Source organism: Pseudophryne corroboree, chromosome 3 (assembly GCF_028390025.1).
Source record: "Pseudophryne corroboree isolate aPseCor3 chromosome 3, aPseCor3.hap2, whole genome shotgun sequence".
NCBI classification, from domain to species: domain Eukaryota; kingdom Metazoa; phylum Chordata; class Amphibia; order Anura; family Myobatrachidae; genus Pseudophryne; species Pseudophryne corroboree.
In genome coordinates this window covers 121200843-121345021 of record NC_086446.1, presented here as the reverse complement: position 1 = coordinate 121345021, position 144179 = coordinate 121200843, and the positions used below count along the sequence as shown (strand labels likewise).

Here is a 144179-nt window from a genome sequence, read left to right as displayed (position 1 = left end):
AGATGGGCCAGGTGTTTGTGTCGGCCACTAGGGTCGCTTAGCTTACTCACACAGCTACCTCATTGCGCCTCTTTTTTTCTTTGCGTCATGTGCTGTTTGGGGGGTGTTTTTTGGAAGGGCCATCCTGCGTGACACTGCAGTGCCACTCCTAGATGGGCCAGGTGTTTGTGTCGGCCACTAGGGTCGCTTAGCTTACTCACACAGCTACCTCATTGCGCCTCTTTTTTTCTTTGCGTCATGTGCTGTTTGGGGGGTGTTTTTTGGAAGGGCCATCCTGCGTGACACTGCAGTGCCACTCCTAGATGGGCCAGGTGTTTGTGTCGGCCACTTGGATCGTTGAGCTTAGTCACACAGCTACCTCATTGCGCCTCTTTTTTTCTTTGCATCATGTGCTGTTTGGGGGGTGTTTTTTGGAAGGGCCATCCTGCGTGACACTGCAGTGCCACTCCTAGATGGGCCAGGTGTTTGTGTCGGCCACTTGGGTCGTTGAGCTTAGTCACACAGCTACCTCATTGCGCCTCTTTTTTTCTTTGCGTCATGTGCTGTTTGGCGAGTGTGTTTTGGAAGGGCCATCCTGCGTGACACTGCAGTGCCACTCCTAGATGGGCCAGGTGTTTGTGTCGGCCACTTGGGTCGTTGAGCTTAGTCACACAGCTACCTCATTGCGCCTCTTTTTTTCTTTGCGTCATGTGCTGTTTGGGGAGTGTTTTTTGGAAGGGCCATCCTGCGTGACACTGCAGTGCCACTCCTAGATGGGCCAGGTGTTTGTGTCGGCCACTTGGGTCGCTTAGCTTAGTCATCCAGCGACCTCGGTGCAAATTTTAGGACTAAAAATAATATTGTGAGGTGTGAGGTGTTCAGAATAGACTGAAAATGAGTGGAAATTATGGTTTTTGAGGTTAATAATACTTTGGGATCAAAATGACCCCCAAATTCTATGATTTAAGCTGTTTTTTAGGGTTTTTTGAAAAAAAACACCCGAATCCAAAACACACTCGAATCCGACAAAAAAAATTCGGTGAGGTTTTGCCAAAACGCGTTCGAATCCATAACACGGCCGCGGAACCGAACCCAAAACCAAAACCCGAAAAATTTCAAGTGCACATCTTTATTAGCAGTACATGGGGGGTAATTCCAAGTTGATCGCAGCAGGAATTTTTTTAGCAGTTGGGCAAAACCATGTGCACTGCAGGGGGGGCAGATATAACATTTGCAGAGAGAGTTAGATTTGAGTTGGTTATTTTGTTTCTGTGCAGGGTAAATACTGGCTGCTTTATTTTTTCACTGCAATTTAGATTGCAGATTGAACTCACCCCACCCAAATCTAACTCTCTCTGCACATGTTATATCTGCCTCCACTGCAGTGCACATGGTTTTGCCCAACTGCTATAAAATTTCCTGCTGCGATCAACTTGAAATTACCCCCATGGTTTTGACTGTATTCAAGGAATCTAAGGGGGTAATTCCAAGTTGATCGCAGCAGCAAATTTGTTAGCAGTTGGGCAAAACCATGTGCACTGCAGGAGGGACAGATATAACATGTGCAGAGAGAGTTAGATTTGGGTGGGTTATTTTGTTTCTGTGCAGGGTAAATACTAGCTGCTTTATTTTTACACTGCAATTTAGATTTCAGTTTGAACACACCCCACACAAATCTAACTCTCTCTGCACATATTATATCTGCATCCCCTGGAGAGCCGGCCCTAACCAATATGATGCCCTAGACAAGATTTTGGCTGGTGCCCCCTAGCACCATCGCTAGTTCAGCCTAAGACCCTGCACCCCTTTCCCAGCACCATCACCCCTCACTCTTAGAAGTCCATATTTTGGTGTTCCTACTACAGGTTGAGTATCCCATATCCATATATTCCCAAATACGGAATATTCCGAAATACGGACTTTTTTGAGTGAGAGTGAAATAGTGAAACCTTTGTTTTTTGATGTCTCAATGTACACAAACTGTGTTTAATACACAAAGTTATTAAAAATATTGTATTAAATGACCTTCAGGCTGTGTTTATAAGGTGTATATGAAACATAAATGAATTGTGTGAATGTAGACACACTTTGTTTAATGCACAAAGTTATAAAAAATATTGGCTAAAATGACCTTCAGGCTGTGTGTATAAGGTGTATATGTAATATAAATGCATTCTGTGCTTAGATTTAGGTCCCATCACCATGATATCTCACTATGGTATGCAATTATTCCAAAATACGGAAAAATCCCATATCCAAAGTACCTCTGGTCCCAAGCATTTTGGATAAGGGAGACTCAACCTGTACCTATATTTTAAATAGGAACAGTGGGCCCAAAAAGGGGTGTGCTTTTGCTGGCAAGGGGTATGACCACGCAATAGTACCCCCAATTGAAATTACGCTACACAGTCCTGCAACTTTATTATTACACTGAATTGCTCCTTATTTACATTACACCACACCATGGCCCTCATTCCGAGTTGTTCGCTCGGTATTTTTCATCGCATCGCAGTGAAAATCCGCTTAGTACGCATGCGCAATGTTCGCACTGCGACTGCGCCAAGTAACTTTACTATGATGAAAGTATTTTTACTCACGGCTTTTTCTTCGCTCCGGCGATCGTAATGTGATTGACAGGAAATGGGTGTTACTGGGCGGAAACACGGCGTTTCAGGGGCGTGTGGCTGAAAACGCTACCGTTTCCGGAAAAAACGCAGGAGTGGCCGGAGAAACGGTGGGAGTGCCTGGGCGAACGCTGGGTGTGTTTGTGACGTCAACCAGGAACGACAAGCACTGAAATGATCGCACAGGCAGAGTAAGTCTGGAGCTACTCTGAAACTGTTAACTCGTTTGTAATCGCAATATTGCGCGTACGTCGGTCGCAATTTTAAGAAGCTAAGATTCACTCCCAGTAGGCGGCGGCTTAGCGTGTGTAACTCTGCTACATTCGCCTTGCGAGCGAACAACTCGGAATGAGGGCCCATATTGCTCTTTATTCACATTAGACCACACAGTAGTGCCCTTTCTATACATAACACCACACAGTAGAGCACCTTATACACATAATGCCACACATTAGTATACATTTATACACATAATACCACACAGTAATGCCCCTTACACATATAACACACATACTTAATGTACTTATAAACATAATGCACCTTACACATTATGCCAATCTTTATTAATGCCCTTATACACATAATGTCCCTTACACATTTGCTGCACATTATTAATTCCCTTATACACATAATGACACACATAATGGCCCTCATTCCGAGTTGTTCGCTTGCAAGCTGCTTTTAGCAGCTTTGCACACGCTAAGCCGCCACCTACTGGGAGTGAATCTTAGCATAGTAAAATTGCGAACGAAAGATTAGCAGAATTGCAAATAGACACTTCTTAGCAGTTTCTGAGTAGCTCCACACTTACTCGGCATCTGCGATCAGTTCAGTCAGTTTCGTTCCTGGTTTGACGTCACAAACACACCCAGCGTTCGCCCAGACACTCCCCCGTTTCTTCAGACACTCCCGCGTTTTTCCCAGAAACGGCAGCGTTTTTTTACACACACCCATAAAACGTCCAGTTTCCGCCCAGAAACACCCACTTCCTGTCAATCACATTACGATCACCAGAACGAAGAAAAAACCTCGTAATGCCGTGAGTAAAATTCCTAACTGCATAGCAAATTTACTTGGCGCAGTCGCAGTGCGAACATTGCGCATGCGCAATTAGCGGAAAATCGCTGCGATGCGAAGAAAATTACAGAGCGAACAACTCAGAATGACCACCAATATCCCTTACACACATGCCGCAATTATTAGTGCCCTTATACACGTAATGTCCCTTACGCATATGCCACACATTATTAATGCCCTTATACACATAATGACACACACAGTGCCCCTTACACATATGCCGCACATTATTAATGCCTTTATACACATGACACACATAGTACCCCTTACACATATGCTGCACATTACTAATGCATTTATACACATGACACGTATAATGCCCCTTACACATATGCTGAATACTATTGCACAACCAACCCACACAGCACTCACACAGCAGTTTACACTGTGACCTCTGCTTGGATACAGATGTGTCCTCATAAATCTTCCCTAAATGCACCATGGAGCAGGAGAGCCTGGTGTTGGTCAGCTGGCAGCTCTGCTAACGTTGGGCACCTTTTTTGTGATAAAAATGCATCTTATTTGCATTGCTATGTGCCTAGGATACACAAGCAGCTTCTGCTGATTAAAATGATGTGCGGCATGCCTATATACCATGTGCAACTGTGGCTGTATCTGCATATGAAATGCTACACACAGAATATAGGCATGCCGCAGATCATTTTAATCAGCAGAAGCTGTTGGTGCCCTTAGGCATAGCAAATGCCCTAGGCATTTGCCTAGTTTGCCTATGCCTAGGGCCGGCACTGCCCCCCCCTGCACTGCACATGGTTTTACCCAACTGCTAACAAATTTGCTGCTGCGATCAACTCTGAATTAGGCCCTATGGGGGTCAGTCAGTCCCGATCGCTCGCTGCAGTTTATCACAGTGCAGCGATCGGGGTCGAAATTGTGCATGTGCCGGCACCGCAGTGCGCCGGCGTATGGCGGACAGCCAAAGGCCGTCATTTCCCTGTGGTCGCCTCTGCCTGTCGGTCGCTGGGCGGGAGGGGGCAGCTTGGCGGCATTTGGCCGCCGTTACGGGGGCACGGTCCAGCTAACGCAGGCATGGCCGGACCGTGCGGGGGCGGGCCGCAGCGGCTGCGTAACATCACACACAGCTGCTGCGAGCCAGGGAGCGACAAGTAGCTCCCGGACAGAACGCTAAAGCTGCGCTGGCCGGGAGCTACTCCTAAAGTGTAAAAGCATCGCCTCTGCGCGGTGCTTTTGCACTTCTGCGGGGGAGGGGGGGCTGGCACTGACATGCTGGGTGGGATAGCCCTGTGCTGGCCGTCCCCCCGCATGTCTATGGACATGATCGTAGCCCAGGGCTACGATCAACTCGGAATGACCTCCTATATGCAAAGTCAAATAGCAATATAAAATAATTACCATTTTAAATTAATCACTTTTTGCTCTCTTTATTCTGTTGCATTTGCATGCTTGCCGACTTTCTGGCTGCAACCTGCAGGAGGGGGCAGCCAGGTCAGTACAGCAACGTACGGTGCGGGGGCATGGTTTCAACTAGTGGGCAGAGGGGGTGACACAATGGAAAGGCTATGTGTGGGGGCGTGGCTGTGTTATCATGTCATTGTAGCCATGCACCCTCCTATGGGGTGTAGTATGGTATGCCGGCGGCCGGGCTCCCGGCAACCAGCATACCAGCGCCGGGAGCCCGACCGCCGGCATACCGACAGCGTGGCGAGCGCAAATGAGTCCCTTGCGGGTATGGTGGCACGCTACGCGTGCCATGCTATTTATTCTCCCTCCAGGGGGGTCGTGGACCCCCATGAGGGAGAATACCTGTCGGTATGCCGGCTGTCTGGATTCTGGCGCCGGTATACTGTGCGCCGGGATCCCGACAGTCGGCAACCTGAAGACCACCCCTCCTATGTAGTGCAGAGATTACCAGCATTGTACAGCGGGGGGCATGGTTACGATGACGCGATTCAATGCGGATCGCAACATCGGCCACCCGGTCCGCACACTTTACTCAGTAAGTTACTGTAGTCTCCCTCTCTTTTAAACACGACTCTCTTGTACAGTATTGCACTTACAGTAATGTACTACAGTCCAGTGCATATCATACACAACACTACATACACACACTGGCAGAGAATACAAATATTTTAATAGTGACAGTAGAGAAAAGTTACAGTAGTGCTGGAACTTAAGGTGCAGACACACAACACTTTTGGTACGACCTCGCCCAGTCGACGCAGATGAAAACTAAAATGCCCATAAGATGCGACCTCCTGATTCGACTCTTCTGATATTGAACGAACAACTCAAAAATGCATAATAAAAATGCATAATAAAATCAACTGCTACATAAAAATAATAAAGATAAGTGTACTATTTTATTTGCTAAAATATCAAGTCACCCAGTATTTAATTTCAACATGATAGAAGCCCTAATGTTAAACATTTAGGTGAGGTCACAGAGATGATAATTATGGCTGATTATGTGAGTAGGTTCTCTTCTCTCTATATAGTGAGTATTTCACCCGTAGGATCAGCTGACAGCAGAGCGTCGTCTTTCTCTTCAGCAGGCTTCTGTAACACAAAGCAGATGTATGTGACGCTACCTTACAGAGGATTGGCTACAGTAAATTGCTCTTATATATATTTGCATTGAATGAAAGCCCCCACTGAAACAATAAGTGGCAGTGTGGACTGTAATGCCTGCCCTTCACATATTCATGCAAACAGAGCCGGCCCTAACCAATATGATGCCCTAGGCAAAATTTTGGCTGGTGCCCCCTAGCACCACCGCTAGTTCCACCTCTGACCCTGCACCCCTTTCCCAGCACCATCACCCCCCACCCATACGATAGTGTCCCTTGTTCACATTACATCATACAGTAGTACCACTTTACCTTATATACGTTACTCCTCACAGTAGTGCCCCTCATTCACATAACATCATACTGAATTGCTCCTTATTCACATTATACCACACTATATTGCTCTTTATTCTCATTACACCACACCATATTGCTCCTTATTCACATTACACCACACCATTTTGCTATTTATTCACATTAGACCACACAGTAGTGCCCTCTCTATATGTTATGCCTCGCAGTAGAGCACCTTATACACATGCCACACATTGGTAATGCATTTATACACAATACCACACAGTAATGCCCCTTACACATATGACACACATTATTAATGTCCTTATAAACATAATGCACCTTACACATTATGCCAACCCTTATTAATGCCCTTATACACATAATTTCCCTTACACATATGCCGAACATTGTTAATGCACTTATACACATAATGACGCACATAATGTCCCTTACACATATGCCGCACATTATTAGTGCCCTTATACACATAATGACACACACAGTGCCCCTTACACATATGTTACACATTATTAATGCCCTTATACACATAATGACACATATAGTTCCTGGCGTGAGTCAACTGGCAGCTCTACTAACGCTGGGTGGTTATTTTTATGAAAATACATCTTATTTGCATTGCTAGGTGGCTAGGATGCACAAGCAGCTTCTGCTGATTAAAATGATATGCAGCATGGCTATGTACTGTGTGCGACTGTGGCTGCATCTGCATACAAAATGCTACACACAGAATATAGGCATGCCACATATCATTTTAATCAGCAGAAGCTGCTTGTGCCCCTAGGCATACCAGATGCCCTAGGCAATTGCCTAGTTTGCCTATGCCTAGGGCCGGCTCTGCATGCAAATAAGTTGATTAAAACATAAAATGTGTTCAGAAACAGCCCCAGAACACAGAAGAAAACTGGCACTTTTTTTTTTTTTTTACTTTAGGGAACATGTTGCAGCTTATGCACAGTAACTTCACTGTATGCAACTGCCATTTTGTGTGTGTGTGTGTGTGTGTGTGTGTGTTGTACTAAGAGCAGACAGCATTGACAGCTGATGCATTCTTGTGTAAGCCCATATCCTCTTCCCATACCTACCAACATTGCAAATGAATGTAAAGGGACTCCCGCGTCCAAACCCCCCCGCCCCCCCCCCCCCCCCATTGTTGTCACTGAGACCAGTGACGTGCGGTGGGGTGAGGCAGGTGAGGCAGAGCCTTTCCTGTCATACTAACGTTTGTGTCAGAGTTCTGACTGTGTAAATTATATGAAAAATACAAAGAATATGTTTGAAATATCTTCTTTGCATTATTCTAATCATTTTTATAGTCAAATCTCTGGAGTGAAAAGTCTGCTTATACTTTCCGCACATCTCAGATCAAAACTCACCAAATTTCCAGGAGTTTATACTGCTGCACCTGTGTATAATGCCCAGATGTACCCTTTGACTCATATATTGCCTGTAAATCTGTCTCTGGTGCTAAACAGTACCTTCTGAGCCATTTAGCTCACTGCACGTCCCTGACTGAGAGGGCATACCCAGCACTCTGTGAGCTGCTGGTATGGCCCCAGTCAGAGGCGTCACCAGGTGTAATGACACCCGGAGCGTACGCTTGATATCCCAGCTGCTTGCTTCAAAAATGGGTCGTGATCGCAAATAAAGGGGCGTGGTTTCATGGGATCGTCACTCCGGCGGGCATGCCCAGTATCTCCGGAGATGCTGGGCTGTACTGGGCTAGCCCCGGAGACTGTCTCCCAGCGCTGTTGGCTCCTCTTCTATGACAGGAGCCGGGTGCTGTAGTAGACTTTCAAACTGCAGCACCTGGCTTCTGTCACTGCGGCGGAGCCCCCAGTTTGGTGTCACCCCTTCCAGGCGTCACACCCCGGGTGCATGCCGCACCCCCGCACTCACCCTGTGACGCCACTGCCCCCAGTTCTCCTGTCTCCACTGAATAGACACTGTGCGTACGCGCACAATTTCTATTCTCTGCTGCTCTGCTAAGCAGAGCAGTGAGTGACAGGAGCCTCCAGACTGCCCCTTTCCCCACCACGGGACACTGCAGTCTGTGTTTGGGATAGCGCGACAGTCCCCCCCAAAAAGTGACTGTCCAGCGAAAATCGTAACAGTTGGGAGGTATGCTCTACCCATCTGCAGAACGTATGAATAATCAAGGTGTACAGCTCAGTGGTACCCTGGTTAGAAAATAATACTCTGTCAGGGGTCTATGTACTAAGTCTTGGAGAGAGAGAGTGGATGGAGATAAAGTACCAACCAATCAGCTCCTAACTGTCATGATACAGGCTGTTTGAAAAATGACAGTTAGGAGCTGGTTGGCTGGGACTTTATCTCTGTACACTTTATCTCTCTCAGGGCGGGATGTACTAAAGGGAAAATGCGGTAAACCCCCCGATTTCGGGGGTTTTACCGCATTTTCATATGTACTAAGGCCCCACTGCTTGGTTTACGCCGCCGGGGGTGTCGCCATCTTTTGATAGCGATACCCCATAGAAGCCTATGGGCTTCTTACCGCCGCCGCATTCCGCCGCCGACCTGCGCCGCTCACGACAATCTCTCTACCCCCGGACCCCGTCCTCCTTCTCCCCCGCAGCACAGCCTTGTCTCCTTTCAGCTGCAGGGGGGAGAAGGAGGATCACGGGGACTCCCTGCACGTCACCTCCCGGGGCTGGGAGGTGATGGAATCCGCCACAAACCTTGTCCTGCGGACCATCACTGATCGCAGGACACCCCTGGCATCGCTCTGTGATACTAATCGCACATGTTAGTACATATGTGATTAGCATCATTGCGTTGACCAGCGATGACCTGCGATCACTGACAGTACATCCCGCCCTCAAAGGCTTATTACATAGATATACATGCTTGAGCACAGATAGGTAAATTAAATTGATTGAGGTACTAATTAAGTCTCCTGTGCTCAAACAGGGATATCCTTAAAACTGGACTGTAATGGCAGGGTTTGGGAATCGCTGGGCTAAATGATGTGGGACATGTATGTTGGGTGTTGTATTGCTGGGAAATGGGTTTTTAAGCTTTTAGATAGGTACCTTTTCTATATTTCTACAAACGTGTGTATATACTGTACACACTCAAAAATCACATTAGAGAATTTATACATACATTTATATAACATTCCCCAAACTTCTCTATAGACTTATTTGCAGGAATCTGCTTTCTAAAAGTTGCAAAAATGAATAATTTCATGCCGTTTACATGCCTCCAGTACCTTGCTAATGGCTATTAACAACCACTGTCCTGCTAACTCAGTGATTTTCAACCTTTTTTTACTCGTGGCACACCGAACAATAGTTTCAAATTGCCAAGGCACACCAGCAGTACCCCACAGAAAAAAAAAAAAAAAACACACATTGCACTCACAGTAAAAACAAGAATCCACACGTACATTGGCCTACACAGGAAAACATTCACATTGCTCCCCACATAAATCATGTTGCTCCACACATAAATCCCATTGCTCCCCACATAAATCCCATTGCTCCCCACATAAATCAATCACATTTCTCCCCACATAAATCCTATTGCTCCCCTCATGAATTATTCACATAGTTACCCCCATAAATCCATAAATCCTATTGCTCCCCACAGAAGAAATAACATAATATTAGCCCCTACTGGTTAGCTGTCCTCCTCCCTGTCCCTCAGTGGTGGGGGTTGTTCATAGTGGAGTGCTGCGAATACTGAGCAGTGGGCGGTCGGGCAGATGTGGATGTGGGTGGGCAAGGAAAGCTGTGGATGCGGGCGGGAACTGGAAGATGTGTATAAAGGCGGGTGGGCTGGCTGGTGAGACACGGCGGCTGTGACCTATGATATCACTCTGCCGCGTCATCAAGGCATAGGTCACGGCCGGAGCAAGACTGATCCTCTTAGAAGAGCCCGGGTCAACAGTTCACTCTGAAGGTACAGGAAGCTGCTCTGGCTCCACGGCACACCTTGCAATTTGTCACGGCACACTAGTGTGCCACGGCACACTGGTTGAAAAAGCCTGTGCTGACTCATTTACCACTTGTTAGAGTTCAGGATTTCCCTACTGTGTTTGCCCTTTACTGCGGAGCTCACGGCTATGTTTAAACACACTAGCCTAGATAATAATGCAAGGTAATAATTCCAATTGATGTTATCCAGTAAATAATGAGGTGCAACCAATAACTCACTATATTGTTGTGTCTAGCAAATACTATTGATATAAAAACTGCTGACTAAAGGAAATAATTCTGACTTCTCTGTGTAAGTAATGTAATGTTCTGCTAGTAAGCTAGCTTTAACTGCTTTACATTGAATTACAACATTCTGGCAGTGACTGGTATTGCTACATACTGAGTTCTTTCCTTTTGTGCAGGCTTTATAACAAGAATAGGCCTGATTCAGAAGGAAGCGGCGCGATAGCAGTAATATGGTAATGTGGTAGGAGGCTTCACACTTCCTGCCAGGCTTACCTACTTTGCTGCCTCCTCCTCCGGGAGGAGGCAGCATTGTAGGTGAATGGGGGGCGTGGCCGGCAGCAGGACGGATGGTTCGGGGGCGTGGCCGGCAGCAGGATGGCCGGTCCGGGGGCGTGTCACCAGGGTCGCATCATCGTGACTCCACCCCCCGCTGTGCAGTGCCGAGAAACGAGGCGCTGCATAGCGGGGGGCGGACCCCCTCGGCCCGCCTACTTGTTCACTGCTGCGGGCGGCCGAGGGGGAAAGCGGGAGGCTTGCCCACCTTTCCGGGGGGCCGGGAGGGTCACCCGATTTTCGGGAGCCTCCCGGCCATTCCGGGAGGGTAGGCAAGTATGCTTCCTGCTGCATTGCTGACCAGAACTCATGGACACAGTATCGGATTATCTGCGACACCATTGGCTGGCTGCATGACCCATGTGGTCACGCCACGCAGCCGCTGCATGTCCTGCCTAGGGGTCAGGAGATATCCGTCTTCTGACCTGACGGATATCCTGGCCTCATCCCTTCCCTCAATGGCGACGACAAGCCTTTATTTTGAGAAACAAAGGCCATCTACCTTCCCCACCCCCAAAACAGCATCAGACTGACCGGTGTCACAGACCCATACTGCACATACGCTGCATGGGTCAGCACATGCGTTGGTACTTTGTGGCATGTGCTGTTACTACAACAGGAACTGAAGCAGGCCCAGTGTCTGGTAATCAAAGCAATACAGCAATTATTGCAATATAACTGAGAATCCGGCAGAACGGCCACTGAGCAGAGACATTCTGATTGATTGATTGATTGTATCTATACTGTTTCTTTTTGTTTTAATACATCTGTACTGGATTTTTTTTTTTTGTGTTGTTTTTCTTTTGGAGGGAAAAAAAAAAAAAAAAGTGTGAGGTGATAGCCTGAGGGGTTAACTCAGGTGTGAGTAATCAGGAGTAATCAGGAGGGTGAGGGGCTGATTGAAACAGCTGGGTGAGCCTATATAAGCAGTGACCAGACTCTTTGAGCCTGCTCTGTGGGGCTGGTCTCTTCAAAGTGCTGCTGGGATTTCTAAGTGAGTTGGAAACAGTATAAAGGTGAGTTTTTTAATACACAATCAGGAACACACATTTACAGTACCATTAAACTTCTGGTGAGACTGCAAGGGGCTGACCTTGTGAGTGAGTGAGAGGGTCTCTTACTTGGAGTAGCAGAGGGGCTGTGATTGTGCGGGTGTGAGGGGCATTTTTTTTTTTTCTTTTTTCTTAGCAGGAGCTGGAAGCCGAGTGAAAAGGAGGAGCAGTGAGCTGGTACAACTGCAACTGCTAAGTGGAGTATAGGTGCCGCAGGTGAGAGCACTACGGCTGCATAAAAGTGAAGGACCAAGAACCGCACAAAGATAGATAAGTATAAGCCAGCTTAATTATTGTATAAGTGATATTGCTTGTCTTCTATTTTTTATTTTTGCTGCTTTTTCTTTGAGTGTAACAGGGAGTTAGACCTTGCAAACAATATGGGAGGGGCTGTGATTGAGGACCTCACTCAGTGCATGTCGTGCAAGATGTATGCACACCTGGAGCTACCGGCCCAGTGTGAATACATCTGCACGAGGTGTGTGCGAACTGTTGCCCTGGAAGCCCAGGTAACTGATCTAGAGCAAACGGTTACGCGACTGAGGGAGATTCACAATCTCGAGCGTAGTTTAGACAGAACGGTGGAGGAGTTGCGGGAGGGGTCACTGGTAGAAGAGGATGATGATCAGGTAGCCAGTTGGGTCACAGTTAGAAGGAAGAATAAGAGGGGGAGGCACGACATATCCGAACTATCAAACCCGAACAAATTTGCCCGATTGGACGAGGAATCGGAGGATGATAGCGAAGAAATGACGGTGCCGGAGGAGACTGCTCCCTCTAGCATCCAGAGGTGCGGTCCCTCTGGCGCGGTTGGGATAAAAGATAGAGAGGTACCTAGTCAAATGGTGGTGGTGGTAGGGGATTCTATCATCAGGAAGGCAGATAGGGCAATCTGCTACCGGGACCGTGATCGCCGTACAGTCTGTTGTCTCCCGGGTGCTCGGGTACGGCACATCGCGGACCGGGTAGATAGATTGTTGGGAGGGGCTGGCAAAGACCCGGCGGTCTTGGTGCACGTTGGCACCAATGACAAAGTTAGCGGATGGTGGGATGTCCTTAAGAAAGATTATAGGGACTTAGGAAAGAAACTGAAGGCAAGGACATCTAAGGTAATATTCTCGGAATTATTACCCGTGCCACGCGCTAGTCCAGGGAGGCAGAAGGAGATTAGGGAGGTAAATGTGTGGCTTTGGGATTGGTGCAGGAAAGAGGGGTTTGTGTTCCTGGAACACTGGGCGGACTTCTCAGTCAGACGCCATCTCTTTTGTCGTGACGGATTGCACCTGACTGAGGAGGGGGCAGCGGTGCTGGGGGGAAGGATGGTTAGAAGGTTGGAGGAGATTTTAAACTAGGAGCCTGGGGGGAGGGTTTAGCTAAAAACTACGGGTCATGCAGTGAGAATAGTGGGGATGGCGGTAGTAAACAAAATGGGGGAGAAGTTGGGGGGAGGGTAAGAGCAGGCAGTAAGGTTATTAACATGGGTACTAAAAGGGATTTTACCAAAGCACTAACCAATGACGATTACAGGTCATCCTTGCCACATAAGGTGAAAGATGTCCCTAATGCAAGGGAAAATACTTATCTTAGTTGTATGTATGTAAACGCCAGAAGCATTACTGGTAAAAAGGGTGAACTAGAAATACTTGCAGCAAGCAAACAGTATGATATTATAGGCATTACTGAAACTTGGTGGGATGAATCTCATGACTGGACAGTCAATCTAGAGGGCTATACACTGTTTAGGAGAGACAGACTAAATAAAAAGGGTGGAGGGGTGTGTCTGTACGTAAAGCCGTTTTTAAAACCTAATATATGGGAAGATACTCAGGAGGGTACTGTAGACACTGTTGAGACACTATGGGTAGAAATTGCATGCGGGGAAAAAGGAACAAAAAAGTTAGTATTGGGTGTATGCTATAGGCCGCCTGGTATCAACGCATCTGATGATGAATTGTTACTAAAGCAAATTGAAAAAGCAGCAGGAGTAGGAGACATAGTAGTGATGGGAGATTTTAACTATCCAGAGATAAACTGGAAAAACGATTCATGTGATACTGCTAGGGGCAGTATGTTTTTAAACACACTAAATGATAACTACCTAGTCCAACTAATTGAGGAACCAACTAGGTACAATGCAATCTTAGACCTGGTATTAACAAACAATCAGGATTTGGTATCGGGTATTATAGTAGGGGAACCCATAGGAAACAGCGACCATAATATGGTCACATTCAATATCAGTTTCTACAAACAGCCCTATACTGGCTCAACTAGGACTTTAAATTTTAGCAAAGCAAATTTTGAAATGATGAGGGTATTTTTCAGGGATATTGAATGGGAAGGTTTGTTTTTAGGAAAAAATACTACGGAGAAATGGGAGGTACTAAAATTCCTGCTAGCTAAAAATACACTCAAATATATTCCTATGAGTAGCAAAAAAGGGAATAAAAATCATAAACCGATGTGGCTTAACAAAAAGATTAAGGAACTTATGGGCAAGAAAAGGCGAGCATTTAAAAAATACAAATCTGACGGGGAAGCAGAGTCATTTCAGCACTATAAGGAATGTAACAAAAATTGCAAAAAGGAAATAAGAGCGGCTAAAGTAGAAACTGAAAAACTAGTAGCAAAGGAAAGCAAAGCAAATCCCAAAAAATTCTTTAAATACATCAATAGCAAGAGATTAAAAAAGGAGAGTATAGGCCCTTTGAAGGACACGTTGGGAGTCTTAAGCAAAAATGATAATGACATAGCGAACACACTAAATGAGTTTTTTTCAACTGTATTCACTAGAGAGGACCCAATTCAGGGACTGACACACAATCTCAATAAGGACAATATCACACTGATAGGTACTTATTTAAGCGAGGAAGTAGTCTGTCACCGATTAAAACATTTAAAGATTAATAAATCACCAGGGCCCGATGGTATTCATCCAAGGGTTCTAATGGAGCTTCACTCTGAACTGGCAAAACCGCTATCTCTGATCTTTGAGGATTCAGTTATATCAGGTATGGTTCCCAAAGACTGGCGTATAGCGGAAGTAGTGCCTATATTCAAAAAGGGAAGTAAAGCTGAACCAGGTAATTATAGACCAGTTAGTCTTACATCTATAGTGGGGAAAGTATTGGAAGGTATTCTAAGAGATAGTATTCAGAAGTTCCTTGAAACCAATAAGGTCATTAAAAGGAATCAACATGGGTTTATGAAGGACAGATCCTGTCAAACCAACTTACTTGGCTTTTATGAAACAGTAAGCGCAAACCTAGATCAGGGTAAAGACGTGGATGTAATCTTTTTAGACTTTGCCAAAGCGTTTGATACTGTACCACACATGAGACTTATATACAAGCTACAAGAACCAGGGCTAGGAAGCACAATATGCACTTGGGTCAAAAACTGGTTAGATAATAGGAAGCAGCGCGTTGTGGTTAATGGATCTTTTTCAACTTGGACTGAAGTGCTAAGTGGTGTGCCGCAAGGCTCAGTATTAGGACCGCTATTGTTCAATATTTTCATTAACGACCTAACAGAAGGTCTAGAGAGCATGGTGTCAATTTTTGCAGATGATACCAAATTGTGTAAGGCTATAAATACAGAGGAGGATGCCGAGTCTCTTCAGAACGACTTAGTTAAATTAGAAGCATGGACAGCCAAATGGAGAATGCGCTTCAACACAGACAAGTGTAAGGTAATGCACTGTGGTAACAAGAACAAAAATTACACCTACCTACTAAATGGGGTAAAACTAGGGGATTCTGTACTGGAAAAGGACTTAGGTGTCCTCATAGATAGCAAGCTAAGCAGTAGTACCCAAAGTAGGACTGCAGCAAAGAAGGCTAATAAGATATTAGCATGCATAAAACGGGGTATTGATGCTAGGGACGAGAGTATTATACTCCCATTATATAAATCACTAGTGAGGCCACACCTTGAATACTGTGTACAGTTCTGGGCACCGTACTACAAAAAGGATATCCTGGAGCTTGAAAAGGTACAAAGGAGGGCAACCAAACTAATTAAGGGCATGGAGACGATGGAATACAAGGAAAGGCTTGAAAGACTAGGCATGTTTACATTGGAAAAGCGGAGACTAAGAGGGGATATGATCAACATCTACAAATATATAAGGGGACAATACTCAGAGCTTGCGCGGGACCTGTTTTTGGTTAGATCAACACAGAGGACTCGTGGACACTCGCTCAGGTTAGAGGAGAGGAGATTCCGCACAATACGGCGTAAAGGCTTTTTCACGGTAAGGACAATACGTGTTTGGAATTCCCTGCCCGAGGGAGTTGTAATGGCGGAATCTGTCAACACCTTTAAGAATGGGTTAGATAAATTCCTATTGGATAAGGATATCCAGGGGTATGGTGCATAGTCATGCATTATAGTTACTATTTAGTCAAATCATCATGCAGAGGACACCACAAATAGGTTGAACTCGATGGACAATTGTCTTTTTTCAACCTCAGATACTATGTTACTATGTTACTATGTTACATTAGTTAGCTGCTCAAAAAGCAACAATATACACATTCCCAGATCATACCTCCCAACTGTCCCGATTTTCGCGGGACAGTCCCGTTTTTGGGGGACTGTCCCGCTGTCCCACCCGCGGGCTGCAGTGTCCCACGGTGGGGAGGCTCCTGCACCCGCTGCCATGCTTAGCAGAGCAGCGGTGAATAGACGCTGTGTGCATGCGCACATCGTCTATTCACTCGAGTCAGAGGGAGAGGGGGCATGCCAGCTGCTCACAGAATGCTGGGCATGCCACCTCAGTGACGAAAACGTGGGCGTGGCTCACGAGCCTTTGTCCTCCTGCTAAGCCATGCCTACTTTTCTTAGGTCACGCCCCTTTTTCAGGAGCGCACACGGCGAATGCTTATATTGAATGTTTTAAAACATAATGAAATGTATTTAACATAAACAGTTACTATTTATAGTGTGAGGATCCAGCTGTGACAGGCAGCAATTACAGCAGTATTGCTACTAGGGTGGCCAATCCCGGGATCGGGATTGGCGGGATCCTGGGATTTAGGCCTAAAATTGGCCGGGATTCAATGCTGGTATTGGAGTTTTCAATCTCTGGGATTTCGGGATTAGAAAGCCCCCTTGTTTTTTCAGTGCCAGGCGTTGCGTGTCCTCAGGGAGGACAAATGCTGCCCAGCTACCTCTTCCCAGCTACCCCTGCCCCCAGCTATGCGTACTGTGCCACGTGACGTGAAGTCAGAGGTCACACTGCGCAGTCTGATGCCAGCCGCCCGCACTGCCCGGATCGCACCTCACTGCAAACTGCCTGCACAACTGACCCTGCCCTACCCTGAGTAGTTTTGTGGGTTGGGCGGGTCCGGGAAGGGGGTGAAGGGCACTGAAGATTTTTATTTTAAAATCTTCAACCCAGTCCCGGGTATCCCAGGAATCCTGGGATTGATCATTTTTCAATCCCAATACCCGGGATTGAAAAAAAAAACCCCAGGATTGGCCACCCTAATTGCTACTGACTGTTAACTGGCTACCAATAAGGAATATCAATAGCACTGAGGGGGTAATACTGATAATTCTGTCCTCTAATCCATGCAACAGTCCTGAATACAGTAGATGAGAATTATACTATGCACATGTGTTAAAGTGCAAACTGCAACAACCCAATTTCAGACTGGTTGTTAAATACCGGAAAGGAATTCACTGGTTAAGGGTTCATTTTCCAATAAATGTATTTTGCTGGAACTGATGCAGCAAACAGACTTGTGTGTCATACACTTGGGCCGCTCCTTACATACTGCATTAAAGCGCGAACAGCGAATTATGTGCCTGACAAATTACTGCCTGGCAACCATTACAATGGGATGACTCTCTTAAGTAACATAAAGACCTGTGTGTATGAATACACTTCTGGACAGTAGTCCCCAGTGGTCACTAAAAAAAGACATCTCGAACATGGGTGGAAAACCTGGGACGCAACTGGGTATTTATAAGAAAAGGTACATAATTCCCAGTTTTCCAAGGTCCTGGTGGAATTACAAACTCTTTGCTCTTTGTTCCGAACACTCTTTGAAAGAAATGTATCAAGACTTTTAAAGAATGGAGAAGTGGACAAAAGGAGAAGATGCTCATGAGAGCCATTCATCAATCAGTTGGCATTTATCAAGTTCATTCATTAAAATAAATGTGATTCTCCACGCTTTAGAAGGCTTCATAAATCCCCCCTTTGTCCTGTTGATACACCGTAAGTGCTCTCCCCAAATCCAGTGGATGTAGGCTTTTTATTGTACTGGACCCCTACTGCGCATGTGTAGCACTGTCTACTATACCACGTTCAGTAGAAAAGTTGGATTGGTTCTTAGAACCACTTTTAAACTTGTAGATATTTAGAAAAGTGCCTGTTACTCTTCATCTTATCTGGCTTCTACCAACAGAAATACTATAATATCTACAGCTTCATACACCTCAAGTGGGCTTCCTGAAACACTTCAATCCATATTTGCAACCAGATCTGCTTGATCGCAGAAATTAGGGTTGCCTCCTGCCCAGGGGCGGATCCAGAAGAAAATGAAAGGGGGGGCACCACGATAGGGCAACGGTAATAGTTATATTTACATGCACCTAAGGCATGCGTGCTCCCAGATAAGGGGTTTGGTATCACAGGGGGCGTGGCCTCACAGAATACGCCATCAGGTAATGATTGGCTGTAGGAGCGCATCCTGGTTTATTGCCAATGTTTCACCCTGATGAAAAGGCTGATTGGTCCTTGAAATGTTGGTCACCTGTTCCATTAGTTATGGGAGCCTGGAAGGCACCCCAGCACAATATAATTATTAAAGTTTTAGTTGGTCGTGGCAGGTGCAGCATACCTTGTTTTGGGCACTGCAGTGAGACTCAGACTGCAGGATGTGAACTGCCATCTTTGATCAGCAGAAGCAGCCAGCCTGATCTCCAACAACCAGCATAAGACATCTGCAGGACAGGTGGTCTTCAGTATGACGACTGTCGGGATCCCGGCGCACAGTATACCGGCGCCGGAATCCCGACAGCCGGCATACCGACACTTTTTCTCCCTCGTGGGGGTCCACGACCACCTGGAGAGAGATGCCCGCAGCGAGCTCACAAGGGGCTCATTTGCGCTTGCCACGCTGTCGGTATGCTGGCGGTCGGGGTCCCGGCGCCGGTATGCTGGTCGCCGGGAGCCCGGCCGCCGGCATGCCATACTACACCCCTGCAGGACAGCCCTGTCACAATCACATGGGCCGCCTTCTCAAAGCTGAGGCTGAATTTGACTGCACCTAGCATGGTGGTAAAGGAAGTGGAGGAGGAAGCACTCGGATACTGTGCGGTGCAGTGAGGGCTAATGAAGCCCTCTGCACCATCATAAGTAACAGTCTTACTCGATGCTGGCATTTGAACCCCGCGCCTGGGCTGGACTCTGGCTGGCAGTGCGGGAGGTAGGTTGCGGTGTGAGCAGGGGGAGGCTGGAGCTGCAGCTCCAGCCTTCCCATTGGTTACCACACAGACTTGCTGTTAGAGCCATGGCGGGTCCTAGTGCCTGCAGGCTCTTTTATAAAATCTGACTGATGAAAATAGAAGTAGTGTTGCTGCTGTTCTCCTTTTGGAAAAAAGAAGTCAGAAACGACCCCCCCACCCTGAATCCGCCTATGCTCCTGCCGGCGCAACTTGGCGATCAGAAAGATGGTGGTGACTGTGTGTGACGTCATCATCCCCCATTTTTAAGCCATGCCCCTGCAACACTCCACCTAGAAAATGGAGCGTTGCCGCCACCCCCGCCCTGCGAACGCCTCTGCCTGGGGGCCGCCCATCGCAGGGCAAGGCCGTTCCCGCATGCAGCCCACCGACCACCCACTGAGATCACGTTGAAATTGTGGATGCCTCCTGCCGGTGCAGCCTGGTTGCGACGGCAAGAGGCCCGCCACCATCTTTTTGATCAGAGCGGCTGTGTGTGACATCATGCAGCCGCTCCCGATAACGCCGTCGCCACGCCCTGTTCGTTAGCTGCCACTCCCGCAATGCTCCATCTCTGCCTTGGAAACAGAGCGTTGCCTCCCCACGAACGCCTCTGCCTGTCAATCAGCCAGAGACATTTGCATTTTCTGTGGCCCCCCCGCAGTAAATGCAGATGTATGCGCAGGACGGACGCTGCACATGTGCCCGCATCCTTTTTGTAATTTTTGTGGTTGGATCGCTTTTTGTGATCCAACCTGAATTTGGCCCATTATCCACAATGTTGCCCATTATCCACAATGTCGCCCAGACACCTCCTCCCCACACCTTGTCACCATGCTTTTTTAATTCTGCTAGAAGTGTCACCAGACCTTTAGTAGAGGTTCTAGGAGAGGCTGTCGGACCAAGAGGTAGATTTAAGATTGGCAGTTTTTACTGATTGATTTCAAAAAGCAAAAGTAATTATTGCTAAACAGGTCTGATTTACCATCACTTGCTGTTGTTGTGTGAAAAACATTGGTTAAAGCCTACAGTACAATAATTGTTGGCTTTTGAAAAACTATGTCTTAGTAAATCTACCCCCATAATGTCAGACAAGTAAATTGGGAATGCTTTCTGGTTAATTTTACACCCTGCTTACAGATGCTGTTCCATCCACCTGCAGCCAAGTACAGCAGAGTGCTCAGCATTCCAAGTTTTCCATGGGTGCGGTATATTAGATCTACATAAATAAGAGACAGTCAATAGGTCGACAGCATATGGGCAAAATGCAAAGGGTCGACAGGTAAAAGGTAGGTCATCAGGGTACAAATGTCAACTTGGAAATGGTCGAAACGAAAAAACGTTCACACTTTTTTGTGTTATTTTGTATGTTGTACGTTTTATCATCTGTGACCCCAATTTTTGGAAACGTAGACCCTCACAAAGCTCGCTTTGTTTTCAAAGCTTCGGGCAAGCTTTCTATTCCCAATCCTGGTCCAAGTGGATGAAAAACCAAGCAAAAGTTGGAAAAAATTTGAAAAACAAAAAATATAACTGTGTTAACCATGTACATGTCGATCTTTTGAACCTGTCAACCATTTGTACCCGTTGACCTAATACATGTCAACCATATGGTGTTGACCTATTGACTGTCAACCTTTTCAATGTAGATCTAACAACCAGAACCCATTTTTCACACCTTGCACGGTATTTCCAGTATGATGCGGTGCAAGCAGTTAGGGGGTATCCAGTTAGCCCCAATACCATTTCGGACAATAAGCAAAATAGCTGGATATCGCAATTTATGACCGATTGTCATTATTGCGGTACCCAATTAGAGGCTGTTTTGATCGGACAAAATTTGACCCGTGATCGCGCAAAAACACATGGGAATGGGGATAAGTCCCCGATCCCATGTGTCGTCTGGGGCACCTGAAGCATAATCCCCGATAAGTGCGGCATTGGGGGGATGAGCGCGTTGCATTAGGACTAATTGGATAACCCCCGGTGATACAATTTCCCGCTGTCATTGACCGTGGGTAATTGGATACCCCCATTAATCAGAACACAGGCATTTTAATAGAAATCTTCCCATCCAGTTCTGTTCCTGGAGGTAGCCAAATTGTGCACATAGGGCCTGATTCAGATGTACACAAACCTGATGGTGTACATACAGCTCCAATGTTTCTTGTACTGCATATGTGCAAAACCAGTACCGTAACTAGACATTTTAGCGCTGTGTGCAAGAAATGTTATCAGCGCCCGCCCCCCCCCCCCCCAAGGGGCGCGTGCAAAAAATATAGGGGCGTGGCTTCACGGGAAAGGGGTGTTGCCACAAAATAATACCAATTTGTAATGGTGCACAGTAGTCTCCATTATTCAAATTACGCCGCACAGTAGCGCCACGACACCAGGTAGAGCCCCTTTTTACACATTACGGCAGACAGCATCCCCCTTTTACACATTACGGCAGACAGCATCCCCTTTTTACACATTACGGCAGACAGCGTCCCTTTTTACACATTACGGCAGACAGCGTCCCCTTTTTACACATTACGGCAGACAGCGTCCCCTTTTTACACATTACGGCAGACAGCGTCCCCTTTTTACACATTACGGCAGACAGCATCCCCTTTTTACACATTACGGCAGACAGCGCCTCCTTTTTACACTTTACGGCAGACTGCGTCTCCTTTTTTACACATTACGGCAGACAGCGTCCCCTTTTTACACATTACGGCAGACAGCGTCCACCTTTTACACGTTACGGCAGGCAGAGTCCACCTTTTACACGTTACGGCAGGATAGGTCCCCCTTTTACACATTATGGCAGGCAGAGTCCCGCTTTTACATGTTACGGCAGCATAGGTCCCCCTTTTACACATTATGGCAGGCAGAGTCCCCCTTACACCCCCACCCTTAGAGTGTAGTGTAGTGTAGTGAAGTGTACTGTGGTGTAGTGTAGTGTAGTGTAGTGTACTGAAGTGTAGTGTAGTGTAGTATAGTGTAGTGTAGTATAGTGTAGTGTCTGTGTAGGCACTTACGTGCTGTTGCCAGCTCCTGACTCCTCCTGTCCACTTCACAGGCAGCAGAGATCAGCCGCAGCACTGCCGGGACCTCAGCAGCGGCGGCTTAAGCTGGACACAGGCGGGCGAGCGGCTTCAGAGGAAGAGACTGAGCAACATTACAGCCATAGAGACGTCATGGGAGGAGACACTAGAGGGGGGGCGGAGACTGGGCATGGCTCAGGGAGAGACTCAGTTGGGAACCGTAGACCATGGGACACCTGCATCTGATTGGCTGTGGCAGGCGCCACATTTGAAAGTCCGCTGGCGCTGTTGTCTCCGTGACTACCCGACGCCCTCCTAACTGTGGCACCTCACTCAGCCGCGTAGTCGGCGTATGGGGCGGGCTGGTACACAGGGGGAATATGCGCTCTAACTAGGTGTGCGCTGTGGGCAATGCACCTTCTGCACACACCTAGTTACGGCGCTGCGCAAAACCTTTTCTGTGATTGTGCAGATCAGGCCCTGCATCATTGGATGCAGTGTGTGTACTTAAGTCAGGTGAGCGACAGTCGTTTGGGGATAGGAAGGGACCGTTTTACAAAAAGAGGGCATGTTAGCCCAATTTTATAGGCATGTTAAGGACAGGGTGTGCATATTCTGGCGCAGCTTAACAGGCTCAGCAGCATGAAAGCATCAGCCACCCTGAGTAACCTGAGCTATGGCCATATACCTAATGAAGCTTTTATCCTCCCTGTATGACTCCATTTTCTCTGAATGACAACTTTTGCTATTGTACATATATTACAGCAAATAATTTTCTTATTACCAATTATTAGCACTTTTGAGACCTGTGTAGATGGTTTTAAATGAAAATGTAAATAAATCAATCAAACATAGTCTGTGCGGGTTCAGTATGAAATAACGACGGTGGGATCCCAGCCACCAGAATGCCAGCAGCGGGGTGAGCATTTCAGCGCTAGTCGGGAATCCGATGTCGGCACAGTGACCTCCGGGATCCCGACTAGCGGTATTGTAACTGCTTCCCGTGTGTGCAACTCTGTCAAATACTGTATATGCAGCCAAGCTATTAACTTTTACAGCAATTAAAGGAGAAATGTTCCGTACCTGGTCGGTGCCAATACAAAAAATAAGAATTTACTCACCGGTAATTCTATTTCTCGTAGTCCGTAGTGGATGCTGGGTACTCCGTAAGGACCATGGGGCATAGACGGGCTCCGCAGGAGACTGGGCACTCTTAAAAGAAAGATTAGGTACTATCTGGTGTGCACTGGCTCCTCCCTCTATGCCCCTCCTCCAGACCTCAGTTAGGGAAACTGTGCCCGGAAGAGCTGACATTACTAGGAAAGGATTTGGAATCCAGGGTAAGACTCATACCAGCCACACCAATCACACCGTACAACTTGTGATAACTATACCCAGTTAACAGTATGAACAATAACTGAGCCTCTCTCAACAGATGGCTCATACAATAACCCTTTAGTTAAGCAATAACTATATACATGTATTGCAGAGAGTCCGCACTTGGGACGGGCTCCCAGCATCCACTACGGACTACGAGAAATAGAATTACCGGTGAGTAAATTCTTATTTTCTCTGACATCCTAGTGGATGCTGGGTACTCCGTAAGGACCATGGGGATTATACCAAAGCTCCCAAACGGGCGGGAGAGTGCGGATGACTCTGCAGCACCGAATGAGCAAACTCAAGGTCCTCCTCAGCCAGGGTATCAAACTTGTAGAATTTTGCAAAAGTGTTTGAACCCGACCAAGTAGCAGCTCGGCAAAGTTGTAAAGCCGAGACCCCTCGGGCAGCCGCCCAAGAAGAGCCCACCTTCCTCGTGGAATGGGCTTTTACTAATTTAGGATGCGGCAGTCCAGTCGCAGAATGTGCAAGTTGAATCGTGCTACAGATCCAGCGAGCAATAGTCTGCTTTGAAGCAGGAGCACCCAGCTTGTTGGGTGCATGCAGGATAAATAGCGAGTCAGTTTTTCTGACTCTAGCCGTCCTGGAAACTAAAGTTTCAGGGCCCGGACTACGTCCAGCAACTTGGAATCCTCCAAGTCCCTAGTAGCCGCAGGCACCACAATAGGTTGGTTCAAATGAAACGATGATACCACCTTAGGGAGAAATTGGGGAGGGGACGAGTCCTCCATTCTGCCCTTTCCATATGGAAGATCAGATATGGGCTTTTACATGACAAAGCCGCCAATTCTGACACACGCCTAGTCCAAGCTAAGGCCAAAAGCATGACCACTTTCCGCGTGAGATATTTTAGCTCCACGGTCTTAAGTGGCTCAAACCAGTGGGATTTTTAGGAATCCAACACACGTTAAGATCCCAAGGTGCCACTGGAGGCACAAAAGGGGCTGAATATGCAGCACCCCTGTAACAACGTCCGAACTTCAGGCAGTGAAGCCAGTTCTTTTTGAGAGAAAAAGGGATAGGACCGAAATCTTGGCCTTTATGGATCCTAATTTTAGGCCCATAGTCACTCCTGACTGTAGGAAGTGCAGGAATCGACCCCCCTGGAATTCCTATTTTCGCCATATACAGTGAAAAAGTCTTGCTGTCACGTCTTTCCTAGCCTTTATCAGCGTAGGAATAACTGCATCCGGAATGCCCTTTTCCACTAGGATCCGGCGTTCAACCGCCATGCCGTCCAATGCAGCCGCGGTAAGTCTTGGATCAGACAGGGTCCCTGTTGCAACATGTCCTGACTGAGAGGCAGAGGCCATGGGTCCTCTGAGAGCATTTCTTGCAGTTCCGGGTACCGAGTCCTTCTTGGCCAATCCGGAGCAAAGAATATTGTTCACACTCCTCCGTTTATTACAATTCTCAGCCCTTGGGTCTGAGAGGAAGAGGAGGGAATATATAGACCGACTGGAACACCCACGGTGTTACTAGTGCGACCACAGCTATCGCTTGAGAGTCCCTTGACCCAGCGTAAAACCTTTTTTATCTTTTTATTGAGGTGGGACGCCATGTAGTCCACCTGAGGCAGTTTCCATCAATTTGCAAAACTGCGTGAAGACTTCCTGATGAAGTCACCACTTTCCCGGGTGGAGGTCGTGTCCACTCCCGGAATGAACACTGCTGACAGTGCGCTTACTTGATTCTCCGCCCAGCGAAGAATTCTGGTGGCTTCTACCCTTGCCACCCTGCTCCTTGTGCCGCCCTGGCGGTTTACATGAGCCCCTGCAGTCTGACTGGATCAGAACCGGTTGGTCGCGAAGCAGGAACTCCGCTTGACTTAGGGCGTTGTATATGGCCCTTAGTTCCAGGATATTGATGTGAAGGCAAGTCTGATGGCTTGACCACAAACCTTGGAATTTTCTTCCCTGTGTAACTGCCCCCCACCCTCGGAGGCTTGCATCCGTGGTCACCAGGACCCAGTCCTGAATGCCGAATCTGCGGCCCTCGAGAAGGTGAGCACTCCGCAGCCACCACAGGAGAGACACCCTGGCCCTGGGGGATAGGGTGATTAACCGATGCATCTGAAGATGTGATCCGGACCACTTGTCCAGTAAGTTCCATTGTCCTTGCATGGAACCAGCCGAAGGGGATGGCCTCGTATGATGCCATCATCCTTCCCAGGACTCGAGTGCAGTGATGCACTGACACCTGTTTTGGTTTTCAATGGATTCCTGACCAGTGTCATGAGCTCCTGAGCTCTCTCTATCGGGAGATAAACCCTCTTCTGGTCTGTGTCTAGGATCATGCCTAGGCGAGGCAGATGAGCTGTAGGAACCAACTGCGACTTCGGAATATATAGAATCCAGTCGTGTTGCCGTTTCACTTCCAGAGAAGGTGATACGCTGTCCAGCAACTGCTCTCTTGATCTCGCTTTTATGAGGAGATCATCCAAGCATGTGATAATAGTGACACCTTGCTTCCGCAGGAGCACCATCATATCCGCCATTACCTTGGTGAAATTGGTAATGACAATCCCGTACCGCAATTCTGAGGTACGCCTGATGAGGTGGATAAATGGGGACACGAAGGTATGCATCCCTTATGTCCCGATTCATTTCAGGCTTGCAATGACCGCTCTTAGCGATTCCATCTTGAACCTGAACCTTTTCAGGTATATGTTCAGGGATTTTAATACAATATGGGTCTAACCGAACCGTCTGGTTTCGGGATTATAACATGGTCGAATAATAACACCCTCTTGTTGAAGGAGGGGACCCTTGACTACCACCTGTTGAAGATACAATTTACGAATTGCAGTTAACACTGGCTCCCTCTCTTGGGGGGAAGCCCGCCGGATCCTCGTTGAGGGGGCATCTTCTCACAGTCCAGCCTGTATCCCTGCGATACAATTTCTATTGCCCAGGCATCTAACAGGGAGTGAACCCACTTGTGGCTGAACTTACGAAGGCGTGTCCCCACCGGGCCTAGCTCCGCCTGTGGAGCCCCAGCGACATGCGGTGGATTTTTGTAGAGGCCGGGGAGGACTTCTCTTCCTGGGGACTAGCTGTGTTGTACAGCTTCTTTCCCCTGCCCCCGGCTCTGACAAGAAAGGACGCACCTCAGACTTTCTTGTTTCTTTATTCGAAAAGCTGCATTTAATAATATCGTGCTTTCCTAGGCTGTGCAGGAATATAAGGCAAAATATCAGAATTACCAGCTATAGCTGTGGAGACCAGGCCCGAGAACCTTTCTCCACACAATCCTCAGCCTTCCATATGCCTCTTAAGTCGGCATCATCTGTCCAATGTATATTCTACAGGACACGTCAAGCAGAAATCGACATAGCTTTTGTCTCTAGGACCCAGTATACTCATGTCCCTTTGGGCATGCTTTATAATTATATATCTATCTCTTAAGACAGCATCTTAAAATATTTATATGCATACTAGGGTCTCAATCTCTGCTGATAAGGTACCTGTCCACGCTGCCACAGCGCTATAAACCCATGCCGACACAATCGCCGGTCTGGGTAGTATACTAGAATGTGCACACTATCTGCAGGATCCCTGAGAATAGCTAGTGCAAACAGGACACCCAAGGGGAAGATTCTCAACACATCCTGGCCCTAGTGGGGAAAGGATACAGCCTGAGAATTCTCTTGTGTGAAGCTGCCGTCTCTTGTCTGGAGATTCCCGCTCTTTTTCCTAATGAGAGGAGGGAAATTTACCTCAGCATTCTTCCCCTTAACATGTGTACTCTCGTGTCAGGGACAGATGAGTCATCAGTGATATGCAAATCATCTTTTATTCCAATAATCATATATTGAATAACTTTTAGCCTTTTTGGCTGTAACTTTGCATTATCGTAGTCGACAGTGGAGTTAAACTCCGTGTCGATACTTTGTTATTTTGGATAGTGAACATAGAGAGACTCTGAAGGACTCTGTGACATAGGGACAGACCAGGGTAGATTTCCTTTCTGTTCCCTAACCTTTTGTGCAATAATTTTACCTCAGCACTTACACATATCCAAACAGGTGTCGGCGTTGTCGACGGAGACACCCTCCCACACACATATCCGCTCTATCACCTCCTTAGAGGAGCCTTTTACCTCAGACATGTCGACACACGCGTACCGACACACCACACACACAGGGGATGCTCTATTTGAAGACAGTTCCCCCACCAGGCCCTTTGGAGAGACAGAGAGAGAGTATGCCAGCACACACCACAGCGCTATATAATACAGGGATGTACACTATACTGAGTGATTTTTCCCCTATAGCAGCTTATATACACAGTTTTGCGCCTAAATTTATGTGCCCCCCCCCCCCCTCTCTTTTTTACCCTTTGTGTACCAGGATACTGCAGGGGAGAGCCTGGGGAGCTTCCTTCCAGCTGAGCTGTGAAGAGAAAATGGCGCCGGTGTGCTGAGGAAGAAGGCCCGGCCCCCTCAGCGGCGGGCTTCTGTCCTTTTATGTACTTTAATGGCGGGGGTTAATGCACATATACAGTTTATCAGACTGTATTATGTGCTTTTCGCCAAGTAAGGTAATCTAATTGCTGCCCAGGGCGCCCCCCCCCCAGCGCCCTGCACCCATCAGTGACCGGAGTGTGTGGTGTGCTACGGGAGCAATGGCGCACAGCTGCAGTGCTGTGCGCTACCTTAATGAAGACCGGAGTCTTCAGCCGCCGATTTTCAACTTCTCTTCGTTCTTCTGGCTCTGCAAGGGGGACGGCGGCGCGGCTCCGGGACCAGACGACCGAGGACTGGGCCTGTGTTCGATCCCTCTGGAGCTAATGGTGTCCAGTAGCCTTAGAAGCCCAAGCTAGCTGCAAGCAGGTAGGTTCGCTTCTCTCCCCTCAGTCCCACGTAGCAGTGAGTCTGTTGCCAGCAGATGTCACTGAAAATAAAAAACCTAACAAATACTTTCTTTTCTAGGAAGCTCAGGAGAGCCCCTAGGGTGCATCCAGCTCTGGCCGGGCACAGATACTAACTGAGGTCTGGAGGAGGGGCATAGAGGGAGAAGCCAGTGCACACCAGATATAGTACCTAATCTTTCTTTTAAGAGTGCCCAGTCTCCTGCGGAGCCCGTCTATACCCATGGTCCTTACGGAGTACCCAGCATCCACTAGGACATCAGAGAAAGACACAGTATAGTAAAATACAGATGAGTAATGATACGATGCGCCATGATCACTTACCTCACAAATGCAGCCACAACACAAAGCTATCAGCTTACAGCCCAGACCGATGACAGATACACAGAGACCCCAAATCATCATGAGCTGGGTCATAATTAATAAACCATGCAACAGGCTCTGTAGGGAGGAGAGGACAGAATAGAATGAGACAGCTATGGGGGACATTTGTGATCATGTGACTGAGTCATTCCACTCCTCACAGTCAATCAGTGATTACACCCCAATAGGTCAACTTCAGTATCTCTGAGTACACCTACAGAGACCCCAGCTTTAGAACTATCCTGTCTGTGTGATGAAGAACTGCCAAGAATAGGTAAATGGATACATTCTTACATCAGAACCTTATTGCACATTTTACCAGTCTCTCCTAGGTTCAAAGTGGTATAGTAGAGGAACACGATGCAGTGGTAGTAACTTGTTGCACAGTCCAAGCTCACACTTTTCTCTATATAAATCAGGAAATTAAAGAGAATAGAGGGTGCACACTAAATACCCCTGGGGCTCCCTGGTCTAACTCACCATGCATGTTGGTCTCATCTACTGCCCCTCCAGTATCATGTTTGCAATAGGCTGGCCTTGCAACCCGGAGCCATCTCCCATTGGTTATCAAGCAAATCCCATAATCCTGAAGGCGTTTTACCCCGACTGTACATTTTCTATCATTATGAATTGAAAACTGGTAAAAGCCATCCCTAACATTGTAGTAAATAGGGTGAGCTATGTGTTCAGCTAAAATCACTCTGATAAGAATATTTAAATAAATAACCAGTTCAGAAAACAAAGGAAAGATGCAATGAGAGATGTAATAATTACACCTATACATTCTTTATTACATATACTTCTTGGCAGTGGCGTGCGGTGAGGTCATTGGCTGGTGAGGCACTGCAGCCATAATGTCTGTTGAGTCCTGCCAATGACTCCTATTACCGCCGAGCCAATGCCCACTACTGCCGCTGCCCCATTTTGGGAGGGTACTGTGTATAGGGGGCCAGTGGACAGGGTGGGGAATGTGTGTCCCTGGGGCCAGGGGGAGGAGGTGGTAGGGTGGGTAGTGTACTGTATGTACCCGCTGGCCTGGGGGTGTACTGTATGTTCAAGAGGCCGGGGGAGGGGGGAGGGGGGGGCGGATTACGGGTATGTTCCAGAGGCAGGAGTGTTAGTTTGGGTGGGTACTGTACTGTGAGACATGGAGCACAAGCTCCATACACTCCGCCACTGCTGGGGGCATGGAGGGAGGAATAGTGGGAAGCAGGATAGGAGCAGTAGAAGTGCAGAGCAGGGACGGGAGTAGTCATGGTGAAGAGCAGGGAGCAGGCTGAGAGTAGTAGTGGTGAGGAGCAGTGGTGGGGGCAGGGGGCAGGATGGAAGTAGTGGTGGAAAGTGGGAGACAGGATGGGAGTAAGAGTAGGGCAGAGTAGGAGGGCAGGCAGGGAGTAATAGATGGGAGACAGGATGGGAGTAAGAGTAGTGCAGAGTAGGAGGGCAGGCAGGGAGTAATAGAAGGGGGACAGGATGGGAGTAGTGGTGGGAAGAAGTGGGCAGGATGAGAGTGGAAGGGACTCGGCGAGCATAACTTAGAATAAGCTGAGCAAGGATCTTACCTCCTCTTTAGCTCCTGGGTCCCGGCCACCGGTGCTCCCTCCATACTGACAGCAGGCTCACACAGGACCGGCGGACACTCGGACATCTGGAGTGGAAGTGATGGGTCCCTCTTCTCCGGTACCTCACACCTCTTTTCTGAGTGATCCACGGGGGTGGACGCGGCCTGCAATCGGGTTGGGGGGGGAGTGGCGCCGAACCTCTGCTCCAGCTGTACATGATCAGCACTGGGTTGGGGGCATGACCTCCGTTGCAGCCCAGTTCTCCCTGCATATGATGCACCTTTGGAAGGGGTATTGCCGCTGCAGTATATTCCAACAGGGAATGGTGGTGGGGAGGAGTGGGGGGGTTGGTATTTTTCCAACATGACCTGCGTATTTTGAAAATGTGTCAGGTGGTAATACGTACACCTGTGCACCAGCAATGGGATTTGTCAAGGAACCTTAACAAATCCCCTTGCTGGTGCATAGCTGTATGTATTACCATCTGACACATTTTCAAAATACACAGGTCATGTTGGAATCTGCTGCAACCCCCCCCCCCCCGCCATTCTCCTGCTAAAGCTGCAATGCTGCATCATTTGCAGTGAGAGTAGGGCTGCAACGGAGGTCATAGTACCCCCTATACCAGTGCTGACCGCTGTCTCCGTTGCAGCCCTAATCCGTACTCTCCCTGGCGCTGCTGTATAGTTTGAGTGGCGGTGGATGACTTACGCTTGCGGCAGCCGGCCCGGGTAGCGGGGTCGTTAGTGCTGAAACACACTACCCGGCTTTTGCCGGCCGGGAAAAAGCCGGACGGCTTTTTCCCGTGCCGGCATTGTAGTTAACAGTGTGAGGGCTAGGGTCCCTTCACACTGCACGGCCCCGGCCCGGCTGCCGGGTTGCAGCCGGGTCTCACCACTGGAAGGTCCGGCGGCCGGGCGGCCGCCGGGCCGTCTTTGGAGCCAGTAAACCATGTGTGTGAAGGGGAGCTTTCACACACAACGGTTTTTTCTGAAGCCGTGTCTGATGCTGCGCATGCGCACAGCATCACACACGGCTCAAAGCCGTCCTGTGTGACAGACACTGCCGGTTTCTCCCGGATGGCAAAAAGCCGGACAAAGTTTGTCCGGCTTTTTGCCATCCGGGAAAAACCGGAGTGTGTGTTACAGCCCTTAGCTGTCAGGCAGGGACCGGCTGCCGTTTCGTCACAAGCCGATCCGCCCCTTACCTGCAAGAGCCGATCTGCCCACTGCCCAATAAGAGCTGTTTCAGTGACAGGGGGCGTGCTTTCACATGGCTGAAAGCAACGCCCCTGTCACAGAGGCACTTGTTTAAGTGCCGCTTGCATTACTATTTTTAATGGGCTTTTACTGCCCGATGGTCGACCCCGCCCCCCGCTTCCGGCCCGGTCTCATTGATATCGGGAGGCACCGGGAGCGGTGCCTCCAAAACACAAATGTAAGCTTTTTTTTTTATGAATAAAAATTATTAAAATAATATAAAGCTAAAGCATATACTTATGACACATAATATGTGTCATAAGTAACTTCTTTGTGTTATTTTAATAATTAATGACAGGGGAGGCACTGCCTCCCCTGACAGCACGTCCCTGCTTCTTGGTCTTGTTCTAACATGTGCCAAAAAGGTGAATTTGCAAACTAGATCATGAACAGAGAGTAGAATCTCCAACTGCAAAATACTGTATATTTATAGCCACACTTCAGATTACAGCATCAGATACATATACGGAGCGCACAAATACACTACAGTTCACACCTGTAGCTGCCGATATCCTTCCTTGCATCTCTCAAATTCCAAGACTGAGTCATTATATTCTCCTGGAGGTCTTGTCGCTCTGTAGTCATAGCCATTATAGCTGTTTCTCCAATTGCGAAGATCATCACAGACAATCGAGTTGTCGTACAAATATCTGTAATCACCAACAGTAATGACCAAGCCTGCAATGGAAACACCTAGGCTGGCCAGGAGACCGATGAAGGCAATTACCTCCTGTGGGATATTATAATTAAGAAATAAGAATTAGGAACAGTGTGTGTCAGCTTATGGGAATGTCACATGACACTGCAACGCCCGGAATACAAATACAGGTTGAGTATCCCTTATCCAAAATGCTTGGGAGCAGAGGTATTTTGGATATGGGATTTTTCCGTATTTTGGAATAATTGCATACCATAATGAGATATCATGGTGATGGGACCTAAAGCTAAGCACAGAATGCATTTATGTTACATATACACCTTATACAAACAGCCTGGAGGTCATTTTAGACAATATTTTTTATAACTTTGTGCATTAAACAAAGTGTGTCTACATTCACACAATTCATTTATGTTTCATATACACCTTATACACACCGCCTGAAGGTCATTTAATACAATATTTTTTAAATAACTTTGTGTATTAAACACAGTTTGTGTACATTGAGCCATCAAAAAACAAAGGTTTCACTCTCTCACTCTCACTCAAAAAAGTCCGTATTTCGGAATATTCCGTATTTCGGAATATTTGGATATGGGATACTCAACCTGTAGATGATCAGATGAGTTATCTAGACTGCTTCCACTACCAGAACTTCATTTACCACAGGGCACCAGGATAGGCTTTGTTGTAGCCCTATGTCCCCTGTGTATGCTGGGAAGTCAGCATATTCAACAAAGATTATACCCACCAGTGACCAATGACCAATGGTAACAGGAGATAAATCTCCCCCTTGCTTACAATTTACATGCACTGATAATTATATGAATTAATGAGAATCATATTCCAATATACTCAGATATACATAATTTAATGAAGTTCATCTCTGGCCTGCTTTAGTTATTTTTGGGGATACTGTACAGCATACTTGTCTACCTGACCCTCTCCATGAGGAAGAAAATGATCTGTTCCTGGACTTTCCTGGTAATGTATGAATGCCATCACCTGTGGTGAAACAGCTTTCTTATCAATTAACTAGCTCACCACAGGTGATGGCAATCATACATTACCAGGAAAGTCCAGGAACAGAGCATTTTATCCCTCATGGAGAGGGTCAGGTAGGCAAGTATGCTGTATAGTCTTTGCAGTGCTCATCCTCTAAATTACCCCCTGCACTAATGCAGTACATTATTTAGCTGAAATGGTGGAAGGGGGGGGGGGGGGGGGGTTGGGCAGAGGGGGATTATTATGACTAATTCCTGAGAAAGTGTTTGCATATAGAACTTAAGCGGGTGTGTAACATGTGTCCGTAAGAATGCCAGCAGGGAAGGGGGCGAGTGCAGCAAGCTGCGCTTGCCACGCTGCGGTTCAGTGGCGACAGGTTCTATTCCCACTCTATGGGGTATATGCAATTGCGGTCGAATTGCCGCAAAAGTCGAAAAACGGGGCATTTTCGACAAAAAAAACATGTCGAATTGGATTCGACAATGCAATACAGTACTTTTCGACAAAAAAACGGACGTTTCAGATTCGACTTTTTCAAATTCGACAGTTGTCAAATTCAACATGTCTGCACTGTTAAAAATGCGGCTTTTCGATAAAAGTATATTCAATTGAAGAATGTCGATTCGACAACAGTTCTTTTCGACAGTAATTTCGTCAATTTCATTCCGCCTCACTTTGCTGGCGGAATCTAATAAAAAAATTTAAAAACATATTTTTTTTTGTGTTTTTTTTTATTGCTAATAGCATATCTATTTATATTTGAAGGGATTATCTACTTGGTTTGTCTTTTTTTGACTCAAGTATTATTTAATTGATTTTTAAAAAGAATATTTTTTTCTTCAATCTGCTGAGGGAAATGTACCCATGATTTCACAGTTTTACCCAGGATACACTTCTGCAAAGCCACTCCAGTATTGGACCAGTTTACCCCACTCTACCATGGACGTCCTACTTGTGATGTGGACCTGAACCACCGCCATGTTAGTCACTCTCTCAGGTGAGATGTATTGGCCAAAACTCCATCTTGTCTGAGTAACCTGTGTATATGCGCAGTGTTGCTGGGACCTTTTGTTCTTTCCCAGGGTGGAGGAAACGCTCTCAAATTAACTCCTCATTCTCTTCCACAGGTCTTGCGGAGTATCCTTCCCGATTTGCAGGAACCAGCCTGGATTTGAAGGGACACGACAGTTCCCCTGCTGTACCATGGGCGACCTACATGTGATGTGGACCTGAACCTCCACCATGTAGCAGACACCCCCCTCAGGTGAGATGTACTGCCCAAAACTCCCTCTTGTCCAAGTAACCCAGGCATGTCCCAACTGCGGCCCTCCGGCATTTGCAAAACTGCATATCCAATCATGCCCTGACCAATGCTTACGCTGTAACCTGCTTGTACCTTATCTTTGGATGACACAATACTATTCTCTTCCACAGGTCTTGCGGAGTATCCTTCCCAAGGTGCAGGAACCAGCGTGGATGAAGTGACAGGACAGTTCCCCTGCTGTACCTGGTGTTTAGAAGACACAAATACCTGGAACCTCATACTATTCTCTTCCACAGATCTTGCGGAGTATCCTTCCCAAGTTGCGTGGATGTGAAGAGACACGACAGTTCCCCTGCTGTACCATGGGTGACCTACATGTGATGTGGACCTGAACCTCCGCCATGTAGCAGACACCCCCCCTAAGGTGAGATGTATTGCCCAAAACTCCCTCTTGTCCAAAACTGCACATCCAATCATGCCCTGACACAGCAATGCTTACTCTGTGTCAGGGAATGTTTGGATGTGTAGTTTCTCATGTCCTGGAGGGTTGCATTTGGGACAAAGGCTGATGTAAGCTGCTTGCACCTTGTGTTTGGATGACACAAATACCTGGAACCTCATACTATTCTCTTCCACAGGTCTTGCGGGGTATCCTTCCCAAGTTGCGTGGATTTGAAGGGACACGACAGTTCCCCTGCTGTACCATGGGCGACCTACCACAATACCACTGCATCTCTGAAATGCCATAGTTTACATTTTATTAACTAATAATTTAAAGAAAAACCACACAAAACTTCTCATTTTAAAATTTTATTGAAGAATTAAAATTGTAATTTTTTGTGTGGAGTAAAAAATAAATTGAAATAAAAACAAAAAAAGTAGTGTTTGTTCTTCTTTACATTCTTTTCTTGTGTAGAGATCTGTGAAAAAAAATCCCATATTAAGTAAAGACACTAATGATGTCATGTTCATTCCTTTACCAAGAACATTTGTGGAACCACACAGCCCAGCATGACCCATTGCTGGACTGTGTTGTTCCCCAAGGGCAGGCGGTCCAAAGTGGCAGAGTGGTGTCAGTGGTCAGCACTTTGACACGCCTGCACTTGTGGAACCACAGAGGCCAGCATGACCCATTGCTGGACTGTGTTGATCCCCAAGGGCAGGCGGTCCAAAGTGGCAGAGTGGTGTCAGTGGTCAGCACTTTGTCACGCCTGCACTTGTGGAACCACAGAGCCCAGCATGACCCATTGCTGGACTGTGTTGTTCCCCAAGGGCAGGCGGTCCAAAGTTTCTTGAATAAATACATTGAAATATGGCTTTACTCACCTTGGTACGCACAACACGAACTATGCCGTCCAATTCAATTTTCCACCTAATCCTATGAAGAAGCCAAAAATAAACACTAGTGAATAGTAAATTCACACAACAGTGAAAGCTTAATTTACACAAATACAAAAAGGAGTTTGTTTAAAAAAAAAAAACAGTGGTATCAGAATAGCTCTTTGGCCCATCATACATGTAACCACAAGGAGCTTTCATCAGTTACCACACGCACCCACATAAATGCCCGCACATGTATGCCTAGACATAAAGCTCCTTGGTAGTATCCGGTCGGGGGTGGGGGAGCCCAACACAAATATAAAACAATAGTAAGAAAAAAAAAAACTAATGGGAGGGGGAGAAAGGGAAACATGAAAAACAAAGAGTAAATAATAAAACAATACGACCGGGCTTATGGTGGTTGTTGGCCGTCCAGATCCTCTTCTTCCTCCTGTGGCGTTGGTGCCCTGGGTGGCTGTGGGGTCCGTTGAGGTGGCCTCGGTGGCCGTGCTGGTGTAGACGATGCGGCCGGTGGTGGCGGCATCTGGTAGGAGGGGTATATCCCTGCATAACCTTGGTACAGCTGTGACCGTCCATACCAGGATTGTGGTGGAGGAAGGGCAGGAGGCGTCCGTGTGGCTTGTGGTGGCGGATGTGGTGGTTCACCAGCGTGTTGTTCAGCTGGCTCATGGAGCTTGTCATAGATCATCTGTAGCGTAATTGCGATGATCTGCTGGCTGGCTGCCGAATATCGTTGGCTCTCCGACATGTTGTCAACGCTGTGTGCCAGGCATGATGTGTTATCCACCAGCCGGTTGATGGATGTGGCCAGAACGTGAAGGATGTCCATAGACTCCATGTGATCTTCTGGTCTGGTCTTTTGCGTTTCTGCCGTGCTGTCGGCAAGAGCCTTTTGGATGTCAACCAAACCGTTTGCCATCTTCTCCACTGTCTTCTCAATGGCGTCCAGTCTGGTTCCAACGACATTCGTGTAAGTATCCTGGCGGGAAGTCATCTCGGCTGCTAGGGTGTGTACCCTCTGTACATTTGAGGGATCCTGCCCTTGCTGTACGTCTGCCACCAATTGTATTTGTGAAGCTGAAAAGAAAAATTAGAAATTAGTATACACATTCATACATTTGTTTGAAGGTTCACAATTTGATAATTACTCACACAGGGATGTAGAAACAGCGGGCTGCTGCACTTCCACCTCGTCGTCGTCCGACTCATCCTGCAAGAGATCCGGCCTGAAGAAGGGACCAATCCCCGACGCAAGTCCGCTGCTGGTCCGTGGCACCTCTGTTTGCAAAAGAAGAAAAAAATAAAATAAAGTTAATAAACTATACAAAAATGGCGACCCCCCACACCCAAAAAACCCCCACCAAAAATAAAAACCTTTTCCATCCGATGGTGCCGCTGCTCCAGGAGCTTCACTTGTCCTCAATTCTGGAGACTTTTCAAGGGTCCAGCTGGATACTTCTGCACGGCTGTCTTCAAACCCTAGAAAAGTCTCGTCCGTTAACCCTGTTGACTCAAACAGTTCGGGTGATGGGTCCACAAGGGTAGTGTCTTGAGGCTCTTCGGTCACAGTCCCAGAGCTCCTGGAGAGATGAGCTGGTGATGGCCTGTGCGCAGGAGCTGTAGTTTGGCGCCCAGCTGGTGGTGTGGTCGCCTACGGTGTCTGGCGCGCAGGTGACGTTCTGCGCGCTGATGTCTGGTGCGCAGGTCACTTTCTGCGCACTGACGATGTCTGGTGCGCAGGTGACTTTCTGCGCGCTGATGATGTCTGATGCTTGCTGCGCAGGTGATGGTCCGCACGCTGCTGCCGATGCCTGCTGCGCAGGTGATGGTCCGCGCGCTGGCGATGTCCTGCGCGCAGGTGATGTCCTCTGGGCAGGTTTGTCTGTGGGAAAGAACCAACACATTAGCAAATAAAAAAATAAAATAAAGATTTAGTACAGCTCATCTGAATGTATTCTTACCATCAGGTCTCCTTATGGACTGCTGGTCTCCGCCGTCTTCCGTCTTCTGGGCGGTTCTTCCTCCTCGGGAAAGCCAGCAGGACGGCTGGAGTCCACACCTCCGCGAACTCCTTGGACCATTACAGGGTTCATGCGCCTTTTAATAACGTCCTCCCAGGGTAGCCACTTCAGATTGAGAGCCGGACCACCTCCCGTAGCTTTCTCATGTCGGCGCTGATTCTCCATCTTCTTCTTGGTCTGTCTGCGGCAATCACTGTACCGCTTCATGCAGTTTCTGGTGCTCTGGCGGATTCCAGATACTGCAGTGACTTGTGTCGCGATGGCATCCCAGATGTTTCGCTTTGTCTTAGCTGCTGTGGCCTGTGCCCTTGGTCCATACAGAACGTCGTAGGACCTGTCGACGCCATCCACTAGGGCACAGTTTTCCGCCTCAGTGTATCTGGGTCCACGCGGCTTTTTCTGTCCTGCGTCTTCACCAGAGGCTTCCTCCTCCGACTGATCCTCTGGCGGCTTCTTGCCTTTAGGGATAAAAAAAACATGCAATTAATATGATCGGTATGTACCTGTGAGTGTGTCAGTATCCCTGGCAGTGCGCAAAGATATCTTTAGGTGTGCATGGCAGTGCGCAAACTAGGGTGTGTCAAGTTGGATGCTATTGTGTCTGCAGGTGTTGTCAGTATCTACCTCTCTAGGCCTTTTCTTTTTCTTTCTCCTTTGGTCCCTTGACGACCCCGGCTGGTCACTGGATGCCTGGTCGGTCGTATCCTCCTCCTGGGTCGGCTCCCACTCCTCATTGCTGTGCAGGGGAAATTCTTCTGAGGGGTGGGGGGAAGGGGGGGATCGGGGCCGCTTGTCCCTGGACATCTCTGTTGTAAAAAGAAAAATTATTTTTACAAATTTAAAATACATTACATAATTACATGCAACCACACGTCACGCTGCTGGGACCCCATTTCTCAAGCAGGACCAAACACACATTTAAAAAAAAAAAATTAAAAATTGAAAAAAAAACTCAGCCAAACAAGCCAAAACACCCGTACAAGCATCCCTGCACATGCTGCATGTCAACCAGTGCTAAAAAAAGGAGACAAAAAACATGTTTGGCAAACAAACGACATCACATGTCGACCACATGGCTGATACAAACACAATGAAAATCACCCCAAACAAGCCAAAAGTACCTCCAGCATGTGCAGGGATGCACCAGTGCTAAAATAGGAGCAAAAAAACATTTTTTGGAAACAAACGACATCACATGTCGGCCACATGGCAGATACCGACACAATGAAAATCACCCCAAACAAGCCAAAAAGTACCTCCAGCATGTGCAGGGATGCACCAGTGCTAAAATAGGAGCAAAAAAATATGTTTTGGGAACAAACAACACATGTCGGCCACATGGCAGATACCGACACACTGAAAAGTCACCCCAAACAAGCCAAAAAGCTTTCCTGCACATGCTGGAGGTCAAAAGTGCTAAAATAGGAGCAAAAAAACATGTTTTGGAAACAAACGACATCACATGTCGACCACATGGCTGATACAAACACGATGAAAATCACCCCAAACAAGCCAAAAAGTACCTCCAGCATGTGCAGGGATGCATCAGTGCTAAAATAGGAGCAAAAAAACATGTTTTGGGAACAAACGACACACATGTCGGCCACATGGCAGATACCGACACGGTAAAAGTCAGCCCAAACAAGCCAAAAAGTACCGCCAGTATGTGCAGGGATGCACCAGTGCTAAAATAGGAGCAAAAAAACATGTTTTGGAAAAAAACGACATCACATGTCGGCCACATGGTGGATACTGACACGGTCTAAAATCACCCCAAACAAGCCAAAAAGCATCCCTGCACATGCTGGAGGTCAACCAGTGCTAAAGTAGGAGCAAAAAAACATGTTTTGGAAACAAACGACACACATGTCGGCCACATGGCAGATACCGACACGGTAAAAGTCAGCCCACACAAGCCAAAAAGTACCGCCAGCATGTGCAGGGATGCACCAGTGCTAAAATAGGAGCAAAAAACATGTTTTGGAAACAAACGACATCACATGTCGGCCACATGGTGGATACCGACACGGTCTAAAATCACCCCAAACAAGCCAAAAAGTATCCCTGCACATGCTGGAGGTCAACCAGTGCTAAAGTAGGAGCAAAAAAACAAGTTTTGGAAACAAACGACACACATGTCGGCCACATGGCAGATACCGACACGGTAATAGTCAGCCCAAACAAACCAAAAAGTACCGCCAGCATGTGCAGGGATGCACCAGTGCTAAAATAGGAGCAAAAAAACATGTTTTGGAAACAAACGACATCACATGTCGGCCACATGGTGGATACCGACACGGTCTAAAATCACCCCAAACAAGCCAAAATTCATTCCTGCACATGCTGGAGGTACACCAATGCAAAAGCATGACCCAAAAATCATTTTATGAAAAAAAAAAACGTGAAAAACTACCCCCAAACACAAAACTCCAAAAAAAATACATGCAGCAATATAAGCAGGAGCTATACACATACCTGCACACACATACATACCCCAAACACCCCAAAGCAACGCCACATGTACACCTCATGGCACCCCCCCACTACACAAACACATACATGCAACGCCAGACCACCTGTGGTACTTACCTACAAATGTACAAATCTCTCCAAAAATGACTCTCCTCCGGGGTAACAGGTATCTTCCTGTCCGTCCTGGATTAAAGCCTGCTGGGTGTCCAAACAATACCACAGCAAACAAAACCACTTTGATCGCTCTGCAATACCTCCACTCCACACTGCAGGATCACAAAATGGCTGCTGAGCACGCAGCAAACAAGCCCTATATAAGATTCCAAACGGCGGGAAGTCGAATCCAGGACTCCCACTGCTCGACGATTGGTCCGCTATTCGACAAGGGGGGTGTCGAATCCGTTATGTATTGAATATGTCGAATTCATGGTCCCGGGTGGAGGGTTTCGGCTGTCGAGTACAGTCGAATCCTAAAATGGTCGAAAAAAAGGCGCAATTCGTCCGGAATTGCATATACCCCTATGAGTGTTGTGGACACCCACGATTTGGAATAGTCCCTGTTGGATTGTGAGGGGGTAATGTGGAGGTCACATAACAACATCCCAACTTAACTGGGGGAAGTCAAGCTCCCATATCCTCCCTACCATCTTAGAGAACCCACGCACCAAATCGGTGCAGGTATTTTCCTGGCTAAAGTGGTAAGTCACTGGGGCTGCACCTGTGCCACTTCAGTCAGCAGATCTGGAAGTCTCACATGAGGCGAGTGGCTCCACAGTGCCCGATCAGCCTTCCTTCTGTTGTAGCTCTTGTTATGTTGATGCTACTTTGCATGGAATTAAAGTAAGTAGTGTTATAATATTATACCCCTTGACCTTCAGCAAGTGGCAGCATTACTCCCTCCATACTGGTCACACTCTTGCATGGTCTTATGCATGTACCAATAAAGATTGATTGAAAAGAAAAAAACGGTGCTTTAGTTATATTCGTTATCCGTCCATGTCTGTGGGAACACATGTAACAGTACCCTGGGTGTCACAGGAGAGTCAGAGCAATGAGCTCCATAGGTGCGGTCAGAGATCTTACCCCAGGTATTGTGACTAATCTATTAGGAGTGTACAGTATTTTCACATAGAGAAGTATTTTATACCATGTGTAGATGAGAAGTCTTCTATCTCCGATAACCTAAGTAGGGGGGAGATTTATTATATCCTGGAGAGAGATAAAGTGGAGAAGAGCGCTGTCATTTTTATAGCACAGCCTGTAAATAGAAGGAGGCTGATTGGTTGGTATGAGCAACTCCTCCCATTTATCTCTCTCCAAGTTTTGTTAAATCTCCCCCCTAAATGTTGAACAAATATTTGAATAATTAGCACATCATAGCCATAATCTGTTTATATTCTATTACCATGTACTGTAGTTTGCTCTGTATTCGATTTTTATCATGATCGACATGTTTTTGTTTATGGCACCACAAGGCTTCTGTAGCACCAAACATCGGGGTAACTGTTCAACAATTTGCAAAGGTAAAAAAAGGTGCACAACTCTATATAATTATGTAATATGAGCACTGTTACTGTTTATGTGTAGAGAATGCAAAGGAAGGGCCCAGCTCTTCAGATATTACTATATAGCTTACTATCTAGGGAATGGGCAGACAGAGGGGGGAAATTAAATTGGTGAGAACTTGTGAGAGGCGGGCCCAGGTGCAAAAGGATGCTTTGGGCCACCCTCCGCCGTTCCACCTCAAATTCATAATATGCCACATGGCAGAGGGTTACAGGGAGAGGCAGATGGTGACGCCAAGGGGAGGCAGCGAATGACGGGGAGAGGGTGACAGTGAATGGCAGTGAGTGACAGGGAGAGTGTGATAGGGAGAGGGTGAAGGCAGATTGTAACACCAGGGAGAGGCCGTGAGTGATGGGGAGAGGTTGACAGGCATACACAGTGGATGATGAGAAGAGGGTGACAGTGAGAGGCAGTGGGTGATGGGGAGAGTGTGCTGAGGAGAGGCGAGTGAATGATAGGGAGAAGGTCACAAGGCAGTGGGTGATAGAGAGAAGGTGACAGACAATGAGTGACAGGGAGAACGTGATAGGGGGATGGAGACAGATAGGTATGAGGAGAGGGTGAGAGGAGAGACAGAGGGTGACACCAGGGATAGGCAGTGGGTGACACCCAGGAGAGGGTGGCAGAGAGATACAGTGGGTGATGGAAAGGATTCCGAGTAGAGATAGTGGGTGATAGGGAGAAGCTGACAGTGAGTGACAGGGAGAACGTGATAGGGGGATGGAGACAGAGAGTTATGAGGAGAGGGTGACAGGAAGATGCAGTGTGGGGGAGAGGAGAGGAGGACAGGTGGAAGCACTGGGTGACGCTAGGGAGAAGCAGGTGAAAAGAAGAGGATGCCAGGCAGAGAGTGACTGAGAGGGTGATAGGGAGAGATAGTGGGTGACAGAGAAAGTGTGATAGGGAGTGGGTGACAGGGAGAGGCGGTGGGTGACATGGCAAGGGTGACAAGGAGATGATATTGAGAGGCAGTGGGTGATGGAGAGAGGTAGTGGGTGACAGGGAGAGGGCAATGAAGAGAGGCAGTGGGTGACAGGGAGAGGACGATGGAGAGAAACAGTGGGTGACACCAGGGAGATGGTGACAGGGAGTCTGTTACAGAGAGAAGCAGTGGGTGACGTAGAGAGGCCGTGGGTGGGGTGACATGCAGTAGCTGATTGGGAGAGTGTGAAAGAGAAGCCGTGGGTAACATCAGGGAGTGGGTGACAGGGAGAGAGAGATAGTGGGTGATGCCAGGGAGAGGATGACAGACAGTGGGTGACACCATGGAGAGGGTGATAGAGAAGCAGTTGGTGATGCTAGGGGTCTGGGTGACACCAGGGACAGGGTGGCAGGGAGAGAAAGGCAGTGGGTGATGCCAATAAGAGGGTGGCAGGGAGTAAGTGGGTGACACTAAGGGTATGGGTGACACCTGAGAGAGAGTAGCAGGGAGAGAGAGGCAGCAGGTGATGCCAGGGAGAGGGTGACAAAGAGGCAGTGGGTGACACCAGGGACAGAGTGACAGGGAGAGAGAGGCAGTGAATGACACCAGTGAGGGGGTGATAGGGAGAGAGAGGCAGTGGATGATGCCAGGGAGAAGGTGATAGGCAGCAGGTGATGCCAGGGAGAGGGTGACATAGAGGCAGTGGGTGATGTTAGGGGTATGGGTGACACCTGAGAGGGGGTGGAAGGGAGAGAGAGGCAGTGGGTGATGCTAGGGCTCTAAGTGACACCAGGGACAGGGTGACAGGGAGAGAGAGGCAGTGAATGACACCAGTGAGGGGGTGACAGGGAGAGAGAGGCAGTGGATGATGCCAGGGAGAAGGTGATAGGCAGCAGGTGATGCCAGGAAGAGGGTGACATAGAGGCAGTGGGTGATGTTAGGGGTATGGGTGACACCTGAGAGAGGGTGGCAGGGAGAGAGAGGCAGTGGGTGACACCAGGGAGAGGGTAAAAGGAAGAGGGTGATGGAGTGAGACAGTGGGTGAAGCAAGGGAAAGGGTTACTGGCAGTGGGTATCAAATATATTATAATTAAATTACCTGGCCCGAATTGCAGCACGCTCCTCCATGGGCTTTATGCTGGGAACTGTCACGAGATGGTGATGTCAGATCCCCGGCGCCAGCAGCAAGGTCAGCCTCAGGAGTAGAGAGGAAGTCGGGGTTACAGCTATATGGAGAGGAGAGTGGTGGAGCTGGGAGATGACTGGATTATGGTCCCTCCTCTCCCTTCATCCGGACTCACTGTCACTGCGCTCAGGCAGCACTGCTGAGCTTCTCACCAATTATGGAGTGACTGGCGGGTAGGAGTAGGGACCGACGGAGGATGGCACAGGCATAAAATGAGTCAGTGTGACTCATTATAATATAATGCTTGGGGCCCCTCCACTGCAGCGGGCCTAGGTGCAATGCTTTGGCTGCACTGCCGCAAGTTCTACCACTGGCTGCTGCAGCTTCTCGTTGCAGCCAGGAGGTCCCGCTAAGATTGTCGGCTGCTGGAAGAGTATCTTCCAGCAGTCACCCAGTGGGCATATCTAACTGGGCGCATCAGATGCGACCATATCAGCGAAGGCCCAGCCTAGTGTAGTCTCATCTGATAAGACCACACCAGGCAGGTGGTTAAGGACTGTTTGGTCCCTAGCAGGGCCGGTGCTAGGGTGTTCGGCGCCCTCCTGCAAACTATAAATTTTGCGCTCTACTACTGCCGCATCATAGTCATTGGCCCAAATTTAGAAGGCCTTAAAAGGTGATAATGTAAAGACGGATAAAGAACCAGCCAATCAGCTCCTAACTGACATGTTACAGGATGAGTTTGAAAAATGACAATTACAGTAGGAGCTGGTTGGATGGTACTTTATCACTATTTATTCGTCTCCACTTAATCACTTGTACGGCTTAGAATGACCAGCAGAGGGTGAAAAGAGGATGACAGGGAGAGGGTGAGTCAGTGGATGACAGGAGGGAGAGGTGATGGGGAGGCAGTGACATGCAGAGAGCTGAGGCAGGAGGGCAGAGCCTTTCTTGTCATACTAACATATAAGACAAAGTTTTGACTATATAAAGTATATGAAAAAATAGGATTTTAATACCTACCGGTAAATCCTTTTCTCTTAGTCCGTAGAGGATGCTGGGGACTCCGTAAGGACCATGGGGTATAGACGGGATCCACAGGAGACATGGGCACACTATAAGACTTTGAATGGGTGTGAACTGGCTCCTCCCTCTATGCCCCTCCTCCAGACCTCAGTTAGAAAACTGTGCCCAGGGAGACGGACATTTCGAGGAAAGAATTTATTGTTCAAACACTGTGAGTGTCATACCAGCTCACACCACGAACATACCGCAACACGTGGCATTCAATAGAATACCAGCCAACGGCATGAAAAAAAATATACAGCCACATGCTGAGAAAATATGTAACACAACCTGTGTGTCCACACAACCAATAATAAGACACCGCATGCCATGATATGAACAATTTCAGCAACAGCCTGACAGAAAAGAAACACCACAAGAGTGTAACCATAACCAATAACTGCAGACAGTACGCACGGGGACGGGCGCCCAGCATCCTCTACGGACTAAGAGAAAAGGATTTATCAGTAGGTATTAAAATCCTATTTTCTCCTACCTCCTAGAGGATGCTGGGGACTCCGTAAGGACCATGGGGTATATACCGAAGCTCCAGACCGGGCGGGAGAGTGCGGACGACTCTGCAGCACCGATTGAGTAAACAGGAGGTCCCCATCAGCCAGGGTATCAAACTCATAAAGCATAGCAAAAGTGTTTTACCCCGACCAAGTAGCTGCTTGGCAAAGTTGAACCGCCGAGACTCCTCGGGCATCCGCCCAAGAAGAGCCCATCTTCCCAGTAGAATGGGTCTCCACCGACTTCGGTAACGGCAATCCAGCCGTAGAATGAGCATGCCGAATCGTATCCCAGATCCAGCGTGTAACAGACCGCATAGAAGCAGACGCCCCAATTATGCTGGGAGCATACCGGACAAACAGAGCCTCTGTTTCCCCAATCTGAGCCAAATTGGCGACCTAAATATTTCAAGCCTTGACTACATCGAGAGACCTTGAATCAGCTAATGCCCAAGTAACCACCGGCATCAAAATATGTTGATTTCTGCGAAACCCAGAAACCACATTTGGTAGAAATATTATCCGAGTTCTCAATTCCTCTCTATCCACATGGAAGATCAAACAGGGCTCTTGTGAGACAAAGCCGCTACTTCGGACACCCGCCTCGCGGACGCCAAAGCCAATAGCATGACCACTTTTCAAAAGAGAAATCTTTAACACAACCTTCCACAAAGGTTCCAAACAGTGTGACACAAGAAACGCAACACCACTTCAAAACCCACGGTGCCAACGGGGGCACAAATGGAGGTTGGATGTGCAGTACTCCTTTCACAAAGGTCCGAACGTCCGGAAAAGTTGCCAATTCTTTCTTGAAAGAGACTTTATAAGGCCAAAACCGCACTTAATTGGAGCCCAACTTTAGGCCTGCACCCACACCTGCTTGAAAGAATGGAGAAGAACGACCCAGCTGAAAATCTTCCGTAGTAGCCTACTTGGATTCACACCAAGACACATACTGACTCCAAACACGGTGGTAAGGCTTTGCCGTTACTTCTTTTCTAGCCTGAAGAAGTGTGGAAATGACCTCACTGGGAATACCCTTTCTGGCTAGGATATGGCGTATAACTGCCACGCCATCAAACGCATCCGCGGTAAGTTTTGATACACGGCCGGATTTTGCTGTAACAGTTCCTCATGTAGCGGAAGAGGCCATGGATCTTCTATGAGTAAATCTTGAGGAACCGGATACCAAGCCATCCTTGGTCAGACCGGAACAAAGAGAATCGCCTGAACCTTTGTTCCTCTTACGTTTATCACTTTCCTAAGAGTGAAAACGGAGGGGACACATAGACCGACTGAAAACACTCAAGGTGTACCGAGGACGTCCACTGCTATAGCTTGAGTGTCCCGTGACCCGGAACCATATCTCTGCGATCTCTCGTTGAGGCGAGTCGCCAACCTGTCCACTTGAGGCACTCCTCAAAGCTTTGTCACTTCAGTGAAAACTTCTCGACGACGACTGTATTTCTCCCGGATGGAAATCTCGTCTGCAGAGGAATCTATTTCTCCGTCGTTCACATCCGGAATGAAAACTGCTAATATAGCGTTTACCAGTCTTTTCACCCAGCGGAAACCTCTGTCGGCTTGTGCCATTACCGCTTTGCTCCTTGTTCCGCCCTAGCGGCTTACTTACACCACTGCTGTCAAGTCGTCCGACAGAATTAACACGGGCAGATCACGAAGCATATGTTCATTGAAAATAGATCTTAATTCTAGAAAGCTTATTGCAGACAAGCTTCCCAGCTTGACCTTTTCCTCTGGAAATACTTCCCTTGCAAGGACTGTTCCCCAGTCTCAGAAATCTGCATGCATGGCATCTCATCCTGGATTTCGAACCTTCATCCCTCTAGGAGGTGAGAACGGAGCAGACACCACAGGAGCGATATCTTGGCCCATAGGCATATATTCCGGTGCATGTGCAGGTGAGACCCGGACCACATTTCCAACTGGCCCCGTGAAAACCACTCTGGTATTTGACCTGCTCCCCGAAAAAGGCCTCTTAGGCCGCACCCATCTTCTTCAGCTATGGAACATATTGATGGATTGTCACTGCAAATCTGATCCATTGACCTCGCCTTAATCCGGAGAGTGTCCAAGTACAGAGTAACAATGGTTCTTACAATTGAAAGAATACCATCCTACTGCCATCCCTCCGGTGAAATGGCAAAGACAATCCTGGATTTCCACCCAGGTAAGCTGAATGCGGAGAACAACGCATTTAAACTAGAGATGTGCACCGGACATTTTTCGGGTTTTGTGTTTTGGTTTTGGATTCGGTTCCGCGGACGTGTTTTGGATTCGGACGTGTTTTGGCAAAACCTCCCTGAAATTTTTTTGTCGGATCCGGGTGTGTTTTGGATTTGGGTGTTTAAAAAAAAAAAAAAACCCCTCAAAAACAGCTTAAATCATAGAATTTGGGGGTCATTTTAATCCCATAGTATTATTAACCTCAATAACCATAATTTCCACTCATTTCCAGTCTATTCTGAAAACCTCACACCTCACAATATTATTTTTAGTCCTAAAATTTGCACCGAGGTCGCTGGATGACTAAGCTAAGCGACCCAAGTGGCCGGCACAAACACCTGGCCCATCTAGGAGTGGCACTGCAGTGTCAGACAGGATGGCACTTAAAAAAATAGTCCCCAAACAGCACATGATGCAAAGAAAAAAAAGAGGTGCACCAAGGTCGCTGGATGGCTAAGCTAAGCGACCCAAGTGGCCGGCCTCCCTCCACATTTTTGTTCTCCATCTTTTAATGTGTGGAATTATATGCCAGTAATATATCAATAGCAATGGCCTACTGTACCGTACTGCTATATATAAAATAAGAATTTACTTACCGATAATTCTATTTCTCGTAGTCCGTAGTGGATGCTGGGGACTCCGTCAGGACCATGGGGAATAGCGGCTCCGCAGGAGACAGGGCACAAAAGTAAAAGCTTTAGGATCAGGTGGTGTGCACTGGCTCCTTTCCCCATGACCCTCCTCCAAGCCTCAGTTAGGATACTGTGCCCGGACGAGCGTACACAATAAGGAAGGATTTTGAATCCCGGGTAAGACTCATACCAGCCACACCAATCACACTGTACAACCTGTGATCTGAACCCAGTTAACAGCATGATAACAGCGGAGCCTCTGAAAAGATGGCTCACAACAATAATAACCCGATTTTTGTAACAATAACTATGTACAAGTATTGCAGACAATCCGCACTTGGGATGGGCGCCCAGCATCCACTACGGACTACGAGAAATAGAATTATCGGTAAGTAAATTCTTATTTTCTCTGACGTCCTAAGTGGATGCTGGGGACTCCGTCAGGACCATGGGGATTATACCAAAGCTCCCAAACGGGCGGGAGAGTGCGGATGACTCTGCAGCACCGAGTGAGAGAACTCCAGGTCCTCCTCAGCCAGGGTGTGCCCCTGACCAAGTAGCAGCTCGGCAAAGTTGTAAAGCCGAGACCCCTCGGGCAGCCGCCCAAGATGAGCCCACCTTCCTTGTGGAATGGGCATTTACATATTTTGGCTGTGGCAGGCCTGCCACAGAATGTGCAAGCTGAATTGTACTACACATCCAACTAGCAATCGTCTGCTTAGAAGCAAGAGCACCCCGTTTGTTGGGTGCATACAGGATAACAGCAAGTCAGTTTTCCCGACTCCAGCCGTCCTGGAAACATATATTTTCAGGGCCCTGACAACATCTAGCAACTTGGAGTCCTCCAAGTCCCTAGTATCCGCAGGTACCACAATAAGCTGGTTCAGGTGAAACGCTGACACCACCTTAGGGAGAAACTGGGGACGAGTCCGCAGCTCTGCCCTGTCCGAATGGACAATCAGATATGGGCTTTTGTGAGACAAAGCCGCCAATTCTGACACTCGCCTGGCCGAGGCCAGGGCCAACAGCATGGTCACTTTCCATGTGAGATATTTCAAATCCACAGATTTGAGCGGTTTAAACCAATGTGATTTGAGGAATCCCAGAACTACGTTGAGATCCCACAGTGCCACTGGAGGCACAAAAGGGGGTTGTATATGCAGTACTCCCTTGACAAACTTCTGGACTTCAGGAACTGAAGCCAATTCTTTCTGGAAGAAAATCGACAGGGCCGAAATTTGAACCTTAATGGACCCCAATTTGAGGCACATAGACACTCCTGTTTGCAGGAAATGTAGGAATCGACCGAGTTGAAATTCCTCCGTGGGGGCCTTCCTGGCCTCACACCATGCAACATATTTTCGCCAAATGCGGTGATAATGTTGTGTGGTCACCTCCTTCCTGGCTCTGACCAGGGTAGGGATGACCTCTTCCGGAATGCCTTTTTCCCTTAGGATCCGGCGTTCAACCGCCATGCCGTCAAACGCAGCCGCGGTAAGTCTTGGAACAGACATGATCCTTGCTGAAGCAAGTCCCTTCTTAGTATCTCTTGAAGTTCCGGGTACCAAGTCCTTCTTGGCCAATCCGGAGCCACGAGTATAGTTCTTACTCCTCTCCTTCTTATAATTCTCAGTACCATTGGGTATGAGAGGCAGAGGAGGGAACACATACACCGACTGGTACACCCACGGTGTTACCAGAGCGTCCCAGCTATTGCCTGAGGGTCTCTTGACCTGGCGCAATACCTGTCCAGTTTTTTGTTCAGACGAGACGCCATCATGTCCACCTTTGGTCTTTCCCAACGGTTCACAATCATGTGGAAGACTTCCAGATGAAGTCTCCACTCTCCCGGGTGGAGGTCGTGCCTGCTGAGGAAGTCTGCTTCCCAGTTGTCCACTCCCGGAATGAACACCGCTAACAGTGTTATCACATGATTTTTCGCCCAGCGAAGAATCCTTGCTGCCATTGCCCTCCTGCTTCTTGTGCCGCCCTGTCTGTTTACGTGGGCGACTGCCGTGATGTTGTCCGACTGGATCAGCACCGGTTGACTTTGAAGCAGAGGTCTTCCTAGGCTCAGAGCATTGTAAATTGCCCTTAGCTCCAGTATATTTATGTGGAGAGAAGTCTCCAGACTTGACCACACTCCTTGGAAATTTCTTCCCTGTGTGACTGCTCCCCAGCCTCTCAGGCTGGCATCCGTGGTCACCAGGACCCAGTCCTGAATGCCGAATCTGCTGCCCTCTAGTAGATGAGCACTCTGCAGCCACCACAGAAGAGACACCCTTGTCCTTGGAGACAGGATTATCCGCTGATGCATCTGAAGATGCGATCCGGACCATTCGTCCAGCAGATCCCACTGAAAAATTCTTTCGTGAAATCTGCCGAATGGAATCGCTTCGTAAGAAGCCACCATTTTTCCCAGGACTCTTGTGCATTGATGCACTGACACTTGGCCTGGTTCTAGGAGGTTCCTAACTAGCTCGGATAACTCCCAGGCTTTCTCCTCCGGAAGAAACACCTTTTTCTGGACTGTGTCCAGAATCATCCCTAGTAACAGCAGACGTGTCGTCGGAATCAGCTGCGATTTTGGAATATTTAGAATCCACCCGTGCTGTCGTAGAACTACTTGAGATAGTGCTACTCCGACCTCCAACTGTTCTCTGGACCTTGCCCTTATCAGGAGATCGTCCAAGAAAGGGATAATTAAGACGCCTTTTCTTTGAAGAAGAATCATCATTTCGGCCATTACCTTGGTAAAGACCCGGGGTGCCGTGGACAATCCAAACGGCAGCGTCTGAAACTGATAGTGACAGTTCTGTACCACGAACCTGAGGTACCCTTGGTGAGAAGGGCAATTTGGGACATGGAGGTAAGCATCCTTGATGTCCAGGGACACCATATAGTCCCCTTCTTCCTGGTTCGCTATCACTGCTCTGAGTGACTCCATCTTGATTTGAACCTTTGTATGTAAGTGTTCAAAGATTTCAGATTTAGAATAGATCTCACCGAGCCGTCTGGCTTTAGTACCACAAATAGTGTGGAATAATACCCCTTTCCTTGTTGTAGGAGGGGTACTTTGATTATCACCTGCTGGGAATACAGCTTGTGAATTGTTTCCAATAATGCCTCCCTGTCGGAGGGAGACGTTGGTAAAGCAGATTTCAGGAACCTGCGAGGGGGAGACGTCTCGAATTTCCAATCTGTACCCCTGGGATACTACTTGTAGGATCAAGGGGTCCACTTGCGAGTGAGCCCACTGCGCGCTGAAACTCTTGAGACGACCCCCCCCACCGCACCTGAGTCCGCTTGTACGGCCCCAGCGTCATGCTGAGGACTTGGCAGAAGCGGTGGAGGGCTTCTGTTCCTGGGAAGGGGCTGCCTGCTGCAGTCTTCTTCCGTTCCTCTACCCCTGGGCAGATATGACTGGCCTTTTGCCCGCTTGCCCTTATGGGGACGAAAGGACTGAGGCTGAAAAGACGGTGTAATTTTCTGCTGAGATGTGACTTGGGGTAAAAAAGTGGATTTTCCAGCTGTTGCCGTGGCCACCAGGTCCGATGGACCGACCCCAAATAACTCCTCCCCTTTATACGGCAATACTTCCATGTGCCGTTTGGAATCTGCATCACCTGACCACTGTCGTGTCCATAAACATCTTCTGGCAGACATGGACATCGCACTTACTCATGATGCCAGAGTGCAAATATCCCTCTGTGCATCTCGTATATATAGAAATGCATCCTTTAAATGCTCTATAGTCAATAAAAATACTGTCCCTGTCAAGGGTATCAATATTTTCAGTCAGGGAATCCGACCAAGCCACCCCAGCGCTGCACATCCAGGCTGAGGCGATCGCTGGTCGCAGTATAACACCAGTATGTGTGTATATACTTTTTAGGATATTTTCCAGCCTCCTATTAGCTGGCTCCTTGAGGGCGGCCGTATCTGGAGACGGTAACGCCACTTGTTTTGATAAGCGTGTGAGCGTCTTTAATTTTCTATCGGGGAAAACCCACGCATCATCACACACTTCATTTAATTTATCTGATTCAGGAAAAACTACAGGCAGTTTTTTCACACCCCACATAATACCCTTTTTTGTGGTACTTGTAGTATCAGAAATATGTAACACCTCCTTCATTGCCCTTAACATGTGTGGCCCTAATGGAAAATACGTTTGTTTCTTCACCGTCGACACTGGAGTCAGTGTCCGTGTCTGTGTCTGTGTCGACCGACTGAGGTAATGGGCGTTTTAAAGCCCCTGACGGTGTTTGAGACGCCTGGACAGGTACTAATTGGTTTGCCGGCCGTCTCATGTCGTCAACCGACCTTGCAGCTTGTTGACATTATCACGTAATTCCCTAAATAAGCCATCCATTCCGGTGTCGACTCCCTAGAGAGTGACATCACCATTACAGGCAATTGCTCCGCCTCCTCACCAACATCGTCCTCATACATGTCGACACACACGTACCGACACACAGCACACACACAGGGAATGCTCTGATAGAGGACAGGACCCCACTAGCCCTTTGGGGAGACAGAGGGAGAGTTTGCCAGCACACACCAAAACGCTATAATTTTACAGGGACAACCTTATATAAGTGTTTTCCCTTATAGCATCTTAATATGTAATAATATCGCCACAAAAATGCCCCCCTCTCTGTTTTAACCCTGTTTCTGTAGTGCAGTGCAGGGGAGAGCCTGGGAGCCTTCCCACCAGCAGTTCTGTGAGGGAAAATGGCGCTGTGTGCTGAGGAGAATAGGCCCCGCCCCCTTTTCGGCGGGCTTCTTCTCCCGTTTTTCTGACAACCTGGCAGGGGTTAAATACATCCATATAGCCCCAGGGGCTATATGTGATGTATTTTTAGCCAGCATAGGTACTTTCATTGCTGCCCAGGGCGCCCCCCCAAGCGCCCTGCACCCTCAGTGACCGTTGTTGTGAAGTGTGCTGAGAGCAATGGCGCACAGCTGCAGTGCTGTGCGCTACCTTAAGAAGACTGGGAAGTCTTCAGCCGCCGATTTCTGGACCTCTTCTCTCTTCAGCATCTGCAAGGGGGTCGGCGGCGCGGCTCCGGTGACCCATCCAGGCTGTACCTGTGATCGTCCCTCTGGAGCTAGTGTCCAGTAGCCTAAGAAGCCAATCCATCCTGCACGCAGGTGAGTTCACTTCTTCTCCCCTAAGTCCCTCGATGCAGTGAGCCTGTTGCCAGCAGGACTCACTGAAAATAAAAAACCTAAGAAAACTTTTACTCTAAGCAGCTCTTTAGGAGAGCCACCTAGATTGCACCCTTCTCGGCCGGGCACAAAAACCTAACAGAGGCTTGGAGGAGGGTCATGGGGGGAGGAGCCAGTGCACACCACCTGATCCTAAAGCTTTTACTTTTGTGCCCTGTCTCCTGCGGAGCCGCTATTCCCCATGGTCCTGACGGAGTCCCCAGCATCCACTTAGGACGCCAGAGAAAATATATACATATATACTGGTGGTCAGCAAAATTCTGCACTGTCCTCCTACTATATACTGCACACAACTACAATGCAGCACAGATATGGATAGTATACTTGACGACACAGAGGTAGAGCAATGGACTACTGTACCGTACTGCTATATATATACTGGTGGTCAGCAAAATTCTGCACTGTCCTCCTACTATATACTGCGCACAACTACAATGCAGCACAGATATGGATAGTATACTTGACGACACAGAGGTAGAGCAATGGACTACTGTACCGTACTGCTAGATATATACTGGTGGTCAGCAAAATTCTGCACTGTCCTCCTACTATATACTGCGCACAACTAAAATGCAGCACAGGTATGGATGGATAGTATACTTGACGACACAGAGGTAGAGCAATGGACTACTGTACCGTACTGCTATATATATACTGGTGGTCAGCAAAATTCTGTACTGTCCTCCTACCATATACTGCGCACAACTAAAATGCAGCACCGGTATGGATGGATAGTATACTTGACGACACAGAGGTAGAGCAATGGACTACAGTACCGTACTGCTATATATATATACTGGTGGTCAGCAAAATTCTGCTGCATGGAACTATTTTTTTGAAGTGCCATCCTGCCTGACACTGCAGTGCCACTCCTAGATGGGCCAGGTGTTTGTGTCGGCCACTTGTGTCGCTTAGCTTAGCCATCCAGCGACCACAGTGCACCTCTTTTTTTCTTTGCATCATGTGCTGTTTGGGGACTATTTTTTAAATCGACCATCCTGTCTGACACTGCAGTGCCACTCCTAGATGGGCCAGGTGTTTGTGTCGGCCACTTGGGTCGCTTAGCTTAGTCATCCAACGACTTCGGTGCAAATTTTAGGACTAAAAATAATATTGTGAGGTGTTCAGAATAGACTGGAAATGAGTGGAAATTATGGTTATTGAGGTTAATAATACTATGGGATCAAAATAACCCCCAAATTCTATGATTTAAGCTGTTTTTGAGGGTTTTTTGTAAAAAACACCCGAATCCAAAACACACCCGAATCCGACAAAAAATTTTCAGGGAGGTTTTGCCAAAACGCGTCCGAATCCAAAACACGGCCGCGGAACCGAATCCAAAACAAAAACACAAAACCCGAAAAATGTCCGGTGCACATCACTAATATATATATATATATATATATAACTAACATACATATAAGCGGATTGTATGAACATGTACTGACATGCCCCAGTTGTGGATCTACCAGGAAACGTTATGGTCGACAGAAAACCTAGTATTCGTCGACTGCAGGGAGTAGTAACCAGGCAAAATAACATTCTTGCAACCCCGAGGGGTCCGAGGGAAGCATACATATATAATTTTAATAACACTCCCCCACATATACTACCATGTCTGTGCTCGAGCTACAGGCCCATGGAACCATACGATACATATAAATATAAATACAGGTATAAGGCAGTTACAGCATGTTAATTTACACCCAGTAATAACAGTTGGTGCCGACAGGGTCACCCACATACTACTGTGTCTCCCATACAGTGTTTACTTTTGACAAGCATACAACTACCGACCTGCTGATACTGCATCTACTGAATCAAAGTACCAACAGGCGTCGGTGATGTCGACAGTGATCCCCACAGCTGTTAGTGACCGAGCACTCACGCATGTCGACATATGTTGACTAAAAAGCTATAGTGGGTATATCTGACAGGAACACACAGAGATATATGCACAACAATAATGATTACATGCCCATTATCTAAAATAGTGCTATATTTCTCTCCATATAGCACTAAAACACTGTGCCCCCCCCCTCATTTGCACTGTATACATTGCTTTGGCGGGGACATGGAGAAAAATGGCGCTGAATCTTGTTGTGAGGGCTAAGCCCCGCCCCTTCTCGGCGCGCTTCAGCCCCGCTATTAATATAGCTTTTATGCTGGCGGGGGTCCGTATACAGTGCCTACGCACTGTATACGTGCTTTTTGCCACACTCAAATAGGTATATATTGCTGCCCAGGGCGCCCCCCCCCCCATCCCCCTGCGTCCTGCACCCTTGTTAAGCCGTTGGTGTGTGGGAGCAATGGCGCGCAGCGCGACCGCTGCTTTATACTGGCGGGGGTATCGTACACGGTGCCCGGGCACCGACTATGCATCTCTTGCCAGCGCTTTTGACCCTCAGTAACTTGCTGCCCAGGGCACTCCCCCCCTGAAAGGATATCAGCCTCTTCTTGTACCCCTCGATTTGATGGCCACTGACGTCAGTGAGAGCAATCCTTAAAATTACAGATTATACACGACACCATGTAATTAAGAATCACTCTGCGTTTATTGTTCATAACAATGGTATATAAGGCATCATTGTCTAGGGAGGGATTGGAATGTCCAGGGAGGGGTAGGCAAAAGTAAATACTTTATTGGTTTAACTTTACTGCATAGGAGGGATAAAACAGGCTACATGGGGGGGGATGTAGGATACAGCCTAGTACTTCATCTAGGGGTGGTGATTTCACACAGTTCCCAACAAACTATGGGTGGAGCTATATTCATTTTATGCAATGCAAGCTAAATCCAAGGCAAAAGAAAAAGAAACAATATTTACACAATGCACAATGACAGAGGAGATTTAACCCTTCAATCCCCTCTTAGAATCATGATTGTTATACGACATGATTCTTCTGTAGAGCCCCCTTTTTGTTTCTCCAATTTTTTAGATATTGAACATAATCATCGGGGCCTTTGCTATCAGAGGAGGTGATGGGGCTAGTGGTAACATCATAATACATCAAGACTGTGTCAATACCTTTAGATGTGAGTTTCTTTCCACAGGGAATCACACAATAAACTATGAGACCTATAAAGATTAAAGTTATTATTATGAATATACTTATTTGCACAAGAGCCTGTTTCCAATTTTCAATCCACCCAAAATATTGGCTCCATGGGTTATCAACACCTGAATTTTTCTTAAGTTCTATGGATAAGGTTTCTAATTTGTTTATGGCTAAAGTAACCTTACCATTAGGACCAGTGTTGTCAGGAATATATGTACAACAGCCTTCCACCTTACTAATGTAAACACATGTACCGCCTTTTTCTGCTAGAATCATGTCAAGAGCCATTCTATTTTGGAAGGTCATTTGGGAAGTGGCTTCTAGCTGTTCAGCTATACCTTTAAGAGCATCTTTGGTATCATTAACAAATCTTTGTTGGTTATAATATATATAATTAATCCAGGCTACGTTTTTATTTACAGTTACTATAGGGAACAATGATTCAAAACCCGCAGCCACTTCATCTCTAGCTTTGAACTCATTTGGAACACCTCTTGGGACCCCTATAGCATCAATGTATACGTGGGGGTCAAAGCTACCTCCTGGGAGTGCTCTTTTCTTTCGATTAGCAGGAGTATTAGAGGGAGGAGTGGGGTCATCGGTGATCATTAGGAGTGGCATTATGACTTTGGCCAGGGCACACTCACCATACCATGGTGTGTCTAATTTACTTCTAAGTTTCATATCCCCACATATGTAATAAATGTCGCCTAATGATCTAGTTTGGTTGACTAAAACAGTTGTTCTTTTATTTGCACAATACCCTGGTGGGAAGGTTTTTAAATTTCTCCCTGTGGTGGTGTTAGATGTATAACAGGTATAGTTTCCAGGATATATGGTTATGGTGCTTCCTGGGTTGGGATTTTTTGACAATATGGGATATTCCCTTTTCCACATTTCGCACTGACTGTCATTTGTTTTGGTGTCATTAAAAAGGCTGAAAAAACAATTTTCCTGTTCTAGGGGTATATTAAGGGGCACTGTACCTAGGTGGGGCCTAGATTTGCCACAGACATAACAGTTACTTTTATTATGTTTGCTAGCACTATACTTCATCCATTCTAACCAGAAATTGATGTCAGAGAAACCAGTTTCAATAGCTAGGGTGTCTTTAAAGGTGGGATTGTTAACGGCCATCATATCCTTGAAGGTGGTTATATGAGGTTTCAAGAGGTTGGGGCGTGGTTTAGGGGGCTTGAGCTGGGCATACTTTTCATTGTTAAACATATCCTGTAACAAGAATGGTGTAAGGGATGGGTTTAAAAAAAAGGATTCACCTAGGACATAGGTGCCTGCATCAGTAGACTGGGGATGTTTTATGCTTAATATGAATTTACTATCACATCTGTTTTGTCTATGAAGGGTAAGACGGGTAAGCAGGGACTCACCATATTTGTCTTTTCTTGAGAGAGCCTCTTTGGGCTGGTATCCATAACTATGGCCAGAATTCCATCCCACTGATCCCCAATACGCACATTTATTTCCCCAATATTTACTAGTAACACAAATATAGGCTTCAGTGGGGGTATTACGTGTACCATACTGATCACACTGCCAGGCATAATGTTTGTTAAGACAGGGAGCAATGGTACAGAAATCTATTTTATAGGCGGCAACCTCAGTATTGGAGGAGTTATACCAAAATGTGTAGGTGCCGGATTTTTGTGTAATGTCTACTTCAGCTGTAGCTTGGCAAGTGAGGACCATTAGGATTATCAACATAGTCCCCAGGATAGAGGTAGGGGACAGGTTCCTCATCCTCCTCTGTTCTTCTGTCTTCGCTAGGTGGGAGGTCAGGGCTGTCTGCCCCCGTTTGTACCTCGCTGGAATCACTTGCTTCCCTCTCTAGGTCTGGTCTAGGAACCTTTTTCACTCGGGATGCATGGATCCAGGTGGGGCTTTCCTCTGTCAGGACTGCTGTTCTGGTTACTGCTACGACCTCTGTCTCTGGACCGTAGGTAAAGTCTCCTGGGCTCTTGTTCCTGGGGAGCACCTTCACCACGACTCTGTCTCCGACTTTAAAGGGGTGTGTAGGTTCCTGTGGATTCAAAGGGTTTTTACAAACAACCTCATGTTCAATTTCATTCAGTTTTATTATCAGGGACCTGACATACTCTTCTCTGATGAGTTCTAGATCTCCTTCCTGTATTACTAGTGGTTTCTTAGCCCAAGGTGTAGGGAAGGGCCTACCCATTAATATTTCAAAGGGGGAGTAACCCAAAGTCTTTTGTGGTGTCATTCTAATTTCTGCCAAGATAATGGGAAGGACTTGCTTCCATTTGTGGAAGGTGCCTCCTGTGGCCTTCCTAAGCTTGTCTTTGAGGGTCCTATTCATGCGTTCTACGACCCCTGAACTCTGCGGGTGATACGGGATGTGGAATTTCCATTCCACCTGCAGGGTCTTTACCAGAGCCTGTGTAATTTTTGCTGTAAAGGCGGAGCCTTTATCACTATTGATTTGCAATGGGCACCCCCATCTGGGGATGATTTCCTGAGTTAGGATCCTAGCAACTGTCTTTGCATCCTCAGATTTAGTGGGGAATACCTCTGGCCATCGAGAGAACATGTCTACAATGACCAGGGCATATTCCTGTTTACCAGTACCTGGGATATGGGTGAAGTCAATTTGCAGGTGTGTAAAGGGTGTGGTGGGGTATTCAAGATGCTGATGTTTTGCCTTGTCAGGGTTGTTGGGGTTGTTTCGCAGGCAAGTGATGCATCTACTGACATACTGATCTACTAATGACTTGGCATCCGTGACATAGAAATCATTACGTAAGAGTAAGGTAGTTGTTGCCTTACTGTGGTGTCCTATGCCATGGTAGTGAGCAATAAACAAGGGTGCACTGGACTGGGGTATACAAGGTTTCCCCTCTTTGCAGATTAATCCTGTTTTAGGATTCTTCTGCAAAACTGGGTAAGTCCAGTCAGCTAGGTCGGCATTGGAGGCTGAGGCCTGTAACTGGGTGATCAGGTAATGGTTGTCGAGAGCTGGGGGGGTCATGATGGTCATGTGGGCCTGAGTGATGGGCTGTGAGGCTGCATGTTTGGCAGCAGAGTCAGCAAGGGCATTTCCAAGGGAGACTGCATCCTTCCCCCCGGTGTGTGCCCTGCAATGGAGGATTGCAATGTCAGAGGGTAAGGTTATGGCATGCAGAAGGTCAGAGATGAGTTGGGCATGTGATATGCCTTTTCCATCAGCTCCAAGGAAACCACGGCGTTGCCAAATGACCCCATGGTCATGCACGACGCCGTACCCGTATTTGGAGTCAGTGTAGATGGTGACTGGTTTATTCCGGTAAAGGTGACAAGCCCTTGTGAGAGCAATGAGCTCTGCAGCCTGTGCTGACTGGTAAGGAATGGGCTGTGCTTCCAGAATAATGTCAGGGAGAGTGACAATAGCATAACCCGCTTGGTACGTGGTGTCATTGGGTCTGCTACAGGAACCATCTACAAAAATGACATCCGCGTCGGGGACAGGGACAGGGGACATGTCCAGTCTGGGGGATGTTTCTGACTCAATGGAGGCTGAGCAGTCATGGGGTTCAGGAGGGTGGTCTTCAGGACCTTTGAGCCCCAGGAGAGCGTTGAGAATGGGTGCAGGACCTGAAGAGTTGGTGGCATACTTAATGGTGAGGGAGGGGTTGTTCAAAAGGAGAACCTCATATCCACTAAGGCGCTGAGCTGACATGTGTTGTGTGTGTAACCCTTTTAAAATGGTTAGAACATCATGAGTGGTGTGAAGTATTGTTGTGTGGCCTAGGGTGAGTGTGGTGGCCATTTCAGTTACCATTGCACAGGCTGCAAGTGCCCTGAGGCAAGCAGGCATACCTTGCACAGTGACAGGCATTACTTTGGAAAAAAATGCCACTGGGCGCAACTTTCCTCCATGAAACTGTGTGAGCACCCCCGCCATGGTTTTACAATTGTCCCTTGCAAACAAATGAAAAGGTAGTACATAGTTGGGGAGGCCAAGTGCCGGACTTTTCATTAACATACACTTTAAGCTTTCATATGCAGTTAACATTTCTTGTGACCATTGTACAATATTAGGTTTGTCTTTCAGTGTGGCTTGTCTCAAAATGTTATCATAATAGGAACAATCAGATATCCACTGTCTGCAGTAATTTACCATACCCAGAAAAGACAGCAGTTCTCTCTGGGTAGTTGGGGTGACCAGGCCCAATACAGACTGAATGCGCTGTGGACTGACTTTCCTTTCCCCCTGAGTGAGCACAAAACCTAAGTAATCCACATGCTTCTTACACCATTGCATTTTTGTTTTGGACACCTTGTGTCCACATTCACAGAGCCAGTTTAACAGTGATATACCATCCTCCCGGCAGGCCTCCTCAGTTTGACTACAGAGCAGCAGATCATCTGCATACTGTAGCAGGACTGAACCATGGTGAGGTTGCCAGGGCCCCAATGTGGCCTGGAGTACAATGCTATAGACAACGGGTGCGTCAATATAGCCCTGGGGTAAACGACACCAGGTGAGTTGCTTGCCCTCAAAAGAAAATGCAAAAAGTAACTGTGTCTGTGCATCCACTGGAATGCTAAAAAATGCATTTTTTAAATCAATCACAGAAAAAATTGCAGCATCTGCAGGGATAGCTGAAATGAGTGAGTTAATGTCAGGTACAATGGGTGCTATGGGCACAATGAGTTGGTTAATTGCCCTGAGGTCTTGTACAAACCTTACACTACCATCTGACTTAGCAACAGGGTTGACTGGTGTGCAGTAAGGTGAGATTATGTGTCTGAGAATGCCTTGTTGGAGAAACTGTTGTATCATTGGTCTAAGACCTTCAACCTTCTCTTGTGACAAGGGGTATTGCTTTTGATAGACAGGTTGTGTGTCAGGTTTCAGGGTTGCTCTATATGGTGTGCAAGGAATGAGGCCAGTGTCATAGGGACCCTCCGACCATAGAGCAGGGTTTACTTTGTCAAAATCAGGTGTAATGTCTGTTGCTTCCCACACCGGTAGGTGTGGGGACTCGACCTCCAGGCCACTGCTAGTGGGTGAAGGGAGAATGGAGATTTCGAGTTTGCTAAGAAGATCCCTTCCCAGAAGATTAATTGGACATTCAGGTATTACAGTGAAATTGTGTTTACCCATATACGTGCCTCCCGTGGTTCTGACACTAAGGGCATCTGTCAGGTTAGCATCTGTGGGTATCCCATTGATTCCCATTGAAGGAGCAGTCTTTTCCAAATGACCATCGTACAGGTCGACACACAAAACACTAGTAGTTGCCCCGCTATCTACCAGGAAAGGGATTGCTCTCTTTCCTATAATCAAGGTTAGTAGCGGTGGGTCCTTCCAGTGTCTGGTGAGTTGGGCAAAGGCTGGGATACCCTCCTCCGGGCCCCGTCAGTGGGAGGGATCCTGCCAGTCAACCCGGAATCGGACATGATCCTGAAAGGGGTTGTTGTGTGACTGTCGGGGATGATCCCGGGAGGGAGCCGGAGCTTGGGGCTGTCGGTGGTTTTGTGGGGGACAAGGGCAATCCCTTGCCCAGTGATCGTCCCTTCCACAGTTGAAGCAGGAGGTTTGTTTCCTGCTGGCAGAGTCAGGGGGGTGGGGTGGCCTGGCTTGTGGGTTTTGATATCGGGCTGGATTGCGGGGTGGGCCAGTAAAGTGCTGCTGGCGTCTATCTCCCCGGTTTCTGTGATTTTGGTAATTATGAGTTGGGGCATTCTGCAAGGGTTTTTTAACATCAAAGCATCCTGCAGCTTCCTTTTCATATAAGTGCTTTTCAAATTCCTTAATATTATCAGAGGTCCAGGAAGAAACACCTTGCTTAACAGGGACCATAACAGATGGCAACAAGTTATTTACAAAGGTAGAAATTAGTAAATGGTCTGTATCTACAAGAGTAAGACCTGCATCTTCAGACCAACACTTTTTAAACCTCTTCCAAAACTCAGTGACAGTTTCAGTGGGCTTTTGTTTACATGCTACGGCAATAGGAAGAGAAGCCCGGGTTTTAAAAATCCCTTTCATATGGGTCTCAATTTCCGTCCACATCGCCTTTACACCGTCCTCAGTATTGAGAGGGTAGCGAACGGCATCGTTAAAGGTGGTAGGAGTGTTTATGGTGGGAATCTTTTTCCAATCCCACCCGTTGTAATGGTCTATAACCCCATCTATGATCAGCTTCATATCTTCTTGAGTATAGCTGCGTCCTGTGCAAGCCTTTTTCAAGTAAGCTATGCAGCCGTCAGGTGCAACAGTGGGTTTGGGACAGTTCTTAACAATTCTGTCTAAATCCTCTATTTCAATGGGTTTCTTTAACAACTGATCCCCTACTGTCATGAAGGGCAGGTGCTGGGTGGCGACACTGCTGGCATCAGCACTGTTTTCAAGGAAACCAGTGCCGGATCGCGTTATGGAGGGGGTAAGAGGGTGGTGAATGATAACAGTTGAGTCAGCGTTACGGCGGGAGGTGATTTGTTTGTTAGGAGTAGGGGCACTAGGGGCGGGGGTGGTTACGTCTATGTGGAGGGTACTGTCAGGGGGGGCTATTCCTCCTGAGCCTCCTTCTCCTTCCCCTTCCCCTCCTCCCCCTCCCCTTTGCATCGGCATTCGTGACAAAGCAACTGAGCCTCCTTCTCCTTCCCCTTCCCCTCCTCCCCCTCCCCTTTGCATCGGAATTCGTGACAAAGCAACTGCAGCTAACAGATCTGTGTCTTTTAAGGAGGGGTATAGGGGACTGTAGGGCGGAGGAGAAGAGTTTTTTAGAAACTTGTTGCTTCTAAATTCCTCAGCTTTGTGTAGTCGGGAAGTTACAGATTTTATTCTACGCTGTTTCTGCTTGATATTTTTGTCATACCAATGAGGTGCTATCGTGAGCCATTGCTCTCCTCCAGCGCGCATATATGTCATGTCCCATTGTGGGTCATGATCATACCACGGCCAGGCTTCCTTGTCTCCCAGACAAAGCCCTTTGATCATGTCCATATAAAATGGATAATTAATACCGTCACGGGGGAATGGACTGGGGCTGCCAACTTTCTCTGTCCACCCCGCTAAGTTATCTACCCAAGGGTTAACTAAATAATAATCTGTGGTGGAGTTACGGGCAACATATTCCTTACATGTTTCTCCTGGTAAAGGTGGAGGATAAATGACTGTCTTACTCTGACCCCCTCCCATAGTAAAGAATACAATCTACACCAGCTTTCTACGCAATTTCTACAACAACTTATAACAACTGTCTATGCAATATCACAACAAAAAATGCAGTTTAAAAAAAAACCTTCTATACAATTTCACAACAAAAAGACTTTCTATGCATGCATTAGCTAACACCAGTTAATTAGTCATTGACAATATCACAATATTATCTGTATAATGAGAACATGAAATCTTTTGACGGGTACGCTTACCTTCGTACAAGATGTCAGAAAAAATACAGCGTTTTAAACAGGAAGCAAGAAAAGAGTTTTGAGTAAAGATATCTGGCAGACGAAAACTTACCAGCCGTCTGAACCAAATATAAGAACTTATCACACTACAAACATACAAGAATATATAGGCGATCAAATCGGGGTATTTTCTACGTTACGTATAGACCCCAGGTCTATTTTTTTAAGTATCCCAGATACTAACGTCTTTGGAGAATTGCGCTTTTCTCAGACGTATCTTTAAGTCCCAGACATTAAAGATTATATGGTATCCCTGATACCTGTTTTATGGCTTTACATAAAACTACGTAATATTAAGTCCCGGACTTAAATATTACCTTGTCACGTGTTCCCGGAACACGGAGCGAGTTCAAATTCAGTGTTTGAACGCAATCCCTTACGGAAAAGACAGACAATGAATTCTCTATCTTACCGATTCGGGGGCGATCAACTGAATCCAGGACTGAGCCCCCACTTGAAAGGATATCAGCCTCTTCTTGTACCCCTCGATTTGATGGCCACTGACGTCAGTGAGAGCAATCCTTAAAATTACAGATTATACACGACACCATGTAATTAAGAATCACTCTGCGTTTATTGTTCATAACAATGGTATATAAGGCATCATTGTCTAGGGAGGGATTGGAATGTCCAGGGAGGGGTAGGCAAAAGTAAATACTTTATTGGTTTAACTTTACTGCATAGGAGGGATAAAACAGGCTACATGGGGGGGGATGTAGGATACAGCCTAGTACTTCATCTAGGGGTGGTGATTTCACACAGTTCCCAACAAACTATGGGTGGAGCTATATTCATTTTATGCAATGCAAGCTAAATCCAAGGCAAAAGAAAAAGAAACAATATTTACACAATGCACAATGACAGAGGAGATTTAACCCTTCACCCCCCAGCGCCCTGCACCCTGTGAGTGCCGTTGGTGTGTGGGAGCATGGAGTGCAGTGCGACCGCTGCGCTGTACCTCTGTTACTGAAGTCTTCTGTTCTTCTATATACTCACCCGGCTTCTTTCTTCTGGCTGCTGTGAGGGGGTTGACGGCGCGGCTCCGGGAACAAGCAGCTAGGCGCACCAAGTGATCAAACCCTCTGGAGCTAATGGTGTCCAGTAGCCTAAGAAGCAGAGCCTTTAACTCACAGAAGTAGGTCTGACTTCTCTCCCCTCACTCCCATGATGCAGCCAGCCAGCAGGTTTCTCTGAAAATAATAAAACCTAACAATAAAGTCTTTTAGAGAAAATCTGTAGAGCTCCCCTAGTGTGTGTCCAATCACTCCTGGGCACAGAATCTAATTGAGGTCTGGAGGAGGGGCAAGAGGGAGGAGCCAGTTCACACCCATTCAAAATCTTATAGTGTGTCCATGTCTACTGCGGATCCCGTCTATACCCCATGGTCCTTACGGAGTCCCCAGCATCCTCTAGGACGTAGGAGAAATACAAATAAGATATAAGAAATATCTTTTTGTATTATTCTAATAATTTTTATAGTCAAAACTCTGAAGTAGAAAGTCTGTGACAGGTAATATCCCTTTCACACCGCCAATGCCGGATCCCACCCGGGAATTGGAAAACGGGTCCTTCCCGGGTGGGATCTGGCATTGGCAGCTGCTGCAGGCTTCCCCAACCCGGCAATATGCCGGGCGGGTTGCCATAGCAGCAGGGGGCAGAGCCGGCGGCGGGGGCAGAGGTGGAGGGGGCGCTGGGAGATGGGATCATCTCAGCACCGCCTCTCCTTGTTGCAGTAAACGGGTCCCGGGTCGCATCGACCCGGGAGCCTGTTTACACAGCCACTGACCCGGTATCCAAACCGGGTATAACACTGCTTTATTCCCGGGTTGAATTGCCGGGTCAGGCGACCCACGATTTCGGCTATGCCCCTTTCACACCGCACGCTGACCCGTGTCGACCCGGCAATATGCCGGGTCAATACCGGGTTATTTGTGCGGTGTGAAAGGGGTATAAGACAGTGCCTCCCCTGCCTACCTTTTCCGCACATCTCTAATCAAATCTCACCAAATTTCCAGTAGTATATACTGCTGCACCTGTGTATAATGCCCACATGAACCCTAGAGCTCATATATTGTGTAAATCTGGCTCTGGTACTAGATAGTGACACCTGAGCAATTTACCTCACCGCACGTCCACCTGCAGGTGGCAGATTTTACAGGGCGTACTGCAACCCCTAGTTAAATCCGTCTACTTGCCTGGGACAAAATGTCAGAGCTTCTCATTCCCCATCCACTACAAAGAGCCAAATTTGGAGCAGGAGGAGGGGAGCAGCAGATCCTACAAATCCCTTGCCAGGTAAATTTTGTGAAATGTAGCCCACAGGCTACAATGACTAAACCTCATATAGTCTGAGGATTGTCCGTAACATAAACCATAACATCTTATCACTTAACTATAATAAATAACGACACGGAGACTTGAATTTGGCAGAAAATGTTAGCTATTTATTTAAGTGAACCATTAACTGATGAATAAGTAATCTAAAGTATGGTGGCCAGAAAGAACGGCTAAAACGAACCTATCCCATGAACAAAAAACCTATGTTATAAAAAACTGACGTAAACCTTCCAACAAACAGTAGGTATCCGCTCAACCTCCATCTTGACTACCCACCCGTGAAGGTGATGAGGCTGCCCCCGTGAAGGTGGTCCAGCAGATGTAATACCAGTCAACGAAGGAGAGCGCACCTAAAAATCAACGACCAAACGACCTCCAATCAACTCCTTTAATACAACAAAAGTTAACTTGCCGTTCTTTCCTGCCACAACCAAACCGTGACAACCCATATCACGGAAATAGCCAACGCACACAGCAGAAGAAACAAACACCACCAGTAGGGAGGGAGGGTGGGACGATTACAGCAGAAGAGGCTGACCAAGCCCCTTTATCAGGCTTAAAAACCCTTTCCACCTACCCCCAACATTCATTCCTATTGGCTAACAATAAACTCCCATAATGCCTTACCGTCCTGCCCCCTAGACTAGCTGAGGTTTAACCCTTTCCTCTCCTATTCTGTCAATTCGTTCTCCTAAACCTCATATAGTCTGAGGATTGTCCGTAACATAAACCATAACATCTTAACACTTAACTATAATAAATAAAGACACGGAAACTTGAATTTGGCAGAAAATGTTAGCTATTTATTTAAGTGAACCATTAACTGATGAATAATTAAACTAAAGTATGGTGGCCAGAGAGAACGGCTAAAATGAACCTATCCCATGAACAAAAAACCTATCTTATAAAAAACTGACGTAAACCTTCCAACAAACAGTAGGTATCCGCTCAACCCCCATCTTGACTACCCACCCGTGAAGGTGATGAGGCTGACCCGTGAAGGCGGTCCAGCAGATGTAATTCCAGTCAACGAAGGAGAGCGCACCTAAAAATCAACCACCAAACGACCTCCAATCAACTCCTTTAATACAACAAAAGTTAACTTGCCGTTCTTTCCCGCCAACAGCGAAGTTCTGCTCAACAGCAACTCCGCACCGCCACCATACCCCTATCCCAAAGAACCAACCACAGAAAACAGATCCTCAAGGAAAATAGAAAGTCCCTGCCTAGTCAAATGAACCCCATCCGGTCTAAACAAGTAGAAGAACCGAAACTTGATCCGCTGGTGCCACACCACAGCACCACCAAGAGCCACCACAAACTTAGCAACTGCGGAATTGACCTTCCGCCGAGAGGCATCGATCGCCCTGCAGTCCGCAACTCCACGCCAACACAACCGCGGCACAATACAGGGCCAGATAAGTCTACAGCCCGGCCAAGCACCCGCAATCACCTGTAAGTCATGAACAATTGCCAATCTAAGATTCACTGCCTTCCTCTTACCCAGGTCGTTGCCACCTAAATGAATCACCAACAATTTGGGCAGCCCAAAACGCTTAACCTGCTCCAAAAGGGTAACCTTCAGATCCTGCCACAACATCCCCCTAACTCCTATCCACCTCACGTCATCCGACCCAACAAAGCCAGGAGCCCATTCCGAAGCCACCAACTCGGCTGCCCAAAAAACATAGGAGTGACCAATCACCCAAACACTAAACTCATCCTCCCGCCAACCTAAAAAGGAAAACAAAACAGAGAATCGTGAATATACAAAGTGAAACAAAAACCCAGACCAGAACAGGAACCAACTACTAGAACGAGAATCTGCCAAAAAGAAAAATTGAATAGAGGACGTTGAATTTCCTCTCGAACAAGCTTCAGGCCAATCGAAGCTACAAAAAGAAACGTAAGGAAAAATCAAAATAATAAAAGGGGGAAATGGGAGGGGTGTTAGGGAATGGAGGGGGGGGGCGTTTGGGGTCACACAGAATAACTCAGCTGGAGGTGAAACGTAAAAACCTGCTGAGGAACTTGTAATTAGATGTCAATTAGCCGAATTGAATGAATTAAGCCAAATCAGTTCGTCAGTTCAGGCAAAAAATCGCAAAGCACTCCAGACCCCCACTGCCAGCAGTGGCGAGTAGCTAGCCATCCGAGTAGGGAGGACAGGGGAGACAAACAATACAGAACGAACAAACTGAACTGAAACATATAAAACAGTACACGAACAACATGTTCGTAAAAACAACAACTCGCTTACGCAACAACGGGCCGAATGTAACGCTTATAAGCCGCCGACTTCAAGCGGCCCAAAGCCTTAATTTCGCCCATGGCGCGCCCTGCAGATGCTGCGGAAGTGGCGGCCCCAATTCTAAATGAATGCGAACCAAAGTCCCGAGGGGAGAGGCCCAAACTGGACAGGCAGCGCCGCATCACCCAAGTAAATTGGTATTTCGTCAATGGCGACCCATCGTAATGCAGAAGCCAAGACCCTTCTGACAAGGGCCTGACCTCCGCGTACCAACTAGCCAATGTTACCGGACAACAGTCCCCATTACCTGATGGTGCCAAAGTGATACAATGACCTCTACCCATCAGTTTTGGAGCGGCACAGCCTGCACAGTACGGACCCCACACCCACGACAACATCCGCGCGCAGCATAATGGCCTCCGACTTCTTAGAAGCCGCAACTAACTCAGAAACTCTAAATGCGCCATAGAAAGCCATGGAAAAAGCCAACTGAAACAGAAGCATTTCAAAACGGAAGTCCACCACCCCCGCCCCCAAGAGGGAAGAAAGCAGGGACGCATCAATAGGGCGCCGACTATCAGGAGGCACCGGTGCCGAGTGCGCCCAACCTTTAAGCGCCTTCGTCAGCAGGAAACTCTTCATAAAATCTGGCATACCCTTCAACTTTGAATAAAAGGAAATCCCAGCGAGGTATCGAGACACCACGGCCCTCGATCGTCCCGTTACGAAGAGTTGCCAAACGAAGTCCAGAAACAATCTCTGACCCCTCTTACCTCTAGGCCCTTGGTCACGGGAAAAGTCTTCCCATTCCTTCCAGGCCTGACGGTATCCTGTGAGAGTGGACGGAGCCAAAGATAGCTCTGCTAGCCTTTCCAATCCGCCATGATGACCTGCCAAACATAAGAAGGGCAGGGCAAACCCGCTGAATCAGCCTCCGGGGCCAACAAACGGAACCTATCCCACTGCCCCCTGGACAATGCATCGGCGATCCCGTTATCCACCCCGGGAACATGCTGAGCCCGAAACAGAATACTGCAGCGCATACAAGGCAGCACGAGCCGCGACAACACCTGGAGGACCCGGAGGGCCTTAGCCCTTTGGTTGTTAACCGCGTGCACGACCCCTAAGTTATCGCAGTGAAAAAGAATACTGCGATCGCGAAGGCGCTCCCCCCAAACCTCCAAGGCCACCATGATGGGAAAAAGCTCCAGCAACAACAGGTCGCCGGTCAGCCCCTCCCGCGACCAAGACTCGAGCCATGAAGCCGCCCACCAAGCTCCGTCAAGATAACAACCGAACCCCGACGAGCCCGCCGCGTCCGTAAACAACTGCAGGTCGAAATTGTCAACAAGCGGGGCCATCCAGATCAGCACACCATTGAAATCCGCCAGGAACGAAACCCACACAGAGAGGTCTTGCCTAATCTCAGCCGAGAAACGGACAAAATGGTGTGGTCTGGACACCCCAGCCGTTGACCGTTCCAACTTCCGACAAAGAACCCTGCTCATGGGAATCACCCGACAGGCAAGGTTCAACAGTCCTAGGAGGGATTGAGCCTCCCGCAACGTCACCTTACACCGCTCTAAGCACCGCGCTATGGACTCCTGAAGCTTCACAACCTTGTCCCGAGGCAGCCGGCAACTCCCTGCGACCGTATCGATCTCGATACCCAAAAAGGACAAACAGGAGAGAGGCCCCTCCGTCTTGTCCACGGCCACAGGGATGCCAAAATGCCCCAACAAGGCACGCAGCGGCAACAACAGGAAACCACAGCGAGGAGAATGCGCGGGCCCCATACACAAAAAGTCGTCAAGGTAATGCGCGATCCCGCCACCTCCGCAAGAAAACTCCACACACCAATGTAAAAAGGTGCTGAACTTTTCGAAAAAAGGCACACGAAACGGAACACCCCATAGGCAGACACTTGCCTACAAAGTATTCCTCCCCGACGCGGAAACCCATGAATCGAAACGACTCCGGGTGCAAAGGGAGCAAGCGAAAGGCCGATTAAACATCCAGCTTAGCCATGAGGGCCCCGGAGCCGCAGCCCCGCACCATGCCCAGAGCATCATCGAAAGACTGATACACCACCGAACAACACTCCAGTGGAATTGCATCGTTAACCGAGGACCCAGATGGATAAGACAAATGCTGAATGAGCCGGAATTTTCCCGGGGCCTTTTTGGGCACGACCCCGACCGGGGAAATAATGAAATCCTCGACAGGCGGCAGCGCAAAGGGGCCCGCCATTCTCCCCAGGCGAACTTCCTGCTCGACCTTTTCCCGAAGCACGTCGGGAAAATCCCGAGCAGACTGCAGGTTCCTGGCGGCCCGAACTAAAACCTCCCCCTCCACCGGCAAAAGAAAACACGACGCAAAACCATACTGTAGGAATTTTGCGTCGTCTCTGTTTGGGTACCACCCCAACCATTTGAGCATGGCCCCCAAACGAACCGGGGTCGGCGCCCTAACTAGCGGCAAACCCCCCCAGTTTTTCCAGCCGCGCCCCCGGCCACCTTAGCTCCCAGTCGCCCTGCGCGGAAGCAATTGGAAGCCGGGTGGGATCCATTACATCGTAAGCAAAGGTGTCGAAAACGACACCGTTGACCGAGGGGGCACGCGGAATTGTTGAACGTGAAACACTTCCCCTTCGCCGGTGCCTGTTGCGGAGAACGGGACGCGTTCCAAGGGCGGCGCGGCGGAGCCTCAACTGCGGGCCGAGACTGACTCGCCACCACGGTCTGCGCCACCGACGCCCCTTTAGCCACCAATTTCATATCCTGCGCTCGTGTGACCCGAAGCCATACCTCCACATCTTTGCATCCGAAGTCAATGATGTGCAGGCAATCGTGCTTCTGACGGAACTGCTTATCATAATGCAGCCACAAATCGTCTTTAGACTGACGTTGCATGTCATGCACGAGGTGAATATACCTGATGACGTTGATGTGTTCATTAGGGCGATCCTCCAAGTAGCACGCCGCGAAGACGCAGAAACCCGCCAACCAATTGTCATACGAGCGAAAGGCCTCCGCCCCAATACCGCCTTTCACAAGGGCTTCCTTACCTTCCCTCTTGGTGTCCTCTGTCAACGTGAAAAGGTCGACGTATTCCCCCCGTCTAATCTTCTTCCTGCAACTCTCACGCAACCCTCACAACACTGCCGTGTACTCGCAGTGAACTACACCTGGCAAATTACGCCGCCTCCTTTCCCTACGGGAACTACTACTACTCTTCCTAGACCGCTTATCCCGGTGCCGTGCCTCACGCCGTGCGTACTTGTAAGCCCTCTTCTTAGCCTTCGTGGTGCTACTAGCTGCCGACTGCAACGAAGAAGAAGAGGAAGAAGATCTACTGGACCTACTGCCGGACGAGCAAGAATAAGACCCACGTGATACAGCAACTGTATCGGAGTCCCACTCACCGGTCGGCCCGCTTCCTGAAGGTGAAACGTCCGCCACGACTGGCTCCTCTTCCCGATCGTCACCCACAACCGAATCTGAAAAGGAAGGGAAAGCAGCCACGGGTGCCGAAGCCCCCCCAACGGGGATGAAAGCAGGCGCCCCTGCGGGCGACAGGGCAGCGCCACCCAGCAGCGTAGCGGCGGAGCCCACAGCGCGACACGCTTGGAGAAACTGCGCCATAGTGGGGCCAGAAACACCAGGGAGAACTGCCGCGTCGACCGAAGCGGGAGCCACGGAAACGTCACCCGAGGACAACGCCGACAAAAACGGCGCAAATGCCGCCGTCATTGCCGACATTGCCGCTGCAACGGCAGAGGGTTCCGGAGCCACAGCCGCAGCCCCAACAGACCCCCCGCTCCCCAGGCCTGCAGCAGGGACGGCCCTCGCGCTGCCGCCACGCCGACCCAGGCGGCCCCGACTGGGCCCAGCGCCAGACGGCCTCCGTGTGCTCGCACTCCTGTGTGAGGCACCAGCCGCCCCAACACTGCCCCGGGCCCCCACTGCCCCCGCCCACCGGGAGAACCGGATGGCCACCGCTCCCAGACCGCTCCACTCCCCCCTGGCCCCCCACAGTGACCGCAGCAGAATCTGGGGAGGCCCCCACTGGAGCGGGGAGAGCCCCCAGGAGGCACCAGTGCCAAACGCGTACGCGGGCATGCACGCGCCCGTAAACCAGCAGCCGCCTGGCAGGGGCGGCCAGTGGACGAGCCACTGGCTGCAGCTCTGAACAAAGCCCCCTCATCCAATGGGGATCCGTGAACGACTCTCAGCGGTGGAGGGCCCGGGGACCGCGCACGTCCCCGGTGTCGCCGCAGTCGGAGAGGGATTACCGCCAGCGGGCACCCCCGCTGGCTCCTCCTTCCGACTGCCCGATCGTGTCCTCTGGCGCCCCGTCCCACACTACCAGCCGCTGCGCCGGGAGAATCCCCCGGCGCCCGCGGCACAGCCAGCGCGGGAGCGGACGCACGCGCAGCCGCGCGCGCCCGTGGATGGGCACCCGCAGCAGCGTCCCTAGACTGAGCCTCGGCCGTGAGCGCATCGCTCCGGCCCGGGGCCCGAGAGGAAGAGGGGGCAGGAGGAGAATACCTTGCAGGGGCACCAAGGGAGCGGCGGGGACGGGACATGGCGGCCAGAACGCGCTTAACCAGGAGGTAATGGGCACAGAGAGGGGATGCAATGTGGCACAAATATAAAGTGCACCCAGGCCAGGCAGTGTGATTAACCCAGGAATAAGGGCTATCAGCACAAAACACAGGAGCAAAAAAAAAAAAAAAGAGGGCGTGAAGAGCACTCACCCCTACCACGATTACAGCAGAAGAGGCTAACCCAGCCCCTTTACCAGGTTTAAAAACCCTTTCCACCTACCCCCCAACATTCATTCCTATTGGCTAACAATAAACTCCCATAATGCCTTACCGTCCTGCCCCCCAGACTAGCTGAGGTTTAACCCACTCCTCTCCTATTCTGTCAATTCGTTCTCCTATTGCTATCTAAAGCAGTGCCGTAACTAGACATTATTGCGCTGTGTGCAAGAAGCAGCATCGGCTAGTGCGCACTGTAGGCGTGCGACAAAAATATAGGGGCATAAGAGTGAGAGCTTGGGGCTGAGGGCAATCGACGGCAGATGCTCTGCTGCAGACAAAGCGCACATGGGAACGGGAGGAGCGGCCGTCAGCGGACCACATAAGGGAATAGGCGGCTAGTCGGGGTGTCTATAGATGGTGCACCCACAGGGCAAATGTGCATACCTAGTTACGGCCCTGGTCATTCCGGAGAGCAGTGAGTAAGGTTGAGTGTAGGGAACAGTGAGGGTGAGCTTATCAAGCAGTGAGGGTGGATGTAGGGAGCAGTGAGGGTGGGTGAGTGCAGGGAGCAGTGAGTGACTGAAGCAGAGAGAGTGGGTATAGGGAGCAGTGAGTGACGGAAGCAGAGAGAGTGGGTATAGCAAGCATTGAGTGACGGAAGCAGAGAGAGTGGATATAGGGAGCAGGGAGGAAGGGTGTAGGGAGCAGTGAGGAAGGGTGTAGGGAGCACTGAGTGACAGAAGCAGAGAGAGAGTGGGTATAGGGAGCAGTGAGGAAGGGTGTATGGAGCAGAGAGAGTGAGTATAGGGAGCACTGAGTGACGGAAGCAGAGAGAGTGGGTATAGCGAGCAGTGAGTGACGGAAGCAGAGAGAGTGGGTATAGGGAGCAGTGACGGTGAGTGTAGGGAGCAGTGAGGGTGAGTGTATGGAGCTGTGAGTGAGGGAAGTAGAGAGAGTGAGTGTAGGGAGCAGTGAGGGTGAGTGTAGGGAGCAGTAAGGGTGAGTGTAGGGAGCAGTGAGGGTGAGTGTAGGGAGCAGTGACGGTGAGTGTAGGAAGCAGCGAGGGGAGCAGAGAGAGTGGGTGTAGGGATCAGTGATGGTGGGTGTTGCGAGCAGTGATGGTGAGTATAGGAAGTAGCGAGGGTGGGTGTAGGGAGCAGGAGGGTGAGTGTAGGAAGCAGTGAGGTTGAGTGTATGAAGCAGTGAGGGTGGGTGTAGGAAGCAGTGAGGGTGAGTGTAGGGAGCAGTGAGGGTGAGTGTAGGGAGCAGAGAGAGTGGGTGTAGGGAGCAGTGAGAGTGAGTGTAGGGAGCAGAGAGAGTGGGTGTAGGGAGCAGTGATTGTGAGTGTAGGAAGCAGTGAGGGGAGCAGAGAGAGTGGGTGTAGATAGCATGTAGGGAACAGTGAGACATCAGGGTGGAACCGCTGCCAGTTGTAACCTCTCCCTGCCTCTGTAACTCACCCCACACCGCTTCGGTCCGCTCCTGCTCTGTAGGTCTTCCTCCGACAGTGGTGCACGCAGTGGGGGGTTCCGAGTACCCGGAATTCCCCCTGTAGACCCGATTTTTTTATTTGAGAGACGGAGACAGCTGTGTCTCCATCTCAGCAAAAGCCGCGTCCGTGATCGCGGTGCAGCTAACAGAGAGTTCCTTAGCTCGGCTCCGGCTCCTAAAGTCATGTGCACAATAGGAAGCCGAGGGGGGGAGAGAGCTCCGGTGCCTGAGAGGAAATCTGATAGCTAAGCTGACCGCTTCGGTCCGCTCCTGCGCTGTAGAACTTCCTCCGGCTCCTAAAGTTATGTGTAAGCCGCTGCCCAGGGCTCTGGAGCTCTGAATGTTACAATAGGAAGCGGATGGGGGGGGGGGGGGGGGACAGCTCCGGTGCCTGACAGGAAATCTGACAGGCAGGCAGCTGACAGGCGAGCTGCGGGCAAGAGGGTGGGCAGCGGCAGACGGATTCAAGCGAGCGCGGGTGGGGGCCGCCACAGCTGCTTTGCGCTGGATGCGGGCGACTGCGGCAGGGGAAGGGGGTTAGAGAGAGTGTGCCAGTTGCGCCTACAGTGCCTATGCGCTGTGGGCAGCACACACTCGGCACATATGTAGTTACGTCCCTGATCTAAAGATGGTGTCAGCTACTGAGGCCATATAACTCCTGAAAACATTGGTGAATTGCTGCAAATACTTCTATATCCTTTACTATTATCATCATTTACTTGTATGGCACAACAAAGGGTTTGCACTACCTTACAAAGTTAATGAACAAAGAAAAAAAATAAGATTTTACTCACCGGTAAATCTATTTCTCGTAGTCCATAGTGGATGCTGGGAACTCCGTAAGGACCATGGGGAATAGACGGGCTCCGCAGGAGACTGGGCACTCTATAAGAAAGATTTGATACTATCTGGTGTGCACTGGCTCCTCCCTCTATGCCCCTCCTCCAGACCTCAGTTAGGATACTGTGCCCGGAAGAGCTGACACAATAAGGAAGGATTTTGAATCCCGGGTAAGACTCATACCAGCCACACCAATCACACCGTATAACTCGTGATACTATACCCAGTTAACAGTATGAAATATAACTGAGCCTCTCAACAGATGGCTCAACAATAACCCTTTAGTTAGGCAATAACTATAAACAAGTATTGCAGACAATCCGCACTTGGGATGGGCGCCCAGCATCCACTACGGACTACGAGAAATAGATTTACCGGTGAGTAAAATCTTATTTTCTCTGACGTCCTAGTGGATGCTGGGAACTCCGTAAGGACCATGGGGATTATACCAAAGCTCCCAAATGGGCGGGAGAGTGCGGATGACTCTGCAGCACCGAATGAGAGAACTCAAGGTCCTCCTCAGCCAGGGTATCAAATTTGTAGAATTTAGCAAACGTGTTTGCCCCTGACCAAGTTGTAGCTCGGCAAAGTTGTAAAGCCGAGACCCCTCGGGCAGCTGCCCAAGATGAGCCCACCTTCCTCGTGGAATGGGCTTTTACTGATTTAGGATGCGGCAATCCAGCCGCAGAATGCTCCAGCTGAATTGTGCTACACATTCAGCGAGCAATAGTCTGCTTACAAGCAGGAGCACCTATTTTGTTGGGTGCCTACAGGATAAGAAGCGAGTCAGTTTTCCTGACTCCAGCCGTCCTGGAAATATAATTTTAAGGCCCTGACTACGTCCAGTAACTTGGAATCTTCCAAGTCCCTAATAGCCGCAGGCACTACAATAGGTTGGTTCAAGTGAAAAGCTGATACCACCTTAGGGAGAAACTGGGGACGAGTCCTCAATTCTGCCCTATCCATATGGAAAATCAGATAAGGGCTTTTACATGACAAAGCCGCCAATTCTGACACACGCCTGGCCGAAGCCAAGGCCAATAACATGACCACTTTCCACGTGAGATATTTCAGATCCACAGTTTTAAGTGGCTCAAACCAATGTGATTTCAGGAAACTCAACACCACGTTGAGATCCCACGGTGCCACAGGAGGCACAAAGGGGGGCTGAATACAAAGGGGGGCTGAATATGTAGCACTCCCTTTACAAAAGTCTGAACTTCAGGCAGTGAAGCCAGTTCTTTCTGGAAGAAAATCGACAGAGCCGAATCTGGACTTTAATGGAACCCAATTTTAGGCCCATAGTCACTCCCGACTGTAGGAAGTGCAGAAAACGACCCAGCTGAAATTCCTCTGTTGGGGCCTTCCTGGCCTCACACCACGCAACCAATTTTCGCCAAATACAGTGATAATGGTTTGCGGTTACTACTTTCCTGGCTTTTATCAGCGTAGGAATGACTTCCTCCGGAATGCCCTTATGCTTTAGGATCCGGAATTCAACCGCCATGCCGTCCAACGCAGCCGAGGTAAGTCTTGGAACAGACAGGGCCCCCGCTGTAGTAGATCCTGTCTGAGCGGTAGAGGCCATGGGTCCTCTGATATTATTTCTGTAAGTTCTGGGTACCAAGCTCTTCTTGGCCCATCCGGAACCACGAGTATCGTTCTTTCTCCTCGTTTTCTTATTATTCTCAGTACCTTTGGTATGAGAGGCAGAGGAGGGAACACATAAACCGACTGGTACACCCACGGTGTCACTAGAGCGTCCACAGCTATCGCCTGAGGGTCCCTTGACCTGGCGCAATATCTCTTTTGTTGAGGCGGGACGCCATCATGTCCACCTGTGGCCTTTCCCAACGGTTTACCAACAGTAGGAAGACTTCTGGATGAAGTCCCCACTCTCCCGGGTGTAGGTCGTGTCTGCTGAGGAAGTCTGCTTCCCAGTTGTCCACTCCCGGAATGAACACTGCTGACAGTGCTAAGACGTGATTTTCCGCCCATCGGAGAATCCTTGTGGCTTCTGCCATCGCCATCCTGCTTCTTGTGCCGCCCTGTCGGTTCACATGGGCGACTGCCGTGATGTTGTCTGACTGGATCAGTACCGGCTGGTTTCGAAGCAGGGGTTTTGCCTGACTTAGGGCATTGTAAATGGCCCTCAGTTCCAGAATATTTATGTGCAGGGAAGTCTCCTGACTTGACCATAGTCCTTGGAAGTTTCTTCCCTGTGTGACTGCTCCCCAGCCTCGAAGGCTGGCCTCCGTGGTCACCAGCATCCAATCCTGAATGCCGAAACTGCAGCCCTCTAGAAGATGAGCACTCTGCAGCCACCACAGTAGAGACACCCTGGTCCTTGGAGACAGGGTTATCAGTTGATGCATCTGAAGATGTGATCCCGACCACTTGTCCAAGAGGTCCCACTGGAAGGTCCTTGCATGGAACCTGCCGAATGGAATTGCTTCGTATGAAGCCACCATTTTTCCCAGGACTCGTGTGCAGTGATGCACCGATACCCGTTTTGGTTTTAGGAGGTCTCTGACTAGAGATGATGACTTTGGAATGTTTAGAATCCAGCCATGCTGTTGTAGCACTTCCCGAGATAGTGCTACTGCGACCAGTAACTGCTCCCTGGACCTCGCCTTTATAAAGAGATCGTCCAAGTACGGGATAATTAAAACTCCCTTTTTTCGAAGAATTTTGTTATGTAAGTGAAGGATCCAGGGATCCACCTGTGAGCGAGCCCACTGATCGCTGACATTTTTGAGGCGGCCCCCCACCGTACCTGGCTACGCCTGTGGAGCCCCCGCGTCATGCGGTGGACTCAGAGGAAGCAGGGGAAGAATTTTGATTCTGGGAACTGGCTGCTGGTGCAGCTTATTCCCTCTTCCCTCGTCTCTGTGCAGAAAGGAAGCGCCTTTGACCCGCCTGCTTTTCTGAAGCCGAAAGGACTGTACCTGATAATACAGTGCTTTTCTTAGGCTGTGAGGAAACCTGAGGTAAAAAAATTTCATCCCAGCTGTTGCTGTGGATACGAGGTCCCAGAGACCATCCCCAAACAATTCCTCACCCTTATAAGGCTCTATGTGCCTTTTAAAGTCAGCATCACCTGTCCAGTGTCGGGTCTCTAATACCCTCCTGACAGAATGGACATTGCAATAGTTCTGGATGCCAGCCGGCAAAATATCCCTCTGTGCATCCCTCATATATAAGACGACGTCTTATGTTCGCAAAATAGTATCCCTGTTTGAAAGGGGTACAGACCACGCTGCAGCAGTCTGCAGGTCTCAGTCTAGTACCTGAGTGTGTAAATACAGACTTCAGGATAGCCTCCTGCTATTTATCAGCAGGTACCTTCAAAGTGGCCGTATCCTAAGACGGCAGTGCCACCTTTTTTGACAAACGTGTGAGCGCCTTATCCACCCTAGGGGATATCTCCCAGCGTAACTTATCCTCTGGCGGGAAAGGGTACGCCATCAGTAACTTGTTAGAAATTACCAGTTTCTTATCGGGGGAACCCACGCTTTTTCACACTTCATTCACTCATTTGATGGGGGAACAAAACACTGCCTGCTTTTTCTCCCCACACATAAAACCCTTTTTTGTTTTTAGTGGTACTTGGGTTAATGTCAGAAATGTGTAACACATTTTTTATTGCCGGGATCATGTAACGGATGTTCCTAGTGGATTGTGTATATGTCTCAACCTCGTCGACACTGGAGTCAGACTCCGTGTCGACATCTGTGTCTGCCATCTGAGGGAGCGTTGATGGCCTTTGAGACGCCTGGGCAGGCGCGGGCTGAGAAGCCGGCTGTCCCATAGCTGTTACGTCATCCAGCCTTTTATGTAAGGAGTTGACACTGTCGGTTAATACCTTCCACCTATCCATCCACTCTGGTGTCGGCCCACAGGGGGCGACATCTCATTTATCGGCATCTGCTCCGCCTCCACATAAGCCTCCTCATCAAACATGTCGACACAGCCGTACCGACACACCGCACACACACAGGGAATGCTCTGACTGAGGACAGGACCCCACACAGCCCTTTGGGGAGACAGAGAGAGAGTATGCCAGCACACACCGGAGCGCTATATAATGCAGGGATAAACACTATCACTGAGTGAATTTTCCCCAATAGCTGCTTGTATAAACAATATTGCGCCTAAATTTAGTGCCCCCCCCCCTCTCTTTTTAACCCTTTGAGCCTGAAAACTACAGGGGAGAGCCTGGGGAGCTGTCTTCCAGCTACACTGTGAAGAGAAAATGGCGCCGGTGTGCTGAGGGAGATGGCTCCGCCCCTTTTTCGGCTGACTTTTCTCCCGCATTTTTCTGTATTCTGGCAGGGGTAATTACCACATATATAGCCTCTGGGGCTATATATTGTGGTTATTTTGCCAGCCAAGGTGATATTATTGCTTCTCAGGGCGCCCCCCCCCCAGCGCCATGCACCCTCAGTGACCGGAGTGTGAAGTGTGTATGAGGAGCAATGGCGCACAGCTGCAGTGCTGTGCGCTATCTTGGTGAAGACTGAAGTCTTCTGCCGCCGATTTTCCGGACCATCTTCATGCTTCTGGCTCTGTAAGGGGGACGGCGGCGCGGCTCCGGGAACGAACACCAAGGACGGGTTCTGCGGTCGATCCCTCTGGAGCTAATGGTGTCCAGTAGCCTAAGAAGCCCAAGCTAGCTGCAAGCAGGTAGGTTCGCTTCTTCTCCCCTTAGTCCCTCGATGCAGTGAGCCTGTTGCCAGCAGGTCTCACTGTAAAATAAAAACCTAATTTAAACTTTCTTTCTAGAAGCTCAGGAGAGCTCCTAGTGTGCAACCAGCTCGGGCCGGGCACAGAAATCTAACTGAGGTCTGGAGAAGGGGCATAGAGGGAGGAGCCAGTGCACACCAGATAGTACCAAATCTTTCTTATAGAGTGCCCAGTCTCCTGCGGAGCCCGTCTATTCCCCATGGTCCTTACGGAGTTCCCAGCATCCACTAGGACGTCAGAGAAAGGGGGGATAAGAGGTCGGCGCACTGGTATAGTCACTTAAATCATAAGTGGCTATTAATGAGTCTAGTATTACCGGAGTGTTAAATAATATATGAAAATCTAATTATCCATTAATATCATTAATCATGGCGGTTCAATTGAACCTATTCCTATATATCCAGGCCCGTTGGTGCTCCCAAGAGTTAAAACAAAATATTTAGAACAAAGAGAAAAGTAAACTCTTCTGGTGGGGCACTCTCATCAATTAATACTGTTAAAATATTATTTTTATTTGTGGACTCACAGCTAGACAGAACATACATAGAACATTTAGTATTATACCGAAACCAGAAGCTCTTCTATACTTTTTACCATAAAAGAGTTTAATTTTCTCTTTGTTCTAAAAGTTAATAAACAGGAACAGCATAAACAGAACAAGAAAAAAGTGACTTACAGTACAAATCATTGCAGGACATGGCAAGGTTTACAAACATTGAAGAATAAGCAGTCATAGGGGGTCATTCCGAGTTGTTCGCTCTGTAAATTTCTTCGCATCGCAGCGATTTTCCGCTTAGTGCGCATGCGCAATGTTCGCACTGTGACTGCGCCAAGTAAATTTGCTATGCAGTTAGGAATTTTACTCACGTTTTTTTCATCGTTCTGGTGATCGTAATGTGATTGACAGGAAGTTGGTGTTTCTGGGCGGAAACAGGCCGTTTTATGGGTGTGTGTGAAAAAACGCTACCGTTTCTGGGAAAAACGCGGGAGTGGCTGGAGAAATGGAGGAGTGTCTGGGCGAACGCTGGGTGTGTTTGTGACGTCAAACCAGGAACGACAAGCACTGAACTGATCGCAGATGCCGAGTAAGTTTGAAGCTACTCAGAAACTGCTAAGAGGTGTGTAATCGCAATTTTGAGAATCTTTCGTTCGCAATTTTAAGATGCTAAGATTCACTCCCAGTAGGCGGCGGCTTAGCGTGTGTAAAGCTGCTAAAAACAGCATGCGACCGAACAACTCGGAATGACCCCCATAGTACCCATATAAGCAGTGGGGCGGCAGAACCATTGAAAGCAGTGGGGAGAAGATGATGGTATAAGTGTGTATGGTGTGTAAAGTATACACAGTAACTATTGGGAAGGTTCTACCATGTCCAAACTCTATGTTTCATGTCTTAATGCTTTGGGACATCCCATACAATCAGGAATGCCTTCAAGCCAGTTTTCCCCAAAAATCTATATCTTTAGGAAAAATGGTCAGAATTGTTATGAACTGCTGTGGCAAACCTCCCAATGACTAATTAAACAATTGGAATTTTCTAATTAGCTTATTTAGTCTTTAATTACTCACCTTCTGCAGCACTGCCTCTCCTGCAGTTCTCTTTTTGTTCTTCTTCAGCGTCACAGAGCAATTTTCCAGGGACCTGTCGGGCACAGGACAGGTACATACTGTACCTCCTCCTCCTCCACGCACACTACATTGCAGACGATAGCCTGAACCTCCCTCCCCTCACACTACACTACCGCTGCTACCCTGCGCCCCTCTCCCCGCACACACTACATTACACTACCGCTGCTACCCTGCTACCCTCTCCCTGCACACACTACATTACACTACTGCTGCTACCCTGCACCCCCTCTCCCCACACACTACACTACCGCTGCTACCCTGCGCCCCTCTCCCCGCACACACTACATTACACTACCCCTGCTACCCTCTCCCTGCACACACTACATTACACTACTGCTGCTACCCTGCACCCCCTCTCCCCACACACTACACTACCGCTGCTACCCTGCACCCCTCTTCCCGCACACTACACTACCGCTGCTACCCTGCACCCCTCTCCCCGCACACACTACATTACACTACCGCTGCTCCCCTGCTCCCCTCTCCCTGCACACACTACATTACACTACCGCTGCTACCCTGCACCCCTCTCATACTACATTACATTACCGCTGCTACCCTGCACCCCTCTCCCCACACACACTACATTACACTACCGCTGCTACCCTGCACCCCTCTCCCTGCACACACTACATTACACTACTGCTGCTACCCTGCAGCCCTCTCCCCGCACATACTACATTACACTACTGCTGCTACCCTGCACCCCTCTCCCCGCACACTACACTACCGCTGCTACCCTGCACCCCTCTCCCCGCACACACTACATTACACTACCGCTGCTCCCCTGCTCCCCTCTCCCTGCACACACTACATTACACTACCGCTGCTACCCTGCACCCCTCTCCCCGCACATACTACATTACACTACCGCTGCTACCCTGCACCCCCTCTCCCCACACACACTACACTACCGCTGCTACCCTGCACCCCTCTACCCGCACACTACACTACACTACCGCTGCTACCCTGCACCCCTCTCCCCGCACACACTACATTACACTACCGCTGCTCCCCTGCTCCCCTCTCCCTGCACACACTACATTACACTACCGCTGCTACCCTGCACCCCTCTCCCCGCACATACTACATTACATTACCGCTGCTACCCTGCACCCCTCTCCCTACACACACTACATTACACTACCGCTGCTACCCTGCACCCCTCTCCCTGCACACACTACATTACACTACTGCTGCTACCCTGCAGCCCTCTCCCCGCACATACTACATTACACTACTGCTGCTACCCTGCACGCCTCTCCCCGCACACTACACTACCGCTGCTACCCTGCGCCCCTCTCCCTGCACACACTACATTACACTACCGCTGCTACCCTGCACCCCCTCTCCCCACACACTACACTACCGCTGCTACCCTGCACCCCTCTACCCGCACACTACACTACCGCTGCTACCCTGCACCCCTCTCCCCGCACACACTACATTACACTACCGCTGCTCCCCTCTCCCTGCACACACTACATTACACTACCGCTGCTACCCTGCACCCCTCTCCCCGCACATACTACATTACACTACCGCTGCTACCCTGCTCCCCTCTCCCCGCACATACTACATTACATTACCGCTGCTACCCTGCACCCCTCTCCCCACACACACTACATTACACTACCGCTGCTACCTTGCACCCCTCTCCCTGCACACACTACATTACACTACTGCTGCTACCCTGCAGCCCTCTCCCCGCACATACTACATTACACTACTGCTGCTACCCTGCACCCCTCTCCCCGCACACTACACTACCGCTGCTACCCTGCACCCCTCTCCCCGCACACTACAATACCGCTGCTACCCTGCACCCCCTCTCCCCGCACACACTACTTTACACTACCGTTGCTACCCAGCACCCCTCCCCACACACTATATTACACTACCGCTGCTACCCTGCACCCCTCTCCCCGCACAAACTACATTACACTACCGCTGCTACCCAGCGCCCCTCTCCCCGCGCACACTACATTACACTACCGCTGCTACCCTGCACCCCTCTCCCTGCACACACTACATTACACTACTGCTGCTACCCTGCACCCCTCTCCCCGCACAAACTACATTACACTACCGCTGCTACCCTGCGCCCCTCTCCCCACACACACTACATTACACTACCGCTGCTACCCTGCGCCCCTCTCCCTGCACACACTACATTACACTACCGCTGCTACCCTGCAGCCCTCTCCCCGCACATACTACATTACACTACCGCTGCTACCCTGCACCCCTCTCCCCGCACACTACACTACCGCTGCTACCCTGCACCCCTCTCACTACACTACCGCTGCTACCCTGCACCCCTCTCCCCGCACACTACACTACCGCTGCTACCCTGCACCCCTCTCCCCCCACACTACACTACCGCTGCTACCCTGCACCCCTCTCCCCACACACTACACTACCGCTGCTACCCTGCACCCTTCTCCCCGCACACATACAACCACCGCTACCCTGCACCCCCCTCCCTGCACACACACTACTGCTGCTACCCTGAGCCCCACACATGACACTGCCACTACCCTGCACCCTCTTTGTCCGCACACACTACACATGCTGGAGCTGGCCCAACGGTCAGAAAGCGCAGCAGCGGAGAACAGATGACAGCAGAGCGCCAAAGCAGATGAACATTTCCCTTTTTCTTTCCTCACACCGCTGGGTTTTCAAAGCAGAAAACCCAGTCCGCAACATCCTGTTAATATGCAACTTCTGCCCCCTCCCCAACCCGCTGCTACCCTGCACCCCCTCTCCCCACACACTACACTACCGCTGCTACCCTGCACCCCTCTACCCGCACACTACACAACCGCTGCTACCCTGCACCCCTCTCCCCGCACACACTACATTACACTACCGCTGCTCCCCTCTCCCTGCACACACTACATTACACTACCGCTGCTACCGTGCTCCCCTCTCCCCGCACATACTACATTACATTACCGCTGCTACCCTGCACCCCTCTCCCCACACACACTACATTACACTACCGCTGCTACCCTGCACCTCTCTCCCTGCACACACTACATTACACTACTGCTGCTACCCGGCAGCCCTCTCCCCGCACATACTACATTACACTACTGCTGCTACCCTGCACCCCTCTCCCCGCACACTACACTACCGCTGCTACCCTGCACCCCTCTCCCCGCACACTACAATACCGCTGCTACCCTGCACCCCCTCTCCCCGCACACACTACTTTACACTACCGTTGCTACCCAGCACCCCTCCCCACACACTATATTACACTACCGCTGCTACCCTGCACCCCTCTCCCCGCACAAACTACATTACACTACCGCTGCTACCCAGCGCCCCTCTCCCCGCACACACTACATTACACTACCGCTGCTACCCTGCACCCCTCTCCCTGCACACACTACATTACACTACTGCTGCTACCCTGCACCCCTCTCCCCGCACAAACTACATTACACTACCGCTGCTACCCTGCGCCCCTCTCCCCACACACACTACATTACACTACCGCTGCTACCCTGCGCCCCTCTCCCTGCACACACTACATTACACTACCGCTGCTACCCTGCAGCCCTCTCCCCGCACATACTACATTACACTACCGCTGCTACCCTGCACCCCTCTCCCCGCACACTACACTACCGCTGCTACCCTGCATCCCTCTCACTACACTACCACTGCTACCCTGCACCCCTCTCCCCGCACACTACACTACCGCTGCTACCCTGCACCCCTCTCCCCCCACACTACACTACCGCTGCTACCCTGCACCCCTCTCCCCACACACTACACTACCGCTGCTACCCTGCACCCTTCTCCCCGCACACATACAACCACCGCTACCCTGCACCCCCCTCCCTGCACACACACTACTGCTGCTACCCTGAGCCCCACACATGACACTGCCACTACCCTGCACCCTCTTTGTCCGCACACACTACACATGCTGGAGCTGGCCCAACGGTCAGAAAGCGCAGCAGCGGAGAACAGATGACAGCAGAGCGCCAAAGCAGATGAACATTTCCCTTTTTCTTTCCTCACACCGCTGGGTTTTCAAAGCAGAAAACCCAGTCCGCAACATCCTGTTAATATGCAACTTCTGCCCCCTCCCCAACCAGCAGCACACAGTAATATGACACCCCACCTCCCCAGCACACATGAATTTGATACTACCCCCTCCCTGGCACACACAAATATGATACTATCCCCCTTCCCCGGCACATACACACATGAATATAATACTACCCCCCTCCCCCGGCACATGAATAGGATACAACTACACTACCCCCCTCCCCAGACACATTAATAGGATACAACTAACCCCCCCCAGACACATGAATAGGATGCAACTACTCCCCCCTCCCCAGACACATGAATAGAATACAACTACCCCCCCAGACACATAAATAGGATACAACTACCCCCCCCCCCCAGACACATGAATAGGATTCAACTACCCCCCCTCCCCAGACACATGAATAGGATACAACTCCACCCCCTCCCCAGACACATGAATAGGATACAACTCCACCCCCTCCCCAGACACATGAATAGGATACAACCAGGGCCGTAACTAGGTGTGGGCAGATGGGGCATTGCACACAGCACATTTGCTCTGTGGGCGCACCATCCGCATCCACACTGGTTAGCTGCCACCAGCTGCTGCACTGCCCGCTGTAGTGCACAGTATATTAGTAGCTGTGCCCGGCTCCTTCCCTGCCGGAGGCAGTGCTGCTAATACAGATCACAGGCACATCAGGCAGTGCTGGGCAATCTGTGTCTGTGAGTCTCTCCTCCGTGTGCTGTGCTCTGCTCCGCCCCCCCTCCTCCTGCTCTCCTGCACTCCTGCACTGTACACTGGCTTCCGGGTACTGGAGAGACGGCTGCTGCTGCTTAACACAGCAAGTGAAGTCTCTCCCTCCGTCCCTTGTGCAAGTGCTGCTTATATTGTAGGTATGTGCGTATTACTACTTATTTCAATAAAACAAATAACATTAAGAAAGACTTTTCTTGTGTTTGGAAATTCTGGACTGTCTCTCAGTGACTTTTTAGATAAACTACTGTGTAGTTTATCTAAAATAAAGAAAAAAAGATAAACTTCTAGTGTAGAGATTTTGTAAAAAAGCAAACAAACCCCAAAACTGCATATACATTAATGTAATATCCCCTGTAAATTGAATACATAATATTGTGTGTAATTATTCTTCTGCTATGGTACAACACTATATATATATATATATATATATATATATATATATATATATATAATTTGGAGTATTACTGTCTGGTGTAATGTGACTAATGAACGCTGCTGTGCGATGTAATGTAAGTGATGGGCGCTAATGTGTGGTGTAATGTGACTGCAGGCGCTATCGTGCTGTGTAATGTGACTGGTGTACGCTACCGTGCTGTGTAATGTGACTGGCGGACGCTACCGTGCTGTGTAATGTAACTGGCGGACGCTACCGTGCTGTGTAATGTGACTGGCGGATGCTACCGTGCTGTACAATGTGACTGTCGGACGCTACCGTGCTGTGTAATGTGGCTGGCAGATGCTACCGTGCTGTGTAATGTAACTGGCAGACGCTACCGTGCTGTGTAATGTGACTGGCGGACGCTACCGTGCTGTGTAATGTAACTGGCGGACACTACCGTGCTGTGTAATGTGACTGGCGGATGCTACCATGCTGTGTAATGTGACTGGCGGATGCTACCGTGCTGTGTAATGTGACTGGCGGGCACTACCGTGCTGTGTAATGTGACTGGCGGACGCTACTGATAAAGATGGAAGCCATATTTGTTCATAAGACTCCATTTATAATTGACATCTGACAAGCTGTTTCAAATTGTTTTCAGCTTAGAGCTGACACAGGAAAAAGTATAGACCTGTACTTTGTTTGAACCCATATTGTGAAGTTATGACCTTTATCTAAGATATATTTTACGGTAATTTCCTAGCAGAAATATAATGTCAGCAGCTAGACATGTGAGCTTCAAAGTGTATTTGTCAGTTTGCGGTATGGCAGGTGTAAAAACATAACCAGACATATGTAGGTTTCGAGGTTAGCAAAACCCCCCAGTTATTCCACTTAAGAGCACATATAAAAAATATAGACGTTGGTAAACATGTTACGTATAAAATAGGAGTTTATCAACCAATAGGATTAGAAAGTATGTTAACCAATAGAATTAAAGAGGTCATTAACCAATAGAATTAAGCTGTGTGTAAGGAAATTACGACACTGTATGCAAATATGTATTCCTTTATAATATGCTGTTTTCAGGAAATAAAGGCTGCTTCTGCTATTTCCTACTTCACTCTCTTTATTTAACTGGTAACTGGTTGCAGCCATGAATAAACCTGATGCTGACCGATTGAGTGTGTGCTTGAGCTTGGATCAGCGAGGGGTGCCCTGTCCTGGGGTTACCTTTATCACTACCGTGCTGTGTAATGTGACTGGCAGATGCTACCATGCTGTGTAATGTGACTGGCAGATGCTACCGTGCTGTGTAATGTGACTGGCGGACGCTGCCGTGCGGTGTAATGTGACTGGCGGACGCTGCCATGCTGTGTAATGTGACTGGCGGACGCTGCCGTGCGGTGTAATGTGACTGGCGGACGCTGCCATGCTGTGTAATGTGACTGGCGGACGCTGCCGTGCGGTGTAATGTGACTGGCGGACGCTGCCATGCTGTGTAATGTGACTGGCGGATGCTGCCGTGCGGTGTAATGTGACTGGCGGATGCTGCCATGCAGTGTAATGTGACTGGTGGACACTACCGTGCAGTGTAATGGGACTATGCAGTGTAATGTGGCTAACGGAGGGGGGACAATTCTCTTTCTGGCAGAGGGCACCAAAATGTCTAGTTCCCGCTCTGGCAGTGGCGTAACTAGCGGTGTGTGATTGATAGGGAGTGAGGGGGGGGAGAGGTAGCATTCATTTAAAAACATGACGAGGGGGGCGCCGATGCGGTTACTTACACACAGCGCTAAAATGTCTAGTTACGGCACTGGATACAACTACCCTCCCCCTGCCCAGGCACATGAATAGAATACAACTACCCCCCCTCCCCAGATACATGAATAGAATACAACTACCCTCCCTCCCCAGACACGTGAATAGAATACAACTACCCCCCTCCCCAGACACATGAATAGGATACACCTCCCCCCCCCCCCCCCCGCAGACACATGAATAGGATACACCTCCCCCCCCCGCAGACACATGAATAGGATACAACTACTCCCCCTCCCCCCCCCCCCCTTTGTTTATCAGCAGCAGACTTTACCTGGGTGTCAGCTTCTCTATAGCTGGTGGCTAGTGCTGCAAGCTGTCACACTGGCTGGCTGCTCCTCATCTTCTCACGACAGCTTGCTCCTCCAGACAGTGCACACACAGTCACATGTATATCATGTGACTTCCTGTGTCTCCTATTTGACTCCATAACTAATGGAAGAGGAGAGAGGGGGGGCGGTGCCGAAGACCTGCTGCGTCTTCAGTGACTTAGGGGAGGGAGAGGACTTGGGGGAAGCGACGCTGATGCATGTTCCACTGACATGGGCAGCGGGGAGGAGCAAGGAGGAGAGGGAGGGGGAGCTGACTCACACTGTCACAGTGACAGAAGAGCTTCTGTTCACACTTGCGGCGCCGCTACCTGTCACAGTGTGACAGGTGCTGCGGCAGCCAGCAGCAACGCGGCGCAACAGCAAGGTAGCAGAGCGGGGAGAGCGCTTCTACATCCTGCCGCCTCCCTGCTTTGCGGACCTTGCTGAGCGGGTTGCGCCGGCTCTGGTCCCTAGTGCACTACACTATAGGAAAACTTATTTTCTTTTGTAAGACAGCTGACTGGATGGAAGAGGAGAGAATTAGAGTATGGCTCCGACCAATCGATGCAAGCAAAATTTGACGTTTGACGTCCACTTTTACATCTTTAGTTATAAAACCCACTTTTCTTGTACTGAATTTGATTGGAACCAGGGGCGGATTGGGATGGAAAACCAGCCCAGGAAAATTTATTGAAGCAGCCCTAATGGGGGTGCGTCTGATGAGGGGGGGTGATCTGTTGAGAGGGCAAAATCCCTCCTCATAGGGTCTGATTGTACTCAGTTGCAGCCTTCCTTGCATCTTTTGCTGCAACTGTGTCTAGGAACTAAAAGTGGCCCTTCAAAATTTTGATGAAGTGGCCCGACATGGGCAGCACAAGAGGTATAACATACCGTGTAGCCATAGCAGCATAACTGGATGGCTGAATTACTGTACTGCAGAGATGGAATAACAAAATGAATGGGGACAATGCAGTGTTCTGAATGTGGTGGGCTGCCTGTCATGTGAGGGGTGGAGCCACATGACAACACACAAAACAGACCCCACAGACATGTCAGCCTACCAGGAATCTTCCTGGTGAGCCCTATGGCCATTCCACACCTGATTGGAACAACCAAAGTTATTTAACATCTACACTAGTTTACAGAGGTAAAAAAAAAAAAAAAAAAAGCGACACATTCTATAAATTGCTGAACCATTTTGCATGGCACGCTACAAAAAATAAAAAAACACTGCAGACAATACACTTACCCAGCATGCCTTTGGATAGGTGTAAGACACAACACTCAGCACGCCAGACACAATAAGCTGTAAGAAAACAGACAATATTTAGAAACAAATAATGTGATTTCTCTGACGTCCTAGTGGATGCTGGGAACTCCGTAAGGACCACGGGGGATAGCGGCTCCGCAGGAGACAGGGCACATCTAAAGAAAGCTTTAGGATCACCTGGTGTGCACTGGCTCCTCCCCCCATGACCCTCCTCCAAGCCTCAGTTAGATTTTCTGTGCCCGACGAGAAGGGTGCACACTAGGGGCTCTCCTGAGCTCTTTGTGAAAGTTTTAGTTTAGGTTTATTATTTTCAGTGAGACCTGCTGGCAACAGGCTCACTGCATCGAGGGACTAAGGGGAGAAGAAGCGAACTCACCTGCGTGCAGAGTGGATTGGGCTTCTTAGGCTACTGGACATTAGCTCCAGAGGGACGATCACAGGTTCAGCCTGGATGGGTCACCGGAGCCGCGCCGCCGGCCCCCTTACAGAGCCAGAAGAGCGAAGAGGTCCGGAAAAATCGGCGGCAGAAGACTTTCCTGTCTTCAGATAAAGGTAGGCGCACAGCACCGCAGCTGTGCGCCATTGCTCTCAGCACACTTCACACTCCGGTCACTGGGGGTGCAGGGCGCTGGGGGGGCAGCGCCCTGAGACGCAATAAATCGATAGAATACCTTTTATGGCTAAAATAAATGCATCACATATAACTCCTGGGCTATATGGATGCATTTAACCCCTGCCAAAACATACAAGAAAACGGATGATAAGGACGCCGAGAAAGGGGCGGAGCCTATCTCCTCAGCACACTGGCGCCATTTTCCCTCACAGCTCAGTTGGAGGGAAGCTCCCTGGCTCTCCCCTGCAGTCACTACACTACAGAAAGGGGTTAAAAAAGAGAGGGGGGCACAAATTAGGCGCAGTATAAACAATACAGCAGCTATAAAGGGAAAAACACTTATATAAGGTTATCCCTGTATATATATAGCGCTCTGGTGTGTGCTGGCAAACTCTCCCTCTGTCTCCCCAAAGGGCTAGTGGGGTCCTGTCCTCTATCAGAGCATTCCCTGTGTGTGTGCTGTGTGTCGGTACGTTTGTGTCGACATGTATGAGGAGAAAAATGATGAGGAGATGGAGTAGAGTGTCTGTAATAGTGTTGTCACCCCCTGGGGGGTCGACACCTGAGTGGATGTACTGTTGAAATTGCGTGACAGTGTCAGCTTTGTATAAAAGACAGTGGTTGACATGAGACAGCCGGCTACTCAGCTTGTGCATGTCCAGAAGTCTCATACAGGGGCTCTAAAGCGCCCGTTACCTCAGATACAGACGCCGACACGGATACTGACTCCTGTGTCGACGGTGAAGAGACAACCGTGATTTCCAATAGGGCCACACATTGCATGATTGAGGCAATGGAAAAAGTTTACACTCTTCTGATAATATAAATACCACCAAAAAAAAAGGGGTATTATGTTTGGTGAGGAAAAACTTCCTGTAGTTTTCCTGAATCTGAGAAATAAAATGAGGTGTGTGTGATGATGCGTGGGTTTCCCCCCGATAACAATTGATAATTTCTAAAAAGTTATTGGCAGTATACCTTTTCCCGCCAGAGGTTAGGGTGCGTTGGGAAACACCCCCTAGGGGGGATAAGGCGCTCACACGCTTGTAAGAACAAGGGCTCTACCCTCTCTGGAGATGGCCGCCCTTAGGGATCCTGCTGATAGAAAGCAGGAGTGTATCCTAAAATGTATTTACACACATACTGGTGTTATACTGCGACCAGCAATCGCCTCAGCCTGGATGTGCAGTGCTGGGTTGGCGTGGTCGGATTCCCTGACTGGAAATTTGATATCCTAGATAAGGACAGTATATTATTGCCTATAGAGCAATTAAAAGATGCATTTCTATATATGCATGATGCACAGCGGAATATTTGCCGACTGGCATCAAGTATAAGTGCGTTGTCCAATTATACCAGTAAAGTGGTCAGGTGATGCGGATTCCAAACGGCATTTGGAAGTATTGCCTTAAAAAAGGTAGCCTCTCAAAATAAGACGCCGTATTATCAGGCGCAGTCCTGGTTGGCAAGCGGACAAAAGGGTTCCTCTTTTCTGCTCGTGACAGAGGGAGAGGAAAATGGCTGCAGAGATCAGCCAGTTCCCAGGAACAGAAACCCTTTTCCGCCTCTGCCAAGCTCTCAGTATGACGCTAGGGCTTTACAAGTTCAGGCACGGTGGGGGCCCGTTCTCAATGAATTTCAGTGCGCAGTGGGCTCACTCGCAAGTAGACCCCTGGATCCTTCAGGTAATATTTCAGGGGTACAAATTGGAATTCGAGACGTATTCCCCTCGCCGTTTCCAAAAGTCTGTTTTACCGACGTCTCCCGCTGACAGGGAGGCAGTTTTGGAAGCCATTCACAAGCTGTATTCCCAGCAGGTGATAATTAAGGTACCCCTCCTGCAACAGGGAACGGGGTATTATTCCACACTATTGTGGTACCGAAGCCAGACGGCTCGGTGAGACCGATTTTAAAATCTAAAATCTAAAATCTTTGAACACTTACATACAGAGGTTCAAATTCAAAATTGAGTCACTCAGAGCAGTGATTGCAAACCTGGAAGAAGGGGACTACATGATGTCTCGGGACATCAAGGATGCTTACCTTCATGTCAAAATTTACCCTTCTCACCAAGGGTATCTCAGGTTATGGTACAGAACTGTCACTATCAGTTCAGACGCTGCCGTAGGGATGGTCCACGGCACCCCGGGTCTTTACTGAAATAATGACCGTAATGATGATATTCCTTCGAAGGAAGGGAATTTTAGTTATCCTTTACTTGGACGATTCCCTGATAAGGGTGAGATCCAGGGAACAGTTGGAGATCGGTGTAGCACTACCTCAGGTAGTGTTGCGGCAGCACGATTGGATTCTCAATATTCCAAAATCGCAGCTGGTTCCGACGACTTGTCTTCTGTTCCTAGGGATGATCCTGGACACAGTCCAGAAAGAAGGTATTTCTCCCGGAGGAGAAAGCCAGGGAGTTATCCGAGCTAGTCAGGAACCTCCTAAAACCGAACCAAGTCTCAGTGCATCAATGCACAAGGGTTCTGGGTAAAAATGGTGGCTTCCTACGAAGCAATCCCATTCGGCAGATTCCACGCAAGACTTTCCAGTGGAACCTACTGGACAAATGGTCCGGGTCGCATCTTCAGATGCTTCAGCGGATAACCCTGTCACCAGGGACAAGGGTATCCCTCCTGTGGTGGTTGCAGAGTGCTCATCTTCTAGAGGGCCGCAGATTCGGCATGCGGGACTGGGTCCTGGTGGCCACGGATGCCAGCCTGCGAGGCTGGGGAGCAGTCACACAGGGAAGGAATATCCAGGGCTTATGGTCAAGCCTGGAGACATCACTTCACATAAATGTCCTGAAGCTAAGGGCCATTTACAATGCTCTAAGCTTAGCAAGACCTCTGCTTCAAGGTCAGCCGGTGTTGATCCAGTCGGACAACATTACGGCAGTCACCCACGTAAACAGACAGGGTGCCACAAGAAGCAGGAGGGCAATGGCAGAAGCTGCAAGGATTCTTCGCGGGGCGAAAAACCATGTGATAGCACTGTCAGCAGTTTTCATTCCGGGAGTGGACAACTGGGAAGCAGTTTTCCTCAGCACGACCTCCACCCGGGAGAGTAAGGACTTCACCCAGAAGTCTTCCACATGATTATAAACCGTTGGGAAAAACTCGACAGGTATTGCGCCACGTCAAGGGACCCTCAGGCAATAGCGTAAGATGCTCTGGTAACACCGTGGGTGTACCAATCAGTGTATGGGTTCCTCCTCTGCCTCTCATACCCAAGGTACTGAGATTGATAAGATGGAGAGGAGTAAGCACTATATTAGTGGTTCCGGATTGGCCAAGAAGGAATTGGTAACCGGAACTTCAAGAGATGCTCACGGAGGATCCGTAGCCTCTACCTCTAAGAAGGGACCTGCTCCAGCAAGGACCTTGTCTGTTCCAAGACTTACCGTGGCTGCGTTGACGGCATGGCGGTTGAACGCCGGATCCTGAAGGAAAAAGGCATTCCGGATGAAGTCATCCCTATCCTGATCAAAGCCAGGAAGGATGTAACCGCAAAACATTATCACCGCATTTGGCGAAAATATGTTGCGTGGTGCGAGGCCAGTAAGGCTCGACGGAGGAAATTCAACTGGGTCGATTCCTACATTTCCTGCAAACAGGAGTATCTATGGGCCTGAAATTGGGGTCCATTAAGGTTCAAATTTCGGCTCTGTCAATTTTCTTCCAAAAAAGAACTAGCTTCAGTCCCTGAAGTTCAGACATTTGTTAAAGGGGTACTGCATATACAGCCTCCTTTTGTGCCTTTAGTGGCACTTTTGGGATCTCCAGGTGGTTTTTGGGTTCCAAAAGTCACATTGGTTTGACACACTTAAATCTGTGGAGTTAAAATATCTCACAGAAAAAGTGGTCATGCTGTTGGCTCTGGCCTGGGCCAGGCGCGTGTCAGAACTGGTGGCTTTATCCTGTAAAAGCCCTTATCTGATTTTCCATTCGGACAGGGCAGAATTGAGGACTCGTCCTCAGTTTCTCCCTAAGGTGGTTTCAGCGTCTCACCTGAACCAAACCTATTGTGGTGCCTGCGGCTACTAGGGACTTGGAGGACTCCAAGTTGCTAGACGTTGTCAGGACCCGGAAAATATATGTTTCCAGGACGGCTGGAGTCAGGAAATCTGACTCGCTGTTTATCCTCTATGCACCCAACTAGCTGGGTGCTCCTGCTTCTAAGCAGACTATTGCTCGTTGGATTTGTAGTACAATTCAGCTTGCACATTCTGTGGCAGGCCTGCCACAGCCAAAAATCTGTAAATGCCCACTCCACAAGGAAGGTGGGCTCATCTTGGGCAGCTGCCCGAGGGGTCTCGGCTTTACAACTTGGCCGAGCAGTTACTTGGTCAGGAGCAAATACGTTTGTAAAATTCTACAAATTTGATACCCTGGCTGAGGAGGACCGGGAGTTCTCTCATTGGGGGCTGCAGAGTCATCCGCACTCTCCCGCCCGTTTGGGAGCTTTGGTATAATCCCCATGGTCCTTACGGAGTTCCCAGCATCCACTAGGACGTCAGAGAAAATAAGAATTTACTTACCGATAATTCTATTTCTCGTAGTCCGTAGTGGATGCTGGGCGCCCATCCCAAGTGCGGATTGTCTGCAATACTGGTACATAATTATTGTTACCAAAAAATTCGGGTTATTGTTGTAGTGAGCCATCTTTTCGAGAGGCTTCTCTATTATCATGCTGTTAACTGGGTTCAGATCACAAGTTGTACAGTGTGATTGGTGTGGCTGGTATGAGTCTTACCCGGGATTCAAAATCCTTCCTTATTGTGTACGCTCGTCCGGGCACAGTATCCTAACTGAGGCTTGGAGGAGGGTCATGGGGGGAGGAGCCAGTGCACACCAGGTGATCCTAAAGCTTTCTTTAGATGTGCCCTGTCTCCTGCGGAGCCGCTATCCCCCATGGTCCTTAAGGAGTTCCCAGCATCCACTACGGACTACGAGAAATAGAATTATCGGTAAGTAAATTCTTATTTTTCCCAGTGCAGTGGTCCTCGTTTCCAGGACTTACATTGAGCTTCAGTGGTCAGTGAAAAAAACTTCAGTGAAAAAAAAGACCCATATAAAAAGAAAATTGGTATAATATATTCTACACAAAGTTTATTGTGTACATTTTGCTGTTATCAGAGACAATATCAGGATCGGACTAGCCCACAGGGGAACAGGGGAAACCACCGGTGGGCCCCACTGCCTGTGCGCCCTCCTCCTCCTCTAGGCATCAGGTTCCAAACTCTATCTTAGTGCACTTGAATTATGCATTATTATACATATGTTACATTATACTTCACAAGAATATGGTTTACTATATAATTACCAAGGGGAACAGAACATGTACTCTGTAATGGTTAGCCAATCCTCTGTGGTGGCTAGCCACGCCACAGTGCAGCCTGGCCACAACCTTAAGCATGAGCCCCTACAACAGCATACTCCTGGAGGGCCCTTCCTGCCCCAGTCCGACACTGGACAATACTCACCGGAAATCCTACCCAGAAGTGTGTCCCAGTATAGAAGATGAACAGATATGGCTGTACAACACAGAGAATAACAGCCAGCATGACGCAGACACAGCCCAAGCTGATCAAGGTAGCCTACAGCAAGAGGAAAACAATTATATTTAATACTAGCTGGAGTACCTGATATTTTAAGAATGTCTGTTTACAAAAATAAATGTAAATATTAAACACACAGTATACAGTAAATGACATTGTAGATAGCTGAATACCCGTGCTTCGCTACGGGATGAGGATGGTAAATTAGAATGATAGTTGTTTGTTAATTTACGTTGGTTGGAGATCTAGTATATAGGCATATCTTGCTTCCGTGACGGACTTTGTGTAGTGGCCGGACCCATTTTTGGTCCCTCAAGGGAACCTGCTCTTCCCACTATACAACTTTCAGTCTGTGGCTTCCTGCTGCCTCCATTCCCCTCCTCACATCATATCAGCGCCCCTTCGAAATTATCAATTTATTTACAGTTTCTTATATAGCGCAGCACATTATATATCTCCTGATATACTCTGTGCTGCTGGGGGACCATGCTACTTCCACTATATAACTCTGTGTGTGTGGATTCGTGCTACCTCCATTCCCCTCCTCACATCATGCCCCTGTCACATGCAGCCCTGTCATCACTGACATATCATGCATGTCCTGATATAGTCTGTGTTGCTGGCCCACCCCTAGGGGTGCTAGTGGTGTGTTAGCCACACAGTGTTTGCTCCCAGAGTGTAAGTCTTATGTGTAGCAAATTTGGTGTAAATTGCTCCAGGCATACCAGACTTATGCTGTCTGCTGAAAAACTCTGTGCTGCTGCCTCATCGCTAGGGTTGTCTTACCCCCACAGTGTTTGTTCCCAGCTTGTAAGTCATATGTGTACCAAGTTTGTTGTAAATTGGTCTAGGCATTCTGGAGTTATGCTGTATCCTGAAATACTCTGTGCTGCTGTTCCAACCCAAGGGGTGCTAGGGGTGTCTGACCCCCACAGTGTTTGTTTCCAGAGTGTAAGTCATATGTGTACCAAGTTTGTTATAAATTGATCTAGCCATTCGGGAGTTATGCTGTCTCCTGAAATACTCTGTGCTGCTGTCCCGCCCCTAGGGGTGCTAGGAGTGTCTAAACCCCACAGAGTTTGTTCCCAGATTGTAAGTCAAATGTGTACCAAGTTTGGTGTAAATTGCTCCAGGCCTTCAACAGTTTTGCTGTCTCTTGAAATACTCTGTGCTGCTGTCCCACCCCTAGGGGTGCTATGGGTGTCTAAACCCCACAGAGTTTGTTCCCAGATTGGAAGTCAAATGTGTACCAAGTTTGGTGTAAATTGCTCCAGGCCTTCAACAGTTTTGTTGTCTGCTGAAATACTCTGTGCTGCTGTCCCACCCCTAGGGGTGTCTGACCCCCACAGTGTTTGTTTCCCAAGTGTAAGTCATATGTGTATCAAGTTTGATGTAAATTGGTGTAGCGAATCGGGACTTATGCTGTCTCCTGAACTACTCTGTGCTGCTGTCCCACCCCTAGGGGTGCTAGGGGTGTATTACCCCCACAGTGTTTGTTCCCAGCTTGTAAGTCATATGTGTACCAAGTTTGGTGTAAATTGTTTCAGCCCTTCCACAGTTTTGCTTTCTCCTGAAATACTCTGTGCTGCTGCCCCACCCCTAGGGGTGCTAAGGGTGTCTGACCCCCACAGTGTATGTTTCCAGAGTGTAATTCATATGTGTAACAAGTTTGGTGTAAATTGCTCCAGGCCTTCCACAGTTTTGCTGTCTGCTGACATACTCTGTGCTGCTGTCCCACCCCTAGGGGTGTCTGACCCCCACAGTGTTTGTTTCCCAAGTGTAAGTCATATGTGTATCAAGTTTTATGTAAATTGGTGTAGCGAATCGGGACTTATGCTGTCTCCTGAACTACTCTGTGCTGCTGTCCCACCCCTAGGAGTGCTAGGGGTGTATTACCCCCACAGTGTTTGTTCCCAGCTTGTAAGTCATATGTGTACCAAGTTTGGTGTAAATTGTTTCAGCCCTTCCACAGTTTTGCTTTCTCCTGAAATACTCTGTGCTGCTGCCCCACCCCTAGGGGTGCTAAGGGTGTCTGATCCCCACAGTGTATGTTTCCAGAGTGTAATTCATATGTGTAACAAGTTTGGTGTAAATTGCTCCAGGCCTTCCACAGTTTTGCTGTCTGCTGACATACTCTGTGCTGCTGTCCCACCCCTAGGGGTGCTCGGGGTGTCTTCCTCCCACAGTGTTTGTTGCCAGATTGTAAGGCATATGTGTACCAAGTTTTGAGTACATTGCTCCAGCAATTTCGGAGTTATGGTGTCTCCTGATATACTCTGTGCTGCTGTCTGCCCCCCAGGGGTGCTAGGGATTTCAAATTGTTTAAATTGCCTCCGCCGTGTTTTAATACGCTTGTATGTGAAATTTCACGATCTTCGCTTGTAAACTGTGGATTTGTATAGAAAGACAGAAGGACAGAAGAACAGACAAATTTTCATTTTTATATATTAGATTTCAGACAAGTTAAATCGTATATAGCTACCAGGGGTGTATCTAGGGGTCCAAGCGCCCCTGGCTGATGCCCCCTCCCCCCACGCAGATATTTGAAATAAGGAAGGTGTATCAAAAAAGGGCATGTCTTTGTGGGGGAAGGGGCGTGGTCACACAATAGCACTTCCAATTCAAATTATGCCCCACAGTAGCATATTACACTGCACAATAGTGTCTCTTATTCACGTTATGCCACAGTAGTACCCCTATAGAAAACACTGTCTATGGAAGGCATATGGAGAATGCAAATACAAGATAGAAATGTGGACCAGTGCTAATAAATATATTTCTATTTTTATAAGTGGAATACGGTCAAACAGCATTGCGACTGCAATATCTCTGTCCTCAGCGCTCCGTCGATTGGATCACATTGGCTGTAAACACCTCTGCCTGATTGACAGGCAGACACGTTCGCGGGGAGGGCGGGAGGCGGTGATGGACTGTTGCGGGGGTGGGGAAACGGGGTCGGGCCGTCTGCAATTTCGGGGCGGCTGAGTGACATCACACGCAGCGACCCCTATGTGAAAAATGGCGGCAGACCGCCTGCATACGCAGCCTAGCTGCAGCTGCAGGGGATCTTCCACAGTTGCTGTGACCACAATTAAATTGCGGTCGCTGAGCAGGCCATTCAGCATGCTGGGGGCCTTGTCCTGCAATGGATGAGCATCCCCCAGCATGCAATAGAAAGGGAATCTGCAATCCTTACCGAATAACCCCCACTGCCATTAGTACATCTGATCCCGCCCATAGGCACACACATATACTACATACATACTGTCACACACAAAACACATACAGTACATATGTTATACAGTACAGTCACACATGCAGTATATACAAATAGTTACACACATGCACACATATATACAGTCACATACATACATAGTTACACACTTATTCACATACATAGTCACACACTAATACACACATATATACAGTAGATACTTATACATACACAAACATACACATATAGTCAAATACATAAAGGTAGTCACAGACACACATACAGACAGACTATATAGTGTTTACCCCCTCACTTAAAAGACTGGATACACTCAATGCATGTACTCTAGTAGCTCCTTGTCCTCTCCCCCTCTCCTCCACGCTGCTGGGTTGCCTGGCACTGACTGAGTGCTGTGTAGCCCCGCCCCCCTGCTTCCACTCAATCCACTTCCCGAAGGTCAATGCCGTGCAGTGCAGTCTTGTGCCACCCCTCCCCTCACTTAATCCGGATTGTACCTTGTGATTGTCTGTTACTGCTGGCGCGGGTGTCCAGCGGCACAGCACTGCACTAGTGATCAATCAGACTCAAAATAAACTACAGCTCCCGGAGCTCACGGCAACAGGGGATGCTGGGAGCTGTAGTCTATGTTGAGAATGATTACAAGTGAGGTGCGGTGCGTTGCCTCCTGACAATGGCGCTGGCACTAACAGACAGTCACCAAGTCTGACAGTACTACTGTTGGTGATGAGCGGGTTCGGTTCCTCGGAATCCGAACCCCCCCGAACTTCAGCCTTTTTACACGGATCCGAGGCAGACTCGGATCTTCCCGCCTTGCTCGGCTAACCCGAGCGCGCCCGAACGTCATCATCCCGCTGTCGGATTCTCGCGAGGCTCGTATTCTATCGCGAGACTCGGATTCCATATAAGGAGCCGCGCGTCGCCGCCATTTTCACACGTGCATTGAGATTCATAGGGAGAGGACGTGGCTGGCGTCCTCTCCATTTGGATTAGAAGAGAGAGAGTGAGAGTGAGACACTTGATTTACTGGAGCTTAGGAGTACTCAGAGAGTGCAGAGTTTACTAGTGACTGACCAGTGACCACCAGTGCAGTTTTATTATATTATTATTTAATATAATCCGTTCTCTGCCTGAAAAAAAACGATACACAGTGACACAGTAACAGTATACCATATCTGTGCTCAGCCTCAGTGTGCTGCATCATCCATGTATATCTGACTGTGCTGAGTGCTCAGTGCTCACACAGCTTAATTGTGGGGGAGACTGGGGAGCAGTAGCAGGAGTACATATTATTTAACAGTGCACACTTTTGCTGCCAGAGTGCCACTGCCAGTGTGACTGACCAGTGACCACTGTCTGACCACCAGTATATTGTGATTGTCTGCCTGAAAAAGTTAAACACTCGTCGTGTGGTGTTTTTATTCTATAAACGCATTCTGCTGACAGTGTCCAGCAGGTCCGTCATTAATTATATAATATATACCTGTCCGGCTGCAGTAGTGATATATATATATTTTTTATATCATTATCATCCAGTCTATATTAGCAGCAGACGCAGTACGGTAGTCCACGGCTGTAGCTACCTCTGTGTCGGCAGTCGCTCGTCCATCCATAATTGTATACCACCTACCTGTGGTGTTTTTTTTTTTTTTTTCTATCTTCTTGATACTACTAGTAGCTTACTTTAGGAGTCTGCAGTGCTGCTGACAGTGTCCAGCAGGTCCGTCATTATATAATATATACCTGTCCGGCTGCAGTAGTGATATATATATATATATTTTTTATATCATTATCATCCAGTCTATATTAGCAGCAGACGCAGTACGGTAGTCCACGGCTGTAGCTACCTCTGTGTCGGCAGTCGCTCGTCCATCCATAATTGTATACCACCTACCTGTGGTGTTTTTTTTTTTTTTTATCTTCTTGATACTACTAGTAGCTTACTTTAGGAGTCTGCAGTGCTGCTGACAGTGTCCAGCAGGTCCGTCATTATATAATATATACCTGTCCGGCTGCAGTAGTGATATATATATATATATTTTTTATATCATTATCATCCAGTCTATATTAGCAGCAGACGCAGTACGGTACTCCACGGCTGTAGCTACCTCTGTGTCGGCAGTCGCTCGTCCATCCATAATTGTATACCACCTACCTGTGGTGTTTTTTTTTTTTTTCTATCTTCTTGATACTACTAGTAGCTTACTTTAGGAGTCTGCAGTGCTGCTGACAGTGTCCAGCAGGTCCGTCATTATATAATATATACCTGTCCGGCTGCAGTAGTGATATATATATATATTTTTTTTATGTCATTATCATCCAGTCTATATTAGCAGCAGACGCAGTACGGTAGTCCACGGCTGTAGCTACCTCTGTGTCGGCAGTCGCTCGTCCATCCATAATTGTATACCACCTACCTGTGGTGTTTTTTTTTTTTTCTATCTTCTTGATACTACTAGTAGCTTACTTTAGGAGTCTGCAGTGCTGCTGACAGTGTCCAGCAGGTCCGTCATTATATAATATATACCTGTCCGGCAGCAGTAGTGATATATATATATATATATTTTTTATATCATTATCATCCAGTCTATATTAGCAGCAGACGCAGTACGGTAGTCCACGGCTGTAGCTACCTCTGTGTCGGCAGTCGCTCGTCCATCCATAATTGTATACCACCTACCTGTGGTGTTTTGTTTTTTTTTCTATCTTCTTGATACTACTAGTAGCTTACTTTAGGAGTCTGCAGTGCTGCTGACAGTGTCCAGCAGGTCCGTCATTATATAATATATACCTGTCCGGCTGCAGTAGTGATATATATATATATATTTTTTATATCATTATCATCCAGTCTATATTAGCAGCAGACGCAGTACGGTACTCCACGGCTGTAGCTACCTCTGTGTCGGCAGTCGCTCGTCCATCCATAATTGTATACCACCTACCTGTGGTGTTTTTTTTTTTTTTTTCTATCTTCTTGATACTACTAGTAGCTTACTTTAGGAGTCTGCAGTGCTGCTGACAGTGTCCAGCAGGTCCGTCATTATATAATATATACCTGTCCGGCTGCAGTAGTAATATATATATATATTTTTTTTATGTCATTATCATCCAGTCTATATTAGCAGCAGACGCAGTACGGTAGTCCACGGCTGTAGCTACCTCTGTGTCGGCAGTCGCTCGTCCATCCATAATTGTATACCACCTACCTGTGGTGTTTTTTTTTTTTTTTCTATCTTCTTGATACTACTAGTAGCTTACTTTAGGAGTCTGCAGTGCTGCTGACAGTGTCCAGCAGGTCCGTCATTATATAATATATACCTGTCCGGCTGCAGTAGTGATATATATATATTTTTTATATCATTATCATCCAGTCTATATTAGCAGCAGACGCAGTACGGTAGTCCACGGCTGTAGCTACCTCTGTGTCGGCAGTCGCTCGTCCATCCATAATTGTATACCACCTACCTGTGGTGTTTTTTTTTTTTTCTATCTTCTTGATACTACTAGTAGCTTACTTTAGGAGTCTGCAGTGCTGCTGACAGTGTCCAGCAGGTCCGTCATTATATAATATATACCTGTCCGGCTGCAGTAGTGATATATATATATTTTTTATATCATTATCATCCAGTCTATATTAGCAGCAGACGCAGTACGGTAGTCCACAGCTGTAGCTACCTCTGTGTCGGCAGTCGCTAGTCCATCCATAAGTATACTAGTATCCATCTATCTCCATTGTTTACCTGAGGTGCCTTTTAGTTGTGCCTATTAAAATATGGAGAACAACAATGTTGAGGTTCCAAAAATAGGGAAAGATCAAGATCGACTTCCACCTCGTGCTGAAGCTGCTGCCACTAGTCATGGCCGAGACGATGAAATGCCAGCAACGTCGTCTGCCAAGGCCGATGCCCAATGTCATAGTACAGAGCATGTAAAATCCAAAACACCAAATATCAGTAAAAAAAGGACTCAAAAATCTAAAATAAAATTGTCAGAGGAGAAGCGTAAACTTGCCAATATGCCATTTACCACACGGAGTGGCAAGGAACGGCTGAGGCCCTGGCCTATGTTCATGGCTAGTGGTTCAGCTTCACATGAGGATGGAAGCACTCAGCCTCTCGCTAGAAAAATGAAAAGACTCAAGCTGGCAAAAGCACAGCAAAGAACTGTGCGTTCTTCGAAATCCCAAATCCACAAGGAGAGTCCAATTGTGTCGTTTGCGATGCCTGACCTTCCCAACACTGGACGTGAAGAGCATGCGCCTTCCACCATTTGCACGCCCCCTGCAAGTGCTGGAAGGAGCACCCGCAGTCCAGTTCCTGATAGTCAGATTGAAGATGTCAGTGTTGAAGTACACCAGGATGAGGAGGATATGGGTGTTGCTGGCGCTGGGGAGGAAATTGACCAGGAGGATTCTGATGGTGAGGTGGTTTGTTTAAGTCAGGCACCCGGGGAGACACCTGTTGTCCGTGGGAGGAATAGGGCCATTGACATGCCTGGTGAAAATACCAAAAAAATCAGCTCTTCGGTGTGGAAGTATTTCAACAGAAATGCGGAAAACATTTGTCAAGCCGTGTGTTGCCTTTGTCAAGCTGTAATAAGTAGGGGTAAGGACGTTAACCACCTCGGAACATCCTCCCTTATACGTCACCTGCAGCGCATTCATCATAAGTCAGTGACAAGTTCAAAAACTTTGGGCGACAGCGGAAGCAGTCCACTGACCAGTAAATCCCTTCCTCTTGTAACCAAGCTCACGCAAACCACCCCACCAACTCCCTCAGTGTCAATTTCCTCCTTCCCCAGGAATGCCAATAGTCCTGCAGGCCACGTCACTGGCAATTCTGACGAGTCCTCTCCTGCCTGGGATTCCTCCGATGCATCCTTGCGTGTAACGCCTACTGCTGCTGGCGCTGCTGTTGTTGCTGCTGGGAGTCGATGGTCATCCCAGAGGGGAAGTCGTAAGACGACTTTTACTACTTCCACCAAGCAATTGACTGTCCAACAGTCCTTTGCGAGGAAGATGAAATATCACAGCAGTCATCCTGCTGCAAAGCGGATAACTGAGGCCTTGGCATCCTGGGCGGTGAGAAACGTGGTTCCGGTATCCATCATTACTGCAGAGCCAACTATAGACTTGTTTGAGGTACTGTGTCCCCGGTACCAAATACCATATAGGTTCCATTTCTCTAGGCAGGCGATGCCGAAAATGTACACAGACCTCATCACCTTGAGAAAGACCCGAGTGCGGGTTGAAACGCGTTGGTGGAGGGACGGCTACGGTGCAACGGTTTTTGTTTCCAACAACCAGGACAGGTGAGGGGTCCAGGGAGCGATCCGGAACGCGAACTGGAAGGACATCTTTCTCCACACCATCCAGAGTATACACATCTATATACTCGGGGTCTCTGGTAATTGATTCAATTCTATTGTCACCTATGTCATCCGATGAGCTTGGGCTAAGGAGTGGAGGACACAGTTTTTAATTGTTTGTTACACGCAATATATCTGGTAATTGTGCATACCATTTATTCGGATTCCAGTTGGGAATCAGTTCAGCAGTTGTTTTAACCTTTTAAAAAAATAAAAAAACGTATTATGCCATGCGTTTTTTCTATATATTTTTTATCTATGTGAATTGATGCTGTATCTGGGCCGGTTCGTTTGTTGAAATTTTCGTCCATGAACACCACAAAGGACGTTGATATATGCTGAACGTACAACTGAGTCTGGTAATTAAGCCAATTTTATTATCAGTGTGCCATTGTATATGGAGTTATTTGGGGAAGAGGTCTGAAATACTGAGAACCATTGGGTTCGGGCTTTACGGAGTCAACATCTGGATCAATTGAAAGGGATAGTAATACACGCTTGATTGAATCCACATATCTGGTAATTGGGCGAGTGTCTCTGTTCCGCACACCACTGTTCAGGTGTCACTTTGGGAAGAGGCTTTCCACAGTATATACACCACTTGTTGCCTGTACGTATTACACCATATGGTTTTTTCCTTTCCTTTCCATACGAATTCGGGGACTATTCGAGTTGAATCTGGTAGAAGACAGGCTTGAGACAGGACCTTGGAGGAACTATACATCGCCTTGATATACAATAATTAAGGGAAGTTTCCATCCTACATTTATTTTCTAGAGTTAGCGCCAGTATATCTATTGCTCAATACACATACAATTCTAGAACCAGGGGTTTTGGAGGGATTCCCCTATCTGCAAATAGAGACGGGCTGCTAACAAAAAGCGCACATTAGGACAACCCAACATTTTCAACATACAATAGTCCTGCAGGCCATGTCACTGGCAATTCTGACGAGTCCTCTCCTGCCTGGGATTCCTCCGATGCATCCTTGCGTGTAACGCCTACTGCTGCTGGCGCTGCTGTTGTTGCTGCTGGGAGTCGATGGTCATCCCAGAGGGGAAGTCGTACTCGTAAGACCACTTTTACTACTTCCACCAAGCAATTGACTGTCCAACAGTCCTTTGCGAGGAAGATGAAATATCACAGCAGTCATCCTGCTGCAAAGCGGATAACTGAGGCCTTGGCATCCTGGGCGGTGAGAAACGTGGTTCCGGTATCCATCATTACTGCAGAGGCAACTAGAGACTTGTTGGAGGTACTGTGTCCACGGTACCAAATACCATCTAGGTTCCATTTCTCTAGGCAGGCGATACCGAAAATGTACACAGATCTCAGAAAAAGACTCACCAGTGTCCTAAAAAATGCAGTTGTACCCAATGTCCACTTAACCACGGACATGTGGACAAGTGGAGCAGGGCAGGCTCAGGACTATATGACTGTGACAGCCCACTGGGTAGATGTATGGACTCCCGCCGCAAGAACAGCAGCGGCGGCACCAGTAGCAGCATCTCGCAAACGCCAACTCTTTCCTAGGCAGGCTACGTGTTAGGCGCCGAGGGTCCGCCCGTCAGTGCGGCCCGGCGCCTAGCAACTAGGGACGCCGCATGCGGACTGCCGCCGGCTCCCTAGCAACGTTAGACGCCGGGCGCACGGAGCCGCTCAGACCCTAGCAACGGGGACGCCACTGTCGGACCGCGTTCCCCGTTGCTGGGTCTAGATTAATCACCTCATTGGTATCCTGGCCGTGCAGCATGCAGCTGCACGGCATGATTGTTAATTACCCTGTCTGGCTCCTGATTGGAGAGCTCCCAGTTAAAAGCACTCTCTGGACTTCTCACAGACGCCGGTAATAGCTTCCTGTTTGCTGTGTCTGTTGCAGAGAGTTTTCCAGTCCTGTCTATCCGGTCGTTCCTGTCCTCAGTGGTCCAATACTCGGAAGTTGTCATCTTTTCCTGGAGTCCTGACCGAGCACCTTTAACATCCTGTGGTGTTCGTGAGTCGCGGCGTAGCCGTGTGTTGCGGCTTGACCGCTTACTATTTATTATTTGGTTATATTGTGTTTCGGAGCTTTTGCGGAGGATTCCGCTCCCACAAATCCACTCTGGTATCCAGCGGTGCTGGATAGGAGTAACGGATTCGTGGATTTTTGGTTGTCCTTTTCCCTGGCGGTTTGTCCGCACATACTTCTGGTTTAAGTTAGTTAGCTTGTAGCCCCTGGCCTGGTTGCTTAGTCAGAGGGCCCCTTGTTATCACCCTGTCTCGGATTTCCCTTTGTCTCCCATTAAGACCTGAGGGGGCATCGGAGTTGGGCAGACATAATCCGCCCTTCAAACGCGGCTGCCATGGGCTCAAGCAACCATAGTCTCGCAGGGGATTTCTGATAACACGGGCGAGACAACGGAGTTAGGGCGCCAGGGGTTACTAGGCTTTCCTGCTCCCGTAACCAGCATTCCATTCCAGTACTCTGACCTCCGTCATAAGATCACCTCTGGTCAGACGTACTGGTATCATAACATTATTACCGGCCAGACTAAAATTTAAAATTAAACAGGGTTTGATTTTTTCCCTTATTTCAGTTTGGAAGATTTGTCGGCCTCATGAATCCCACTGGTGTAGGGCCAAATCCTGGCCAGCTTCTAGTTAGTCAGATTCAAGAACTTACTCAGATGGTTCAGGATCTATCCCTTCGGGTGAGGTCACAGGAAGATCTGTTACGGACTTCCCGAGGGTCGTTCCTGAACCAAAAATGCATTTGCCTGACCGTTTTTCTGGGGATAGAAAGCAGTTTTTTAATTTTAAAGAGTCTTGTAAACTTTATTTTCGTTTAAGACCAGTCTCCTCAGGTACGGAATCTCAGCGGGTCGGAATTATTATTTCTTTACTTCAGGGGGATCCCCAGACTTGGGCTTTTGGTTTAAGAACAGACGATCCGGCATTGTTGTCTGTAGACGCCTTTCTGGGGTCTTTAGGGCTATTGTATGATGACCCTGATAGAGAGGCATCCGCCGAGAGTCATTTGCGTGCTCTCAGACAGGGTAAGAATCCCGCAGAGATTTATTGTACGGAGTTTCGCCGTTGGTCGAACGACTGTGGATGGAATGACCCAGCCCTGCGCAGTCAGTTTCGCCTCGGCTTATCTGAGTCTATAAAAGACAGTCTCCTTCAGTATCCCGCTCCTGAGACTCTTGATAAACTCATGGAGCTTTCTATTAAGATTGATCGTCGTCTCAGAGAGCGGAGGGCTGAAAAAGGAGCATCGGTCGGGTCTACTCCTGGTGTTTTTTCCATTCCTGTGGACATAGAGGAGCCCATGCAGATAGGTCTCTCCAAGCTGTCTCCTGAAGAAAGAACCAGAAGGCAAAATTCTGGTCTTTGTTTGTACTGTGGGAGTAAGGGACATTTTGCCCGTAATTGTCCGAACAAGTCGGGAAACGCCTCGACCAAGTGAATTGTGAGGGGGTTCACTTTGGTCTGCAGCTTATCTCCTCAAATAATTCACTGTTAGTCCCAGCTAAAGTTTCCTTTGGCAGCCTCTGTTCCTCGGTGTCGGCTTTTGTTGACAGTGGAGCTGCAGGGAACTTTATGGACTTAACGTGGGCCAAGGCCTTAGGTATTCCTCAGTTAGCCTTGGGTAGGTGTATCACCATGCATGGTTTAGATGGGAGTCCCTTGTCCAATGGGGTTATTTCTCTCTGTACACCTCCTGTACTATTTTCGGTAGGAGCTCTTCATTCCGAAAAAATTGAATTTTTCCTTACCCATTGCCCAGCAGTTCCAGTGGTTCTGGGTCACCCTTGGCTGGCCTTTCATAATCCCATCATTGATTGGCAGTCGGGGGAGATCTCACAGTGGGGTACCATCTGTAATAAGGAATGTATTACGCTTCCCATCAGAATAGCTGCTGTCATTCCCGCACCCATTCCTGTGGAATACCAGGATTTTGTTGATGTATTTTCCAAGGGCAATGCGGACATTCTGCCTCCCCATCGGCCTTATGATTGTGCTATTGAGCTAATTCCTGGTGCCACTTTGCCTAAGGGAAGGTTATATGCATTGTCCGGACCAGAAACTGTGGCCATGAATGAATATGTTAAAGAAAGCCTAGGGAAAGGATTTATCAGGCCGTCTAAATCCCCTTTAAGTGCAGGCTTCTTCTTTGTGGAGAAGAAGGATGGATCACTCAGACCTTGCATTGACTTTAGAGCCTTGAGTAAAATCTCAGTAAAAAATACTTACCCTTTGCCGCTGATTTCTGTCCTCTTTGATCAGCTACGTTCGGCTGTGATTTTTTTCTAAGATTGACCTGAGAGGAGCATATAACCTCATCCGAATCAAGTCAGGGGATGAGTGGAAAACGGCATTCAGTACTCAGTCGGGTCACTATGAGTATCTGGTTATGCCATTCGGCCTGTCTAACGCTCCGGCAGTTTTCCAGGATCTCATTAACGATGTGCTCCGTGATTTTCTTGGAAGATTCGTAGTAGTCTATTTAGACGATATCTTGATATATTCTGACTCTATTGAACAACACGTTACCCAGGTGCGTCAGGTTCTAAAAAAATTACGTGAAAATCACCTATATGCCAAGCTGGAGAAGTGTGAATTTCATGTCACGGAGGTATCCTTTTTAGGGTACATTATTTCCCCTCGGGGATTCTGTATGGAACCGAAGAAGCTCCAAGCCATCCTTAGTTGGGCGCAACCCACCAACTTAAAAGCAATTCAGCGCTTTTTAGGGTTTGCGAATTATTATAGAAGATTTATTCACTCTTTCTCTGACCTAGTTGCTCCCATTGTGGCACTGACTAAGAAGGGAGCGGATCCAACCAACTGGTCACGTGAAGCTGAGTTATCTTTTCAGGCCTTGAAACAAGCCTTTGTCTCAGCCCCGGTCCTCAGACATCCCAACCCAGAATTGCCTTTCATTGTTGAGGTTGATGCCTCGGAGGTTGGAGTAGGAGCTATCCTATCTCAGAAGGATCCGGATTCTCTAGAATTACATCCTTGTGCCTTTATGTCCAGGAAATTCTCATCTGCTGAATCCAACTACGATGTTGGTAACCGGGAATTACTGGCTATTAAATGGGCTTTCGAGGAGTGGAGGCATTGGCTTGAGGGAGCAACACATACCATTTCAGTTTTGACTGATCACAAAAATCTTCAGTACATTGAATCAGCTAAACGGCTGAATGCCCGGCAAGCTCGTTGGGCTTTATTTTTTACTCATTTCAAGTTTATTATCACCTTCAGGCCAGGTTCCAAGAATGTCAAGGCGGATGCCCTGTCACGCAGTTTTCTTCCAGTTCATGATAACAGTCCTGTTACTCCCATACTTCCGTCTTCAGTCATTCGGGCAGGCCTCACACAAGATTTATTTACCCAGTTAAAGCAGCTTCAACATCAAGCTCCTGGAAATACTCCTGCTGGTCGTCTTTATGTCCCTGAGTTTTTGAGAGCAACTGTTTTGACGGAGTTTCATGATAGCAAAGTTGCCGGGCATCCGGGGATCGCTAAGACTTTGGAATTAGTCTCCCGCTCAGTATGGTGGCCTGGTCTTTCCAAAGACATTAAGGAGTTTGTTTTTTCGTGTCAGGTCTGTGCACAGCATAAAGTTCCCCGTTCCTTGCCTATCGGTAAACTTATGCCCTTGAATGTTCCTCTCAGGCCATGGTCTCATATTTCCATGGATTTTGTGGTGGACCTCCCTCTGTCAGCCGGATGCCGAGTCATATGGGTGGTAGTTGACCGTTTTAGCAAGATGGCCTATTTCATTGCTCTTCCCCGATTGCCATCTGCCCAGGGATTGGCAGTTTTGTTCCTCCGCCATGTTTTCAGACTCCATGGGTTACCCACTGATATTGTTTCTGATCGGGGTCCACAATTCATTGCACAATTTTGGAAGTCTTTTTGTGCCTCTTTAAAGATGAAATTGTCTTTAACGTCTGGCTACCATCCCCAATCCAACGGGCAGACTGAGCGAGTTAATCAATCATTAAAACAATATTTGCGTTTGTACTCGGCCAAACTCCAAAATGACTGGTCCGAGTTTCTTCCGTTGGCGGAGTTTGCTTACAACAATGCCTGTCATTCCTCCACCAATGTGTCTCCATTTTTTACAGTTTTTGGTCTTCACCCCAGAGCTAATTCCTTTTTTCAACATTCCTCTGTCTCCTCACTGACCTTGACCGCTCATCTCAGACTCATTTGGAGAAAAGTGCACCTTGCTCTCAGAAAAGCGGCATTTCGGGAGAAAAAAATTTCTGACAGGCTCCGGCGGCCGTGCACTTTTAAAGTTGGAGATAGGGTGTGGTTGTCGACTCGCAACATTAGACTTCGACAAACCTCAGCCAGATTGGGCCCTAAATTTATTGGACCATTTCATATTATAAAAAAAATCAATCCAGTTGCTTTCCGGTTACGTTTACCAAGAACTCTCCGGATCGGAAATACTTTCCATTGCTCCTTGTTGAAACCATACGTTTCTTCCAGTAGATTTCCTCGGAAGATCTCTCAGGGGAAATCATCAATAGATGTACAGGGTCAGCAGGAGTTCTTGGTGGAGAAGGTTCTCGATTCCAAGTTGTCCCGGGGTCGGCTATATTTTTTGGTACATTGGAGAGGTTATGGTCCAGAAGAAAGGTCTTGGGTCCTGGATGAGGATCTCCATGCCCCGAGGCTCAAAAAGGCATTTTTTCGAGAATTTCCTCAGAAACCTGGCCTTAGGGGTTCCTTGACCCCTCCTCAAGGGGGGGGTACTGTTAGGCGCCGAGGGTCCGCCCGTCAGTGCGGCCCGGCGCCTAGCAACTAGGGACGCTGCATGCGGACAGCCGCCGGCTCCCTAGCAACGTTAGACGCCGGGCGCACGGAGCCGCTCAGACCCTAGCAACGGGGACGCCACTGTCGGACCGCGTTCCCCGTTGCTGGGTCTAGATTAATCACCTCATTGGTATCCTGGCCGTGCAGCATGCAGCTGCACGGCATGATTGTTAATTACCATGTCTGGCTCCTGATTGGAGAGCTCCCAGTTAAAAGCACTCTCTGGACTTCTCACAGACGCCGGTAATAGCTTCCTGTTTGCTGTGTCTGTTGCAGAGAGTTTTCCAGTCCTGTCTATCCGGTCGTTCCTGTCCTCAGTGGTCCAATACTCGGAAGTTGTCATCTTTTCCTGGAGTCCTGACCGAGCACCTTTAACATCCTGTGGTGTTCGTGAGTCGCGGCGTAGCCGTGTGTTGCGGCTTGACCGCTTACTATTTATTATTTGGTTATATTGTGTTTCGGAGCTTTTGCGGAGGATTCCGCTCCCACAAATCCACTCTGGTATCCAGCGGTGCTGGATAGGAGTAACGGATTCGTTGATTTTTGGTTGTCCTTTTCCCTGGCGGTTTGTCCGCACATACTTCTGGTTTAAGTTAGTTAGCTTGTAGCCCCTGGCCTGGTTGCTTAGTCAGAGGGCCCCTTGTTATCACCCTGTCTCGGATTTCCCTTTGTCTCCCATTAAGACCTGAGGGGGCATCGGAGTTGGGCAGACATAATCCGCCCTTCAAACGCGGCTGCCATGGGCTCAAGCAACCATAGTCTCGCAGGGGATTTCTGATAACACGGGCGAGACAACGGAGTTAGGGCGCCAGGGGTTACTAGGCTTTCCTGCTCCCGTAACCAGCATTCCATTCCAGTACTCTGACCTCCGTCATAAGATCACCTCTGGTCAGACGTACTGGTATCATAACACTACGCTTTGTATCACCGCTTTCCAGAATACGCACACAGCTAAAAACCTCTTACGGCAACTGAGGAAGATCATCGCAGAATGGCTTACCCCAATTGGACTCTCCTGTGGATTTGTGGCATCGGACAACGCCAGCAATATTGTGTGTGCATTAAATCTGGGCAAATTCCAGCACGTCCCATGTTTTGCACATACCTTGAATTTGGTGGTGCAGAATTATTTAAAAAACGAGAGGGGCGTGCAAGAGATGCTGTCAGTGGCCAGAAGAATTGCGGGACACTTTCGGCGTACAGGCACCACGTACAGAAGACTGGAGCACCACCAAAAACGCCTGAACCTGCCCTGCCATTATCTGAAGCAAGAAGTGGTAACGAGGTGGAATTCAACCCTCTATATGCTTCAGAGGTTGGAGGAGCAGCAAAAGGCCATTCAAGCCTATACAACTGAGCACGATATAGGAGGTGGAATGCACCTGTCTCAAGCGCAGTGGAGAATGATTTCAACGTTGTGCAAGGTTCTGCAACCTTTTGAACTTGCCACACGTGAAGTCAGTTCAGACACTGCCAGCCTGAGTCAGGTCATTCCCCTCATCAGGCTTTTGCAGAAGAAGCTGGAGACATTGAAGGAGGAGCTAACACAGAGCGATTCCGCTAGGCATGTGGGACTTGTGGATGAAGCCCTTAATTCGTTTAACAAGGATTCACGGGTGGTCAATCTGTTGAAATCAGAGCACTACATTTTGGCCACCGTGCTCGATCCTAGATTTAAAACCTACCTTGGATCTCTCTTTCCGGCAGACACAAGTCTGCTGGGGTTCAAAGAACTGCTGGTGACAAAATTGTCAAGTCAAGCGGAACGCGACCTGTCAACATCTCCTCCTTCACATTCTCCCGCAACTGTGGGTGCGAGGAAAAGGCTCAGAATTCCGAGCCCACCCGCTGGCGGTGATGCAGGGCAGTCTGGAGCGACTGCTGATGCTGACATCTAGTCCGGACTGAAGGACCTCACAACGATTACGGACATGTCGTCTACTGTCACTGCATATGATTCTCTCCCCATTGAAAGAATGGTGGAGGATTATATGAGTGACCGCATCCAAGTAGGCACGTCAGACAGTCCGTACTTATACTGGCAGGAAAAAGAGGCAATTTGGAGGCCCTTGCACAAACTGGCTTTATTCTACCTAAGTTGCCCTCCCACAAGTGTGTACTCCGAAAGAGTGTTTAGTGCCGCCGCTCACCTTGTCAGCAATCGGCGTACGAGGTTACATCCAGAAAATGTGGAGAAGATGATGTTCATTAAAATGAATTATAATCAATTCCTCCATGGAGACATTGACCAGCAGCAATTGCCTCCACAAAGTACACAGGGAGCTGAGATGGTGGATTCCAGTGGGGACGAATTGATAATCTGTGAGGAGGGGGATGTACACGGTGATATATCGGAGGATGATGATGAGGTGGACATCTTGCCTCTGTAGAGCCAGTTTGTGCAAGGAGAGATTAATTGCTTCTTTTTTGGTGGGGGTCCAAACCAACCCGTCATTTCAGTCACAGTCGTGTGGCAGACCCTGTCACTGAAATGATGGGTTGGTTAAAGTGTGCATGTCCTGTTTATACAACATAAGGGTGGGTGGGAGGGCCCAAGGACAATTCCATCTTGCACCTCTTTTTTCTTTCATTTTTCTTTGCGTCATGTGCTGTTTGGGGGGTGTTTTTTGGAAGGGCCATCCTGCGTGACACTGCAGTGCCACTCCTAGATGGGCCAGGTGTTTGTGTCGGCCACTAGGGTCGCTTAGCTTACTCACACAGCTACCTCATTGCGCCTCTTTTTTTCTTTGCGTCATGTGCTGTTTGGGGAGTGTTTTTTGGAAGGGCCATCCTGCGTGACACTGCAGTGCCACTCCTAGATGGGCCAGGTGTTTGTGTCGGCCACTAGGGTCGCTTAGCTTACTCACACAGCTACCTCATTGCACCTCTTTTTTTCTTTGCGTCATGTGCTGTTTGGGGAGTGTTTTTTGGAAGGGCCATCCTGCGTGACACTGCAGTGCCACTCCTAGATGGGCCAGGTATTTGTGTCGGCCACTTGGGTCGCTTAGCTTAGCCATCCAGCGACCTCGGTGCAAATTTTAGGACTAAAAATAATATTGTGAGGTGTGAGGTGTTCAGAATAGACTGAAAATGAGTGGAAATTATGGTTATTGAGGTTAATAATACTTTGGGATCAAAATGAACCCCAAATTCTATGATTTAAGCTGTTTTTTAGGGTTTTTTGAAAAAAACACCCGAATCCAAAACACACCCGAATCCGACAAAAAAAATTCGGTGAGGTTTTGCCAAAACGCGTTCGAACCCAAAACACGGCCGCGGAACCGAACCCAAAACCAAAACACAAAACCCGAAAAATGTCCGGTGCTCATCACTAACTACTGTATTCTACCCCCCCGGCCGTGGATGGCACTGCCAGGTGGCACCCACTCCTTGCCTGGCTCCCCTGGCGAGTGCCATCCTTGCCAATGGGTAGATACACCCCTGATAGCTACTTTATCACTGTAATGCAGGCATGTCCAAACTGCGGCCCTCCAGCTGTTGAGATATGCCTGCTGTAATGTTTCATAATCAGTGGCAGATTTTACCTTTTCAGTAAAATCTGACACTGCGAGTGAGCCAGCTGCTGTATGTGACTATACTGGCTACACTGTGACTGGCAGTGACTTCCTATTGGAAGTCCTACCTGCGAGTCACAAGCAGGAAAACAGTCCCATTGGGAGGTGTTTGTCCCATTGGTTGGTGCCTAACCCTAACCACCTATCCGTTGGCATTCTGAGAATGTGGACCTCATAATGTGACATTTCAGATGTTGACACTGTGAACATGCTGACATTCTGAGGATGGGAACATGTTGATGGTCGAAAAGTTGAACTATGTCGACATTCCAGTGTTGATAATCAGAATATTGACGTGGTTTCTGTCGACCATGTGACTGAATCCCCTTCTTTTCTTTTATCATCCAACCGTGTTCCCAAGAACTTGTAGTACCCGTGCTGTAACCTGAGAGCAATACACCTCTGATATTGCCATTATCAGAACATCATCTAAGTAGCATAATAGGAGTATTTCATACTTTCTTAACTTTGTCATTATTGCAAATGCTGCCATTACAGTGCAGGTTTTAAGGATATCCATGCTTAAGTCCAGATGGTTAATTCAAATTATTCTGAATGCAGCTGCGAGCGTAATCATCCTTGCTAGATGTTCATCGTCTGCAGATCCACTCTGTCAGTCCCTCCATTGGTTACCTGTATTCTACCGTATTCAGGGGGTCATTCCAACCCATTCACACGCAGTGGTTCTTCGCTGCTGTGCGAACGGGTCTAGAATGCGCATGCGTGGCATTCGTATAGCGCACGCACGTCGTTGCCCAGCCAATGATGCTGACAGAGAAGAAAGTGCTCGCAGCGGTGCTAGCAAGAAGATCGACAGCAAGAGGACATTCCGGGGCATCAACTTACCGTTTGCTGCCGTTTTCGGGGAGTGGTAAGTAAAACGCAGGCGTGTCCAGGCGAACGGAGGGTGGAGGTGTGACGTCAAAGCCGGCCCCATCATCGCTGGATCCATCGCACAGGGTAAGTATGTCCAGGGCTGGTCTTGTTTTGAGTTAAACTTTTTTAGCATAGCAGAGCTGCACAAGCGAACGCAGCCCTGCTATGCTAAGATACACTCCCCCATAGGCGGAGATTAGTTGATCGCACCAGCAGCAAAAAGTTGATTGGTGCCTCAATGCAAAATACTTTTATTCACACATAAGGCCATTAACTAGAGATGTGCACCGGAAATTTTTCGGGTTTTGTGTTTTGGTTTTGGGTTCGGTTCCGTGGCCGTGTTTTGGGTTCGAACGCGTTTCGGCAAAACCTCACCGAATTTTTTTTTTTTGTCGGATTCGGGTGTGTTTTGGATTCGGGTGTTTTTTTTTCAAAAAACCCTAAAAAACAGCTTAAATCATAGAATTTGGGGGTCATTTTGATCCCAAAGTATTATTAACCTCAATAACCATAATTTCCACTCATTTTCAGTCTATTCTGAACACCTCACACCTCACAATATTATTTTTAGTCCTAAAATTTGCACGGAGGTCGCTGGATGACTAAGCTCAGCGACCCAAGTGGCCGACACAAACACCTGGCCCATCTAGGAGTGGCACTGCAGTGTCACGCAGGATGGCCCTTCCAAAAAACACTCCCCAAACAGCACATGACGCAAAGAAAAATGAAAGAAAAAAGAGGTGCAAGATGGAATTGTCCTTGGGCCCTCCCACCCACCCTTATGTTGTATAAACAGGACATGCACACTTTAACCAACCCATCATTTCAGCGACAGGGTCTGCCACACGACTGTGACTGAAATGACGGGTTGGTTTGGACCCCCACCAAAAAAGAAGCAATTAATCTCTCCTTGCACAAACTGGCTCTACAGAGGCAAGATGTCCACCTCATCATCATCCTCCGATTCATCACCGTGTACATCCCCCTCCTCACAGATTATCAATTCGTCCCCACTGGAATCCACCATCACAGCTCCCTGTGTACTTTGTGGAGGCAATTGCTGCTATTGAATGTCTCCATGGAGGAATTGATTATAATTCATTTTAATGAACATCATCTTCTCCACATTTTCTGGAAGTAACCTCGTACGCCGATTGCTGACAAGGTGAGCGGCGGCACTAAACACTCTTTCGGAGTACACACTTGTGGGAGGGCAACTTAGGTAGAATAAAGCCAGTTTGTGCAAGGGCCTCCAAATTGCCTCTTTTTCCTGCCAGTATACGTACGGACTGTCTGACGTGCCTACTTGGATGCGGTCACTCATATAATCCTCCACCATTCTTTCAATGGAGAGAGAATCATATGCAGTGCCAGTAGACGACATGTCCGTAATCGTTGTGAGGTCCTTCAGTCCGGACCAGATGTCAGCATCAGCAGTCGCTCCAGACTGCCCTGCATCACCGCCAGCGGGTGGGCTCGGAATTCTGAGCCTTTTCCTCGCACCCCCAGTTGCGGGAGAATGTGAAGGAGGAGATGTTGACAGGTCGCGTTCCGCTTGACTTGACAATTTTCTCACCAGCAGTTCTTTGAACCCCTGCAGACTTGTGTCTGCCGGAAAGAGAGATCCAAGGTAGGTTTTAAATCTAGGATCGAGCACGGTGGCCAAAATGTAGTGCTCTGATTTCAACAGATTGACCACCCGTGAATCCTTGTTAAGCGAATTAAGGGCTCCATCCACAAGTCCCACATGCCTAGCGGAATCGCTCAGTGTTAGCTCCTCCTTCAATGTCTCCAGCTTCTTCTGCAAAAGCCTGATGAGGGGAATGACCTGACTCAGGCTGGCAGTGTCTGAACTGACTTCACGTGTGGCAAGTTCAAAAGGTTGCAGAACCTTGCACAACGTTGAAATCATTCTCCACTGCGCTTGAGACAGGTGCATTCCACCTCCTATATCGTGCTCAGTTGTATAGGCTTGAATGGCCTTTTGCTGCTCCTCCAACCTCTGAAGCATATAGAGGGTTGAATTCCACCTCGTTACCACTTCTTGCTTCAGATGATGGCAGGGCAGGTTCAGGCGTTTTTGGTGTTGCTCCAGTCTTCTGTACGTGGTGCCTGTACGCCGAAAGTGTCCCGCAATTCTTCTGGCCACCGACAGCATCTCTTGCACGCCCCTGTCGTTTTTTAAATAATTCTGCACCACCAAATTCAAGGTATGTGCAAAACATGGGACGTGCTGGAATTTGCCCAGATTTAATGCACACACAATATTGCTGGCGTTGTCCGATGCCACAAATCCACAGGAGAGTCCAATTGGGGTAAGCCATTCTGCGATGATCTTCCTCAGTTGCCGTAAGAGGTTTTCAGCTGTGTGCGTATTCTGGAAAGCGGTGATACAAAGCGTAGCCTGCCTAGGAAAGAGTTGGCGTTTGCGAGATGCTGCTACTGGTGCCGCCGCTGCTGTTCTTGCGGCGGGAGTCAATACATCTACCCAGTGGGCTGTCAGTCATATAGTCCTGAGTGGACATTGGGTACAACTGCATTTTTTAGGACACTGGTGAGTCTTTTTCTGAGGTCTGTGTACATTTTCGGCATCGCCTGCCTAGAGAAATGGAACCTAGATGGTATTTGGTACCGGGGACACAGTACCTCAAACAAGTCTATAGTTGGCTCTGCAGTAATGATGGATACCGGAACCACGTTTCTCACCGCCCAGGATGCCAAGGCCTCAGTTATCCGCTTTGCAGCAGGATGACTGCTGTGATATTTCATCTTCCTCGCAAAGGACTGTTGGACAGTCAATTGCTTGGTGGAAGTAGTAAAAGTCGTCTTACGACTTCCCCTCTGGGATGACCATCGACTCCCAGCAGCAACAACAGCAGCGCCAGCAGCAGTAGGCGTTACACGCAAGGATGCATCGGAGGAATCCCAGGCAGGAGAGGACTCGTCAGAATTGCCAGTGACGTGGCCTGCAGGACTATTGGCATTCCTGGGGAAGGAGGAAATTGACACTGAGGGAGTTGGTGGGGTGGTTTGCGTGAGCTTGGTTACAAGAGGAAGGGATTTACTGGTCAGTGGACTGCTTCCGCTGTCGCCCAAAGTTTTTGAACTTGTCACTGACTTATGATGACTGCGCTGCAGGTGACGTATAAGGGAGGATGTTCCGAGGTGGTTAACGTCCTTACCCCTACTTATTACAGCTTGACAAAGGCAACACACGGCTTGACACCTGTTGTCCGCATTTCTGTTGAAATACTTCCACACCGAAGAGCTGATTTTTTTGGTATTTTCACCAGGCATGTCAATGGCCATATTCCTCCCACGGACAACAGGTGTCTCCCCGGGTGCCTGACTTAAACAAACCACCTCACCATCAGAATCCTCCTTGTCAATTTCCTCCCCAGCGCCAGCAACACCCATATCCTCCTCATCCTGGTGTACTTCAACACTGACATCTTCAATCTGACTATCAGGAACTGGACTGCGGGTGCTCCTTCCAGCACTTGCAGGGGGCGTGCAAATGGTGGAAGGCGCATGCTCTTCACGTCCAGTGTTGGGAAGGTCAGGCATCGCAACCGACACAATTGGACTCTCCTTGTGGATTTGTGATTTCGAAGAACGCACAGTTCTTTGCTGTGCTTTTGCCAGCTTAAGTCTTTTCATTTTTCTAGCGAGAGGCTGAGTGCTTCCATCCTCATGTGAAGCTGAACCACTAGCCATGAACATAGGCCAGGGCCTCAGCCGTTCCTTGCCACTCCGTGTGGTAAATGGCATATTGGCAAGTTTACGCTTCTCCTCCGACGATTTTATTTTAGATTTTTGAGTCCTTTTTTTACTGATATTTTGTGTTTTGGATTTTACATGCTCTGTACTATGACATTGGGCATCGGCCTTGGCAGACGACGTTGATGGAATTTCATCGTCTCGGCCATGACTAGTGGCAGCAGCTTCAGCACGAGGTGGAAGTGGATCTTGATCTTTCCCTATTTTTGGAACCTCAACATTTTTGTTCTCCATATTTTAATAGGCACAACTAAAAGGCCCCTTAGCATAGGTGTGCGCAGCACATTTTATTAGGGGGTGCACGTCTGGAGTGGCGTATCTAGCACCGTCTACTGAGCGTGCCTAGTACTGCCTAATGGCCATGTTTAGCACCACCTCCTGGGCTTCAGTAATATAGAAATAGACAATGAAAGGCTGCGGCACTCACAGGTCTTGTAATCTGTATGCAGGTTATATACTGGTACACCTCATCTTAGCAGGACACTCCAATCCATATACATGTCAACGTTTCATTTTATTACATAAAATTTTGTCAGGACATACAAAATTTTATGTAATAAAAGAAAACGTTGACATGTATATGGATTGGAGTGTCCTGCTAAATTGAGGTGTACCAGTATATAACCTGCATACAGATTACAAGACCTATGAGTGCCGCAGCCTTCCACTGACACACATTATATATATACATACTGTCGAAGTCAAAAATATTATGGTCACACGCATCACGTACAAACTCCACACAAGTGGCCTCCGTGCGCGTGCTTGTTATGCCGTGCGTGCGCATACTCGCACGTTGCGTATACTGCCTCACATGGTCATGCGTATTAGCGCGTGGTATGAGTAATTACGGTAGCATATGCATTTGCATGGAAAAGCCACAAAGACATATCTCATATTTAATTCACATAGCACATAATTTACACATAGCCTATATGCACCACACCAGCAAGTTACATTTGCTTCAAAGGAACAACAACAGAGGGATTCGACTTTACAGGATATGAGGGGACAGAATTAGGTTAGGAGGTGGTGTTTGGTATCCAGCTGTACAGTATTTCAAGGGCAATATTCTGGTAGCAGTTTGCAAGGTAGCACGCTCCTGCGCAGTACAATATTAATATTACACTGTATTTACTGTACTCTTGATATTCGGCGGGAACCCAGTGGAGAACATCTGCAAGTGCACCTGGACCAGGCATCGCCCACCTATTCAAACCGACCTATGACCCCTCCTGTACTGTAAATGACCAGCCCTTTGACTTGTGGGTGAAGAGATTACAGCTTCTATTGTTTCATGATTTGGACTAATGTATAAAAGCCAAGCCTCCTGGCCGGTCATACACATTCTCTGAAGGTCATCTATCCAGATTGACTGAGGACCGGAACCGGGTGTCGCTGGCGAACAAACGTATGTATCCATTGATTGTAGCATTTTCTCTTATGTGATTGTATTACTGTTGTAACCCCCTTTGAGTAAATATTTGTTGCTGGGTTGGACCTCAACATTACATATACAGTTGGTGTCGCATTCCTTTCCTGTTAGGGGTTATAAAGTGTATTTCGCCGCACGTGTAGCTACTTTGTGCTTACAGCGTGACGGCGTGCTTACGCAACGTGTACGCATTACATAGGGGTTTTACACACACGCTTAGTGGTCGCAGCGGCCTGAGCAGTTGTACATTTAAGGTATTGCTTTTCTTCTTGAAAGTTAATCAATATTGACAATGCACACACACACACACACATATACACAGTGGTCGAAATGGGAATTTTGAAGTGGGGATATGGAAATTGAAAGGGTATAGTGTCCAGTAAAGGGTGTGCTGTTGCCTCCTGGGTGCGCGCCAAAAGAGGGGCATTGCCAATCACAAGGGGCGTATCCTTAAGAGGCACTGGATGAGAAGGAGGACACTTGGTGGAGGAACGACTGAGGAGGGCGGGGGCATTGGGTGAGAGGGGGGATTCAGGGTGGGAGGAGGACATATTGGGGAGAGGGACAGAGGAAGGGGGGATACTGGGTGGGAGAGGATGCAGGGTGGGAGAAGGACATATTGGGGATTGGGACACTGGATGGGAGAGGGTTGCAGGGTGGGAGAGGGGCACCAGGTGAGAGGGGAGATACAGGATGTGAGTAGGACATATTGGGGAGAGGGACAAAGGAAGAGGGGGGACGCAGGATGGGAGAGGGGCACCAGGTGAGAGGGGGGATGCAGGCTGGGAGAAGGATATATTGGGGAGAGGGACAGAGGACGAGGGGGAATCAGGGTGAGAGAGGGGATGCAGGGTGAGAGGGGGGTGCAGGGTGAGAGGGGGGTGCAGGGTGGGAGAGGACGGGGTGCAGGGTGGAAAAGGACGCATGGGGGAGAGGGGGTGCAGGGTGGGAGAGGACGCAGGGGGAGGGAAGATGCAGGGTGAGTGCAGTGTGGGAGAGGACGCAGGGTGAGGCGGGTGCAGGGTGGGAGAGGATGCAGTGTGTGAGTAGGACATATTGGATAGAGGGACAGAGGAAGAGGGGGGACGCAGGATGAGAGAGGGGCACCAGGTGAGAGGGGTAATGCAGGGAGGGAGAAGGATATATTGGGGAGAGGGACAGAGAAAGAGGGGGTTGCTGGGTGGGAGAGGACGCAGGGTAAGAGGGGGGGGTGCAGGGTGGAGAGGGACATATTGGGAATTGTAATTTAATATTAAAGCCTACCAGTCTACTTTGGCAGGTACAGGGGTTCCGCCGGCAGCAGTGACGAGTGCAGTGTGCACCACATGTGGATGCCTGGTGAGGCTTCGGTGGCGTCAGGGACAAGAGCCGGGCACACCCTACATGAGCGCCCAGTGGCGATCCAGCGATAGCAGGGAAGGAGAGCTGGGTGCACCCTCGGTGGGCGCTGGGCAGGTACGGGAGAAGCATCCTTTTAGTGCATCAGTCTGGCTACTTCCCCCGCCTCCTGCTGCACTCTTTTTAATTCAATAAAATAAAACATCAGTGAAAACGAAGTGCCGGTATGCCACACTGCTGCATACCAGCCCACTTCGAGACGTGTGTGTGTGTTTTTGTTTGTATTAGTTGACACAAGCAGTTACCTGTGTGCGCACCTATAGAAGCTAATATATATATATATATATATATATATATATATAAAATATATAAAATCATAAGGACATATCTGTTTTTTTCTTTCCCTCCCCTCCCACCTGCTCCAGCAGCGGCTCGGAGTCCTAGGGTCCTGGGGAGTGCAGCAATGGCAGGGCAGGGCCGGTCACACACGGAGTGGAGAGACTGACTGAGAGCGTGGGTGGGAGGACAGCGCACGGCCGGTGGGAACACAGCACGGGGCGGGCGGGGATGAAGAGAGGGAGGCCGTGCGGTATGACGTCGGAGCATGACGTCAGGTGGGCTATGTGGCCAGCCACCAACCCACCCACAGTCTGTGAGTCTTACCGGCGCAGCGGGAGGCGGTGTAACAGGCAGCGATGTGCAGTAGGTGATCCGATCATCGCTGTCTGTGTGCTGCTGTAGTAGTGTTGCTACAACAGCAGCACATAGACAGCGATGGTCAGATCACTGGCGTGACGTGCGGGGGGTGCCGGACATTAGGGGGTGCCTGTGCGCACCAGGCACCCCCCGTGCGCACGCCTATGCACCTCAGGTAAACAATGGAGATGGATGGATACTAGTATACTTATGGATGATGAGTGACTGACTACACAGAGGTAGCTACAGCCGTGGACTACCGTACTGCGTCTGCTAGTATAGAGATGATAATGATATAAAAAATATATATATATCACTACTGCAGGTATATATAATATAATGACGGACCTGCTGGACACTGTCAGCAGACTCCTAAACTACTAGTATGAAGAAGATAGAAAAAAAAACCCCACCACAGGTAGGTATACAATTATGGACGAGCACTGACGACACAGAGGTAGCTACAGCCGTGGACTACCGTACTGCGTCTGCTAGTATAGAGATGATAATGATATAAAAAATATATATATATCACTACTGCAGGTATATATAATATAATGACGGACCTGCTGGACACTGTCAGCAGACTCCTAAACTACTAGTATGAAGAAGATAGAAAAATAAACCCCACCACAGGTAGGTATACAATTATGGACGAGCACTGACGACACAGAGGTAGCTACAGCCATGGACTACCGTACTGCGTCTGCTAGTATAGAGATGATAATGATATAAAAAAGATATATATATCACTACTGCAGGTATATATAATATAATGACGGACCTGCTGGACACTGTCAGCAGACTCCTAAACTACTAGTATGAAGAAGATAGAAAAATAAACCCCACCACAGGTAGGTATACAATTATGGACGAGCACTGACGACACAGAGGTAGCTACAGCCATGGACTACCGTACTGCGTCTGCTAGTATAGAGATGATAATGATGTAAAAAATATATATATATCACTACTGCAGGTATATATAATATAATGACGGACCTGCTGGACACTGTCAGCAGACTCCTAAACTACTAGTATGAAGAAGATAGAAAATAAAACCCACCACAGGTAGGTATACAATTATGGACGAGCACTGACGACACAGAGGTAGCTACAGCCGTGGACTACCGTACTGCGTCTGCTAGTATAGAGATGATAATGATATAAAAAAGATATATATATCACTACTGCAGGTATATATAATATAATGACGGACCTGCTGGACACTGTCAGCAGACTCCTAAACTACTAGTATGAAGAAGATAGAAAAATAAACCCCACCACAGGTAGGTATACAATTATGGACGAGCACTGACGACACAGAGGTAGCTACAGCCGTGGACTACCGTACTGCGTCTGCTAGTATAGAGATGATAATGATATAAAAAATATATATATATATATATCACTACTGCAGGTATATATAATATAATGACGGACCTGCTGGACACTGTCAGCAGACTCCTAAACTACTAGTATGAAGAAGATAGAAAAATAAACCCCACCACAGGTAGGTATACAATTATGGACGAGCACTGACGACACAGAGGTAGCTACAGCCGTGGACTACCGTACTGCGTCTGCTAGTATATTGATGATAATGATATAAAAAAATATATATATATATCACTACTGCAGGTATATATAATATAATGACGGACCTGCTGGACACTGTCAGCAGACTCCTAAACTACTAGTATGAAGAAGATAGAAAAATAAACCCCACCACAGGTAGGTATACAATTATGGACGAGCACTGACGACACAGAGGTAGCTACAGCCGTGGACTACCGTACTGCGTCTGCTAGTATAGAGATGATAATGATATAAAAAATATATATATATCACTACTGCAGGTATATATAATATAATGACGGACCTGCTGGACACTGTCAGCAGACTCCTAAACTACTAGTATGAAAAAGATAGAAAAAAAAAACCCACCACAGGTAGGTATACAATTATGGACGGGCACTGACGACACAGAGGTAGCCACAGCCGTGGACTACCATACTGCGTCTGCTAATATAGAGATGATAAAGATGATAGAGATGAACAAAAAAAATATAACACTACTGCAGGTAAATATTTATATAATACTAGGTGCTTCATCGCGCCCTACGGGCGCTCTTCACACCGTCGCAAGGGGCTACGCCCCCTTAACCCTTGCATGCCTTTCTGGGGTTTAATATTTGTATTATATGGAGTATTACCTGCATTCCTTTGTTAGTGGTTAAATATTGCACAATGAAAGGGCGTGCGATGGTGAAGGAGGCGCAGCCCCTTGCGACGGCGTGAACAGCACCTGCAGGGCACGATGTACAGAATGTAGCGGGTGCGGGGGGGACTGCGGATGGTGTCTGTAGATGCTGCGGGTGGAGGGGAGGCAGAAGTGGGGGCGGGGCCCGGATGGGGAAGGTTCGGGAGGTGCTGCGCGTGGGGGAGGGGCAGAGGAGTGGGGGATGCAGATGGGGGAGGGGTCCGGAGGCACCGCAGGTGGGGGAGGGGCAGGGGTGCCACGGGTGGGAGAGGGGCAGGTGTGGGGATGTTGTGGATGGGTGAAGGGTTCCGGAGGTGCTGTGGGATGGGAAGGGACGGGTGTGCCGGGGGTTGGGTAGGGGACCGCAGGCACCATGGGTAGAGTAGGGGCAGGTACGGGTGTTGCGGCGGATGGGAAAGGAGGTCCGGAGGTGCTGCAGGTGGTGGAGGGGCAGGTGCAGGGGTGCCATTGGTGGAGGAGGGGTGGGTGAGGGGGGGACCGCTGATGGAGGAGGGTGTCTGCAGATGCTGCGGGTGGAGGGGGGCAGGTGTGAGGGGAGACGTATAAGGGGGGTGAATGGTGGAAGGGGCCTGGAGGTGCTGTGGGTGGTGAAGGGGTGGAGGAGTGGGAGCCACGGGTGGTGTAGGGGGTCTGGAGGCACAGCATGTGGGGGAGGGGTGGAGTGCCGCATGTGGTGGAGGGGAAGGTGCGGAGGTGTGGTGCATTGGGGAGAGGTCTGGAGGCGCTGCGGGTACTGTACATGCCATAAAAGGTAGTTGTAGGGTATGCAGTAACAGGGCCAGGACAGGGGTGACAGGGTCAGTACAGGGTTGACGGGGCCAGGACAGGGGTGACGGTGCCAGGATAGGGGTGACGGGGCCAGGACAGGGGTGACGGAGCCAGGACAGGGGTGACGGGGCCAGGACAGGGGTGACGGGGCCAGGACAGAAATGATAGGGACAGGATAGGGGTGACAGGGCCAGGGTAGGGGCGGCAGGACCAGGACAGGGGTGACGGGGCCAGTATAGGGTTCACAGGGCAAGCACAGGGGTGACAGGGCCAGGATAGGGGTAACAGGGCCAGCATAAGGGTGACAGGGCCAGGATAAGGGTGAAAGGGCCAGAATAAGGGTGGCAGGGCAAGGCCAGGGACATGACAGAACACAGGGCATGGGAGAGATTGGTATTAGGGACAAAACAGTGGTGACAGACAGATGTGTCTTACCGGAGTCACTGCTGCTGGCTGCTGCTGTTCCATTCCAACCTGTTGGGATCTGCTGCTGCTGGAGACTTGGCATGGCTGACTCTCTCAGGCTGGAGTCCTGCTTTCTCTGCCAGTCCGCATCCCTCCCCCCCTCCTCAGTCACACACCGCAGACCTCGCGCAGCTGCCGGGCACTGTGGTAAGGTGAGACTGGAAATGACTGGTTAGCCCCCAGGAGATGCTGCGGCTGGAGGGAGGAGGGGGTCATAGCATGCACGTGGCGCGGACCTCACGGCTTCCGGGCACTGTGGTAAGGGGAGACTGGGAGTGACTGGTTAGCTCCCAGGAGACGCTGCGGCTGGAGGGAGGAGTGGGTCAGAGCCTGCAAGCAGCTCGGATTTCTGCAGCGCTACCCGCCAGCTAAAGTGTGTGAATGAGCTGGGAGCACTCCACTGCGGGTGGCAGCGCTGCAGCTAGCGGTGGGGTTGCCGGGGCTGGAGATAACAGAGGCAGTATGGAACCTGCACAGCGGCAGGTGCCTCACCAAACTGCAGCTAAGAAGCGTGGAGTGTGTCAGAAAGTGACGCTCCTCCGCACCAGAGAGACCCTGCTGAGTATGCCGATGTGGGGGGTCAAGCACACAGTGAGCCGGTGCCCGTCTGTCTGTATGACATACCCCTCACACACCCCCATACCTCCCAAATGTCCCGATTTTCGCGGGACAGTCCCATTTTTTGGGGTCTGTCCCGCTGTCCCACCCGCGGGTCGCAGTGTCCTGCGGTGGGGGGGGGGGGGCAGTTGGAAAGCTCCTGTACTCGCTGTTCTGCTTAGCAGAGCAGCGGTGAATAGTGGAGACAGAGGGAGAGGGGGCATCAGGGGGTACGGATTAATGGGGGGGTTCCAGCAGCAGAGCCGGATTAAGGGGGGGGGCGGGGGATACGTACCGTTGGCCCCACAGTTTTAGAGGCCCCCCCGGCTGGAGTAGCTCTGTCCCAGCTCAGAAGCTCCCCCCCCCGTCCTGCCAGCAACAGTGGCAGCATTGTGCTACAGTCAGCACACGCTGCTGCATATTGGCAGGTCTGTGGTGTTGCAGGGAGGCAGCAGTCTCCCTGCTTTCTTCTCCCTGTGCGGGTGTGTAGGGTGGAGCGACCACCTCCTCTGGATTTAGCCCTAGCTGAGGGGCCAAAATCCCATATAAAAAATAAAAACAAAAATCGGAATTTGCATAAGGGGGCGTGGACGCGCGGTCCGCGATTAGGCCACGCCCCCAACCCCCAGCAGGCACAGCAATGAGATAGGGCTCCCCTGTCTCAAGTGCCCTGGGCCTCCCGGACTCATAATCAGCCCCTGGGGGCATGCCAGCAGCTCACAGAGCGCTGGGCATGCCCCCTCACTGACAAAAACGGGGACCCTCCCGTGAAGCCACGCCTCCTTTTCGCCGAGTGTTTCCCTCCTTCTGCCTGGAGAAAGCTCCTGCAGAAAGCTGGGAGGTATGCAGCCCTGTCTGTGACATGCCCAATGCCCATGCTATCTGCTTCTGCTCCTAGTCTCCTGTAGATTTGGCCAGATCTCTGTGACTCATTTGAATAACTCCGCCCACTGTTGTGACTCCGCCCAGCGTTAGCAAATGAATCACAAGGTCACAGAATAGGGCTATTATATAGGAGATAATGAATGACGGACCTGCTGGACACTGTCAGCAGAATGCGTTTATAGAATAAAAAAAAAAAACACCACAGGAGTGTTTAACTTTTTCAGGCAGACAATATACTGGTGGTCACTGGTCAGTCACACTGGCAGCAAAAGTGTGCACTGTACTCCTGCTATAACTGCACCCCAGTCTCCCCCACAATTCAGCTGTGTGAGCAGTGAGCACTCAGCACAGTCAGATATACATAGATGATATTATCATGCAGCACACTGAGGCTGAGCACAGATATGGTATGTGACTGTGTATCGTTTTTTTTCAGGCAGAGAACGGATTATATTAAATAATAAATAAAACTGGTGGTGGTCACTAGTAACTATCAGCAAAACTCTGCACTCTGAGTACTCCTAATGCTCCCCAAAATTACTAAGTTAGTAGTAAATCAACTCAAGTGTCTCTATCTATTCTAACGGAGAGGACGCCAACCACGTCCTCTCCCTATCAATCTCAATGCACGTGTGAAAATGGCGGCGACGCGCGGCTCCTTAGGTTGAGTATCCCTTATCCAAAATGCTTGGGACCAGAGGTATTTTGGATATCGGATTTTTCCGTATTTTGGAATAATTAGATACCGCACTGAGATATCATGGTGATGGGACCTAAATCTAAGCACAGAATGCATTTATGTTACATATACATCTTATACACACAGCCTGAAGGTGAATTTAGACGATAATTTTTATAACTTTGTGCATTAAACAAAGTGTGTCTACATTGACACAATTCATTTATGTTTCATATACACCTTATATACACTGCCTGAAGGTCATTTAATACAATATTATTAATAACCTTGTGTATTAAACAAAGTTTGTGTACATTGAGGCATCAGTAAACAAAGGTTTCACTATATCACTCTCACTCAAAAAAGTCCGTATTTCGGAATATTCCGTATTTCGGAATATTTGGATATGGGATACTCAACCTGTATAGAATCCGAGTCTCGCGATAGAATACGAGCCTCGCGAGAATCCGACAGCAGGATGATGACGTTCGGGCGCGCTCGGGTTAACCGAGCAAGGCGGGAAGATCCGAGTCTGCCTCGGACCCGTGTAAAAAGGCTGAAGTTCGGGGGGGTTCGGATTCCGAGGAACCGAACCCGCTCATCTCTACCATTAACCATACAACACCAATGTACATCTCTTCGCTCATCTCAAAATATCTCCCAACCTGACCTCTCCACTCTTCACAAGATCTACGTCTCTCATCCACACTCATTACTTGTTTTCATGCTCTCATGCATGATTGCAGCACTTTCTTCGGGCTGCACCCACTCTGTGGAATGTCCTACCATGCACAATCAGACTCTCCCCCCTAGTGTCCAAACCTTCAAACGTTCCCTGAAAACTCACCTCTTCAGACATCACATTCCAGAACCGCTCACTCAACCTTCATAAGCTTTCCTTTATGATTATATCCCCACTGTACAGGCCGCACATATCCTCCACATATTTTCTCTTTCTTCACTTTCCCTTCTTTCAGACCATGGTTCATCATTGCTGTGATGTGACATCATCCAGCCCACCAAGAACCTTTGCAATCCAGTGGACAAATATGCAATAGATAGTGCCTTGTTTCCTTATGTATCAATGCCTATTTCTCTCTAGATTGTAAGCTTGCGAGGAGGGCTTTCCTACCTCTATAAAAAAATAATTTTAATTAGGCGCAGGGAAATTTTTTTTTTTTTCTGTAATACTAAAAACCTTTTTAACACCTGAGTATCCAAATTGTAATAGCAGCTCCCAATTAGGTGATCTGGAATTTCAACTACATACAAAGCAAACTTTAAGGAATTATAAGGGAGTGCAAACACAATTATTAAAAAGTTTATTTCACATGTAAACAATATACACAATAAAAACAGTACTAACAATAAATATTCACAACTTCCGTGGAGAGTGAATTCACCGCCGATTGCAACAGTGGGTGATCAGCCAACATCCCCATAGTGGTGAGCATACATCAGCATGGTATGAGGAACTGAATACAATGCATTTATGCATAAGTTGTGAGACAATCATAAAGCTACTCTCCTTTGGTACCAATAGTAGTTGCTGCTGCGCTCAAGGTGTGGGACTACCAATTAAGCTAAATAGTGAATTGGGTACTGACTGTACCCTGGACTATACTAATGTCTTGCTAGCAAGTTCTTTAGCCTGTCAGTATTATCTGGATGTTTAAATGGACTGTGACTGCCTTATACCATTAAAAGTGTGGGTTCAATAACAATCAAGTGAATCCACTCTCCATGGAAGGTGTGAATATTTATTATTAGTACTGTTTTTATTGTGTATATTGTTTACATGTGAAATAAACTTTTAATAATTGTATTTGCTCTGCCTTATAATTCCTTAAACCTTCCTACCTCTATGACTGTTTGTTCATTACCCAGTTTTGTTTAATCATCATGTCCAATTGTAAAGTGCAACAGAATTTGCTGCGCTATAAAATAAACTGTTAATAAATGACTAAATAACATGTGCTCAAGCATGGATAGCCTTACAACCTGGACTGTATTGGTGGAGTTTGGGAAACTCTGAATAAGTAGATTTGTAAAACGTCAAAAAGAGTCACATATTGTGGGTGGGATGTGCTAACCTCTCCCGCTGCGGTAGAGGCAGACTGCAGTGAGAGGAGCACACAATGGGGAGCATGGGGGATCAACGGGTAGCGCCGGGCAGCGGAGAAGAGACCAGTAACCATGGAGAACACATAAGGGTCTATTCATGAAGCAGTGAAAAGTGTGGAGAAGTTGCCCATGGCAACCAATCAGCTGCTCCGTACAATTGTATAGTATGCAAATGATAAATGTTACTTCAATGCTGATAGGTTGCCATGGGAAACTTCTCCACTGGCTCACTACTCCACACTTTTCAACTGCTTCATGAATAGAACCCATAGGGAGCGCAGAGAAAAGCCAGATACTGCAGTGGGAGAGGTTAGTACATCCCGCCCTGTATTTATTGAAAATGGAGTTTGAATATCACCTTAAAAACTCTTTCCTGGCTAATTGACATAATACTGTATATTTACAAGATCCACTGAGGTAAGAAACTTCCAGCTTCCTCACATACTGTACACGGGTCTTAAGGAATTCCATATTGAAAGTTTGAGTATCAACATGTACTGTATACTGAACTTCCTTACTGTTATTCTACACAAAAACTACTTTTAAAAAAAAACCTGTTCCTCCATGTTGTAGGACCTTAACAGATTACTTTTTGATGCAATGGCATATTAAAGGTCTTCTTCAGGGCTGCTACTCTTGATCGGAACTCTGGGCTTGGAGAGCTACAAAAATGGTTTCCTAGAGGGAAGTCAAGTAATGATGTCCAATATATCCTTCCTATAATTTCAACATGTAAGCCTATCTTGTAGACATGATGAAAGTCAACATGGTTAGTGCCAATCACTGCCAACATGCTATGCATGTCAACAGTTCATCCATGTCGACATTCTGAAGTCGACCAGATTCACATAAACATGATAAATGGCAACCAAACATACCACACCCATGCCATATACTGTAAATCATGTATTATACAGCCTCTTTTATGCACTTCTAACACCAATACAATTGAAACCATAAAATGTGGGTGAGGAGACAATAACAGCCTAATGGTATCACTATAGATTTAGAGCAGACATGCACGTAATGCCAGCCGGCGTCACACTACTGCTACAGCGTTCATGAGAAACGTGACATACTGGTTTTATGGTAGTAAACTCAGCTTTACAGTTTCCAGATGTCATGGTGCTCAAAGTCAAACGTCAATAAAAATTGTCATGGCAACTAAAGAAATGGTTCTGGCCAGGCATCTAAGGGGTAACTATACTAAGATGGGAGTTCTATTTAAGATAGGATGTTGCCCATAGCAACCAAATCATATTCTACTCATTTATCTAGCATCTTCTAGAACATAATATCTGGAATCTGACTGGTTGCTATGGGCAACATCCCATCTTAGTAAATTTACCCCTAAGAGTCAATAACCAAACGCAGCGGTGCACATAATGGGGAAGGACATCGCTGCGCTTTCCTCTTCACCTTACCTACATCATGGCAGTACGAATGTGCACATTGTGACATGATTATGTTGTACCTCTGTACTAATTTTGGGATATCCTAATGGCCATTATTTAGGACTCTTACTGGGGCTTCTGGTCCACACATAAATATTTTGGATGTTAAGGATTTCTCAACCAATAAGCATAGTCTGTATCACAGGTTTGGCTGTCTGCCATTATAATGTAAGGAACAGGAGTGTTCAACACTTGACACTCCGGGCTGATTTGGATTTGAAAGCGAACCCAACGGTTTGTGCAGAACGGCTCCTGCAATATCGCTTGCAGCCCCTCCCCCCCCCGCCTTAGCTGCAGCTTGATTGACATGCTGCAGCATTTGGGGATGGAGCGGAGGCCCCAGTCTGCGTCCTCAGATGCAGGCTTCATGGACCGGCTATCCGGATCATGCAGCCTGTCTAAGTGAGTAAGTGAGTCGTGACTGATGCTTTGTCTTCACACTATACAATATTTTAATAACACTTATCAAAACCGGAAAATAACAAGACTTCTAATTTAAGACGCCTTACCCCGAGCCAAAGAGAGGCCCCGTGAGCAGTCCCTCTGGTCGGCTTTGTCCCTGTATGAGATTTTGCCTTGATCCGGAGTGCTCGCAGACTATCCAAGGCAGATCGCTGATTAATGTTGATGTTGATCACGGTTCCATCCGGAGTCTCACAGGAGACTTCCCCATTCCCAGTGTTTATTGTGCTGACTGGAACCATTTTGTACAGCTAAAAGTTAAGAGTTGAGAGAAAAGTTACTGTCTTCAGTACATCAATAGTGAATGTATACAATATCTTTCAAGATATGTAGGGGTAAATTTACTAAGATGGGAGTTCTCTTTAAGATAGGATGTTGCCCATAGCAACCAATCAGATTTTAGGTATTATCTACTAGAAGGTGCTAGATAAATGAGGAGTAGAATCTGATTGGTTGCTATAGGCTAAATGTAACAGAGAAAGAAAAAGTATGACTCTTGTTGGGGCGCACTCTTGTTGTATCGTGTTGTCTAATGATTAGTGATGTGTATAAAAAATAGTCAATTCTTTATTTCTACTCTTAAAATAAATGGGAACTCAGCACAAAACAAGAATCAGTGTTGAAATTTAGCATAAATGGATGTTAGCATTCCAGGAAGAAGACAGATAATCCCTAGAAAAAATTGGGAATGTTCAGATCTTGTTTATCCTTGGATAAATGCATATTGGAAGATAGCTACGTACCATGCTGCTTCCGTCTGCCAAAGATCTGTACAAACTGTGTTTGTATTAATGGAGCCCTGAATAGGGATGATTTCAGGCGAGGGACCACCCCCTAACTGAGATCTAACCCTGATGGTTCGAGTCCGTCTTGGAGAAAATTGCATACGGTGAACAAGGTGAGATCTGGACGCAGTGAAGTGATGGGAATAAGTGAAAGTGGTGATCCTGCTGTTAGTGTTATCTCACAGGGAGTGAAGCCTTCCTACTGCACTGGGTATTCCCTAGGGGTCGCCCAACTAGGTACTGACCTAGCCCACCTCCGTTTAGCTTCCAAGATCGGACGAGATTGGGCATAAGCGGAGGGGTATGGTCGTAGAAAGATTTGTCCTGTGCCACTAATGAGAGTGCACCGAAACAGAAAATGGGTTTCCTTGCGAGAAGGGAGTGGAGAAAAGGCATGGGGGGAAAAAAAAAAGGGAAAGGATAGATCTTAGGAGCGTGAATCTGCTGTCCTCGTTAGACAGGAGAAACGTGTCTCCTGGGGGACACGGTCACCTGAATCGTGGATGAGAGTTCACGGAAAAAAGGAATGATTGAAAAAAATGGGAAAGAGAGAAAAAAGAAAGAAAAGGAAAAAGGATTGCATAAATATGAAAAACACTATGATGAATATTGCAATATTGAACAAGAACCAATCATGCTATATAGATGAAAAGATTTTTTAAGGATATTAGTAATAAAGATATTAAAGCAGGAGCAACTGAGATATAAAAGTACCCCCTGCGCAGGGTCTTTCAGGTCAGCGGTGAGGTCACTTTCGGTCAACCGCTGACCTGAAAGTTCCCACCATTGGTTACAATGGAGCGCATAGGCGCTACATTGTAACACTGCCGTGTGCCGCCTGTCATACAGTACAGGAGCACACAGCCGATCAGGAGGGTGCCATAACGTGGCGCTCCCTGATTGGCTGAAGAAACCCACTTAGACATCAGTCAGAGTGGGTTTCTGGCATTCGGGGAAAGGGGACCCATGTGAAAACATGGGTCCCCTTTCAGTTCGTGGTCGGGTATCCGTTTTTTTATTTTTTCAAGTACGTGGATTACAAAAGGATTTACAGAGGAGCCGAAAACACTGGATTATGTGAGTATAATTTTTTTTACAGGTACACCATGGATTCTACTGGAGAAGAGGACCGACCTGCGTGGGAACATAAGGTAAGTATGTGTATATGGAGGTGTGGATGGATGTATTAAAGTTATACTTTCAAGGTGTGTGTGTGTTGTCTTTATTGGGGTATTTTTTTAGTAGTAGTACTACAGGTACCAGCGGGCCCGTTTTTCCGCCGCATGCTGGTACTTGTGGTTCTCCAAGTACCAGCTTGCGGGGGAGGCTTGCTGGGCCTTGTAGTACTGCTACTAAAAACAATATCAATCACTTTTCACAAAGGCTATCAGCCCCCCATCCGCAGCCTATTGGATGGGGGGGACAGCCTCGGACTTCACCCCTGGCCCTTGGGTGGCTGGGGGGGGGACCCCTTGATTGAAGGGGTCCCCACTCCCCCAGGGTACCCCGGCCAGGGGTGACTAGTTGGATATTTGATGCCACGGCCGCAAGGCACTGTATAAAAGTGACCCCCGGCTGTGGCATTATCTGTCCAGCTAGTGGAGCCCGGTGCTGGTTTCAAAAATACGGGGGACCCCTACTCTTTTTGTCCCCCGTATTTTTGGAACCAGGACCAGGCGCAGAGCCCGATGCTGGTTGCTTAAATATGGGGGAACCCCTGTCCATTTTTTTCCCATATTTCTGCAACCAGGATCGGCTCAAAGAGCCCGAGGCTGGTTTGCCTTAGGAGGGGGGACCCCACGCAATATTTTTTCAGAAAATTTATAACATTTCCCCCCGTTCCCACTGAAAAACATGCACGGATCTCATGGATCCGTGCATGCCTATACAAACACGGGATAAAAAAGCAGGTCTGTTTTTTTTTAGCACTTTTTCACGATTTGTATTTTATCACGGCAGTGTTTGGCTATTGTCGGCAGTGTTTGTGTTTTGCACTTTTTAGTAAATTCCCGATTTCTAGCAAATTGCAGGCGTATTTGACCGATGGTGTATTGATTCGTGATTTTTTTCCTAGGACTTCCAAAATATTACGAATGCCCTCATCACTGCCGTGATTTTTGCTTAGTAAATTACCGAGATGACACTTTGATGAAAAAACGGCATCTCGGTCAAAATCGGGACCTTAGTAAATATACCCCAAGTTGTCATTTTTTTTTCAACTTTTCATTAATTTACCATCCACGTGGACTATGATTGGGAATAGTAACCATGCGAGGGGACACTGACACTAATGGGGCTTTTTTTGTGGCAGAAAATTGTTAAAACAACCCTCCCCCACCCCCCAAAAATTGCATCAACCTTTTTTTGTTTCAACCATTTCCATGTCGACCTTTTGACCATGTAGATGTCTTGAACCTGTTGACCATTTCCTGTTGACCATTTCTAATGTCTACCTATTCCATGTCGATCTTTTGACCCTGTCGACCTAATGCATGTACACTATTAGTGGTAGGTCTATTGACTGTAGACCTGTTTAGTGTAGATCTAATGATCTACACTAAAGGTGCATGGCCGGCAAGAAGGAGGGCTGTCTGGTAGGCCTGGCATCATGATTTCATCATCGTAACTTCACCCCCTGCTATGCAGTGGCGAAAAAGCAGGCACTGTAGTAGGCAGTGAGGCTACGATGTGTATACGATTAAGCACGGATTGCCTCATAGGGTCCCCCTCGGACCACCACTCATACTCTGTCATGGGCAGCTGTGGGGGGTTGTGGGGAGCTGAGAGTGGGGAAAGTGGGATACTTACCCACCTTTCTGGGGTGCCGGGAGCGCCACCCGATTGTGAGGAGCAGGAGGGTAGGCAAGTATGCTGTAAATTCAAACAAAGCTATAACTGGACACATGTGGAAGATACTGTGGCTACAAGTATAACCGCAGGAAGCAATAACACATCACACACTATAGCACTGATAAGCATATAACTCAAAACTACAAACAATGGCCCAGATGCAGAGACGCACACATCAGCGATGTGAAACTATGATAATGCAGCAGGAGGTGTATGATGGAAAAAGATGCCTCCTGCCGGCACCGCAGATCCGAGCGATATGAGCTAAGATGCAGCATCGGATCATCCGTGAGACCATCGCCCATCTGAGCATCCCCGAGGTTACTCAGATTGGCCCTCACAGATCCATAGCTGAGGCCAGGAAATCAGCATTGGAAGATGCACACCCTGGCCTTATCACTCTCAGAAAACAGGGCAACACTCTCCCATTTTCGGGAATGTGCCCTGCTCCACCCACTCCCTGCCCCCAAATGACAGCAACCTGTCAATCATCAGGAGGCACTGCGTGCAACAATGCAGGACTTGTTCCAACTAATAAACATATCCCTTTGTTAAGGAGGCCTACCACACAGTACTTCTTAATCCAGCCCAGGGCACTATATGGCTGTCATCTCGCAGTGCAGCATTGCACATCCTAGTCAAGGTATTTCCACCATCAGTAAAAATAATAAAGATATGAGTAAATATGCAACATCTTGGAGATAATATCCCACCTACAAATACTGACACCCACACACCTGGTATTTTTATTGCTTAGCTAGGCTGTCCATACTAGCCCTTTAAACTGGGACACTCATGAATTACACAGGTTCTGTGGCTGGCTGACTTCAAGCCTGCATGTCACCTGGTTTTAATCAGCCACAGAACCTGTGTAATTCATGAGTGTCCCAGTTTAAAGGGCTAGTATGGTCAGCCTAGCTCAAGGTCCTTCTAAAATGTTTTATTTCACTGGTACTATAGCTGGTTTCATAAGTTAGACATTATTACTTCCGCAATATCGGAAGAGGATAAAATCCAGATCCATACTAAATATAAGAGTAGGCTGGATACATACATAAATATATAGAAAAGGCCTGATTACATTAAACACACACAAAAAGCTGGCTCCACACTCAGGGCCATCTTAACAACAGTGTAGGCCCCTGGGCACAGCAATGTACTGGGCCCCCTACCCATCCTCCAGCGGTAGTGGTGGGGGGTGCTATCAGCGGCAGCTTTGAAGTCCCATGGTCGGTAGGGGGTGTTCTATCTTCCGCTCAGCATGTAAGACATGGAGCAGTAATTTCTGCTTATTACTCCTTAACTGCACAGATGGGACTAAACTGTAGAAGGGGGCATGGGCTGAATGAAGACGCCCTGGTACATGACTTCCAGGGTGGTAGGGGGTGTTTAATACGTAGGGGAGGGGTGGATAATGGAGTGGGCTTAAAATGTATCATTTTCTGGTAGGAGGGCAGCCTGCTTGACTGCAGATATCTCATGTTCCTGGAAATAGATTTCTTAGCTTTGAATGGGATAATAACCTAGAGAGTCTCACCTTTCAGAGGGTTCTGGGGACTTGGGGATCAGAGTTCAGGAGCCAGAACAATTCCCCTACGAAATCTAAAACTGCATATTAGGCCTGTGGAGCTGGAGCAGGGACCAGCTGGTTGAAGGCTGATATCTCTGGTTCTGGGTATAGTAGAGACAAGCTGCTAATGTCCACCAAAAGGGGAGAGTCCCAGCTTTTGGATTATAAAAACTCTAAATCAGACAGAACCCGAGATATCTGGCTGGGAAGAGCAATTAACAGGCTTGGATGGGGACCACTGCTTTCAAGTCGGATATCTCCAGTTCCCCAGGGCCAATTTTCAAAAATCTGGTACCCCTGGAAAGAGGGGACCCTCAGCTATCAGCCTAGACCCCTTATACTCCTGGGGCCCTTGGGAAAGAGCCCACTGAGCCCATACGAAAAGACGGCCCTGTCAACACTACAGATGTGTCCTCATAAGTTGTTGCTGTGATGCGGTATAGAGGGGCTATGCTATACACTGTGCCTGCATTACTGCACGCAATGCCCCCTGAGTCATACACTACACTGCAATGGGAACCATTGGGTGCATGCGCACCCATACCCCTTGAGTTCAATGGGAGGCGGATGCGATGCGAATGCACGCGGCATGCCACAATGCTACAGCAAGCAGTGACAAATGCAGCAAAGCTGTAGCACACTTGTAGAGTAGTGCAAATACTGTACTGTGTGAAGTTAGGTTGAATCAGAATGTGCTTGTGTGATTTAGGGCATACTATATTTATTACAATCCGCATTTTAGATGCTGTTGTGATGCAACAAATGTGTCTACACATTATTTGAAAATATCTTGCGTATGTATTCAAATTTGCATGCCAGGACAAAGCTTGAGAAAAATCTCTTTCCTTCGAATCCTCTTCCTGCATTTCTTAAGATACTGTATGTTATGCAGAAAGTACCCTGAGAATGTGTCTGCGCATGCCCCGGCTACCCCTCCGTTTGTACTCCTGCCCCTGCTGCCCCCCTGCTCCTGCCTCTAGTCCTCTTTCTCTCCTCTGTGCCCCCTCTCCCTGATGCATCTGCCCCAACACTTGGATATGCTGCTGCCCAGGGCCGGACTGGGACTAAAAATAGGCCCTGGCATTTTTGAAGCACACAGGCCCACCTTTGTGACTCCTCCCCTTACTATTCCTGACTCCTCCCACTTATTAGTCTATGCTCTTACAAATATAATTAATATTCTAACAACATACAAGCGTACATCATTTTCTATTAAAATACACACAATCTGTGGTTGAAGTGGAAATTTTTAAGTGGGGGTATGTAAATGTGAAGTTTGTAAATAAGCGCGCGCCGAAGGTGCGCGCGCTCCGGAAAAGGGGGCGTGGCCACTCAAAAGGGGGCCTGTCCTTCAGTGTAGTTTATCACACCATACACCCCTTATACGCATTATGCACCACAATAGTAGGACCCCTTATACTATCTAGTACTGGTGCCTCTTTCACATTATACCACACAGTATGAGCCAAAATTCACATTATAGCACCCAGTATGAGCCGAAATTTACATTACAGCACCCGGTATGAGCCGAAATTTACATTATATGCCCCCAATAGTGCAGTGCCAGATCCACAATTGCCCCCACAGTGCCAGGTATACAAATGCCCCCACAGTGCCAGGTATACAAATGCCCCCACAGTGTCAGGTATACAAATGCCCCCACAGTGCCAGGTAAACAAATGCCCCCACAGTGCCAGGTAAACAATTGCCCCCACAGTGCCAGGTATACAATTGCCCCCACAGTGCCAGGTATACAATTGCCCCCACAGTGCCAGGTAAACAATTGCCCCCACAGTGCCAGGTATACAATTGCCCCCACAGTGACTGGTATACAAATGCCCCCACAGTGCCAGGTATACAAATGCCCCCACAGTGCCAGGTAAACAATTGCCCCCACAGTGCCAGGTATACAATTGCCCCCACAGTGCCAGGTAAACAATTGCCCCCACAGTGCCAGGTATACAAATGCCCCCACAGTGCCAGGTATACAAATGCCCCCACAGTGCCAGGTAAACAATTGCCCCCACAGTGCCAGGTATACAAATGCCCCACAGTGCCAGCCAATTGCCCCCCACAGTGCCAGATATACAATTGTCCCCACAGCAGCCAGTGCTGCAGCTACTTACCGCTGCTGCACTGCTGCTGCTGCTGCTCCTCCGGGCTGTGAGGGACAGGGGTGAATCAGGAGAGCAGAGCGCCCGCCAGCGCGGCTGTGTCTGGTGCTGCGGCGGATTCGTTCAAACCAGCCGCCGGTTCGTGAGCCAATCAGAGCTCGCAGACCGGCGGCTTCTGATTGGCTGGTTTGAACGAAGCCGCCGCAGCACCAGACACAGCCGCGCTGGCGGGAGCTCTGCTCTCCTCTCCTGACAGCTGAGACATGCTGCCGCCGGACTGAGCGGCAGCGTGTCTCAGTGACCGCTGGACCGGCCCAAGTGGCCATCGGCCCTTCTGGCATTTGCCAGAAGTGCCAGATGGCCAGTCCGGCCCTGCTGCTGCCTGTCTACCCTGACTCCTCTCCTTTCCCTCTAGTTATAATGGAAAATACATGAAATAAAACTTACCTTTGCCAGGTTTGATGATAGGTGGGCTCCTTCTCTGTGCCCCAATCAGCTGATCTGTGCAGTGAAAATCACAGCAAGCAGGCATCTCAGCTGATCAGGTCACAGAGAAGGAGCTCACCAATATGTGTGAATGGAGATAAGTTGTGTTTCATAATTATTGTCTCCTCCAAAAGCCCTTTCATATGTCTAAGTGATGCTAAAATAATGTCAAAAGGGTGTGCATTATTTTAGTAAAAATATATTTATAAATATTCCCCTTTGTGTGGATCAGGGTTGTTTTGGGTTGATCTGGGTGGTTTTGTGTGACTGTAGCATGGATGTGGATCTGTCCTTTTCCATTTAATTAACATTGACCCAACATTTCCTGTAGACTTCATGGATGTGGCTTTTTTGGTGGATCCACGTGTTTCTGTATATTTTGTATGGATCCAGCTCCAGGTATTTAATATGGATCCAGTAGGTCGATGACTTCAGGAATGTTTACTCAAAGAGAAAGTTTCACTCTCTGAAAGTCTCAACAACATGGGCTTGAGATCTGCCGTATGACCTAAACAAATATAACATAGATATAACATAGAAGAATGTGGTGAACACCTCTAGCTGGGCCGTCACTGACAGCTAAGAGACTCCATATAGACAATCAGCAATCATTATTACCGATGCCCCTGTTCTGTATTCCATGATGATCTGCAGGCTCCCTTTCCAGGAGAGAGAGACAGCCTATGGGCCTCAGAAGATACGATTGCAAACTATGCACAAACAGAATATAGCCGGGATCTCTTGTATGCAAACATTCAGCTAAGCATACTATAAACTATACCACAGTTTGGACATGCCTGACCTATACTATAACATGGTTACTATAAATGTGAAGACAATAAAAGTATGGCTCTACAGGCGTATGTGATAACACTATAAAAACCTTTGTCAGTGTTGACTGCTATAAACACTCCCCCACTTAACTGGCATGGTCAGATTTCATGCAGCTGCGTCGTCCCACCCTGTCTCCCCCCCCCCCCCCCCATTTTTGACGAGGAGATCCGTTCTGCAGATGAGCATAATATAATGTTTAAATATTTGAAAAAATACTTTTTCAACTTTATTAAATATAAAAAATTAAAAAAAATATATGTTTTTAACGCTTTTGAAGGGAAAAATCGGCAGTTAAGTGGTTAAACAATATACTGTAGGGCGTCAGCTAATCCCTAAATATTTAGCACGGGTAAGATGCTACAGAATTGAATTTCGGTATAGGGATAGGGATAAATGCGACCAACGGTGTTTGAGCTGCTATATTCTGAATTTGAAGGCAAAAGGGTCCGGAGAATAAAATATTAATACAAGATGGGGGATATTCTATATAGATAAACGCAAACCCTGTTTTTTTAGGTAAAAGATAATAACAATATTTTAATTTAAATACAAAGGTAGCCACTATAAATGTATTTACAATGAGAGGTAACCTAACAAACAAACAAACAAACAAACGCAGAGCGCAGTAATTAACCAAAGATGCAGTCAGCCTGGAGATCTCTCAGCAGTGCGTCGTAACAGGATGCGTTTACAAACTACATAGATATTATTATACAGGTTGTGCTCTACAAAAACAAACATTTGGTTTGGTTGAGCAGTTGTTTGTGTGCGATATGCAATTCATTCTTTTCTGAAATTACAAATAAATAATATATATTTTATTTCTTTGAAGAAAAAAAAAGTCCTAAGTAAGAAGAAACACTGTAAAGCAGAGAGTCTGTATATAGTGCAGTGGGAACAGGAATACAATACAGTATGTTACTCACTATCAGTCCAGCAGACGCACAGTCACGGTCCCCGTCCCTGTCTCCCTGCCTGCCAGCCCAGCACTAACTACATATAATACAAGTAGCTGAGCTTTGTATTGTAAGGAAACAACCTGTAACAGAGGAGGTGCAGCTGGGAGAGGGAGGCTGGCACTTAAGGTATATGGTAGAAGTACAGTCTATAGGAGGAATGAGCAGCGTGAGAGGACTATTTTTATCTCAGCATCATCAGTTTATTTTTTGTATTGGTCATATAGAAATAGAATAGAGTAGGTTAATACATTAGTTTGTTTAATAGAAATTCATCATTAAGGATTTAGAGAGTGATACGTT

At 48.2% G+C, this 144179-nt stretch overlaps 2 protein-coding genes and 1 pseudogene across 2 annotated transcripts; all 3 read right to left on the bottom strand.

The window, feature by feature from the left end:
- Positions 1–35777: 35777 nt before the first annotated feature.
- Positions 35778–39116, bottom strand: LOC135054942 (splicing factor 3B subunit 4-like). Its single transcript, XM_063958434.1, has 6 exons — positions 38970–39116; positions 38286–38803; positions 37699–38206; positions 37477–37602; positions 36310–37401; positions 35778–35903 (listed from the first exon to the last, which is right to left on the bottom strand). Exon 5 carries the CDS (start codon positions 37316–37318, stop codon positions 36716–36718), a length of 603 nt encoding a protein of 200 aa, XP_063814504.1. The 5' UTR covers positions 37319–37401; positions 37477–37602; positions 37699–38206; positions 38286–38803; positions 38970–39116; the 3' UTR covers positions 35778–35903; positions 36310–36715.
- Positions 39117–56683: 17567 nt separating this feature from the next.
- LOC135054941 (uncharacterized) lies at positions 56684–143897 on the bottom strand. The gene is made up of 5 exons (XM_063958433.1): positions 143847–143897; positions 134329–134532; positions 97374–97487; positions 91252–91308; positions 56684–59220 (listed from the first exon to the last, which is right to left on the bottom strand). Exons 2-5 carry the CDS (start codon positions 134521–134523, stop codon positions 58861–58863), a joined length of 726 nt encoding a protein of 241 aa, XP_063814503.1. The 5' UTR covers positions 134524–134532; positions 143847–143897; the 3' UTR covers positions 56684–58860.
- Positions 135263–135381, bottom strand: LOC134896182 (5S ribosomal RNA; annotated as a pseudogene).
- Positions 143898–144179: the final 282 nt, after the last annotated feature.

Excerpts from the sequence above, each read along its gene's own strand:
- LOC135054941 (XM_063958433.1), bottom strand. The coding sequence starts at position 134,523 with ATGGTTCCAGTCAGCACAATAAACACTGGGAATGGGGAAGTCTCCTGT. Across the intron at positions 97,488-134,328 it reads GGGCCTCTCTTTGGCTCGGG|GCTACCTTGATCAGCTTGGG; the intron begins GTAAGGCGTCTT and ends CTCTTGCTGTAG. Across the intron at positions 59,221-91,251 it reads CCTATCCAAAGGCATGCTGG|GAACCTACACACCCCTTTAA; the intron begins GTAAGTGTATTG and ends TTGAATCCACAG.
- LOC135054942 (XM_063958434.1), bottom strand. The coding sequence starts at position 37,318 with ATGACTTCCCGCCAGGATACTTACACGAATGTCGTTGGAACCAGACTG.